General features: G+C 41.8%; 1 protein-coding gene across 1 annotated transcript; it reads right to left on the minus strand.

Moving 5' to 3' along the window:
• Positions 1-1,425: 1,425 nt before the first annotated feature.
• LYPD6 (LY6/PLAUR domain containing 6) lies at positions 1,426-121,016 on the minus strand. The gene is made up of 5 exons (XM_040645098.1): positions 120,898-121,016; positions 27,015-27,203; positions 18,941-19,039; positions 4,602-4,732; positions 1,426-2,708 (listed from the first exon to the last, which is right to left on the minus strand). Exons 2-5 carry the CDS (start codon positions 27,130-27,132, stop codon positions 2,541-2,543), a joined length of 516 nt encoding a protein of 171 aa, XP_040501032.1. The 5' UTR covers positions 27,133-27,203; positions 120,898-121,016; the 3' UTR covers positions 1,426-2,540.
• Positions 121,017-144,179: the final 23,163 nt, after the last annotated feature.

Raw genomic sequence — 144,179 nt, forward strand, 5'->3', positions numbered from 1 at the left:
TTCTTTCAAGAGAATGAAACACCAGCCGTTCTGATAGGCGCACGAGGTGCACGCGGTCACACCTGCGTAGAGTTTGTAGTGATTCCTCCGGGTGGCCGATGAGTTCGCATCACTGTGGACTTGGTCCTTGCACCCCAGACTGGGGGCTTTGGAGTGGTCGCTTTCTCATTAAGAACCAACATTTGAACTTTCTTACTCAGTTTGCATGCAGTACTTGGCAGGTATCGGTGGAGAGTGGTCATGCGCAAAAATGGTACTTGTAGATACGTACAACATCAAATGTCCACTGTCCTGGAGCGTTTACAGCAGTTAGCCTGCCACCTCCGGCAAGAGGAATGAACTGGGAAGCTGTGCCCTCCACCCCTTGAAGAAAAAACACCATCGAGGGGACACGCACAAATGGCATCCTGCAGAGGCTGGACTGGACTAGCTCCATGCGATCGGACGGACAGATTCGCACGGTCAGGTGTGGAAGTTTTCCTAGGAGTGCTAATTCCATCTTCCCTTCCCTCTTCGATCCCACCTCAACCTACAGAACCTCAATTGGGAGGAAAAGGCTTCCTGTTATTGAGCTTCTTAGAGCCTTAGTACCTTCATTTGTAAAGTGAAAATACTAATAATTTTCCCTAGAGGGTGTTTGCAGGTTTTATAAGACTTAACACGTGTATGTGTATATATATATACATATAAAGTGCTTAGCATAGTGCCTGCCACATAAGAGGTGCGTAGTAAATGTCCTATTCTCTCTCCCTCTACTTCCCTCACCCCAATTATAAGCAACGTATTGATAAGCCTACCAAACTCTGATTTAAGGCCATTTGATGCAATTTAGTTTATTTCGTATCAGAGTTACCACTGTCCGTTCATATTTGGTAATCCCTGAGGGGGTCTCATTTAATAAGCCACAGACATTTTCCTGTGCAGGGCAGATGGACCCTGACAACGCTCTCCTCTTTACCAGCAATGGCTCCACCAAATTTCATGCAAATATGCCCCATAACCCTGCAGGAGAATTTATACCAGTGATGGTCCCCACCTGAACACTTCTGGACATCACCACTGAGGAAACCATGAGCAAAAACCTTTGAGGCCAACACATTCCTCTTGCTCAAACATAAGTTAATTTTTTTCAACACTGGTGCAAGTATCATAGATAACTTCGAACAAACATATATTACAAGCTCTACCACTGCTGAAAAATAAGTATTCTAATTTGGTCATTTGGTTCAGAATAAAGAATATTTTACAATATATGTAAGTTTCTAGTTATGCCATACAAAAATAAATATTGTATAAATGATTTACAAGGAAGAAGAACAAGTTGTAACTCAGGCCAAAAATATAGGAAGGATGGCAAAAATTTTACCATCTACTTCAAAAGCAATCACCTAAAAGAAAGAAAAATTCCCACTGGGTCTGCTTACTAGTCTCACCATCACCCAGCTGGCCCACCTACTTCTCCTCCTAGGACATTATGTCTTCTTTCCCTATCAGTCTTGAGATAGTGTGATGCAGAACCTTCTCCCTAAAGTCCCTGGGGATTTGAAAGAGGAAGAACCTGGGAGGGCTCTCTGGCAGTATGAAGTGCAGATGGGAGATCTGGCTAAGCTACTGACAGGGCCCTCAGTGAACTCGGGTCAACCTCCACACATCTCTTTTCTTTCATTCTGAAATCCTCTCTCTGTCTAGTTTAACTATGCCTGAATAGAACCCCAAGTGGAGAAAACCCCATCCTGTGTTGGGACTCGTTGGCTAACCTTTGCCCCAGGTAGAATTCAGGATCTCATGGGGCACAATGAGCTACCAAATCAAGGCCAATCTCACCAATTACACTGAAAGCAACCACAGCTACTTTAAGGATGCTAGCTCTATTAAGTTGGGAAAGATCCTTCTCCAGCTACCCCTCCCCCTATGCCACAAACTTATGATTGTGTTTTATTTCCTGCACAGGGCAGAGGGAACAGTATTCCCACCACTGGGAGAAGAATGTGGGGAAAATTAAATTGGACAACTGCTGACTACTTTTCCAGGGACTCAATCAGAATCTCCAAGGAAATAGTCCATTCATTTCGGAATCAAAGTTTTAAAATTCTAAAGCTATAAATAAATTCATGATTATATTTAAACCAGTGGTCCCTTACCTTTCTCCTGAAGAACACACATCTATGCATATTCATTTAACGTATTGTCTAACATCTCAGAGGGTCCCAGGACCTCCTATGACTCATGCGTGTACTCCAAATTAAGAACCTCAGATCTCAATAAATGCAGAACTATTTCCTGAAGTGAAAAGAAAGGTTTGTGGTATACAACTCAGGGTCTGTTTTGGGGGCAGGCTGGCTATGATGAGGTCTTGGACTTGAAAGGACTACACTGAAGCAATGCTTATTCCTCACGGTAGGTAGAAATGCTTGGCTGTGAAGACATCTGTGAGTGTCATGGTTTCACATGTGTAATTATTGTCAAGCCAACAACTCATGCATGATCATGGACCATGGAGATCCCCAAGGATTGCTACTATACACGGCACCTTGGAGCTGCTATAATGTGAGTCCCAACCACACCCACAAGCAGGACACTATCACTGACATGCAGTGTGGGTGCCCATTTGTCTGATTTATGGGTGACGTTGTGGCAAATGTGGCATCAGTTTCATTTCGGGGGAGTGGCAAGTTACAGATATTTCCTTCGCAACAGGAAGTGCAGACCTGAAAGAAAGGAAGAGAAACAGAAGGCTGATGAGAAGCTGGCAGATCTTGGAAGGAGGCAAGGATTTTTGGAAGGAATGGGCTCCCTCACAGTAAGACTGAAATGACAATTATCTGTTCCACAAAAGAGGTACCGACGCTGCATTTAAGGAAGTGGGATGAAATTTCATCTGGAAGCAATGTGGTCAACGTGAAAACCCCCTGGACTAAGCTTCAAGGAACACGAGTTCTGTTTCTCACATCCCACTGGGTGGTTATTACATGGTTCTACAACCTTCCTAGGTCTCAGCTTTTCCATCTGTGAAATGGGGATTATAATACCCTACCATCTCAAAGAAACTCCTTCTGACTACTCGAAGAAGCCGTTCAGAGGGTAAACTTTCACTTGCCAAATTTCCACCGTGTAAGTGAAGTGGAAACAACCCAACTTAACTATTTACTTTCATTAGAACTGTCTATATAACTACCACCATTCTTGTGGGGGAGTTAAAGTTTGGAGGGTTTTCATTAATGCAGTTACTCCTGCTTTATACTACTCTATTCATGGGCCATAAGAAAGAAATAAACCTGAAGGACCGTTGGCCGAAATTATCTTGGGCCATGGCTACACGGAGTACAGATCACTCGCTTCAGCAGCACCTGGGAGTCCCCTAGAAATGCAGAATCTCAAACCTCACCCCACATTTAGTGATTCGGAGTCTGCATTTTAACAAGATCCCCAACTGATCCGTATACACAGGAATACTCGGAAAACTCTGGTGGTTAATATCCTATTTAGTCATTATCTTGCAAGGACTTGAGGCTGGTCACAGTTGACATGGGCTAGGAAGACATTATAATGTTGAAGAGAGAAACTGAAGGTCAGAAGTGAGCTTGAATTCTGTCAGACAGAATCACCTGCTCTGTGACCCGAGCACATGATGTCACTTCTCTGGTCTTTAACTTTGTCCGTGGTAAAGTGGCCACAACAAAGCCCGAGCGCCAGACTTGCTGGGGGGGCGGGGGGGGGCGGAGTGAGGTAAAATCCTTGAGTTTACCTTTTGTATTTCAATCCGGGATCAAGTTGGCAGATTGTATTTTAAAACTGAGTTCTTAGCTATTTCACGAGTGGCTTGGAAACTGGGTGTCTGCTACCAAACGCTACCACACGCGGCCTGCCAGGGCCCTGAGAGGAGCGCTCGCCTCCGAGCACCAGGACGGCAGCCTGACGGGGGGAGGCGAGCCAACTCCGAGGAAAGGCCAAGGCCTGATACACAAGATTGTACGTGGAGCCGGGTCTGCACAGCCAGCAGGAGAGTCGGGGCGCTCCCCACTCCAACCACAGTCAGGCTGCCTTTCTCTGGTCCTTTCTATTCTCCACCAAGGCTGCGCTTGACGGTCACTGTACACCGAGTGCTTCTGAAGAGGCACCAGATGGGGCTTAAGGGGAGTAAACCCACGAGGAGGTGGTTCTCTGATGGCCTCCTCAAATGGTTCAGGAGCCAAAGGGTGCTTCCCCAAACCAGCACCCCAACAAAGCCAGAGCCTCCCTTCCCGACAGCTCCCAAAGCGAAACTGCAGAAACTGTGGGCCGCCCCCAGCCGGCTGCAGGGCTTTCCCCTGAGGGCGCGGCTGCTCCCCCCTTCCTCTTCCTTCTGCCGGCTTTATAACTTTCTTCGGAGTAAAGAAAGGCCTTACAATAATCGTCAATACCTTCTTGTTCTTGTGTTTACGTAATTTATACTGTTTTCGCTACGCTCTGGTATCAGTCTAGCCTCTTAGAGGACACAGGAAAGGAGAATCTTCTCGGAACGCTATAAAGACAGTCAAAGGCCAGGCTACGTCAGGGAGTGAGAATCTGCGGTGGGGGAGGGCTGACTATGCTGTACCCGTCGCTTGCTCTGTTGCCCAGACCTTGTGGCCTTCATGTTCAGAATCTCTGCAGCCGGTGGACAAGCACTCTTCCAGCGGAACGCAGCGTTTGGTGACAGAGATGCTATTTCCTGTGACTTCCATTGTATGCTGAGTGTAGCAGTATCTGGTCTCTGTCAACAGAGAAAATATGGTTCAATCGAGATGGGAAACGTCAGCCCAACCTGCCTGGAAGGGAAACACCAGGAGCGTCAGCTCTACAAGTCCTGAAGAGATTTAACGGCACACGAGAGGGACTCTGTGTTGAGTTTACGTCCGGTCCCAAAGACGTCCTTGGAGAGATGCACTTCACGACGGGACGAGGAGAGCCTTCTGGAGAATGCCGGTCTCTCTGCCTGTCGTCATCCCCATAAACCAAGATAGAATGGTATCATGCTTTGCCTTTCAAAAAAAATTTGCCACTGTATTGATTTTTATTTTTAGGGGACAAGAGGTTTGGAGGGATGATTAGAATGGGAGAATCAACAATTTTCAGGAAGATAAAGGGGTGAAAAAGTTCAAAGAATACAGGTTAAAAAAAAAGAAGTTAGGCAGGTAACAATGGTCTTCAACGAGTTAAAAGACTACAGCAGAGGCGTGTGTGTGTTTGTGTGTGTGTGTGTGTGTGTGTGTGTGTGTGTGTGTGTGTTGGAAACAGCTATTCCCGTGTAAGGGCTGAACAATTAAAAATAGATTCATTTTATCTTGAGAAAATGACTTTATCCAAAAGAAAGAACTTCTTGGCAATGAGCATAGCTGGATCCCGGAATTTAACCCGACTATGAAGGTGTTGCAAAACTGAGGGGCAGCACTTCTCCCTCGTGTGATTTCTAGGATGGCAGATGCAGACGGACCCTGATGTAAGTTTCTAGATGTCCCTCAAAGTCTTAGGAATCCAAAAACCTAAGATTTCTTCCAAACTACCATGGAGAATTTTTCTACTTCTAATTTTAAGACTAAAGAAAAATGGCTTTGTCAAAGTAACTCTTTAAGCCTCTAGGCAGTGTTCAGCTTTCTAAGCCTGGGATTTAGGAGCATGTTCCTGCTCCCCTTTCAGATTGAAAAAGAAAATGAATAATTCTTAAGAAATGTCACCGAGCTGTTTTTCATCCATATCTTGGACTCAATTTTGCATGCTTTATACATTTTGGATATTTAGTGGCTAATATGGAATTATGACCTTCTATGATATTATTTATTAGGCAATAAAAATTCCCCCCACCAGATTCTGTCACAATTTTGGCAGCTTTTCACCAAAGTACTAAAGTCCAAAGAAGGAAGCTTAAGAATTTTAGGCCCTGAGAATGAGCTAATACAGACCACGTTGACACATCTTGGGAGTCATGAAAATTCAGGGTTTTTAACAGTCTTCCTAAACAGCCCCACCTGACAGGAACCTGAGTGACCTCTGATTGAGTCTTGCCAAGGACAGAGATTTTCCTAATGGTTACACTACTGGGGAGTGTACCTGGGCTGAGTTTGGTCAATGCCCTCCCCTAAAAGCTGTCCCCGCACTGCACCCTGACCAGAATTTTGTCAGTAGGAATCAGGTCAAGGCAGTCCTAGCGATCTCAGGGTCCTGGAGAGCTCTTCAGGAATGGAGGAAGGAAGGCCACCCCATGAGCTCACAGGAAAAGTCAGAAGTTTTGCACCCGGCAATGATTCTCTTAAAGTTCTAACATATTTTAAAATTGGAGTGTTTGCTTTTCTGATGCAGAGGAGGTGGCAAATCTCTGACTTTTTTAAGCCTGTGACAGGTTTTAACAAATGGAGACCCGTAGCCTGAGAGATTTACCCCATTTCCCAAAGATGACTGGTTTCCTTCTTTGGTATCAGACTTGGACATTTATGGTCATGAGAGGTACACCTTTCCCACCCCACCCCACCTTCAGAAGCCGAAGAAAGCAATAAAGACAGGAATGCTCTTATCGCCTTGTCTCCTCTTCTTGCAGACAACCAGGAGGAGCTGCCAGAGCTTTTATTGCTCCAAAGGTGAATCTGAGCAGATAAGATCATACATTTATGGAATAAGTAAACCATTACATGGTTTCAGTTTTGGAAACTGGGTTTGTCCCCCAAGCCTTAAATTCTCTTGTCCTAAGTAAGCCTTGAATAACTATTGGTGAACTTAATATAACTACTTTTTGTTCCAACTTTTGCATCCATAATAAACTCTCTTTTAGTTTATTAATTGGAAATGCATTCCACTGCAGAGATAACAACTAATGAGCTTTTTTTGTTTCAGGGAAAATATGCAAAAGCCTGGTACCTAATAAGCTAATTCTTGCCATCCTAGGGAGAGAAAAATGATCAGTGAAGAGGCTAGATAAAAAACTTTCTTACACTCACCAAATCTAACCCATGAAACAAAGATATTCTGAAAACAGCCCATTACTTCCAGCAGCAGCTACCTTAGATCTGAAGTGTTAATCCATCCACTTCTTATCTTACAAAACCCCTAAGTGAGTTATGAAATGTTAATGTAAAAAGAAGGTTCTACAGTTCAATAAGTTTTGGAAATATTCAAATAAAGTTGAACAGGTTTCTTTAGGACACAACTTAGGAGAGTCTTGAATGTGTATTGTGATCTCCAAGGCGGGCAGGGGGCAAGCAGGCAGCATTTCCCAAGCACAACGAGGTGGACCACATGCGGCTTATCACTGGGCTGTAGAACTGATAAAAAAAGGAGTTTCAGCCACAAAGCATTGCTCTCCATGCATTCTGAATAATCCTTGGGTTAGTAATGAGGTTATATGAGAATCAAGCCCGCTGATAACTTCACACTAAAAGGATTTCAAAGGCTTTTATCTAAAAGATAAAAGATGGATTTGAATTTCTACCAGGTTAGTTTTGCCTCTAAAATCTCATATTCTGCGACTGCATGGTATTCCCAGAGGTGTGTAAGACTCACAGGCATGCAACTGAAAGCAGAACTGGGTATAAGAGAGCTTAATCAACTAGTGGAAAACACAAAATATATAATTTTTCATGAAATACACATACACACACATACACACAGAAATTCCATAACCTAGTTCTGAAATTAAAAAAAAAGGTTCAAAGCTAAAATGTAAATTTCCATTTACCCACCAAGATTCAGTTTCTAATAATGGAAACTGTATTTAAACAAAATATACCTCAAATGATCTGAATTAAAAATGACCAACTCTCTGGTAAAAGGCTTCCTCATCAGTTATTCCCTGTGCGTCCACTAGTTTTGGGTTTTTACAAACATATATAACGATTAAAGTGGTGCTAGAGAACCACTCACCATGTGGAAGAAAATTAGTGGGAGGAATATAGCTTTAATCATAGTATCACAAATTATATTGAAAAAATAAAAGTCTAGAGGCAGCTGCCAGCACACTCCCAGCCTGATTCCTGACTGTGCCCTCAGCCCTTGACATCAGGCTCTACTCCTTCCGGGTCCTCCTCTGCAATGACTGTTCACCTAAGTGTCCACTGGATGCCCTTCTCCCATGTCTGACCCCAAAGGATTTCTTTGCCGCTCCGGGATCTACTATGTATAATGTCTTCTGCGTGATTCCCCTGGGCTTCAGAGTTTTGTCTTCTAGATTTTCTCCTGCATCCCTGGTCTCCTCTCTTCCTACACTTTCCTTAACCTGAATGTTGATATTCTCCCGCGTTCTGTTCTTGAACCTCTTCTCACTCAAGTGACTTCATTCAACCTCTGATGACGTTATCTTCAGTCTGATACTCTCCCAAACTACAGAACCTATCTCCAGCTGTCTCCTGGACACTGTCAGCAGTACCTCACACCTCATGTATCTCAAACAAATCAAACTCCATCCATCTGTTTATCTTCCTGTGTTTCTGTCTTAGGAAGGGACATCCTGAGATGTGGCACCTCCATCCTGGACTAGGAAATTCAGAATCAGCTCCGACTTCTCTTCCCAAGCTGGGTGTCTCCAAGTCCCCTGGAGTGTCTCCATTATCTATCTAATCTTTCTGTGCCATTTTCCATTTTCCCAGTGCAGGACCCCATCACTTCCTGTCTTCTTTGTCTCTAACCTCTCCCCTTTCTAATGCAGGTGCCAGACAACCACCAGATATGTTACTGAAACCAAGGGCCGATCATGCCTCTCACTGTCTATGAGAGTCTGAGTGAACCCTACCTGTTAAGGAGCTCTGGCTACATACTGCTAGGTTTATTTAGCCTACTGAGTGGCCAGCAGGTGGTCCATTGCTTTCTCCCTGCTCCTAAAGCTGTGCGTCAAGAGTGTAAGAGTTACTTTGCTTCCTGCTAAAGGAACCGGTTACATTTATAACTCACATCTTGAAACTCAGCACTTATTATTATTCAATGTTCCCCTTGATCTAGGTCCCAGACTAACTCTTCATTGCTTGCCGGATACCTTAAGACACCACGTTACATCTTTTGACCATTCTTCACAACAAAAAAGTTTCCCCCTATCTTTTGCTCCTGGAAACCTGTTCTTCAAGGTTCAATCTAAATGTGATGAACTCTGTGAAACCTTCCTTGATTTTCTTCCCAACAGGGTTCACAGATCTTCTTAGCTTCCTCATTTGGTATGTCTGGCTTTCCTTCGAAATCAGAGTTTCTCAACATCAGCACAATTGACGTATTTTTATTTGTTTTGTTTTGTTTTGTTTTTTTACTGATTGATTTGTTTTTAAGTTTTTGTTATTTTGAGATAATTGTAGATTCACATGAGTTTGTAAGAAATAATACAGAGGGATCTCATGCACCCTTCACCCACTTTCCCCAAAATTGCAACATGTTGCAAAACTATGGTACGGTAGCACAATCAGGCTATCGACATTGATGCAGTCAAGATACAGAACATTTCTAGCTCCACAAGGATCACTCAAGGCACCTTTTTATTCTCACATCCTCATCCCTTCTTTCCCCACCCCCTCCTTCATCCTTGGCAACTACTAATTTGTGCTCCAGTTCTATAATTGTGTCACTTGAAGGATGTTATATAAATGGACTCATACAGTATGTCAACTTTTGGGATTAGGCATTTTCACTCAGCCTTTTTCACTGGAAAGTTATCCAGATGGTTGTCTAAACAGTTTGCTAGTTTTTAATCCTGCGTAATATTTCATGCTATGGATGTACGAAGGTTGGTTTAACCATTCACCCATTGAAAGGGTATCTAGGATAGGGATATTATTACTAAAGCTGCAATCAACACTTGCATAAAGGCTTTTGTGTGAACATAGGTTTTCATTTCTCTGGGATATGTGCTCAGAAGTGGAGTTATTGGGTTATACTGTAGGTGTCTGTTTAGTTGTTTAAGGAACTGCCATTCTGTTTTCAAGATTACCTGTGCCATTTTATGCTCCCACCAGCAATATATACGTGATCTAGTTTCTCCTAATTCTTCCTGGCATTTGATGGTGTTGCTTTTTTTTTTTTTTTAATTTCAGCCATTCTGATAGATGTGTAGTGATATCTCATGTTTTTAGTTTGTATTTTCCTAATGGCTAATGATGTTGAACATCTGCTTATTTACCATCTACTTATCTTCCTTGGTGAAATATCTATTCATGTTTTTTGTCCTTTTCTTAATTATTTTGTTTTTTACTATTGTGTTTAGAGAATTCTTTCTATATTTTAGATACTAGTCCTTTGTCAGATATTTGATTAGCAAGTATTTTATGTCAGTTTGTTGTTTGTCTTTTTGTCCTCTTTACAGGGTCTGATGTAGAACAAAAGTTTTTAATTTTGATAAGTCCAATTTACCATTTTTTCCTTTTACAGATCATGCTTTTTTATATCAAGTCTAAGAACTCTGCCTATCCCTAGATTTCAAAGATTTTCTCTGGTATTTTTTTCCTAAATGTCATATAGTTTTATATTTGGCATTTAAGTCTATGATTAATTTTGAGGTAACTTTTGTAAAAGGTGTAATACCTAGGTTGAGGTTCATTTTTTGCCCATGGATGTCCAAATGCTCCATCCAGCACATTCGTTGAAAAGGCTCTTTCCTCTAGTGAATCAGATTTTCTATCTTTGTCAAAAATAAGTTGGGCATATTTTTGAGTCTCTTTCTGAGATCTCTATTATGTTCTATTGGTCTATGTTTCTATTCCTCTGACAATACCACTGCCTTTATTACAGATTGATTCCTCCCACTTTATTCTTTTATCAAAATTGTTTCAGCTATTCTAGTTTCTTACCTTTCCATATAAATTGTATAATAATCTTGTCTATAACTACAGTTTGGCTAGAATTTTGATAGGAATTGTGTGAAACCTGCATATAATTCTGGAGAGAACTCACATCTTTACTGTGTTGAGTTTTCAATTCATGAACATGGTAAGTCTCCCTTTACTTAAATTTTCTCTGAATTATTTCATTAGCATTTATGATTTTAGCATACAAGTCTTGTACATGTTTTATTAGATTTACCTTGAAGTATTTAACTTTTTTGAACAATTGTAAATGGTATTATATTTTTAAATTCAATGACCACATGTTAATTGATAGTATATATAATTACAATTGAATTTTGTGTGTTAGTCTTAGTATATTCTGACCTTGCTGAACTTATTAGTTCTAGGAGTTTTTTTTTTTTTTTAAAGGTTTTATTTATTTATTCGACAGAGATAGAGACAGCCAGCGAGAGAGGGAACACAAGCAGGGGGAGTGGGAGAGGAAGAAGCAGGCTCATAGTGGAAGAGCCTGATGTGGGGCTCGATCCCGTAACACCAGGATCACGCCCTGAGCCGAAGGCAGGCGCTTAACTGCTGTGCCACCCAGGCGCCCCTAGTTCTAGGAGTTTTGTGTAGATTTATTGGGATTTCCTACTTAGAAAATTATGACATCTGTGAGATGGAACAGTTTTATTTCTTCCTTTCCATTCTGTATGCCTTTTATTTCCTTTTCTTACTTTATTGCACTGGGTAGAACTTTAGCATGATCTTGGATAAGAATGGCGAAAGTGACATCCTTGCCTGGATCTTGATCTTACCAGGAAAGTATTTTGTCTTTCACTAGTAAGTATAATGTTTGCTACAGTTTTTTAAAAATAGATATTCTTTATCAAGTTGAGGAAGTTTCTCACATGCTGTTTTCTCTGAAAGTTTTTGATCGTGAATGGTGTTGAATTTTGCCAAATGCTTTTTCTGCCTTACTGGATATTAACATGTGATTTTATTATCTTTAGCTTGTTAATACTGTGGATTATACTGATTGGTTTTCAAATATTGAACCAGCCCTGCATCCCTGAAATAAGTCCCACTTGGCCAGGCTTATTTTCAAATATTGCTAAATTCTATTCATTTAACATTATATTAAGGATGTTTGTGACTATATTCATAAGGAATATTAGATTGCAGGGTTTTGTTGGTGTTATTGTTTTTGATACTTAGTCTGGTTTTAGATTCAGGGTAATTATAAATTCTAGATAAATTGCACAACAAAGTACCTTAGATGAGGTAGCTTAAACANCAGGAATTCATTTTTTTCACAATTCTGGAAGCTGAAAGTCCAAGTTCGAGGTATCAGCAGGGTTGATCTTTCAGAGGCCTCTGTCCTTGGCTCACAGATGGGCAACTTCTCCCTGTAACTTTGCATGGTCTTTCCTCTGTATGTGTCTATGTCCTAATCTCCTCTTCATCATTGAACCTGAATTACCACTTTAAGGACCCTATCTTCAAATGCAATCACATTCAGAAGTACTGGGGGTTAGGACTTCACATGTGAATTTGGGGGCGGGGGGAACACATTTGAGCCTATAATAGGATCCTTGGTGGTAGAGATAGGAACCAAAAACAGTCATGTAAGAAGCCTCTGGGCTGTCAAAAATAATCAATTTCTTAATCAGGGTGCTGCTTCCATAATGTGTTCATTTTGTGAAAATTCTCCCTGCTGTTCACTATTCTGTGTATTTTACACCTCAATCCTAAGTTCAGTAAAATGGAAAGTGAAAGAAAAAAGAATCCAAGATAAAAGAAAATAGACTTATGAAAAGAACGAGCTACAAACTGAGTTGCAGATAAGCTCAATTATTTAAAGGGTACCCCAATTAGGAATTATCACATGGTCTCTGGTATCCAAGAATCCGATTAATCTCTTGGCTTTCCTGATCCTATCAATTACTCTCCACAGACCCCTAAAAGACACTCTTTTCTTTTCTTGCCCCAAGTGAAAAATTCAAGGCAGAAATTAAAAATAAGTGAACACTCAACAACTTGATTAAGTCACAACCGTCCTCCTTCACCTTATAGTCGGCGCCTCCTGAAGAAACCGCCAAACAGACACTTTCCTGGTTTTTGTTTTTGTCATGTCTTAAAAAAGAAGAAAACCATCCACCCCTCCCAAGGACAGGCAACATGTTAAGTTGAGGAAACTCTCTTTTAAAGCAAATCACTGAAATTCAGAAAGCTATGCTATTACCAGGCAAAGGCCAAAAAGGTGGTTGGGAAGGTATGTCAAAGTAGTGAGGAGAAACAGGACCTTACCGTGAACAGTAGTTAATATAAAAATAAGAAGACAAAAGCATCAAACAGATGCTTCCTACCTGGGGCAATTATGTTCATAGAAAATACCTGGGCAAAACCACTGTGAATTGGAGTAGGTTAGATGATGTCGGGGTGTCAAAAGAAAACCCATCTTGTTTAGGCTGATAGAACCTGGGTTAAAAATTACTGGAAAGAAGTTCTAATTGAAGAATAAATCTGGGAATTACAATGCCCGCTGAAATGAGCTAGCTTGTACCTTCTTACCAAGAAACAATAAAATTACAATAGCCAGATAAAATTAAAACAACAGAAATCCATGTGGAAGCCCAGAGGAGCTACCGAGGCAGACAGGATTTGAAGAGCCAGAGAGCAGCAAAATGAAGGACACGTTGAGTTGAGCCTGACATTCTACACCTGTTCTCCCCTCAAGGCACTTGCTGACGCCAAAGTTACACACACGGAGGCTGAGACGCCGAGCAGAAAGCCCTGCTACGGGGCAGAGAAGCTGAGCAGAGTCTTGGTCACTCTCAAGGGACTAACCGGGAGACGCAAACAGGAATTCAGAGGCAGTGGGGTAGCCGGGAGAGAAGGGAAATGCAGAGCAGTAAGGCTGGCAGTCTGAGTACAGAATTCTAGGCTGGTGGTTATTTACTTTCAGTGCCTTAAAAATGTCATTCCACTAACTTCTACTTCTGTTGTTTCTGTCAACACTAAGGGTTGGCGAGGTCGTGCAGCACCTGGTAGTCTCAGGCACTGCTGGGGAGAGCATACACGGGTCCGCTTATTCTGGAAAACTGCTAGGTGGTATCCAGTAAGGCCAAAGCTCACATGCCACATGCCCAGCAACCCCCACCCCCCAGGACAGACCTAGCAGAAAGGCATACCTAGTGTACCAAAATGTACAAGAATGCTCACGACACTCAAAACCCGGAGACAATCCAAATGTCCATCAGGAGTGGAATGGGTGACTTTGAGTATATGTACATCTGTGAGAATAACTCTGCGGCTCATGGAAACACGGAAGACTCTCACGTACAAAACGTGGGAAAGGAAGGAATACGTTCTGTGATTCCATTTATATATAGGTCAATGAGAGTAGTCGCAATTGTGTTACCTCTGGGAGAAGGGGTGCAATGACTGGGGGACCCCAGTGGCCTTCTGAACTGTTACTTAACATGGGTGACAGACAGCCTGTTCACTTGGTGACATTTCAATGAGCTCAGCATCTACAATCTAGTCACTTTCTGGCATGGATGTTACACTTTAATTTTAAAATTTTTACTTTAAAAAAAGGAAGACTAAGACTTCCGTTTAGCAATATGACAAGATAGATCACCCAAACACCACTTCATTACATAGATGCCAGGAGTGTCAGATAACATACAGCAACACCGTCTGTAGATATACAAATCAATCTCCTGAATGTAAGGGACATTCTAAGGGCCAATGCCGGGTTCCGAGTTCTCTACCCAGGATGGAGGTGGGGGCTGGGAGATGTTAACAGATAGACTATAAGAAGATGGGAAGCCTGGGGTCTTCATGGGGTTTAGGGCTAGAATAGAGACCCCTATAGAATGGTAGAAACCTTGAAGGTCTATATCCTAACATTGCCTTAAAGAGAACGAAAGAATCCACCGTAGGTAAAGTAAAACAGAAAGGCTGTCTGTCTCAGTCTGGGTTCCATCTGAAAGAAGTCAACAATAAAGACGTCTTTCCTGAAAATTTGTAACCATGGGGCTTGTCTTCAGTTATGCTGGGGACCACAGTCATATTTCCTGCTTATACCAGATAACAGATGTAAAAAGAGTCTCCCAGTGTCACGCCCAGCTTTTTCTTCACTTCCACAGAAAAACTGTGAGCAGCGCAGAAGCTGGCACCTAAAGGATACGTGTCCCTCTATCTGCAGATGTCTCCTGGTCTGATTCTGCATCGGCAGTAATTTCAAGTGAAGATTTTGCCTTAAAGGGAGGCATCTGCACTTCATAATCAAGAAGAAACATAAAAGCCTCGGCTGCTCAGGCATCCTCTGCAGAATGAGCCTTTTCGAAAATTGTAATGTTTTTGACTTGACATTTCATTCCACAGACTCTTAATAAACACTGAGACAGCCCCCCCTCCCCAAGGTTTTTAACCTTGCACACAGGCAAAACCTTTGGATCTGAATGCGTACTATTAACTCTTGTCTTCTTTCACCAGTTCCTTTAACTGGTCCCTCATATAATATGATTTCAAGATCCTTTCTGATTCTAGTTATTGCATAGGAAGTGCTCAGAGACCAAAGACTAAATAGAAGCCAGCCAAGTGAAGCAATGAGGGCCGGCCATGGAGGCTTTTAAATGCTCCCGTATGGTAGCCGGAATCTGTAAGTGCCAGAGGCAATAACAAAGTGACAGAGAAGAAAATACTTACATAACACACATTTCAAAGGAAAGAGCGATAGGGAACCTGCGTTAGCTAGAGGTGGCTGGCCGATGCCACCATTGCCCGACAGAGTGATTGTAGTTAGGACAAGGCTTTCTTGATGCTTATTTTGCCAAATGATGATTCATGACAAGTCTGCTGAATCTGTAAGCAAGCTTACCTCAGCTGCTAAAATACAATAGTCTCAGCATATATCCATTTGAGTTCCGTTTTTAAAAATTCTTGACACTCAGGTGATCCCCTAAGCAGTTCGGAATGTGGGTTTATTCCATAGAGATAAGATTAAATACTTACATGAAATGGGTGGGTTTTTTGGGTTTTTTTTTTTTTTTTTTTTTTTTTGCTTTCAACAAGTTATTTTCACATCACGAGATAATTAAAACCTAGCTAAACATGTTACAAAATAAACAAAAACCCCAGGAATTTCACAGGAAGCCAGGAACTTTTTCCATAGCAGCTACCGAGCCTCCCTTTCTAAGGCTGTTGGTAGTCCTACAGCTGCTGCAAACTAACAATCAACAGAAAAAGTAAATCTAGGCTTAGTCAGTAGTTTTCAGTAGTTAGACACAACTCAGAATTTAATCTAAGAATTATGACAATGTTTTCATCGTGAGAAAAATTTGGAGAAAGCTCAGGGTGAAAGATGGATGGCTCCTGGGAAGTGGGATTGGTCAAGAAGGAAGCTAAGCGTGGCTTCATCTCTTCTCAGGTTACAGCTTTAGTCCCCACTCCTTCCCTGACAGGTTCAAGACCCCACAAAAAATAATCAAGCTCCATTTCTTTGCTCCCACTATTCTCCGACATGAACTAGTTGCTACGCCCAGTTTCGGTCTCTCCCTGTCCAGTGAGCACACCTGGGAATGCAGTGGGGGGACTTCCCAGAAGCCACGCCCTCCTCGACATTCTACTTCCGCTGCTGCCACGGGCTGTTGGCTCCTCCCAGTCCACGATGTGGTCCCTAGCCACCTCAGCCCCCGAAGAGCAATTGTTCCCCCTAAACTCCCACGGCATGGAATGTCATTCTTCATCTGGCACTTATTTTTGACTTTTGATACGTCCAGATCTGATCTCCCCAGCTAACTGGGTGCTCCCTGAAAGAAGAAACCAGATTCCTATCTTTCGCTGCATAATCCCCTGAAAAGCCTGGCATGGTGGTTCTGTGTCATGAACCTCAGGGCATCACTTTCCATTTATCCTTATAAATTTAAGGACAAAAAAGATAAAAGTGGGAGGAAAGAAGGGAAAAAGAGAAATTGTGTGGACACTGTGATTCTTTCAGATATCTGTACTTTGGAAGAACAGATTTCAACCTTTGAAGAAAGCACTAGAAGGGATTGTTCTCCTTTCCTGAGAGGAACTCAAGCAGAATGCTACCGGTCACCTGTTTTTCCTTTGTGACAGGGATATACTTGCCCACCATCAGACCTGGACTGGGCCTCTGTGAAATCTGGCCCAAAGCCTGAGAGCACCGGTTCACAATCCCTCCTTGTCCTCTGCATCCTCTCTGCTACAGAGCAATGCCGAGAAAAGCACCTCCACGTGTCCTCTGCAGTGCATCCGACTCGTGGCAACAGTTTCAAAAGCTCACCTGCCGGCTTTGTCCCTGCTGGAACCATCCCAAAGGTTACTGGCTACACAAGCAAACCATCCTGTTCTTGTCCAGAGTCATTGTTTACAGCGGGTCTCAGATTTTGCTACCTAGTAGAAGGACCCCAGGAGATTTCAGAAATCCTTAGGCTCAGCCATACCCCACACCATTTACATATGAATCCCTGAGAATGGACCCAGGCCTCAGTGTTTTAAAATCTTCCCCGTGATCTCAATGTGCCACCAAGTTTGAGAAGCAGTGGTTAAACTAAGTCCAGTAGCAACCTACCCAAATGTTCATTCTGTAGGGGTAATGTTAGAAAAACACTGGCTTAGTCCAAAATAAACACATGACTGCAGAAGGCACTGTGGACAGGACTTATCTTTGATTACCAGGATGGTGGGATAGCTAGCTTGTGATTAAGCCAATCTTTAGTATCTCCATGTTTTTCTCTTCCCTATGGTCATTTGGGACCCCATTAGCATCTCTACCTAAAAGTAAACAAGAGGAAGTTGGTTGAAAATGACAACTGTACATTTCACTTTCTATTAGTGGGGAGAGAAGCTCTCAGTGATTCTTGCCCCTGACGGTTCGTTAGAATCACCTGTGATATTTAAATCCACCAACCGGGGCAGGGCCCTCATCTCAGAGATGCAGGCTCAAGTCTGTAGTTGCATTTCTTATCACTGGTCTCCAGACCAGCAGCATCTGTATCACCTGGGAATTCCTTAGGAATGCAAATTCTCAGACCCCATCACAGACTTACTGAATCAGGAATGGGGCAAGGGTGGGAGCAGGAATCTATGTTTTAATAAGCCCTCCAGGGAATGCTGATCATGCTAGAGTTTGAGGACCACTGGCCTAGGGAAGACACAGGTTCCAGCAATTTTGAAGAGATGCACAGGTGTTTCTACTGAGTAGCCTAGGTGGAAGTTGATGGGTTAAATAGTATGGGCTTAGGCAGCTGACACCTGTCTCTTAATTTCACTTTCCACCTTCTCCCGATGTCCAGTCTTCCATGGGAGACAGAGTGCCTTTCACTAGGGTAAGTGGGAGAGCTCCTGCATCATGTTAAAAAATAATACATTTGGTGTTGGTGTTTTCAGTCATTTTAACAACTGGATTAAATCATCAGTTAAACCTATCTAACTACTCACTCAAACATTGGTCAATAAAATGCTCTGTCCTTATCATCTCCGCATCAAATGGACTTTCCTCCAAAATTAAAACAGCCAATTAATAGTGACTCCATAGCCAAATATAACCATCTGTTTTATTCAAGAGGATAAAAGAGATGTGAATGTGAATGTGAAGCCTCTACTTCATTTTGAAATGGGCCTCTGGGTCAAAATATCATGCTTCAATTGGACATCCATCTCATCCTTCAAAAAGAACTTAATAGTTTAAAAAGCTCAGGGTGGTTTTTTTTGTGCAATGATGGCATTTGGAATTCTAGCTTTCATACACTCTCAGGATAGAAGCCTCTGGCAAGATATGTAATAAAAGGGATCTTTATATGAACATCAATTCGTCCTTGACATAAAGGAAGTTACTATGCAATGACTAACGCTTCAAAGAGTGGCCAGCAGGCTGGTTGTTCTCTTCTTGTCCTGCGTTTGGCTGGGCCTGGGGGTGGGAAGGGTCACTTACCTCTTTTGGCACTCCAGTGATGCTTCATGAGAAGGGGGCAATTCTATGATGAGTTTATGTCTCTAAAAACCTTTGATGAGAAGTTGGTGACAAAAGATCTACTAATAGTCTAAGACAAGAGAAGTGGTTGAGATTGCAAGCATGCGTCTATCTGTGTGTCAAAGTCAACAAGGCTGTTCACTCCCGGGCAGCTCTGGGCACCCCAATCTGCCTACTGAGAGTTTACCTCGAGGACAGTAGATGTCTGGAGCCCATCGGTTGCACTCATAATTGTCCGCTGCCTTTTCACAGGTGAAACACTTAAATCCACCAGGATACGGTGTGGCTAGAAAAAGGATCAAGAAAAACGATTAATTTTTTTAGACTGAGCACAGAATCCTGAAGTTAGACATTTTCATTTTTTAAAAAGAATCCTCAAAACAGCCTGACAGTTTCTTAAAAAACTAAACATGTAACTATCATGACTCAGCAATTGCACTCTTGGTCGTTTATCTCTGAGAAATGAAAACTAATATTCACACAAAAACCTGTATGCGAATGTTCCCAGCAATTTCAACTGTAATAGCCAAAAACTGGAAACAATTCAGAAGTCCTTCAATGAATGAATGGTTAAACACATCGTGGTACCTCCACATTATGGGATACTAGCAATAAAAGTGAACTATTAATACATTACATTATTACATTAATAATTACTATTAATACATACACCCAACAACTTGGGTGAATTTCCAGGGAACTATTTGAAGTGAAAGAAAAGAATCCCCAAAGGTTATATACTGTATGATTCCATTTATATAACATTTTAAAAATGACAACATTTTAGAAATGGAGGAAAGATTAGTGGTTGCTGGCAGTTAGGGATGGCAGTGGTTGGGGGCAGGGTGAGAGGAGGTGGAGGGGAGGCCAACAGCAGGAATTCTTGTGCTGCTGAAACTGCTGTGTCTTGACTTGGTGGTGGACACACAAACATACCCAGGTGAGAAAACTGTGTAGAACTAAATACACATACATACAAATGAACACAAGAAAGTTGGGGAAGTCTGAATAAGAAGGTGGATTGACTATATCAATGCTAAAAACCTGGTTGTGATACTATTCTATAGTTTTTCAAAATGTTACCATTGGGGGAAAGTGAGTAAAGTGAACACGGGATCTCCCTATGTTACTTCTTATAACTGCTTATAAATGTACAATTATCCCAATAAAAATTTCAATTAGAAATAGGCACTCCAGATTTCCCATGATTTACTCTTATGTTTCAACTTCTACAGACATGTCAATATGTAAACATAAATATTAGGTTGAATCATTAGAAATTGCTTTGCGTCTGACCATTTTTGAACTATTAAAGTAGCAATATCTCTGGTTCAATCTGATATTTTTATCTGGTTGACTTGACATGGTTAAGAATCCCTAGAGATGGACGGGGTGCCTGGTGGCTCAGTCGGTTAAGCATCTGCCTCTGGCTCAGGTCATGATCCCAGGGTTCTGGATCGAGCCCTACCTCGGGCTCCCTGCTCAGTGGGGAGCCTGCTTCTCTCTCTCCCTCTGCCTGCTGCTCCTCCTGCTTGTTCTCTCTCTCTCTCTCTCTCAAATAAATAAAATCTTTTAAAAAAAGAAGAAGAAACCCCAGAGATGGTAAGTATCAGCTAAGAAAAGAGTCTTCTTTACTAAAATCTACACTGTGCAGAGGTGACCCTCCCAAGGGCTGTCCCGGGCCCATATCCAGTGTCCACGGGGCAGCATGCTGAGGACACGGGGTGGATGTGGAGGCCCTGTAGGCCTCTAGCTCAGCTCGAGCCTGACGGATGCGCAATTCCAGGAAGACCTTCCTAGCCCTTCCACTCCCCACCCCGGAACGGCCCCTTCCTACCTTCTGAAGAGACTGTCCTCTAGGTACTTGTATCTTTGCCTTCATTTGTGCTCAGGCAGAGAGGTGTCCGGTGAGAGGCACGCTCTAGACCGTGTCCTGCACCCGCAAGGCCTGGTGGGCATCTAAGGACGAGCCTCCACAAAGAATGTCAGGCTGCCAGGAATGCCCGGAATGCCAGGGTGTCTCTGTCCTTTTCACTGATGTGCTTTGACTTGCTGCTTATCAACTTAGAGTTGTGCCTTTCATAAACAGAACTTTCACATTTTTCTTTTTAATTTGTAAAACTACCTGGCCTCTTTGAAAACTACAGACCCTGAAACACTTCATCTGCAGGAGCCAACCGTTCTCCCTCGCAGAAGGCTGAGCCTGCGCGTCCCACCAGTGGAAATAACCATCTCAGGGCAAATCGCTTTGCCCACATGGAACCAATTAAGTATGTTATCAAAAATAAATGAAGGAGGAGGCAGCAGCTTAAGGCCAAAATTATGGGCCAGCTGTAACTTTGATTTTCACCTTGCGTGGAATAGTTGCCATTCTTGAACTTGCTTGCAACGTGTCCCGGAGCTGACTGACAACGTCCAAGGAACTAACGGGGTCCAAACTCATGAACTGTCTAAAAAAGACAAGTAACCGCACCTTTTTAGAGGCCAACTATGGTCCCTCAAGTAGCTGGTGACTCAAATTCCGAAACCTACTGATCATGATGAGTGCACGGCCTGCCCTAAAACGTGAGGACACAAAGCAGCTTCGACGTAGCCACATTGCCCAATGAGGAAATTTCACTATGCGGAGACACGCTCTCTCCATCATACAGTTACAGCAAAACAGGAGTAAATTGTTTTGTAAGACTACACACAAATAATGTTTATATCTCCACATCTTGCCCTCTAGATAGGTGGGTTACATTTGAATTGAAAGATTCTACTTAGATAAGTACATGCCTGAAGAATTTAAAACAAACAGGTTCTTTTTTTTTTTTAAAGATTTTATTTATTTGAGAGAGAGGGAGAGAGAGAGCACGCACATGAGTGGAGAGAGGGGGAGAGGGAGAAGGAGATGCAGACTCTCCCCTGAGCAGGGAACCTGACATGGGGCTCGATCCCAGGACCCTGAGATCATGACAGTAGGCAGCTAAGTGCTTAACCGACTGAGCCACCCAGGCACCCTGACAAACAGGTTCTTAAATTCTAAAGCCGCTCCATCTTCTTACGGACACTCAAATTAGCTTATTTTGACCAATACTGTTATGAGAAAACCCATACAAAATATTTCAGGAAACTGTCCTATTGGGTACATGAAAAAACCAGTTTCACTATCAATTTAAAAATAGGTAATATATAAGTTGGTTTAAAAGAAGAACTTTAAACCAGCCTGTAAAATTTGAAGAATTATCAAAGTTAGAGTTTGGGGGGAAAAAAGATGTAAATGATTTGTCACAGAAAAGTGTTTCTCAAAAAGTGATCATCATCGTCCCCAAGGTTTACGACGGCAAGCTCGCTGTACCACTTCAGCCGCGCGAGTAATTCACGAGAGCAGACAATTTTATCCGTCTGTCACTACAGCCAGTAAAACTTTTCACTGGAATGTGGGATTAGTTATTCCTGGAAACGTTCCCATCAAAGAGATAAATTAAGAACTCTGAACGAAGATGGATGATCCAGCCACTACAAGAATAAACTTACTGAGAACCTCGAGCTAATAAGTCGTAGTGTTTCCAAATTTGGATTATTTAACAGACTCTTCAAAATGATCTTTTGCAAGACTAGTGACATATTAAATTAAATACTGTTATTTCTTACACAAGGGAGGCCTGGACTCTGAAGTTAACCCAAAGTACATCAAAACTTAAGCAGGAATAGGAGCTCAAACCCTGCAGTAGCAAAATGAAGCTTTTGTTTCAAATCTTTGATCTCTGAACGTGTTTCAGCACGTGTCACTGACAATTAACCAAACGATCTCCTTTTCAGTGAGTTTTACTTTTAAATCTACAACTTCATATCTGTGCGAGTCTCAACCCCAACAGTCTAATATTTGCTGATAGGAACCTGTACTTGCATCTTGGTTGGTAGTACTGACCAGTGAATAATCACGCTCTTGTCAGTGACAGATCTCTTCAAACAGACTGTTTTAAGTGGCTAGTTATAGCACAATACCAAGTAAATGGTTAAATTCTTCCCTCTGGAAATATTTCACCAAAACTAAGGTCTACAGATGAGCAACGGTCTCCAGTCACTTGCTAATTGATACTGCATGTGATAAAGAAGTTCTTTTTTTAAAAGGAAGGAACAAGGTTCCTAAGAGATGTGTTATTTTCTCCTTTGTTACTTCAAAGCATTTCAGGGCAAGGAGAGTTTCAAATCGTTGTGGCCTCAGCTGTGAATGAATCCAATTTGGCTCTTGATCACAGAGGTAATAAGCTTAGTATCCTGTATTTCAGGGCATAAGTCCTTGGTCCCTCAAGAGTAGGTGATTGTAAAGAAAAAAAGAAACGTCCAAGTGCCCAGTTGCTTCCTGTAATATAATCTGTCCATTAGAGTTCCATGGTCGGCCGTGGTTCAACCGACTATGATTCATTCGTAAGGCAATGGAAGAGATTTCATCTTTGTTTCCATCTCTTGGAACTTTTGCCTGGACAAAGGCCTTCAGTTATCAAAACTGTGGTGAGGAGAGAATCCTGTTTTAAAATGCATGCTGCTACGGAATGCATCCAAACTTGTTTTATTCTTGCCAAATTAATTCCCATTGTTTTTGGAAACTGGATGCAAACCTGAAATTTCTAGAAATCTAATAAATTGATCTTCCTTCTGAGTTCATCTAGCAACAACATAATGTCAGTATAACTTGAATACTATGAACATATTTCTGACAGAAATGCATTTTCTGGTACCTTTCTAGATCGTGCCCTTACTCACTAAGACTTACGTAGCGTAGAATTTTGAAGAAACTTCGTTGGCTCGCTATCTGGGTGTAAGCAGGCCCCCTGCAGGGATATAGCTCTTTGTTCCATGTGATTAAGGAAAAACTCAGAATATGCAACCAGAGGAAAACTGGATTTCTCAGGAAAGGTTTCTGTTATAAGCAAAGAAATGGAGGCCAAGAACAGGTTGCAACCACTTAGGGTGTTAAATTCTGCTATCTCGTCTGACGTCTGGAAACCAAATAAGTCACTCCATTTCTCTGAATACTAACTCTTGTTTTGAAGGTTTTATTAGTCTTAGGTATTTTAATCATAGGGTGGGAAGAAATTCATCATTTTTCAAATGAAAAAGAAAAGAAAAGCATACAAATTATAGAAAAGAATGTTATCGAGGACAATGCCTCAAGTTTGAAAGCCATCAAGTTGATTTTTTTCCAAAGGTTAGAAACTTCAAAGATTAGGGAACCAGAGGGTGCCTGGCTGACTCAGCTGGTACAGCCTGCAATTCTTGATCTTGGGGTTTAGAGTTCGAGCCCCACATTGGGTGTAGAGATTACTTAAAAACAAAATCTTTAAAAACAAACAAACAAAAAAATAGAAAAACTAGAGAACCAGAGATTAAAGCAGATTAGTCATGGGATGTTGAACTCTCCCCACCAGGGTTTCAATCTCACCCCACTTATGATCTCTGAGGGCTCTTTGTGGCCCATGGGACATGCGTTTATTTGCCTGGTGTGGGAAATCTTGTGTGTCTCAACATCTCTGCATCATTGATCTCTCCTCGGGTAGGTTCTGAGCGGTATCTAACATTAATGGAATCTGGCTCACTCGCTGACCCCAGGAAAGCTGTTTGTGCCTCCATCCACAAAGTGAGGCGATTATATTAATAATTCAAAATCAAAATAATCCCACTCTTCCCTCATCTATTTTTTATGGTCTATGTTCTACAGAAACCTGCTTATTTGTAGAGAGATCACTCCATCTAAACCTAGTCCAGTGGGGGCTGCTCAGGGCCGAGGAACATGACCTTTCAAAAATCAAAGTGTAAAAACAAGCAGACAAACATCAAAAACTTCTGCAATAGTGCAGAGAACTGTGCAGGAGGAACTGTTGACAGTACCTTCAATCCCGCAAGAATTTCTACTCCCCATGACCAGTCACGGAGACTGAGAGCTCAGCCCAGAGCTGCTGGTGAATCATTAATGTATAATCTAGCCTAGAAATGACATCCTCAAGCTTCTATACCTCAAAATCGTATCAGAAAACCCCATCAATTCTTTCTATGTAGTGAGTTCTTTTTTCTTGAGATTTATTTATTTATTTTAGAGAAAGAGCGAGCCTAAATGGGGGGAGGGGCAGAGGGAGAGACTCTGAAGCAGACTCCACACCGAGGGCAGACCCCTATGTGCGGCTCAGTCTCGTGACCTTGAGATCAAGACCTGAGCCGAAACCAAGAGCTGGCCACTCAACCAACTGAGCCACTCAGGCACCTCGATATGGTGAATTCTTTTTAATCAGGCCATGGCCTTATTTAACTAACACAGGCCACATGAGCAGAACTTTCCTGCCAACTTCTGGAGAGCGAGAGTGATTGCTCCTGTGGTCCGGCAGAGCTCACCCCTCCGAGATCCCACTCTGAATCGGGCCTTTCAGATAGGGGTCCACTCAACCCAGGCACTGACCCACCACAACACTGGCACAGGAGGGGTGTGTGCATTCATTTTATTTTTGTGCACGTCGATCTAATCCCCTGATTTTCCTCCCCACCCTGTGTGTACAATCATAGCCTCAGAGGAGGCCTGTTTTTCAGCCCAGTGACTACTGAGTCTATCACTGAAGCAGACAAAGAATCCCATAGAAAGCAAAGGCTTTAGCCATCACAACTGAGACTGAAATCTAGGTTTTGTTCACCAAGTCTAATAAAAAAGCATGGTTCTTTGGAGAAAAGAACAAAACGCAATCCTAGAGAACACAGCAAGTATCCAAGCACCCGCTTTTCATGATTACTAAAACCAACAGTCCTACAAAAACAAGGAGCCGGATAATCTTTCCACACAATTAACCAGTAGGCACCAGCCTTTACTGGTGAGGGTGTACAACAGCAGGAAGTCTGACGGGACTATCAGCTGCCTGGCGAATGTATATTTGGAGTTAAAAAATCAGAGGGACATATTTTCAGCAACCTCAGTTTACCATCTAAGCCAATTACAACCTCATAAGCAATGAACACCCAATTGCCTATGATGTATGTGCCTAGTGTCTTATGGATAGTATTTCTAGTCCACGGAATAATGCCACAGGGTGTGTATTATGTCACCTGCTCTAGAAATGTAGCACTCAACACTCAACAAGATGCCTCTCACATCCATTGAGCATTTACTCTGGCTCATACACTGCTGGGTGCTCTGCACGTGTTCCTTGATTTAACCTTCACAGAGTTAGGGAATTTATTTCAAACCAGAAGGCGACAAAGCAGCTGAGCTAGCCACTGACCCAAGATCCAAATCCCTGTGCATTCCTTGGAACACCTCTCTCATCTAAACCAGAACACACACACACATTAAGTATTCTAACCATGTGGAACTGAAGGGGCCCAAGAGGCTGCCTCCACTTGGACTCTAAGATCTTCAAAAGCAAGAACTATGTTTTGTTTGCCTTGATACGTCCCATGCCTATCACAACACGTGACACACAGTAGACACGCAAAAAATGTTTGCTGAACGGAACATTGTAAAAGAGTAACGTACCTCAGGGCAAATGCTAGAGGTTAAAATATACCCAACACACCAGCTCTCTCCACCACGGGGGCCATGCAGGAGATGACTCAAACAGAGATAAAAGAGAGAAGATAAATACAGAGACGGAGACCAAAAAAGGAAGTAAAACTGCTGCGTTTCCCAACGTGTGATCCTTAGAACACCACCAGTAACAGAAGCACCTGAAATTCTTGCTAAAAGCAAAAATTCAGGGGTACAGTCCCAGATACGTGCAATCAGACACTCCAGGGAAGGGATCTGGGGACTGACGTTATTATGCACTCCCTAGATGATTCGTACACACAGGAAACCAAAAGGGATAGGGGATAGGAAGTTGTGGGAGGCCAATCACGCTGAAACTGAGACTCTGATGCACAGACAGGAAGACCAGCTATTATCTTGCCTCTAAAGGACTGATCTTTGACGAACACCTCTGTCCTGGGACAAGCCAGTTCACTTTGATACCTGACTGAGAGCTGGCACGAGTTAAAGGGAAGGGTGTTCAGAACCAGAGCAACTGTGCTGGGAACAGAGAAAACAAGCCTTAACGACTGGCCTTGAAATAAAACAAACGCCCTACAAAAAGGTTAGAGTAAAACACACATCTTTGGGAGCACCTGCACCCCCAGTTAAGTCAGCCAAGGTTTCCCCTGCAGAAGGCTGGGGATAGAGGGCTGGCTTGTCCCCTCCGTTTTCCAATTCCCATCTTAGTCAAAGTGACATTTCTGCGGTAAAGAGCACAGAGTCTTACTTGAAGGATGGAGGTAGACAATGTCTTTCACTGTGAAGTCTCGAGACTGAGCAGCTTTCAGACAATCAGCCAGCAGGCTCAGGAGCAGCAGCCAGGCCAGGGCAGGGCCAGGTTCCATGGCAGACCGAGGCGTCACTCATACAGGGGGCCCGGGAGCCAGAACTTGGGACCACGGGAGGGAACTCGCACCTGAAATATGAAGCAAGACTCATCTCAGTGTCCAACTCGAGGAAACCGTGGGAGACTTGGCAGAGCTCCTGTGCTAGGAGAATGGGCTCAGGGCAGACAGGGAGCCAAAGACACAAGGAAGTGGGGAGGCATGGAAAGAAACCTTATAAATGGCCATTTTAGAGCACTTAGAATGTTCCACAATCTATTCTTAACCAGGTCACTAAAGCTCCAGGGGTAGCAGTCCCCTCTCATATCAGCAGAGACGGTATCAAGAGAGATTGGATTTTAATGAAATCCAGGTACTTTTGCCAGGAGGCCAGGGGATGTCTGCCAGAATGCAACAATAAGTAAGTCAGGTACAAAAGTTCAAGAGCATTTCCTTGGTAATGGCGAAGGCCAGGTATGAGAGTGAAGCCTTCCTGGGTTATGGTGCCCAAGAAAACCTATACAGGGTAGGCAGGAAAAAAAGGAAGGAAGGAAGGAAGGAAGGGAGGGAGGGAGGGAGGGAGGGAGGGAGGAATGTAGGTAAATTGGCCTCTCCCAAAACAAAAAGTATCTTTACAGCTCAAAATCTCCTTAACATAACTAACAGTATTGGCGCGTGCTGTTGAAGCCCTTTCCATTGATCAATTAATTCCCCCAACAACCCCATGAGGGAGGCACTACTATCATCCCATTTTGAGTCAGCTGAAGTCCAGCCAATACGGAGGGAGTTGGTTCGAACCAAGACAGTCTGGCCACTGAATCCACACTTGAAATGGGAGGTGTTACTCTGTTCTTCCAAAGACTGATTCAAGGTATATAAACTTAAACAGATCAAATGAGGTGAAAGCATCACTGTAGCACTAAGCAGTCATCATTGTATCCTTCATTCCGGTTCTGTCCTTTTCAATTAAAATCCAGAGCAGCAGAATCTTTTACTAGGGTTGAACTGTCCAGCTTACTAAGAACGTAGATATATAACTTAACTTATACGTGCTATTTGCTTGCCGTCTTATTGCTTGCCTATAGAATCTGCGTCTCATGTTCTGCTCTTTTGCAAATACCATCATTCTGTTGCCACACAAGGGGTCATGTTAGACATGCATTTTAAACAGGCAGAAAAAAACACCAGGTGGACATTTTGTTTACAAATTTTAATACGACTATTCAATGAGATTTTTTTAAAGCATGACAAAATAATCATAATTATTTTGTCAAAATAAATAGATCAAGAGTAAATACATTACAAAACAAAATCAATAGAGAAAATCAATATGGACTAATCAGATATTAATTTTTATAGAAGCAGGATAGAAAGTATAGAAATGAACACAGAAACTAGAACACACTAAGGAGCTCAGAAGTAGACACAACTATTGACACGATATAAGTAATTTTTCAAAATTATAGAACAGGAAAATATTAGCTGAACAGTATTCTGATAACTTAATTAAAAACTGGGAAGATTAACCAAAACCAAACAATGCACAATACACTCGCAGTAACTCCAGATGGATTGATGCGTTCCTCATTTTTTAAAAATAGACAAACTATTAGGAACTAAGAGTGGAACTCTTATCACCCGGTAGCGGCTTGATGATGCCAGCCTTGCCAATTTCATGCTCACTCCCCATCTTCTGTTTACATTTGGTTCCCCGAGTGAATGCACATTCGAGAAGGGAATGAGCTGCTTGTTCCCTTAGTAAGTGTGACTGCCAGGCACTGTGCTAGGCACTTGTTTGAAAGATATGATGAACAAACCAATACTAATGCTATTTTTCGTTTGCCAGGTGACAGAGACAAACATAATCTCATCTTCAATGAATCTAGTGGTGCTTCATTTTACACCCACCCTGGCCAGCTGGGGTTGCAGCTGAGGAAGGAATCTGCCCTGCTTCAGCAGCCCCCGGCTCCCCACAGCCGAGCCCAGGGTGAGAGGGAAGGCCAGGGAAGCTATCTGGTTTTCTTTCGATACAACCTAACATTAAATATCAACTAGCTGCCAACCTAGGTTCTTCGTAATGTGAAACTTGCTGTCAGCACCAGTACTTCCCATGCACCAAACGATGCAAGCAGCACGCTTTTATTAAAGTGTCCCTCGACCACAGTATTCCTTCCCATTACTGACTGAAAGGTCTCCCTCTGCGTGGTACTAGCACTAAGCAGTATGCATTATTTCATGTCATCTGAAATAGAACGTACCCAGCCACGAGCCTTCATTGCACAGCACACGTGTACAACTATGTGTGAGTAATGGACAGAGGTGACGGCTAGACGCCTGGATTCGAAACCTCGCTCCAACACTTTCTTGCTGTGCAAACTTGAGCCAGTTACTTAACCACTCTGTGCCTCAGTTTTCTCATCTGCAAAATGAGGATAATACTACCTACCTCAAAATTTTAGTGAGAATGATGTGAGGTAACAGAGTAAAGCACTAAGAACAGTGTCTGTCACACAGGAAATGGTGTGTAATATTTCCTAACATTTATACTATTATCATTTTGTTCAAAATAGAGTTTTAAAGTCAATGTAGTTTTCTGAGTCAAGACTATGAAGTAAATGTTGTGCTATAAGTGAAAGTAAATATGGTGCCATGAATTTGGGTTCAACACACAGCTCCCCTTCCTTAAATCAGAGAAACAGAACAATTTCTGGAACTACTGGAAATCCACCCATCTCTTCCACCCCAACATCTGCCCCGTGGCTAGCCAGGCAGGGGCAGAGCAGGTGGGAGACGGGACGGGTACCTCCTGCCACCGACATCTTCATACCACAGAGGCTCCTGCAGACCCAGGTGACTTCCTGCCATCCTTCAGCCATGAAGCAAACAGATGGCCAATGCCTGTCTACACTGTCCCCATACTGCGCCTAGGCTACTCTATAAGGCCCGTGTTCCACCTTTACATATCCGCATTAGATTGTTCTTGTGTAGAAATGTCGAGAGAGCACGGGTCACGAGCACACCATCTTATATCCCCTTGAAGGTGCATGTCTCCGAAGACGTGTCCTCACACATGTGTTTAATGTAGAATTTCCAAATTCTTAAAGTAACTGAAACTTTAGGACCCCAATACATTTTACTCATGAAATTGTTCCTTCTTTAGAAAAAAAAAGGAAATACGGACTTTCGAGGCTTATATATGATTAGAAGAAGGACTGAAAGGATACATACCAGAATGGTTTAGGATTTCTGATAATTTTCACGTTCCTCTTTTTGCTTCACTTGCAGGCTCAGAAATGTCTAATCAGCATGTATTACTTCAGTAGAGTGTTTTTGTAAATTCGTAGTATTGTATAACCCATCCCCTAGTCCAGACCATCTCCATCACCCCTGCAGAACTCCTGTATCACTAGCAGCCACTCCCAATCCCTTCTCTTCCTAACCCCACAACCACTGATCTACTTTCTGTCTCTATGGATTTGCCTATTGGGAACATTTTAAGTCAACAGAATCATACACCATACAGCCTCTTGAGTCTGGCTTCTTGCAGCTGGTGTAATGTTTTCAAGGGCCATCCATGCAGTAGCATGAATGGGGACATCATTCCTTTTTGCGGCTGAATAATATTTCATGATATGGATATAACACATGTGTTTATCCATTCGTTGGTTGATGGGCATTTGAGTGGCTTCCACTTTTTGACTACTGGAAATAAAGCTGCTCTAACATTCATGTTCACACTTTTGGGTGAACATATGTCTTCAGTTTTCTTGGGTATATATACCTAAGAGAGGGATTGCTGGGTTTTATGGTAACTCTGGGTTTAACTTTTTGAGGAACTGCCAAAGTTTTCTACAGTGGCTGCACCATTTTACATTCTTATTGGCAAAATACCAGTGTTCCAATTTCTCCACATCCTTACCAATCCTTATGTTCATTAATTTTTTTTTTTATTATAGCCTAGTGAGCGTGAAGTGGTATCTCATTGTGGTTTTGATTTGCATTTCCCAAGTGATATGATGCTGAACGTCTTTTCATGTGCTTACTGGCCATTTGTAGATCTTCTTGGGAGTAATGTCAATTCAAATACTTTGCTCATTTTTAATGGGCTACTGTCTTTTTAATGTTGAGTTATAAGAGTTCTTTCTATATTCTGGACTCTGGACACTTTTCAGAGATACGATTCACAAATATTTTCTCCCTTTCTCTGTGTTAACTTTTCATTTTCTTGATGGTGTCCTTTGACATAAGAGAATTTTAATTTTGATGAGGCCCACACATTGCTTTTTATAAATCTAGATTTTCTTCCCTTACACAAGTCAAGCCCAACATTAGCACTAAGAAAAAAAATCTTCATCCAATGCACTGTAAAAGAACTTGTTTACTTTGTAGTAGCCAGGGCTATGTTTTCCACCTCTCTTTCCCATAAGAAAAACGGAATGGGCAGAACTATTTATTAATATCACCACCAACTGCTTACATCCCTGCAGTAAATCATGAAACACTACTCACTCTATTAGTATATTCTAGGAACTAAAATATGAAAGATGAGTTACATGCATTCACAATTAGTCTAACCATTACTGAAACATGGGCTCGGCTGAGGGGGATGTATTTTTTCTGTACAGATTCTCGGTAGGCAAGGAAGCTTTAATCCCTACGCCTCCCAAATCTGATGCTGGACATGCTCAGGTAATATGAAGGGTCTTTTCTAGGACTTTGACGCTTTTCTCTGGAGTCCATTGTGCCTTTGGACCGTCCTAGACATTTAGAAAAGATGTTGCATTTCCATTTTATGCACTGCTATTTGAATATGCACTGAGGACCCCATCCCTGACTACGGTTCTCTTTATGAAGAAGTACACTCTCATTTTCACAGCTCTGTGACCTTTCATTTGTTATTTATGAGCTTTTGCAAATCTAATACCACTCTGACAGATTTAATTTGTGCTCTAAATTACCTTTGCATGAGTTACTCAACTGCCGGTTTTATTCCAAAGGATTACTTGTTACATTCTGAAACAGAAAAAAAAAATAGTTTGAGATCTATTTGACTTCCTCCACTTGGTAGAAAGTAGAAAAGAGTTGCATTCTGATTTTTTACTCCGTAGTAATACTTAGTATAAAGGAGGATTTCTAACACTGGTCAGGGGGGCAAAGTGATAGACCCATAACCCAGGTCAAGTTTTACAAATCCACACCCCAATTGCTATTTCATATAGCACCCCAATTGCTATTTCATATTTCTTATCCATAAAATAAGATACTCCCAACTCCTTAAACTGGTCACTAAAACAATTAACCACTTCTGGATGCTACATTGACTGAGGAACCAACTACCAAATGACCACACCTCAGTACTAAATCAATATACAAGCAATTGTGAAGTAGAGAAGTAATGCAAATCTAAGCATTTTCTAATGCTATTCATGTTGAAGTCTGAAATGCCTACTATGGGGACAAAATGAAATTCTGAAGCCTGAAAGATCAGGAGAAATCTTGACTTAATTTCAGATATGTGTAATCTAGGCTTGGTGGTGTCTTAATGACTCGAGAAAGTGAATCCAGCTCCCAAAAGTGCAAATTAAAGACAGGTCTTCACAAAACTAAGACTACTTAAATATACCATTCTGACTATAGTAACTTCTCACAATTTGAGAACTGTTTATAGCATGGTGGTGGTTTACAAACATGTCTGCAAATTCGTTGACATGTCTCCATCGAGAGGTAGGGTCTACATCCTCTCCCCAACCTTATTGACCAGCTGACCAGAGTATGGCGGAAATAACACTCTGAGGCTTTTAAAGCTAGGTCATAGAAGGTACTTCAACTTACACCCAGTGTTCTGGAACACTCAGCCACGTAAGCAGTCTGAGTGCTTTGAGTGCCACGATGTGAGGAAGCCCAAGTGCCCACATAGAGCTCCTGAGACTTCATGAAGAGACAGTACTGTCCTGCTAGCCCCCAGCTGCTCCCGCCCCACTGCCTGCTCCCTTCCAGCTCCAGCCACGGTCTGATTAAAACTGCATGGAGACTGCAAGTGAGACCTGCCCAGCCAAGCCCTTCCCACTTCCTGACCCACATAAACAAGGAGAGATAAAAATGATAATAATCACTTTATGCTACTACATTTTGTGGTGACTTGTTATGTAGCAATAGATATCTGGAATATGAGGAACTGGTGCAGGAGAGCTAACTAGGAATTATAATGCTACTCATGAAGATAATCCCGTTTTTCACATTGGTTGCAAGGTACAGAAATCCAAATCAAACAGGCTATAATCAAAATAGGGGTAGGGGGAGAAGGGGAAGAATATTACTGTCTCATCTGCCAGTCCAGCTTGGACATAGCTTGACTTTTAATCCTCTTATCGGAACTTCTAGCCCTCAACTCTACTCTTCTCATTTGCCTTTATTCTCATTCAGGTCTTCCCACACCGTGGCCACCAGCAGCTTCAGAAGCATTACCAGACTGTTTCCCAACTGTTTCAGAAAAAAGAAAAGAAAAAAAAAAAAGGAAAAAAAACAAACTAAAAAAATAAGGGTGACCCATCCTTGAACCACAACTGGCCAGGGGAGTGTGGCATTCCAACAGGCCAGAGCTGGGTCATTAGCAGATCTCTTGGACAAACGCATAGCGTCAACTTCATGTAAATCACATGGTTTGAGAATGGGGGGGTATTGGTTTCCCAAAGGAAAATCTAGGTATTGTCATGTGAAGAAAAAGAACTGAATGCTGGCCCCGCAAAATCACACAGACGCCCCTACAATTAACAATATTAACTTCTAGTAACCTCATTAACCTGAAAGTGCAAAATGAAGGTAATGATGGCTCAAATGAGTATTTCTGCAAATGCCAGAAGGTGGGGAGGTTACCTGTTGGCATGATTTCCTTCTCAAAAAATAGAATGCCATGCCATTACAACTTTACAAACCAAAACATAAGGTACCACCAATAAACATTTTTGCCCAAGTTAGTCTGAGGTGGTTTTGTGCCCCTTGCAACAAAAGCTCTCTGGGTGGCTCAGTTGGTTAAGCATCTGACTCTTGATTTCAGCTTAGGTCTTGATCTCAGGGTCATGAGTTCAAGCCCTGCATTGGGCTCCACGCTGGGTGTGGAGCCTACTTAAAAAAAAAAAAAAAAAGTTTAAAAAAATGTCAGTAATAGAGAACTACTCAGAGATTACATCTTTCAGACTTCATAGACACTGATGTTCCATTTCCATTAGCTACAGGGAGGTATATGATCATAGCCCAATATGAACTGAGGACCTACTTGCATAAAAATCAATGCTTTTTAAAAAACGTTTACTTCTTTTTCTGGAACCCCTTGGCAAGGCTAGAGTTATAGGGAAAATCTGCCTTTGTACCTTTCCCCAATCTCATTTAAAGGTCAATTGCATTAAAAATGCTTCAATTCCTAAAGGATAAATGATGTCTGGCCAAGTATGCCCAACAGTATATTCACATTTCTAAAAGATGTTATATTAACTCTCTTCCCTTTGTTGGCTGTTTGCTTGTTTGCTTCCTCAATCAATTTGAAGTTTCAAGAGAACTGATAAGAAGGCATTTTGAAGTACAAACAGCCACAAGGGGATGGAGTCAAAGAACTCTCCAGACTGGAATGGAACACTGGGTACATTTCAGTTCCAGCCTGCCATTTTTTATTTACCTGAAAGGGAGTGGTGGTTTGGAGAAATTTTTGCTTCTGTGTCTTTTATTAAATGTGTCTATATGATTAAGAATGTCATATTTTATTTTTTCTAGGAATTTTCATCCTAGAAACCTTCCAAAAAATGTGGAAGTTCAAAGTGTTTGTACATATTATTATTAATTCCCATCTTCAATTTATTAACACTCACTTAACCTAATCTTGATTCTCACCCAGGACCGAGAAGAACCAATCCACATGAAGTATTATTTCCTATTTTGCATAGAGTAGGGTTCTGCCCATGGTTCCAAGAATCCTAACCAAGTTTTTTATTTTTTAGTTAACATACAGCATGTAAGACTGATGAATCACAGACCTGTACGCCAACCAAGTTTTTGTCCAAAGGCTTTGAAAGTTGTTTCCAGTTAGCCATTTATAATTCAAGTTCAAGAAAACTGTAGTTGCTAGTTTTAGAGGTGTGGAGAACCCTTTCCAAATTTCTTACAAGGTAGGAGAGCCAGCCTGTACTCTCTCTTTTTGTGGGAAAAATGAAATAAATAAAATCAAATAGCCAACATCAAAACAGTGGCTTAGGTAAAAATTCTATGGCTATCATTTTTCAAATCACTGGGTTCCTTAGTAGCTAAGTACTAAATCTTAATCGATTTTTCTCATTTAATAAAGAATATGTTTCCAAAAGCAAATCTATTCATGCACTCATCCTCCAAATTTCTGATCAACCGATACCTTGAGCTAGGCACAACACGTCTCCTGAGAGTGCAAAGACCATTATGGTTTCATTTTGGTGAAAGGGTATTGGGGTCTGTGAACACTCACAGTCTGACTATTTCCTCCCCCTGGGTGTGAAGGCAGAGCAATGTATCAGATGACCTCCTGACTCAGTATCATTGAGGTGTGAATTCTTCCTTTGTAATGCACCGTCTTCATTTACAAGCCTCCATAAATAATGGTTATTAAAGAAGTCTATTATTGTAGCAAAACAGAATATAATAAGATTTTACATAGTAGCATTCATCCAGGCAGAAAAAGATGTAGAAGTTATTAATAAAAGAAGACTGTCCTTGATAATAGAAACTTTTTTATTTTTGCATCTAAATTAACTCCCTTCTTAGAGAAAAAACACCGAGCAGCTTCTTGGGGATGAGGGAATGTAGGTATCTAAGGAGACGCCACTCCCTGACTGCTGATACTAAAGAGCCGCAGGACATCCTCTATTCCTCTCCCCTGCTCATTCCTGAGTCTTCCTATCTCTGTTCCCCAGTTGTCCTCCTTGTTCTCTATTTTACTAGCTCATTCACTCATTCATCATGCTCTACGGGACAGGTAGAGACAGCGTTATCTGTTATACGCACTGTCATTAAGAGTGCCCTATTACTAAAATCATTGATGTCATTCTTAAAAATCCCCTTAAGGTTGCTAGGTTCATGGGAAGAAACGCTGATTTGCCTTGTATGCAAGGGAGAGATGATACATCGTTGAGTCATTTAGTCAAGAGTGATCACGGGGCGATGTTGACCTCCTGTCCTTACAACTGAGGCCACACGTTAGTGAGACTGCAGGTAGAAGAGCCAGGTAACACAGTGACTGCACCAACCCTATACCGGCCCTCAAGGAGGTCACCAGGTCTTACCAATAAAGCCCAACCTGAGGACCACAGTCCTTGCAACCAACCAGGGCAGCTTATCTGGAAGAGGGGAAAAAGGGAGATGTGAAGACAGGGATGACCCATTACATTTTATAGAGACCCAGTTAAGATCTAGGTTCATATGAATTATCAAATAATTATACTAGTAATAAGACACTGGAAATAAGAGGGATTAGAGGAAACAAAGGATGTTAGAATTCCAAAGTATCATAGACAGAGGTGGACGTACCATGTAGTGAAGGGTGAGCTTCAGGGTCCCTGATTGTAGGGGCCCCTGCCAAGGCCCTGTTCCTCATTTTAGGATGATTAATTCATGAATCTTTTTCCTTAAGGATTCCTTAAGGAGCTTCTCCCTAAAAACCTGGATCAGCCACCCCTGGCCACAGTAATGCAAAAGCAATTTTTTTTATGAGTAACAATACTCTTGCTTTTTCTCTGAAAGGGGTTAGGTTAATAAACAGAAATACATGCTGTTATTACACTCTCGTGGAAAGGAAAAAAAAAAAGTAGATAAGACAGCACACTAACAAAGGCCGGCCTCAAACCTGGGGAAGTGGAATTATAGCTGGAGAAAACAGTCCGCCGACCACACAACTCCATCCCTCTGGGACCCCCTCCGGCACCGCCTGTGAGCAAATCTCCCAGGACACTGAATGCAGAAAGAATGTAAGGCGCCCCCAAGGCAAAGGAGAAATTTAGGCCGAGAGAAAACCCCAAGCTTTAGATAACACATGTTTTGTGAACTATTTCAAGAAGGGCCAAAGAAACCCCTTCATCTTCTCGCTGGACGGGAAAGGAGGCCACCGCAAAGGGAGCAAAAAGATCACACCCAGCAGCCCAGGCCATTGATCAGGTCCCAGGCAATGGAGGTGAAAGGGCATTAAGTAACCAGCTCCAGAGCCAGGCAATCCCAGACCCTTTTACCTACGTCCTGGGATGACTGTGAGAACAAACAGGAACTGCCTGGAAAGACTGGGGAGCACGGGTTCTGGAACCAGCCCAGGCTATAATTCTGACTTGGCCACTAATAGCTGTATAACCTTGGGCCAGTTTCTTAATCCCTGGGCCTCAATTTCTTCATCTGCAAAATAGGGGCATTCATACCGCCTGTGCCACAGGGCCCTTAGGCGGACTAAAGGAGTTAACACACATAAAGCACTTTGAACCATACCTAGCACATGCCTGCTAGCTGAGAGCATTCTCAGAATCAGCCCCCAGGGTCCTAACAAGGCATCGGGTTACTCATTTGGGTCAAGATGCTGGCTCAGAACCCTCTGCTTGCCAGTCCAGAAAGGAGTCCTCTGTGGAATTCTGTATTCTTGTAGGAGAAATCAAAAGTCCAGGTTGCTTGCCAGATTTTTTAGCTGATCCCAACTAAGAGCGGCATCCTCAGGTGAGGATAAAAACACAGGGCAAATGAATTAAGTGAGGCCGACCAGAAAGGCCGAAGACAGGATTTCTCAAAGTGACGAATGCTTTCTCTTTAAAGAGAAAGACGTCTCACAGACAGAATCTCATCTATCCCTACTCTCAACTAATTCATCCTAATTATAATAATTATAATGCTTCTTACTATACGCAGAAAACTAGGACGAAGCTCCTTTGCTTAAAACCCATGCAATAGCTTTAAAGCTAAACAACATTACCAAATATAAATAAAATTGCATTCAAATTAAATATACTAATGAAATAAAGTGGAAAATAACAGTAATGACTAGCACTTACGGAGCACCTACTGTAGGGCTGAACAGTATGAAATCACTACTACTTGAGCATTTTTGACCTACAAAAACGGCAGTCTTGTAAGGCTCAACCCACCATGAGCAAGACACCCTCTACGTGCTTTCTTGAATCCCCACAGCACTGTGAAGTCAGCACTATTATTACCCCATTTTACAGATGAGAAAACTGGGGCTCCAAGAAATGAAAACACATTTCTAAATCTTCTATATAACTACAGGTGGCCAGCAGTGAGCAGAACCCACTTGGGGAAGCCCCGACCTAGGAGGAATACAGCATCTGGGACAGGGTGATGAACGAAGAGCCAGACCCAGAAGAGGTTTGGGGCAGCTAGCGAGCACAAGAAGGACACCAAGATGGGGACGCTGGGGCGCAGGTGCCACCCCCAGAAGACCATCCTGACTGCGTGCCCTTTGGTGTGTGTTCTGGATGGAGCACAAAGAGGGCTTTGCTGGGCGGGACTCCGAGGAAGAGAGGCACTGGCCCTCCTCGGGGAGCAAGAGTCAAGGTGCAAACCTGGAGAGAGGAGGTGCAGGGAAAGATAAGAGGAGAGAGCATAAGGAAGAGAGAATGGGGTTGTCAAAGAAGGGCCAAGATTTCCAAATTTGCTGCATGTTGGTGTCAGCTGGGATTGTACCATATGGCTGACGATGGCTCTCCCGCATTACAGTTTCCCTGTGGGGTGTGACCTCAGTAGGGAGGCCCAACACCTCTCTCCGGGTGATGCTCATTGCAGCAATGCTTGGGAAGCTTTATCCTACTTCTGCAAGTGTTGGTGGAAGGAAACAGCTCTGAGGTGCATTCCATCCATCCATCCAAGGCAGCGGCAACCAGGCTCAAAGTTCCCCAGAGCACTCAGTTAAGGAACTAGTAAGTAGTCCGAAATAGTCAGTGCTATGTATTCCGCTAGGTCTCCTCTCTCTATCCTTCCTGGTCTCCTCAGAGGACCCAGAAACGGAAATGAGCAGGCCATGACCTATAGAAGGACCACAGCTTCCAACCTGGTTTCTCCGATGCTCTGGCCCCAAACCTGACAGGCTTTTCCTGGCCATGTTGGTAACGACTTCCCCAAAGTGGTTTGCATCCTCTTGATGTGGTGATTGTCCCATGTTGCCCTTGAAAGTCTCAAGGGTAAAGTGCACTCTACCTTTCCGACCCAGCACACTTAATTTTACAACAAAAGAGAAAATGTTTTGAGGCCTCTCCTGGGACAAATATATGCCTACAACCATTACTCTTCAGGTAGTAAGAGAGAAGGAAGCATTTTTGAGAAAGGAAACAAATAGGCCAACATTTTCAGAGGCAGCATGGAGTGTTGGAGGAGAATGGCTCTTGCAAACTGCAGACTTGAGTTGAACTCTTGCTCTGCTACAAAGAGCCATGTGAACTCAAGCACTAAACTCCCCGTGGCTCAGTCTCCTTGTCTGCCCTGAGACACAGGGATGCTTTCAACTCATTGGGACCCCCACACTGCCATTTCCACTGTGAGTGACTACGATTGTGAAGCTAAGCCCTGATCAGGAAGGGACCCCTCTCCATCCCTTTAGAGGTGGCAAATTTTCCATCTTTACTGACTTTCCAGGCATTCATTCTGATGTTATTCATAGAAGGAAAGCTGGGCTGATAAAGCAAAAAGAAAAGAATCGTCGTTAGGAATAAACAGGAAAGGTAGTAATACATTCATCCTGATTTCACTCTGTTAAGTTAGAATAACATAGGTCCAATACCAAAACCATATAATTTATGCCATTGCATTGGATCCTGCCAGGTCATTTTCATAGAGGTTACAAGACGAAAACATGAATCTACCATAGAAAATAATCCTACCAGAGACAAAGGAACTGAATCAAAGATCTTAAAAGGATTGGGATTTGATACAGGATGACTAGTTGCTCCAATTCCTGTTTTCATGCTTACAAGGATCTGAAGTCTCTGGCTAGCCTATTTATTTATTTGACGGAGAGAGGGGGCATAAGCAGGGGGAGTGGCAGGCAGAGGGAGAGGGAGAAGCAGACTCCCCACTGAGCAGGGAGCCTGACGTGGGGCTCGATCCCAGGACCCTGGGATCATGATCCAAGCTGAAGGCAGATACTTAACTGACTCAGCCACCCAGGTGCCCCAAGAACTGTTTCTATTATAGGTTAAGAGTCCCTAACTCAGTTTGCTTGAACTATAAAATCTTAACCTTGCAGATCAAAATGTAGGTAATTGTAAGGGGCTGTCCCCCACTTTCAATCCTCCATTATTACTCAGTCCAGAAGGTTCCAAATTTCTGTATTCTAAATAATGCTATGAGTAGCATCCTTGCTACTGTAGCACATGGCCTGTTCCCCATTATTTTCTTAGAATAAACTCAGACATGGGGAAAACTAAAGTGAAAAGACCCTGTCTTCCACTGGGTAGACCAGGAAGAATGTTGGGGGTCTCCCTTCCCTGGAATTGTGTCATAAAGCTATGATGTAAGTATTTCCCTGGATCCCTTGTTTTCCTCTGCTTGTAATCAAGAAGGAAAGAGAAGAATTTCTCTTGGTCCTTCCCTCCTGCAGGATTGATTAAGCCAAAAATATCAAGTCTAGGTAAAATGTGGAAATATTCGAGTTTCCCATGACAATACAATCCAACTTTTTACCATGAGACTTGGGAACAAGATATCTTTTCTAATCTTAATTGACACTGCAAGTTCAACATGTCCCACTAATAATGCATGCCCTAAGTATGGCCCAAAAAAGCATCATAAACTCCAAATTAACTACTGGTTTATTTGGGAGAATTCATTCATTTAATAAACACTTACTGTGTCTAATATTTATTGGGTATTCTACATTCTGGGGTTATAGAGTAGACAATACAGATGAAAACCATATTTGAAGTTCTGGCTCAATATATTTCTGGTTTATTCCAGCTCAGTATCTTTGGAAGAAGAAATTGATTCAAGAAAAATTAATACTGAGATACAGTTCAAGATCCAGCTGATTAAATATAGCTCATTTACATTGTTGACTCAGAACAGTTCAAGTTTCTTTTAGTGGTATAGTGCTTGGGGACTCTCTACTCCAAAATGAAACAACAAAAATGTAACACATGAAATTTTTTTTGTTACTCACCAGATCCCAAAACCCCAGAATAGTTCTGGACATTCTTCTCTTCCTGATAATGTAATATCTTCCCAGGCTTTTTGATCCTACTTTCTAAATACCTTTCAAATCAGTCCCATCTTCTTCATCATGCCTAGGGCCAGAACTTCAGTTCAGGTCCTTAATTTTTGGTTGGATCATTGCCATAGCTTCTAAACTGGTCTGCCTGTCTCCAGTCTCTTTTCATTCCAATATTTCTAACAGTTTTCAAAAAGGATTCTGCATTAAGTCCATGCCATCTGCAGCAGAGAAGCACATCCCTTTTGAAAAAGAGCTCCTGGCATATTGCTGAGTCTGCTAAAGACAGAATGCTTGAGTCTGTGCTAACAAGCAATCGTGCATTCAGAACTGCCCGTTAGAAGCTGGGTTCTATTAGACCTAATCGTTCATAAAGGCACCTGCCAGAACCTCGCCAGCATCATTGCCTGGGGGCTTACGAAATGCCTGACGCACAGGCATGGAATCCTGCACAGCACAGCATCTCACCGGGACCCACTCCTCAGAAAGGGGGTGCGCATGGAGCCCAAGACCATGTAGCTGGCCTCACCAAATGCTGGAACGGCCTTCAGAAGGTATAGATGAAGCACCAGCACAGAGGCAATACTTTGAATGGAAGGGGTGCCAGCCTCAGGAGGCAACATACACATCAGGTCAGGGTCCTCCATATGATGCTGTGTCCCAACCAGGAAGAACAAATGAGTCCAAAAACAAAGGGATAGAAGCATGACTGGCCCCTCTTAGCATCACCCCCAGGGATCCATGCAACTCTGAGCTCCGTGATATGGGAGGTCCTCATTTACAAAGGGGCACAATCTTACCAAAGGACAGGGCAAGGTCCCACCAAACTACAAGTTTCAGCTCCCACCAGGACACCTGGGACTATCTGTGTCCAATGGCCAACAGAATGCCATACTGGCAGGCATAAATGGTCCTACATAGCAGGAAGAGGCAAGGCTACTTTTACACAACGAAGGCAGGGAGGAATCCATATGAAAGCTAGGGGATTCTCAGAGATGCTTCCTGATACCCCCTTACCCCAGTGTGGCTGTGAAAACACACCTGCAGCAGTCCCAGTCAGAAAAGGGGATGATGACCAAGGTTCCCGACCTCCAGGAATGAAGATTTGGGTCACACTCTTAGGTAAACCACCAAGACCTACCAAGGTGATAATCAAGGACGTGAGAAATTTAGAATGGATATTGTAGGAGGGAGAGGAGGAGTAGCCGTTGCAGCCCCCAAATTAACTGCAGCAAGGATGGGATATAATTTGTCCAACCAAACCTTCGTCTTCTGAGGTCCCCCTCAGGAAGAGCAGCCCACAGGAACCACAGGGGTGCTCCTCCTTGAATTTGCATAGAGAGGAAGGTCTGTGGGACACAAAGGGCAGACTGTAGCAGCCATGAGAACAAGCGTCATGATCTCTGACCATAGGGAGCACAAATGACCTTCAGCCCTAGCTGCGCTCCAAAATCCATCACCACGTTCATACTGAGGCCGCACTTCCAAAAGGCTGCTCCTAGCCAATGGGGATGGCAGGGATACTGAAGCTGGCTCATTTTCTGAGAATATGGGAGACTCCTCTGATAGGTGACTGGCTCGAGGGTACCAAGGGCACTTGGTAAACTTTCTGGGAATTGCACTCTAGGCTAAGATCCCTTCCTCCTTTCCTCCCTCCCTCTCTCCCATGCTCCCTCCCTCTCAAGGAGTGGGCCTGTACCGCTTCTGACAACTCTCCCAGCCTCCCCCAGCCCATCCCCATTTCTCTCATAGGTGTATAATAAACCTCTTACACATCTAATCCCATCTCAGCATCTGCTTCACTGTCTTCAACACTCCACAGACACCGCTAATGAGCCTGCAACTTTCTGCATCCAAGCCTAGGAAAATCTACCCTACTTCCTCTGTCTAGAATGCCTCTTCCCCTTTGCTTTCCGTCTGGGGACTGAGGTTTGGCAGCCAGGATAAGCAGCACACTTTGGCCTGGCCCTGTTTTCACGATTTCTGTTTTTGCATGACCAGTTCAAGGGGATCTGCCTGACTACAGAGCGTAGCTTCACCCTATCCTATACCAAGTTGTAGGGCTCCACACATTGATCCTGTATGGTACACATCCCACACAGTGTCTCCCCCTAGATGGTGACAGAGTCTAGAGTGTGTCCATCTGTGACAAGCAGCCACTACTCGGCTCCAGCTGAATGCTGCCATGAGGCCTCTCTTGAGTTTTCCAAAACCCTTAGAAATTTCAAGAAACACCTCAAACTATAACCTGGCTATTTGAAAGATTTTAATGGATGAGAAATCTTTTCATTATAAAATTACAGAAACTAAATGAGGATTTAGAAAATATAGTGAGCATTTTTTTAAATATTAATAAATATTTGGTAGTAAATGCTTTAGTAAAATCACTTTGAAACTGTTTCTCATTCTTACACTCTGAAACTTATTTTTCTGAATAGTGGCATAAAATATAAATTAATTTGGGGGAAGAAGACAAAAAGTGTAATACAATTTTCTTAAAGGAATATCTACCCTATCAAGTTTCCATTGCTTCTTAAGTCCTATTTCTAATGATGTAAATTTGTAAAGAAACATGAATACAACAGCCAGTTCTAGGGAGACTTGGCCATAGATTTTGGGGTTGCTAGAGACCCATCTATACATTGTAAAGATACAACTAGCTACCCTTGGCCTGTCCCTAACTTAGGCACACCTGCACTCAGCTAGTCTGAAGCGTGTTCTCATTGTGCGGTAAGGTGCGGTGTGTGGATGGAGCCCCAAATTAGAGTGAACCTGGCGATTGTTCCAAATACTTCTTTCCATCTTCCCCTCAAGTCCCCAGTCACATTGCAAATCAATTGCCTGGTACCGTTCCAGTTCCACAAAGCAGATATGTGAAGCTGACTTTCCTAATAACCCTGGGCAGCACTTTGAAACACACAAATTGAAGCTGCTGTGTGTCTGTGAGTATTGGGAGAATTTTAACAACTGGACTAAAAGGCCAATCAAATGGTAAACTCCCAGGGGAAACGCTCATGCCAGAGAATAGATTAACTGTTAGCTGATTTCAAGAACAAATGGAAAGTGCAAACTCAGAGAAATGAGTGGGAAAGGAGAATAAAATAAGTGGGATATGAACAGCTGAAAGGATTTGGGCCACAGAAACCGTGGTTTGGTAAGCCTGTAACACAGCAGAAAGATGAAATCCTTTTTTCTTCCTAATTCCTTCTTTTTTAAAAATCAAGTTTCATTTTTCTTTATACATGATAAAATTTGGGCAGGTTTGTTCTCTTCATCTGTTTTCCTGTATATTGTGATAAATGAGGGGGTAGGAAATGTATCCAGTAACTTACAAACTTGACCTCCTCTTTCCCCTGCCCCAGGCCCACCTGAGCAAGGAAAGGCTGCAGGCAAGGATGTTGGGTTCAGGACTACTGGGCACCGGGGGATATCTGGAGGGCCTTCGGGACAGTCTCCTAAATATTCTCAATTTGCCTTATGTGAGGAGAAAGCCAACTGTTGGATGGTGCTTAACGATAAAGCCAGAGAGAAAGAACAATGCCAGCCACAGGAGAGGTCGTCCGAGATGAGTGTGACATTGTCAAAGACAACAGAAATGCACGAGAAATTAAGAATACCAGAAACCTAGCAAAATATTGTCACTATGCTTGGTCTTAAAATTCAGTTCTGGGCTTCCTGGCTCAAACAACAGTATGGGGAGCATGAGTTCATGATTATGAAAGAAGCAAACATCACTGGCATGTAATTCATGAACAGAAATTCTCCTGGAAGTATTTATTATCTACCTTCCATTTTCATTTCCACCATATGAGACTGGAGCCTAATACGAAATGAATTTCTATATACAATTTTTTAGATTAAAAAATGGAAAACGTTGACAACGTTTTGGCTCCCAATTACCACAGTGCCCACAATGCAATCTTGAATATTTATTCCCTGTTAAGTGGATAAAAAGAACAGAGACACTGCTGGTTTAAGAGATCTCTCCTGGACACTGTACTGTGTTTACAATGTTCACAGACCACAGTCCCGATGTGACTGATCACCAACATGATCTGTAAAGTAGACTATTACAGAAACAGACTCAGAAAGTCTAAGGTAGACTCCGAAAATCTGTATTAGAACTACAACCAACAACAAGCACAACTTCTGTGATGACTTAAAGATTTCCAGGTGTAGAAACTTTAGGGTTAGATCAAGAAAAACATGGATAAACATCATCCCTAAACAGCAGTTCCCCAAAAATGAAATAAAAATTGACTAATAAAGGGGGGTAAACAGAAGGGGGAATGAACCACAAGAGACTATGGACTCTGGGAAAAAAACTGAGGGCTTCGGGGTGGGGGGGAGGGGATGGGATAGACTGGTGATGGGTAGTAAGGAGGGCACGTATTGCATGGTGCACTGGGTGTTATACGCAACTAATGAATCATGGAACTTTACATCAAAAACTAGGGATGTACTGTATGGTGACTAACATAATATAATAAAAAAATATTATTAAAAATTGACTAATAAATCTTTTCAAAATGTTTAACCTTGTCAGTCTTACAGTGAATCAAAACAATGATTCAAAACAATATAATTCGTTCACCTATAAAATTGGCAAAAATACTTTCATTTGATAATACCCGATGTTAATGAGTGTGTGGGAAAAGGACAATCTCATTTGAGAAGGAAATTAGTTTCTCCTTTTTGGAAGGTAATTAAAAAGTATCTATCAATTTTTTAATGTGTGTATTCTTTAATCCAAAAATTCCATTTCCAACAATTTACCCAGCAGATACATTTCAAAAGTGTGCCAAGATAATATAGGGGAGAATGTTCTGATAATCTAAATATGTAATAATAATGGGGAGGTTTATAAGTTAAAGTAATACCATATGAAGGAATATTGTGTAACTTTTAAAAAAGGAAGATCTACATGATATATTATGAAGAAAAAAAATAGACAATGCACATGAGAATGTACACCATGGTCCTTTTTGTGTTTTCAAAAAAGGAAATGCACAAATACACACACACACACACACACACACACACACACACGGCCTCTACACATAACCTTTATTTTCAAAAAGATACCTAAAAAATTGTTAATAATTATCTTTGGGGAGAGGGCCTCCATCGGAGGAGTGAGGGAAGTTTTTACTTTCATTTTGTTTCTATACTGTTTGCATTTTCTCACCACGGACAAATATTCAAGGGCATGCATGGTGTTTTCTGCAAGATCTGTTTAATTCCATGCTAGTTTCCCTCACTCTCTAGTACATTTCTTAGTCAAATACTTCTGTCAATCACTATGTGAGTGAGTCAATTTATTTCAGATTATATCCCACCCACGCGGCCAACCCACTTACTAGAAAAATGGATTTGAGAAGGCCTATAATAAAAGACTCATAGTAAGGCTATTAAATAAAAGCAGCAAATAAAATTCATGGGAAGGAGAGGAAATAAAAAGCCCAGGCAAATGTATTGACTATGATTGAGCAGTCAGCATGGCTCCAAATTTCCTAAGGAAAAGGCCAAAGTAGAAACATGATGGTTGATGTCATTCTTATTGCCTGGAAAAAGATTTCATGCCTGTTTGTCAAAGATTTTTTTTTACTTAGTGCTGAATTCTAAGAGCCCTGATCCAAGGCACTTTGAAAACATCTTGATTTTATGGACTTAGGCTCTCAAATCTGACCCTGCATCAGAATCACCCAGGGGACTTGTGAAAACACAGATTTCTGGGTTTTATTCCCAGGGTTTCTGATTGAGTAGGTGTGGGGTGGGGCCTGGGATGCGTTTTCACTTCTAACAGGTTTCTAGGTGAGACTGGTGCTGCTAGTCAGGAACCACACTTTGGGGCACAGGGCTCTTTGACCAACACTTCGTTCATTAGCCCTTAAGGGTTAATGACTTCATCAGTAGTTCTGCCGAGGCTCTGGGGGGTGCTCTTCACATAAGCGGTCCAGTGAACGACTGAAATGTAATCCAGTTTCTTATGATCTAGTCAGAAAACAAAGATGGAACCTGAGACAGCCACAGACATAAATGTATTGCACACGCCTTAGCCCTTCTAAATACAGATTCATTCCACATCACCTGCCCCTGATAGGGCTTAGACAGGAACTGATACTGCAAATCCATGAGTGGCATTAGCAATAGCCTCATTTTACCCACACAGGAGACTGGTCTCCTGCCAACATCCAAAATATATTATCATTCAATTCCAAAATCAAGAATCAATGACCTTTAGACAATCTGCACTTTTTTTTTTCCTATTGACATGGGGAATAGAGGATTAACTGTACCAGGAATTAACATAGGACCTTTCTCCTGGAGAGGTAAGAGTTCAAAACACTTTTCAGATAAACAACCTCATTTGTCTTCCAATATCCTGGGGGGGGGGGGGTCCCTGCACCTTCATTATAGCACTGGAATTCGAAGTCTGAGGCCACTGTCTAATCCCTACTTGGTTCATGGTTCTTAAAACACTTGGTGTCATAGGAAATAACTGGTGCGTTTAACAGCTGCACTCAGATCAAGATCACACACTCAAATCAAGATCACACACACACACACACACACACATTTACATGTACACTGACACCAACAACCAATATAATTTACAAGATTAAAAGCATCTAAAAATATATCCAAAATATATACATTGTACCTCAAAACAGGGAAAATTTTTAAAAAGTATTTTTAAAAAACTAAAAGTGCTCTGAGATACCTCAATTTCAGTAAGCTTACCTTGTTTTCAATAGTTCAGGTGCTTTAAATAAGCACCTACTGTGTGCCAAGTACTGTTTCAGGAACTGGGATTAAAAGTTGGACACAAACCCTACTCTGACAGTACTTACAAGATCTGTCATAAAACAGATCATTCCAGATAATAGGGATAGGGTGGGTGTAATATTAGCTATAGGTGAATAGTGCTCAGAGAAGGGTAATTTGACCCCTCCTGGGGGCCCCAGGGGGCTTCCTGGGGGAGAAGACACAGACGGAGGCCTGACAGGTGAGCAGGCGACAGCTGGAATGAAGACAGAGGGGTATGGCGACGAAGGACCCAGGGCTAGGCTGAAGGTTACATACCCAAAATCCAATCACTCCTTCTTTGTTACAAACAGAAATTCAATTTTGTTCAGGGTGGCATCCAGCCTGACTGGAAATACACTTCCCAGAATTTCCTATAGCCCTGGTGATCACGTGACACAGTCTGGGCTAATGAGATGCAAATGACAGCCACCGTGGGTCTTCAAGGAAAGCTGGTAGCTCCCCTGTGGCTTTTGCTTTTCCTTCCTTGCCCTTCACCCTTCTCGCTGCCCGCAATGTAGATGAGAAGCCCAGAGGTGTGAGTGTCGTTTGGGGGAGTATGAGGAGTAGAAAGATGGAACAAAGCTGGTCTCTCAGAGCTCTCCCATCTGCCCTGGGCTGCCAGCTTCCAGTCTTCTTAGTAATGAGAAAAGGCGGTGCCTGGTAGGTACAGCCCCTGGAGTGGGGAGGCACCCGGATGGATGCGAACAGAAACCCGTTTTATATACGTAGGCAAGACTCTTTATGCGCTACAATTTATCTGTTTGCAAATCAAATCTTAGAGCAAATGCTAACATCCAAAAGCAACCTTCCTGAATCCTTCACTTTTATCAAAACATGAAATTAAGGATGTCCTAGCACTTTAAAAAAAATCCTGCTATAATTAAGCAGCAAACACTATTAACAATTGTGTTAGCAGAAAGTTTAAATACGGTATTTAATCAAGAGCTAATAAAACAAGATTGCAATGGCCAGTAACATTTGCAGTTCCTACTGAAAAGAAAAAAAATCACATGATGACATAATCCCAGGGCTTAAATAAAATTTATTTAGACAAGATTTTTTCCTCTCATCCTCCAGAAAATAAACTATGAACTTTCTCTCCCTCTCTCCCCTTCCTCCCTCCCTCTCTCTCTCTCTCTCTCTCTCTCTCACACACACACACACACACACACCCTGCCTTTTGTTGTTTTCTTACACATAATCACACAACCAGTAGTCGCAGGCACAGACCTTGCTTTCCTCTTACTACAGAAACAGCAGCTGAGAACTGTCATCAGCAGAAAACCATGCAACGGTTTTAAAGGCTGTTTCTTTGTTCCCCGGGGAGAAATGTGAAGAGCCAGAGCCAGGTAGCCCCCTTGAGGGGGGAGTAAGCCGCAAGAAGTGTTTCACTGCCCACCCCTGCACACTCTGTGTTCCCTCAGCTCTAAGAGCATCACGGGGTTGTCCTGGGACTTCCCTACCAGCACCACCAGCCCTTCTTCAGCCCAAGAGGCCAGGGAAGGGATGGCCTGAAGGCCTGGGGGGTGGATGCTCCCGACCTGGCCTTTGCCCTAAGGAGCTGTTCCCCATAGACAAACACACTGGCTTCTCTACTTGGGCCATAAGGGGTTTACCTGCATCAGTGATTCTGAGTGGGGGCAGTAAAATTTAACTTGAAAACAAAAAACTGCTCCAACAAAGCTCTGCCAATGTGGCGTTTTTCTTTACCAGGACGTACAAATACAGCAACAACAAAAGCCAAAACAGCATAATGTTCCCAACCACACTTTATTGGGAAGATGGGTCCTTTTATGATGAAGAAGTTCATTCTGCCCGTTTGGGGAAGTGTCAGACTGTCTGCTCAGTCTCTTAATATCCTCCTAATGATTTCTGACCTTTTATTTATATATTTTGCTCAGTATTTAAAATGTTTTTTCCACTTGATCTTCCAGACCAGTTAATCCCAACAGTCCCTGTATTCTTGACTTTTTGGGGGATATAGATCCCTTCATCAGTCTAGTGAAATCCAATGGACCCTTTCCCAAAGCAGTATTTTTATTTTTTTTTAATTAATAAATTTATTTATTTATTTGAGGGAGAGAGAGAGAGAGCGCGAGCACGCACGCGCACATGCTCAAGCAGGGGGCGGGGAGAAGGAAGAAGCAGACCCCCAGCTGAACAGGGATCCCAATGCCCCAATGCGGGGCTCCATCGCAGGACCCTGGGATCATGACCTGAGCCGAAGACAGATGCTTCACTGAGAGAGCCAGCCAGGCGCCCCTCAAAGCAGTATTTTTAAATGCATAAAGTGAAATACATAGGATTACAAAGCAAACCAATTATATTTAAATATCAATATAAAAATATTAAAATACACGAACTTGCAATATAGCAATATGTATGCTTTTTTATTATGACATTAACTATCAAGCTCTAGTGGTGATGCTAATAATGGTCATAATTTCAAGCAGTGATGAGCATAAGTGATGTTGTAAGATGTCGGCAACAACTTCCATGTTATCTGAAAATAGTTTACATTGGTACTGATGACAAAGTCCCAGGCACCACTAACCCTCTTGTGGTTTCATTAGAAGATAATAAAAATAAAGACGCATTTTTCCTTCCAAATTAAATGCTATATTCTCCTATAATTTGGAAACAGAACATTTCCAGCCTACCCTAACACCACTACCTGTTTTGTTTACAGCCCACTCCACCCCACACCCAACTGCATGACTACAGCCACACCTGATGTGTCAAAGTGATGGGGGCTAAATATCAAGGAAAAGGAAGTCATCTTCTCACCCTGGGCCTCCAGCCATCCCAGTGCCCCCCTCTCCAGAGGCAATCGCTGCTAAGGATTCCTTGATATCTACAAAATGTTTCACTTACAAAGCATTTTGTTTGAATTCTAGATAACTTTATTTTGCAATGGGATTACTTCATATCGTTTTTTTGTTTGTTTTTTATCATCTTTCTCCTCCACCCTTCTATTTGACCAACAATACTTAACTTCTGCTTATAATTCCTTGGTGTCTGGGTCTTTGTATCTTGATTTCCATGGTTTACTCATTGCTTTATTCACCCTCAAAGTGCAGGTCAAGCTATAGGACACTTTGAACAGCTACAACTTCTAAGCCTGAGGCCTGTCCAGCGGGCCGACACCCCGTCCGTCCTCTGTTGAGGTCCCCAGAAGAAGCTCCCAGCACACTCCTCCCCCAGTTTCCCAGGTAGCAGGATGGTGTTCTAAAGAGAAGAAAGCAGCCTCTCTCTAAAAGCCCACTGGTAGCACTTCCAGGAGAGCCACGAGACAAAATAACACCCCCCCACACACACAGACAGACACGCAGCCACCTTCTGTCATCCCCATCCTATCGTAAAATAGAGGACAAGTCTTCCAAAACAGGGAACTGAGAACCTCATAATAAAAGGGCAGATCTCCCCCCAAGAAAAGGCAGTTGGCATATCATAGTCATACAAATCACAAGAACATGCAGAGAAAAAGGAGCAGATGGAGAAAAGGCAAGCACTGAAGAAATCACAGAGGAAAATGCCCCTACCTTGCAAAAAGACTACAGTTGGCAAGTTGAAAGAGCTTGTCCAGCCCCAGGTTAAGGATGATTACAAAAGACACATTTCAATGCAAACCCTGGTACTCGCTAGAATAAAGAAAATCTACGGTTTTTATGTGTTTCTCTCATAATCACTCATCTTACTATATTCCCTCTTTAATTCTAGTTAGTGTTTCTAAATAGAGCCTCCTGGGTTTTCTAAAAATAATCATCAGCTCAAAGAGGAACTTTTATTTTTCCTTTTTAATATTTCCTCCTGTCATTTCTTATCTCATATTTTCTAAAACCTCCAAAAGTCTGTTAAAAAGTGGCAATAGCTGTCTTATTTCTGATCTTCATGAAAAATATTGGAAGCTTCTAGACAAAAATAACAAGTTACGTATAAAGGAAAGAGAATTAGATTAACATCAGACTTCATCTGCACGCTACTGAGAGGAAAGAATCGCATTTCCTAAATTCTGTGCTCATCTGAGATATCTTTTACCTCCCACAGTTACAGGAAATATTGAAGTTAATTTAATAACCACAACAATAGTACCATTGAGTTAATATTCATATAGCACTTATCCAGTGCGGGTTCCATTCTACACATTTCACTTACTGCGATAGTTTGTCTACAAGGTGGCTCCCATTAATTCCTTCCCTTTCTCTCCATTCATGCCGGTTCAGGATGGGGTCTAGTCTCCCACCTCATAGACGCTGGGAGAGGTGTCACTGTACCAGCTGTAAACCGAGACATTATGAAGACTGGCATTTCTCTGCCTCCTGGAGTTCCCATGGAGGAAAGCCAGGCTTCTCTGATGAAGGGAGAGGTTGTATGAGAAAAACAGGCATGTGAGTGAAAACAGTCATGTTGGACATCAAGCCTAGCTTAACCTTCAGACCATTCCAGCCCCTGCTGCTATTTGATTATGACCACGTGAGAGCCCCCAAACAAGAATGGCTCAGCCAAGCCCAACCTACAGAACCACGAGAGATAATAATATGTTGTTGAGGCACCTGGGTGGCTCAGTCGGTGAAGCATCCACCTTCTGCTCAGGTCATGATCCTGGGGTCCTGGGATTGAGTCCCATATGGGGCTCTCTGCTCAGAGGGGAGTCGGCTTCTCCCTCCGCCCCTGCCCCAACTTGTGCTCTCTCTTTCTCTCACTCTCTCTCTCGAATAAATAAAATCTTTAAAAAACAAGAACTTGTTGTTTGTACTGCTGTTTTGGGATAGTTCATAATATAGCAAATGACCAGAACACTGACACTAACACGTTTAATTTTACAATATTCCTACCGGGTAGCTGTTATTGGCACTGCCATTTTACAGGTAAGGAGACAAGGGCCCAGGTAAGTTAAACTTTCCAAGGCTTACATAGCTAGAAAGAAAATTCTTGGAGAATTGCAACGATTCAAAAATAAATAAACCCCATGCTTCATATGTAAAAAATATGGGGACGGACTCTAATGCAACAAAAATGCATCAGAGCAGAGACCTCAAGAGAGAGGAAAAGGGAAAGGAGAAAGAATACTGATGAGAAGTATATCTTGCAAATATATCGTGAAATCTAAGATACTATGGATACCAGAACTGAAAGCATGTTCACTAGATGTGAAAGACACTGCAATAACAGGCAGACTGCAGGAGTAACAGTCATAGTCAAGAAGGAAAGGAAATACAGGAGTTGGGAAGAAGCCAGGCTAGAGGCAGGAAAAAGAAAAAGAAGCAGGGCCGCCTGGGTGGCTCAGTCTGTTAAGCATCTGTCTCTTGATTTCGGTTCAGGTCATGATCTCGGGGTTGTGAGACTGAGCAAGCCCCGAATCAAGCTCATGCTGGGTATGGAGCCTGCTTAATATTCTCTCTCTCCCTCTTCTTTTGCCCCTCCCTGTCTCTCTCCCTCTCCAAAAAAAAAAAAAAAAGAAGAAGAAGAAGAAGAAGGAAAGAAAAAAAAGAAGCAAATGCATTCAGAAGTTCTTGGTATGAATTTTTGCAAGGTATAAATCAACAAAACTGATTCACGTAGAAAACTGAATAGACCAATTATCGTAGGAGAGATTGGGAAAGTGGTTAAACTCCTACCATTAAGAAAGAGAGCAGAAACAGATGATTTAACAGTGAGTTCCAGATAACTTACGAAGAATAAAAATGTTATTTAAATTATTCAAGACTATAGAAACCTAGAAAAGCCCCTAAATCCATTTTATAAAACTGGTTTAGCCTTTAAACCAAAATTGATAAAAGCAGTACAATACAAGAAAACCACAGAGCAATCCCACTTATAAATATTTGCTTATTTGTTATCCCACTTACAAAAATTCTAAGTAAAATATTAGCAAGCACATCCCAAAGTAGATGAAAGGAATACTGCCAGTGATTAAGCATGGCTTCCACCAGCAAATCCATCCACATCATTCATGATAGCAACAAACGCATGGAGAAAAAATGGTTGGTTACATCAATAGGTTCTAAAAAAACAGGTGGTAAAATTCAATAGCCATTTTTAATAAAACTCTGAGTACAATATAAATAGAAAGAAACCTCTTGAATATGAAAATATCTATTTATCGAAAATCAACTGCAAACATGATTCAAAACAAAGCCAGGAATAAGATGGGATACTGCTATTTTCATTATACTTCAGCAGTGCACTGAGGAGAAGAAAATAGTTTATATAAATGGAGTAAATGGGGAGATAAAATTTCCCTTTTTTTGCCAATGATACGTTTATATACCCAGAAATTCCAACTCTGGTTCAAAAATGAAAACTACTAGAATCAATGAAGGAGATTGATCAGGTGGCTAGAAGTTTAGAGCTTTTCTCCATATTTGCAATGAAACTATAATAGCATTATAATAACACCCAAAAGGCAAAGAAAGATTAGAGATATGTATATAAATTCAAAATTCATACATCCATTTAATGCAATGTCAATTAGAGTCCCAAATTTTTAAAGTGGATATAATATCTGTTTAGCCAAGATTAAATGTCCAAAAATTGGTAAGAAATTTTTGAGAAAGAATAATGAGGGAAACGCCATACCAGACTTAAATCCACTAAAGTCAAAACACAGCATGGAGGGGCGCCTGGGTGGCACAGCGGTTAAGCGTCTGCCTTCAGCTCAGGGCGTGATCCCGGCGTTGCGGGATCGAGCCCCACGTCAGGCTCCTCCATTGTGAGCCTGCTTCTTCCTCTCCCACTCCCCCTGCTTGTGTTCCCTCTCTCGCTGGCTGTCTTTATCTCTGTCAAATAAATAAATAAAATCTTTAAAAAAAAAAAAAAAACACAGCATGGAGGGGAGCCTGGGTGGCTTAATCGGTTAAGCAGCTGCCTTCCACTCAGGTCATGATGTCAGGGCCCTGGGATCCAGCCCCGCATCAGGCTCCCTGCTGAGCAGGGAGTCTGCTTCTCCCTCTGCCCCTCCCCCCTCCTGCTCTCACTCTCCAGTAAATAAAATCTAAAAAACAAACAACAACGACAACAACAAACCATGGCATGGGAATGAATAACAGAACAGACTGGAGAGCCCAGAAATGAATCCCAGCATCATTTCTGGAGTAAGCCCCCCACCCTTGATCATTGGCAATATTCATAGAATAGAAGCTTCTATTTGGCAAAGTGAGTATTGTGATCCATTGTGGAGAGAACATGTCATTGACAAATAAATGGCACATGCACAGCAGGATATCATGCAAACAAAAAATAAGAATTAGGTGGAGCTCCTACCCCCATCTTATTATGAAGTCACTAAAGAGAATGAGTGAGCTATATGCCATCCCAACAGTGGAAGTCCATCAGGTACTGCTCATTTAGAGAAGGACGATTCAAAGTACGTTACAGCAACCCTTCTGTGGAATGTCTTGTCCACTATTTAGAGCTGGGATAATGTGGATCCGATCACATGACTAACACTGCTTTGGAGGATGCCTCTGTACAAAACAAGACATAAATACATATATTTGTAAACGTCTCTATAGCACATGGAGAGAAATGTGGAGATATAGAGATGCATAAACTAGGGAGTTTGACACGGTTGACAGCAGAGCGGGGGAGTTGTGGATGTGAAGGGGGGGCAGAAGCAAACTACAATTTTTAAAAGGTATCCACAATAAATGCAGAATATTTAAAAGGATCTAACTTATGCAGAATTATTTGCACACATGCACATACACACACCAGTATGCTTGTATAGAGGAAGAGACACAGAGAGAGAGAGAGAGAGAGATGAAAGGATGGGCACCCAAATGTTACTGGCGCTTATCACAAAGGCATGAATTTCAGGTAATTTTTGCTTTATATTTTAATATATTTGCTTTATATATAATCAGGAAAAAATAAGTATCATTATAAAAAAAGATTCAAATTGTGAAATACAAATTTATGATATAATTCGTTTTAAAACATTTTAAATGGATGTCAAGTCGGAGGGTCTTCATATTTTTGTGTGTAAAGTTTAAATAAGGTGGAGAATGAAAGCCCATAGCAAATGCCTGACACACAGAATATAATCGCTACTATCATTATTTCTGGAAGTTTAGAGGTCACCTGTTGACAACGCTTTCTAGTTGTAGCAAAAGTATAACTCAAGTGAAGGGAAGCTCATAGAATCACTAAGGGCTCTAAAAATCACCTTCATACTGTGGGAAAAGAATATCGGCTGATTTCCTGAATACAACTGCGCAGCGAGAGGGGGTGACATCATTGTGAATTAAGAGCTGAAGCAAAAACATTTGCTTCTGACTTTCCAAACAGGTCTTAAGTACCCTTGTCATCCTGAGAGAAACATGACAGTGTAAGCTGATGATGGCACTTTTTATTCTAGACTGTGGAGCCATCTGATTTGTAAGCAGGCTTTGTATAATACCTCCCTACCTCCATCATCAGGTCTGAAGGAGCCTTTCCAGGCTCCTTCGGCACCTTGGCATTCAAAGCTCACCACAAAGGAAAGCAAATCACCCGGTTAGTGCCCTATCTTCAGCAGTCAGTGCTTCGAACCCCCTGGAGCTAATAGATGGTAATAGATTCCAGGAGAACTTAGAAATCCCTGAAGTTAAAATACTTTTTAAAATGTATCCAGTCTTTCTAGCTGGGGAAAACTAATCTCTTCTCTCACGGTACAGTGCAACCCCGATCCCTTAATCTGGCTCAGATCTGCACATAATACCCTCTGATGTTTAAGTAATGCTGTGTCCAAAAAGACAGCTCCCTGCCGCACCCCTGGGCCTGCAGCCTGCCAGCTGCCCACACAAGGCAAAAGGGACCACACTTGGCCCTAACCCCTCCCCGGTGAGGCTTCCCTGCCCGCCCTCCCGCCTCTGTGCCGGCTAACTCAGGGAGCCTTAATGCTTGATAAACTGGTTACACAGTACCATCTAAAATCCTGAGAAAAGCAAGTGTGAGGCTTTTTGAAAATCTATGCTTCTCTAGTGTCGAGGAGAAAATAATACTATCTTCACACAGTGAAGAGCTTTGAATTCATCCACTCACCATAGTCATTTATGACCAGATCAACTCCCGCGCCTTGCTGCTGAAAATGCTAGAAACACAAGAATGGGTTTTAAATGGAAACTCTTCAAGCTAAATCAGAGCTCAAAATACTTCGGATGGCATCCATTTAAGGGTAAAACTGAAAAGCTATAGATGCATAAATGTACTCAGAGCTCTGATTATAATTACCATGAAAAAGGGCTTTATAGTCATCACTGAATCATCCTAACTTCAGAAGGAAGAAAACTTACACAAAGCTCCACCTGATTGAGGCAGGTACAGTGAAAGAACACAAGACCCTACACCTTTCATCACGCCCTGGGGCCAATGTGCAAGGATTATATTTTCTAGTGGGGTCCTACATAGAGTAATAGTCTTTCATTGACAGAGAACCTCCCTGGGGGACAGATTTGGATCTAAAGGATTTCAAAAGAATAGATATAAGACTTTTGTATAGCTGGAAGGGAGGGAGGAAAGGAAAGGAAAGGAAAGGAAAGGAAAGGAAGGAAGGAAGGAAGGAAGGAAGGAAGGAAGGAAGAAAGAAAGAAAGAAAGAAAGAAAGAAAGAAAGAGCCCTACCACCTCTGTATAGCGGCATCCTGCTTCTACAAATGGGAATAACGCTCACGGCTATGCAATCACAGCTTCCCTTTTCCTCAGGGGGACTGATAATCACTGCGTGAGTTTCCAAGATGTTGAAGAAAGGCTGAAGTATGCTGAGCACTCAGAAATTCTACCTTCCCCCTACTTCAGTCCAAATGACCCTTGAGAAATGGTCTTCCACAACCACACTGACGGTGCCTTTTATGTCCACATTACACACGCACACACTGCGCCCTGACTTTGAGAAATACATTTCTGTCAGCTAAGCCACCCAGGCTGTGGTGTTTTGTGAGGGCAGCCCGACCCGACAAGATACGCTCCTCCCGCGGCCTCCCTCTGCTCAGTTACTTGACTACAGTCGGTCAAACTGCTGACTAACTCCAGTTGTTGTCCTGCTAAATGTACGTTCCTTGTTCTCTACTTCCCCACAAACAAGTTAGGGTATTTATAACCACAGTTCCTTCTGTTTGACATACCTTCTCTTCTTTCAGAAAGCTTTCTACCAGCAAACCTCCCCCTGAAAAGTGGTAGTGACACAGGCAGAGAAGACAGGGTCACGTCAGGCTCCTCACACACTAGGAGTGGCCTCTGAGAACCACTGCTATGAAGCAGGGATCAGAAACCTGCTCTTACAAGGATCAGTCAAATCCACGTACCTGGAAAGTACTTTCTAGGTTGTGAGGGACAATATAAATAGATAAAACATACAATGCTGTCTTGGCTCCTCTGGTGGAATCTGACTTCAATGCAAAAAGCCAGTAACAGCTCCAGTAACAAATTTAATTTTTTAAAGCCCCATACAAACAAACAAAGATCCATAATTGTCTATGCCGTCCCCTAAATTAAGTTACTTCAGGACAAGAACTTTTCTTCATTATCGGGGGAAAAAATGGTTTGAAACAAGAGAAAGCTCAGAGACAGTGGCTATACCAGACACTACTTCAGTGACACTGAACAAGAGGTTCCCCCACTGAACCGTGGGGTCCTCGGGGACAAGCGTCAAGTTTTACCCATCTTTAAAACTCCAGAGTCCATTCCATTGCCTAGCACATAGCAAGAAAGAATCAATCGATCAATCAGTCATTCAATGAACCGATGTGGGGCACATTCAAGAGAACGCTCCCCAGGGTTTGCTCCTGCTGACAGCAGGGTACTAGTGATCACTCCAGGGCCCTTCCTCGTCAGTACATAGTAGCAGAGCATCATGAAAAGCTTTGGCTTTGAAATCAGATTCTCCTGCACGAGGACACTAATTCTGCCACTCACCTTGGGCAAGGGTCTCAATTCTTTCATTTGTAAAATGGGAATACTGATGCTTATCGTACAGGCTTGTTGTGAATGGTAGAGAAAATACACCTAAGGCAGTTAGAGCACTGTCTGATATGGGGTAGGTGCTCAGCAAATAGGGGCAGTTATCACTGATGAGTATCTCCAGACAGGAGTCTGTGTATGAACAAAATCACACTCTACATCCTGTCACCCCCTCATCATCGATAAACTACTCTATCAATACTTCTATTCAGCTGCTGCCCACTGACTTAAGGGATTGTAATACTTTCTTGCTGGATATCAATAACCCATCGTATTTAGAAGACAGAATTGGCTTTCATAAGACTTCAGATCCTGAGATTTTAAAGCGTAAACTAGGACATGTACCCTGATGTCCTGGGTCAAGCAGTAGGGATAGGACCTGCCTGGCTGAGGGGGCAGACTCCGCTGCAACAATTCCAAGTAGCCACATCCCCCAAGATTCTCTAGAAACTCAAAAAAGTAGGCTGTCTCTGACTAGGTAGTCTAGCCAAGCAAGGTCAGAACGAGCCAACATGAAAACCTGCAACAAAATGGAGCCGTGAGAAGTGCTAGATGAGTAGAAGACAGGAAGAGAGGACAAGCGAGGCACCCCCAATTATCCTACAGCAGTGAGACACAGACAGCGCAGAGCTTCACAGCTACAACGTGGGTGCGGGTCTCTCCTGAGGGACAAGCTTGTATTCTTCCCCTTTCCAAGGAATTGGACAAGACATTATTCAAAGTAGAGATGAAGGTGCTGAGCGGAAGAGATCAGAAAGGTAAACAGTGGGGCTACAAGGGTGCAGATTTTCAAAATTGGCCATAGCTTCTTTCAGATCTCCAGTATAGAGCATTTTAAAAATTATACCAGGTCCAAAATATGAGTATACTACCTGGATAAAATACCTCCTGACAAGGAATTCAAAGCAAAATAATCATAATCAATTGCATTTAATTAAAAAGCAGGATATAATGCTTTCAGAGTGTTCACGTATATATTATTCTATTTGGGAAAAAGCTAGCAGGTTCAATACAAAACGGTCAAGTGCCCGGGATAGGCAGGGGGTCCATTAGCTTGATCCCAAAAAGGCACGCCACTACGCTAGCCTAGAAAATGTACCCTCCCAGTACTGGAGGGCACCCTGCTCTGCAGTCTCCAAGAGAGGGCTTCTGGCTCCTGTCCTGAGGACAGAGGCAATCAGGAACAGGAGGGACTCACTGGAAACATGAAGCTGGTCTACCTCCACTCAAGGCTGTCTCAGGGAAAGATCAACTTTGCATTGAACAAAAGACTTTATAGACCAAAAATAAAGACACCAAACTGAAACCCCATTGCAGTGACAGGTCAAAACCCTTAATCCTGGTGACCTTCACTGCTATTCAAATGCAACCATTGTGATGAAAATGTGCCTGGATTCAGTTTGTAAGCCAAGAAGCAGACAAGCACAGATGTTCCCTCAGGCCATTCATTAATGCATGGGGCCATTTTGGCTTCTCTGTTTCTAATTTTCATATTTCTTTAATTTGGTTCTCATCCTCCAAATGTTTGACTCAGCCTTTCTCTCTGAAGCCAGTTCCATGCGTAGCTGTGATTATAACATTCCTGTGTCCTAAAATTTTAACTTCTTCAGGTATCTTGATTTCAGTAAACCTGGGAAAACATTAGCAAATCAATGCAAAGAGACAGGGGTACCCGCCAGTCCCCCATCCTGTATAACTGGCTCTGTCTCTCTCAGGCATACACGGGACAGTGTTTCTGCCATGAAAGAGCTTCTTAGGAAAAGGCTAGGGAGATTGTTATCAGAATGGAAATTACAAAAAGTGATCGATCAAATGTCACAAAGCAACTACAATTTCATAAGTCTTTAAAAGCTAAGGCTTTGGGTATTTTTTTTAACCCCTCAGCCACTCTCCCTTCCCCCTAAAATCGTGGCATAATTGACCTGTAAGTCCTATGCTGTAACTTGATCTGACAATATCCACTGTAAAGCTTAACGAAGTGTGTAGTACAGTACTAACCCATTCTGTTGAGCAAGGAATTTTCTGGAACTTTCCCAGTCCTTCCAGGGGAGAAGAATGATAATGTGACTAGCATCTGGAAGGGTTAGATCACCAGGTTGTTGAGAATTTTTAATCTTTCTTTTAATGTAAGTCATAGTACCATTAACTTGAATATTCTGAAAACAGAGTAGAGCCGCTCATTAAATAACAACACAGACAAGGAGAAAAAGTATTTGACTTCAGTAAAGCTAAGACTATGTGAACAACAGATTTCAAATGTAGTCAATCATCTTATAGAAAGAAACCCAAGCGTTCAGGCAAGAATTACAGGACTCTCCGTCCGTATGCCCTCCCATCACACCCCTGACTCCTCCACCTCCCCACCTTCTAACCCCTGCTGTTGAGTTGTGAAAATTCCATGGGCATTACCCAATTCCCAGATATGTTCTCCCGACACATCATCTGCTTGAGGACTTCATCCATCGTGTGTGGCTTTCCTGAATCCAGGAAGATGGAGCCCGGGACTTCTCAACCTTGTCCTCTTAACTAACCCAACTGCAGAGCAAGCAAATGCCTGCGCAAGGGGGGTGGAGATCCAGCACAAAGTAGAAAGTCTAAATTTCCTTGATACCTCATGTTTCATTTTTTTTAAGTGTCAATTACATTTAACATATTCATCTGTTTTCCTACCAAGCCAGTGTGTTGTCTGAATTTAATGTGAAACGAAAGCTGCAGGAAGCTGCACCAGGTTAATCCTATTTGTGTGTTTGGCACACTGTGTCAATTTACATGCCCTCTATTTCCAAAGTTCACTCAAACTTTTAATCCCCTTTGTCTTTGTATAGCAGCTTAAAAGAGGGGGGGGAGGTGAGAGAAAAGTAGTTTGACATACTTAATTATTTAAATAAAATTGAAGTCATTGTTTAGAAGCATCTAGAAGAAAGAGTATTTCAGTTTTATTCGTTTCCCTGTTTTCTCTTTCATACTTCCTCTATATTCTAGTGGAATGCAGTAGGTAGAATTTTTGCTACTTTCCTACTGCCTTTTTTCGTTTTTTCTGTAGCTAACAGATTCCTCTGCCAAATGGGAAGCCCATTCTTAGTTTAGGGAATTACAGGTTAATTCCTCCAATGCCTGGCATCTGACCCAGACCTAGATGGAATACACAGGAGCTACAAAGATTAGTTTAGGAATGGGCATGTGGTCAACCAAGCCAGAGAACTCCCCAGTGCTTTTGCTCAGAGTTCTTTCCCCTATATTGCTAATACATGTGTATATATAAAATATCTGAATAAATTAGTGTCCATCTTTGTTAACCTGTGAAGAAGGCTCCTAAGAATCAAGCCAATTTGTACAAAGGAGGTGTTCAAAGAGAATCAAGAGGAGAAATGACACAGAGGCTTGTGGAGAGAAAGGCACAGAGAGACAGTGCACCACTTTAACCCCTGGATTTCACCGTACCTGAAGTCAGAACTCCCCTCAGACCTCTCACTTATAAAAGAAGGGGGGGAAATCCTCTTTGGGCATAAGGTAGTTTAAGTTAGGTTCGGTCATTTATAACTTAACACTTTCCAAAATGAAAATCTGGACATGTGATTTTACTCCACATCCTTCAACACTCCCTATCAAATACTCAGAAGGAATCCAAACCCTCCAGTGTAGCGTCCAGGCCATCTGCCATCTAGATCTCACCTTCCACGGGTCAAGGGTAACTGAAGGATGAACCTTGGTCTTCTTGTACACTTCATTCAGAGATGACTAGGAAGACACTTCAAAGATGCTTGAAAAAGGATGTCTCCCCATTTTCTCAATTTACTTCATCATTTGTACTTACAGCTCCCTCTACGTTCTCTAGTCTACCTTCCACCACCTGACTGGTTTCCCCTGCTGGGAATGTCTCATCTCATTATTTGCCTAGTGAACGTTTATCCTTGTATCTCAGCGCAAGCAGGTTCCCACATGAGAACTCTCCTCCACTCGTTCCCCACTGAGTTGCCCACCTCCTCCTGGTCTCCTGAGGACCGCCCTCGGAGATGCAGTGCTGGGGCCGCTGTCCGCACACCTGCCCCCGCTCCCAGTCAGGAGCTCCTCCAGCCTGCAACCTGTCCTGTCTTTCTCTGCATCACCAGCATCTAACACAGCACCTCCCAGGTAGTAAATCTGAAGTGAATGTTTATTAAAGAACTGAAAGAATGAATTAGTGAAATTAATTTACACTAGTCGAGCTATTTGAATAAAGGGCAAGGTGAGAAAGGAACGGAACTGGATACCAGCTGGCTTCCTTCCATCTGCAACCCAACGAAGAACCTGTATTACTCAAAATGATTTGGCCAAAGAGAGAAACATAAAGAGGACTAAATTCACAGAAGTATTAAAATATTTTCTTCCCTCTGCTACTATCCACACTTAATCCAAATATTGGTCCCTGATTCTATTCCTTCGAAGAAACATTTTGTTTAGGTGTTCCTATGGGAACTGAAAGTTAATGCACAAATACAGAATCCCTGCTCGACATCACTAATCATCAGGGAAATGCAAATCCAACCACAGTGAGATATCACCTCACACCTGTCAGAATGGCTAAAGTCAGAAACAAGTGCTGGTGAGGATGTGCGGAAAAAGGAACCCTCGTGCACTGTTGATGGGAATGCCAACTGGTGCAGCCTCTGTGGAAAACAGTATGAAGGTGCCTCAAAATACGAAAACTAGAGTTACAATGTGATCCAGTAATTCTACTACGGGGTATTTACCCAAAGGATCCAAAAACATTAATTCAAAGGGACACAGGCACCCCTGTGTTTATTGCAGCATTATTTACACTAGCCAAACTATGGAAGCAGCCCCAGTGTCCATCCATAAATGAATGGATGAAGAAGAAGTGATACATATACAATGTAATATTATTCAGCCACAAAAAGGACTGAAATCTTGCTATTAGCAACAACATGGATGGAGCTAAGGAGTATAATGCTAAGTGAAATAAGCCAGATAGAGAAAGACAAATACCATATGATTTCATTCATAAGTGGAAGTTAAGAAACAAAGCAAATGAGCAAAGGCAAAAAAAGAAAAAAGAGAGACAAACCAAGAAATAGACTCTTAACAATAGAGAACAAATTGATGGTTCCCAGAGGGCGATGGGTGGGGGGATGGGTGAGATAGGTGAAGGGGATTAAGAGGACACTCGTCGTCATGAGCACTGAGTAATGTACAGAACAGCTGAGTCACTATATTGAGAACTAATACAACACTGTATGTTAACTAACTGAAACTAAAATTTTAAAACTTAATTTAAAAGAAGATGTGGCGTGTATATACAATGGAATATTACAAAAGACAAAAAAGAATGAAATCTTGCCACTTGTGACAACATGGATAGAGCTAGGAGTATAATGCTATGTGAAATAAGTCAGAGAAAGGCCAATACCATATGATTTTTCTCATATGTGGAATTCAAAAAATAAAACAAATGAACAAAGAAAAAAAAAGATCAACCAAAAAACAGACTATTAATTACAGAGCACAAACGGATGGTTCCCAGAGGGGAGGTGAGTGGGGGGATGGGAGAAATAGGTGATGCGGATTAAGAGTATACTTGTCGTGATGAGCAAACTGAGTAATGTATAGAATTGTTGAATTACTACATTGTACGCTTGAAAGTAATATAATATTGTATGTTAACTGTACTGAAATTAAAAAGATTTTTCAAATACAGAATCTCTAAAGAAGTAGTTGGATTTCTGGAAGAGTACCTCAATGTTGCTAAAGGGACAGTGTCACTGTCATGCTGGGTGTACTGAGATTTTTTCCACTTGGTCTCATCAGTCACCACTGCAGTCCCAGTCTTCCAGGACACACAGGTCCTGAAGCAGGAAAAGCCTTGATTTTGTGCATTACATGCAAAGGTGATTAGAAGAGACTAAGTCTTGAGAAAACACATCTTCCCACATTCCCCATGCACTTCATTGCTCATACTCGACAGCTAGCCACAGTGCAGCAGGACTGCATGCAGCCATCCAGAAAGGGGCGTTAGTATTGGTCCCCCAGAACCCCCCATTCACGGCTGACTACAGTGCACCCTACGTCCATTTTCTGCCTTTTGAGTAATTCCATTGGGCTTCAGCTGTGGTCTAAAATGTCTATTTTCTGAGTAGCTGCTCTCCGCTAAATGAGAAGGCTGAGTTCTGTGCTATCTGCCTCCTTGTTTGCTACAAGCAAGCCCACAGTTTGCACCTGCGGAAAGCAGGTATTCGGGTCCAACTCTGAGTCTAATAATAAAGTACTCCTTTCCACCCTTGCTGCTAAAGGCCATATACTGCAAGAGACAGGAGTTTCTAGCAGCTGAAGAAAAGAGGATGACATCAGCGAGAAGCAGAGAATCAGGCCCTTCTGTGTCAATAAGCATTATTAAAATTTAAAGCACATGGTAGATGAGAAATCTGAAAATTATCTTACGAAGAGAGGGCAATTCTAGGCGGCTGCAGTGGAAACAAAAATACTCCAAATCTAAGTGCAATAGGAAGCAAAACCTATCATCCTGCCATTACTGTTCTGAAGGCTCTCCTTTCCTTATAATTATAACTAAATTCACGTTAGTCTTCATTCTTCAAGAAGGGGTAAGTTTGCCCACACGCTATTATTTTTTTTTTTTTTTTTTACGGAAGATTCAAAAGGTTAAAATACATGGATTAGGTTTTAAGGACATTTTCATTTTGGAAAACACAGGCAATTATAATGGTTAATTACAGGTTTGGGGAGAAATTCTTGATCCTTTGCCAAAATGGATGCATTCAGCTGTACCTGGGGAACAGTGACTTGGGGAGTAGTGATGTTCTAGACCCAAGTGCTGCCTTAATTGTCCAACTCGTGGAAAGGGAGCCCAACCCCACCCCGCTCTCCAAAGCAGGTTGTGCTGTGCTCCCTCTCCCTCTCCCCTGCCTCCTCCGCACATATAAGGACAAATGTGTCCTTGTTTTTGTAATGCCAGAGAAAAGTCCACCCTTTTCTCTCCCCCTTTCCCATAGCTATTCTGGAAAGAGCACAAACAAATAAGCTTTGATTTCTCTGTTTGATTATCAGGGAAAAGGAAAAATTTCAATTTCTGTACAGAGCCAGTCTAATTGCTTTCACTGAATTCACTGGGCACTTCAGTCTAAGAAAATAAATCTCCTCAATTGCCTGGCTGAGAAGACCAGTTAAGTCCCCGAATTGTTAACAAGAAGGTCACCAAGGTAGCCCCATGCAGACATGACTGATATTAGGACTCTGTTGCTAGTCATCCGAATTGCCAATTTCTTCTGCACACCAGGGCTTATCTCTGACGAGTACCGTTAAACTCAGATAAATCCAGTATGTCCTTGCTGGGTTTGTCCTCCTGGGGGCTTAGTGAAAGAAATGTGCCTTTCACATGCCTTTGCTCTGAATGTTGCATGCAGAGAGGGCCAGGGAGATCAGTCAGTTGAGTTTATGCAGAGGGAATAAAATGAGGCACTATTCACACTCTGCCACCTAAAATGCCACGAGCTCTCCTTTGGGGAGCAGAGGAATCAAAAGAAAAGCAAAGGGGAGAGAAAATGAAAGGATGGATCCCAGGAAGCCACATGAAGGTAGAAGGTCGCTGTGCTTGCGCCTGGACAGAGCTACATAAGAGTGAGGGAAGGCCCTTAGTCTCCTCACAGAAATCCTCAGTGTCACCTGGACAGAGGCTGTTTTCTTTGTGCTCTTTCTTCTGTGGTGCCAGCTGCAATGCCAACCCCAGCACCCAACTGTGGCAAGTGCCACATCAAGTGGACTGTTTCTCTGACCAACGCCCATGACTGGGACCAGTGCTGGGCCTTTAGCCACGACAAAGCAGATGATGGAGATTTCACACTCTGGCACAAAGGACTTGAAGGAGACATGTTCCTGAGTGCCTTCTCAATTCCCATGACAAACGAACACAGTCATCCAGCAATTTCTATAGGGAATGCCATCTTGAGTTGTCTACAGCCGTGGGCAAATGTCCAAGAGTTTGTGATCAAAACACTTTGTCTTCAGTTTATTTCACAAATGGAAAAGTCAGCTACCTCAACACATCAAATTGGACACTATGTATATTTTGCTGATTTCTTTAGTAAATAAAATGTGAGTATCTTATAATTGAGGCGCTGTCAAAAAATGAAAATTCTAGTATGGATGCTAAGATTGATTTGTTCCTACATTTAGTCAGTTAACAAATATTTAACAGGTTTCCACTGTATGCTAGGAACTGCAGTGGGAATACAAGCAGGAATAAGACCCAGCCCCTATCCCCAAGAAGCTTATGGGACAGAGGAGAGGAGAATTTAATGTCATGTTTGCTACAATATGGATTTTTTTTTTTTTGGCAGAGTATCATTGGACCATAAAGGAAGATTCAATGACTGTCTATGGGAGCTGGGAAGTCTTCGCAAAAGAAATGGCATTTAATTTAAATCCTTAAAGATGAACACATGTTTTACAGGTGGAGAAAGAAGTGCCAGGTCATAGTAAACACAACATCAGCAGGGAAACTCAGTTGTGTTATTTACTGGTATATATCATCAGGTCCCAGGAAATCATCACCACTGTTACCTAGAAGCAAATGCATCAAGGCTTTACATTGAAAAGTTCTAAATTTGCTCAAAGTATACTCAGTTCATTGTAACTTGCCAAACTGATTCCTTTCTATGGCATTTATACAGTTCATGGAAGGCTCTGACTCACAATGACTTAGTAAGTTTAGTTCTCTTGCATTCTAGTTTCCATGTACGGCTTCCTTTAGTCCTCTGTTATTTGGGGTCTCTTTAAACCGAACTGACTTTAATCGTTGGACTGTACATGGGGCAATACACATGATCGTCAAGTCTCTTTGATGTGAAACTAACAGATGTCGAGTTTAATTTTGTGGTACTTTGATAAAAGGATTAAGGGAAGGCTCGTGAAAGCAATCACCTTACTTGAAAAACTGAATTTTAACAATCATCAATGAGGCCAAAGATGTGGTTAAGCTCAGCCTAGTAAGAAATGAACATATTACAAAATGAACACTCATACTGGATAGTTTCTGACCCAAAACTCACTTACTGACCTATTAAAACTTGAGGCAATACTCAAGGTGAGTCAGCTGGTACAGAAAACTTTTAGTACTTTCACATAATGTTAAAAGCACTACCTGGGCCTGGGATAATAAAAAAGTTTGGAAATCTAATAGTAGCGATGGTTGCACAACATTGTGGATGCAATTAAATGGTTAGAGTGGTCAGTTTTATGTTACGTATGTTCTACCACAATAAAAAGTATCCCCAAAGCACTCACTGGAATATTTTCTTTATAAACCAGATATTAACATTCAAACATTTTTATTCTTACCATTTTCCTTGGAGAATATTCTAAAAGATCATCATGGACTCTCTAGTTAAAGCCCATTGCCTTATAGCCAGACAAAACCGTACGTAAAATATTAGCAGTCTAAGAAAACATAGTCTATCTTAAAGAATTCTAGAGGAGGTCAGTCCACAATATTTTCATAACTTTCTCTTAAATTAATGAAGTAGCAGCATTACACCAGGCTATCGATTTGAGTACCCACTACTCTTCTATAGACATTCTGAAATGATTCCAGTTCCTACGGTTTTTATGTGTCACCAAAATTTGTGCATAGTTCAGTTGTTCTGACACTAACTAAATTTTATACAAGATTTGAATCAAGCTGTTGAAAGATTTAGAAACTCTGGTGATTTACGGTATAGTCAGTAACACCAAACCGAGATGCTGACTGCTGTCGGTATCAGTTTCACAAACATGATTTAGGGCCACAGAACTGGGTCTCAAGGAAGGTGAAAAGCAGTGAGTAAAATTCAGAAGGTAGGGTATGGGGAAGAGTTCCTTGTAAGAGTCAGCATTTTAAGGAGTAGATATAGCAATTGTAAATGATTACGCCTTTTCTAATACAGTAGGAAAATAATCGATTCAACCTTAGAAATTCTATTCATACCTAAGGGAAAATGAGAGATATTTGACCCTAATATTACAATGCATATGGCACAGTTAGGATCACAGGAGATGTGACTACAGAGTAAGAAGAATAATTTCATACCTAATTCCTATTTATAATAATACTTTGCACTTAAGGAAATTATAACTTCCCATGTTAAAAAAAAAGTATTTCTAAAAATGTATTTATGATCTGGAAAGCAACCAGAATTGCCATTAACAAGGCCATGTTTTTCCTATTAAGTTAAGTAGATTTCATTTTTAAGCTCTGCAAGGATTTTCTCACCATTCAACTGCTTTTCCCTGGACTGCGACCCGAAATGACAGAACTGAACACTTGATAGACAAAGAGCACGGGGTCTGATCTCTCTGCGGGACTATTCAGAGCAGTAAAACACGGGAGGATAAAGAGAGACTCTGTGAAGTACATTTGTACCTGGAAATCATTACTAATTAACACTCGTTAAAAAAGAGAAGCCTGACAGAGAAAAAGAATTCTAGATTGCAGCCCAGAGGACCTGGACTTGAGCCCCATGCTTTGACTTCAAGCCATGGGATTTTGGAACCCCCACTGTCTCCACCACCTCCCAGGGTTGCTGGGACCATCAGCTTATGAGAAAGCACTTGGTAAATGGACTAGCACTGATGAGGGGACATTACTTCTGATAGTAAAGACCAACAGCAGCTTTAGACATTGGTCCATAGCATTAGACATTAGGTCATCCATGTTCCTGTTCTCCGGATAACAACGTTGTACCTTCCTTCTCTTTTCTCCTCAAACTTCTACCGTTCTCTACCCTAGCGCCGCTCTCTGTTGGTGATCTGTGTTCTCACTTCACTGAGAAATCTGAAGAAATCAGAAAAGAGCATCCACACACTCTCCCTGCCACCTCTACCCACCTCCCAGAATCCATGCCGCCTTGACCCCTCTCTTGGTCTCACACTTACACCTTATCATCTGCAAATCTTCAAAATACATCCAGATTCTGACCTCTTCTCATGACTCCAATGCCCCCTCACCTCTACTAATATTGCAATAACATCCCACGATTCTCCCTGCTTTCTCCCTGGCCCCGCTAGTTTCTTCTCAGCACAGCAGGCCGTGATTCTTGTAAAAGATACATTGGTTAAAGTCCTTCCCTCTGCTTAGAACCTTCTGTGGCTTTCTTTCTCACTCCAAGTAAAATCCAGAGGTATTACAAAGGCCTCCAAAGCACTGTATAGTATAACTCCCATTACTTTTCTGATCTCATCTCCTACCACGCTCCCCTGATCACTCCACCGCTTGCTGTCTCTCCAAGTTGCCAACAACTCCTGTCTCAGAACATTTGCACTTTCCCCTTCCTCTGTGAGGAGTGCTCTTTCCCCAGAGAGCCATGCAGTTTGCCTCATTCCCTCTACCAAGTTTTTGTGCAGTCACCTTTCCAGTGATGTCTTCTCTGACCTTATTTAAAACCGCACATCTCTCCCCACCCCCTGCTCTGCTTTATTTCTAGGTAGATCTCAAATTACTTACTTTTCACCTTTTTTTTTGTTTTTTTTTTGTTTTTTTTAATGATTTTTTATTATATTATGTTAGTCACCATACAGTACATCCCCGGTTTCCGATGTAAGGCTCGATGATTCATTAGTTGTGTATAACACCCAGTGCACCATGCAATACGTGCCCTCCTTACTACCCATCACCGGTCTATCCCATTCCCCCACCCCCCTCCCCTCTGAAGTCCTCAGTTTGTTTCTCATAGTCCATAGTCTCTCATGTTTCATTCCCCCTTCTGATTACCCCCCCACCTTTATCCCTTTCCTCCCCTACCGATCATCCTAGTTCTTATGTTCCATAGATGAGAGAAATCATATGATAGTTGTCTTTCTCTGCTTGACTTATTTCACTTAGCATTATCTCCTCCAGTGCTGTCCATGTTGTAGCAAATGTTGAGAACTCGTTCTTTCTGATAGCTGAGTAATATTCCATTGTATATATGGACCACAACTTCTTAATCCAGTCATCTGTTGAAGGGCATCTCGGCTCCTTCCACGATTTAGCTATTGTGGACATTGCTGCTATGAACATTGGGGTGCATATGGCCCTTCTCTTCACTACGTCTGTATCTTTGGGGTAAATACCCAGTAGTGCAATGGCTGGATCATAGGGTAGCTCAATTTTTAACTTTTTAAGGGACCTCCACACTGTTTTCCAGAGTGGCTGTACCAACTTGCATTCCCACCAACAATGTAGGAGGGATCCCCTTTCTCCACATCCTCTCCAACAATTGTTGTTTCTTGCCTTGTCTATTTTTGCCATTCTAACTGGCGTAAGGTGGTATCTCAGTGTGGTTTTGATTTGAATTTCCTTGATGGCTAATGATTTTGAACATTTTTTCATGTGTCTGTTAGCCATTTGTATGTCTTCATTGGAAAAGTGTCTGTTCATATCTTCTGCCCATTTTTTGATTTGTTTATTTGTTTCTCGTGTATTGAGTTTGAGAAGTTCTTTGTAGATCTTGGATACCAGTCCTTTATCTGTAGTGTCATTTGCAAATATATTCTCCCATTCCGTGGGCTGCCTCTTAGTTTTTCTGACTGTTTCCTTGGCTGTGCAGAAACTTTTAATCTTGATGAAGTCCCATAAATTCATTTTATCTTTTGTTTCTCTTGCCTTTGGGGATGTATCATGAAAAAGTTTGCTTTGGCCGATGTCGTAGAGGTTGCTGCCTATGTTCTCCTCTAGAATTTTGATGGATTCCTGTCTCACATCGAGGTCTTTCATCCATTTGGAGTTTATTTTTGTGTATGGTGTGAGATAGTGGTCAAGTTTCATTCTTTTGCATGTAGCTGTCCAATTTTCCCAGCACCATTTATTGAAGAGACTGTCTTTTTCCCACCGGATGTTTTTTCCTGCTTTATCAAATATTAGTTGCCCAAAGAGCCGAGGGTCCATTTCTGGGCTCAAGCCACTCCCAAATTATTAGAAGTTATAGAGCAATTCAGTAACGTGGCGGGATACAAAATAAATGCTCAGAAATCAGTTGCATTTCTATACACGAATAACGAGACCGAAGAAAGAGAAATTAGGGAATCCATCCCATTTACAATAGCACCAAAAACCATACGTTACCTTGGAATTAACTTAACCAGAGACGTAAAGGACCTATATTCTAGAAACTATAAATCACTCTTGAAAGACATTGAGGAAGACATAAAAAGATGGAAAGATATTCCATGCTCATGGATCGGAAGAATTAACATAGTTAAAATGTCCATGCTACCCAGAGCAATCTACACTTTCAATGCCATCCCGGTCAAAATACCAAGGACATTTTTCAAAGAACTGGAACAAACAGTCCTTAAATTTGTATGGAAACAGAAAAGGCCCCGAATCGCCAAGGAACTGTTGAAAAGGAAATACTTTTCACCTTTTAATATACAATATCATTTACGGATTTATTTTGCTTATTGTCGGTCTCCCCTCATTCTGCAGATAATGTAAGCTTCTCGAGGGTAGGGATTCTGTCTGTTCCCTGCTATACATACCTGGCACTTAGAACAGTACCTGGCACTTTGTAGTCTCTGCCTGAGAAATATTTATTGAATTAATGAATTATTGAATCACAGATATTAGCCATAAATTTCAGGTATCTAGTCAATTCTGTTACTCTGAGGTAGGTAAGAAGACAGAACTCCTGTACTCTAAAAGACATAACTGACCCCAAGAAGACCATGGCACTCCTATGCCTAAAGGAACAGCTGACGTGGGACAGAGCAGAGCTCAGGGCCAGGCTCCTCCTCAAACCAAGGAGACTCAGACCTGCAGCACAGGGAAGCTTAGTCACCCACGTGAGCATGACCTCCCCTGCTGCTGACTGGGGTTAAGCCTGATACGAGGTTGATCCAGAATTTTTTCAAATAGCAGTTTTTATTTTTAAAATTTTTAAAAAGATTTTATTTATTTATTTGAAAGAGAGCAAGCAAGAGAGCACAAGCAGGGGGAGGGGCAGAGGGAGAGGGAGGAACAGAGTCCCCGCTGAGCAGGGAGCCAATCCCAGGACCCTGAGATCATGACCTCAGCCAAAGGCAGATGCTCAACTGACTGAGCCACCCAGGCACCCCCAAATATCAATTTTCAAATGAAGGTCTATTCTACCCCACCAGGCACTGGGCAGCGTTTGGTAAGATATTTTTTTATTCCCATACTGTTACCACTAAACGTTTATGGTGATCAGTTTGTAAAGACGAGGCTTCCGATGGTTTATCAGTTTTCTCGCAGGTCCCAGGGCTCTCTGATGGTCTCTGCTTCACTCAAGCTGGAGGCCTCCAGTTCCCACCCACTCCCAATTTCTGGCTGCTTTTCTGATACCAAACCAGCTGCAGCCTGAATGTGTTCTCTGATGACACCCCCTCTGCCCTTGAGTTGAGGGAGCCCCTATCCCACACATGCACGTCCTCCGGCCTGCACGACCCAGCACAACCCTGCTTCACACCGTGCCCACGGGTTCCCGAGAGGGGAGGTTTCAGTCAATTCCGTGATCAAATTTCTTCCGCAAATAGCCCAAGACGATCAGAAAAACTGTTTGCTAATACTCAGTATCCTTGAATAGAATCACTCTCTTACAAAAATCAGCTCATCACGCAATCGGTAGATTTTGTGTATCTGTAGTCTCTGCAAGACACTGCTAAATACCGTGGAGAAAACAAAGTGTAGGCACGAGATTCTTAGATGAGGCAGTAGGTCGTACATACACTGCAAGACAGACCAACAATGCAGAGGTGGGGAGAGCGAGCCTGAGGGAGGGAGGTGGCTGCATCCCTCCCTGCGGGGCTAGTCTGGGCTAGTCACACAAGGTCTCGTGTGGCAACTGCAGGGCGAGCTGCGGAGCTATGGAACCGGAAAGGGTCGCCAGCTTATTAAATTAAATTGCTGAGTACAAGACTTACTTCCCTTCTACCTGCTGCAAAAAGACCTGTGCAAAGCAAAATAAGCACTCATCAGTAACAGGATCCACATTGTATCTTACAGATAATAGGCATTCAAAAAATATTTGTTAAGAGGTTAGTGACTACTAGAATAAGTGAAAAGAATGAAGCTCAGTAGACCGCTTAAAACAAGAGAACTGAAGCGAAGAGACAGGACAAGTACTATTATTAAAAGTTTGATCACAGACGCTCCCTTGGTTCTGCCTATGAATTAGATACGGCTCAGAGAGTCATTCCCAAGGAAGGTAAAACTGAGGCATCACCAGCTTCAGAAGGTGCCTGGAAAATGTAGACAGGAGCCGTGTGCCACTGGATCCCAGGGTCCTGCCCGGGGCCTGGCGCCTGGGAGACTTAGTGCATGTGTGAGGAATGGAGGTCGAGGCCAAGGGAGGCTCTGGGGCGGGAATAACGCAAAGCCAGCGAACAAAGATGAGGGTGTGAAGACTGGAAGCACAAGAGGGGCCCTAGCAGACTTCCGTTCCTTTGCTTTTCTACACTCACACTCTTACTTGGCCCACGAGAGAGCCACCCTGCCTTCAAGGTCAGAGCCTTCAAGAGACAGCCGGAGAGCCGTGCTCTCGTCTAAATCCTGCAGCGCTCCTCAGAGGCTGACAGAGCAGCTACCGTGCACAGTGGCCACCGCAGCCCAGGACTTGGTTAGCACCGGCGGCTTCTCAAGTCATCTAGCAAAGCGGCCAGATTCCTGCACCGCCTCCGTGCACCAGAACTCAGCGCCAGACCCAAGAGCCCCCATGTTTCCGCACATTTCCCAAAAAAGGAAAAAAGCGAGAAACAGCGAGTCATCTATCTTGACACAGAAAAATCACCTGCCTAATTCGAAGCAGAATAGACTCTTCATCTTTCTTGTAGACCAAGTCCTAAACCAGGGGCCACCATTTCTCTTAGCAGCGGTGGTCTAAAACCTGGTTAAAATAGTGGAATCCTCCAGTCAATGGCTCAGATATGCGTAACCATGCACAGGGGAGGTCTGATGTAATGCCCCTCCTGGCACCAGGGCGACAAGGAAGATGGAAGGTATGGTGTTTGGGGACTGCACGCTGGACAGTTTGTATAAAACCAAGACAGAGGAATGCACAAGCTTTGGACTGTTCTATATTTAAGTAAATGAATTTACTCAGTACTGTACCTTTCAAACAGGGATATTCAATATTAGGAACAGTAGCACTGGTTACACAGAGGCTCTACTGTGACCACTAAGGATTTCCGATCTCAGTTCTGCTCCTATGAGCTGTGTGAACTGGATTAAGTTGCTCGCTGCCAACGAGATACTGCATTTATATAAAGCCCGTGGGACAGTAGGCTGGACACGGTGAGCTCGGTCATGTATTATTGTTAGACCCTTTACACATGTATGGCATCTGGGAATAATATATTTTTACATTGCACTTAAATAATACAATTAGCTGCATTTACTTCTTCTGTAACGACATTGCCCACGAGTTACGATTAGTAGCCTTTTACAGATGGGCGTGCAGGTTCCAAGGCCCCAAACCTTTGTCCTCTCACCATTCCTGTAATGGTTTTCCTGGATTAGAAGGGCCCCACTTACTAAAGAGAAGGTCAGAGGCAGTGGAGAAAAAAGTGTTGGGGTCTGTGTGGGGCTAGTGAGGGCCCACTACCTCTACTTATTTTGCTAGTATTCACATGAAAGGCGGGGCATACAACTGCATTGCATAATGCGAGTCAATAGCCAGAAAGCTCTGCAGGATGGTGAGGTTGGGGAGAGCTGTTTCTTCTGTACGGGTTTCACATTGCAAATCCACAGTCTGTCTGTAGGGCTGTTTTCCCAAGGCCTCCAAAACATACCCAGGGCAAACCACACACCCGGGCAGACAGGGCTCAACCTCAGTTTCTGTTGTTTCAGCCCGGCGGTGATTTCCATGCCAGCATGCAGCCCTTTCGTGTTTTTGCAGCTCTGTCCAGGGTCACATTTGTTTAGGTGTGTTCAATATCTCCAGCTCAGCTGCCTCCTCTCAGGCTAAAATAACACGTGGCTTATGTACTAAGGAAATGCTGCAGCTGTAATTTTGCAGGGATAGCGTTTTTGGAACTAGACACCTAATTCCATATGATTTGCATATTTATGACATTGTTCTCATTAGTAATATCTGATATAATGCTCTTGGATCTCAGGGCGCAGGCTTCCCATCAGCCCGGCCACATCCACTTGTCAGGGTCCCCCTCCCACAGTCAAAGCCAACTTGGCAGTACTAGGAACAGTAATAATAACGGCAGCAATAATAGTAACAAAATGGTCCCTTCAGGGCACTTGGGAGGAAATTTCAGTGTGTTGGCCTCTGTTAGAACCATGAGCCTACAAGAGAGCATGCTGGAAGAGGCAAGGAAACAAAAGAACATGAAAGAGCAAAGAGGGGAACTCCACCTTCCTGATCCTGTTTAGAAAAGACACATTGTACTTCTCATTTGAGATTGTTGGGACTCTCGGGTCAAAGAACACATATGGATTTTCTGGCTTGATGTTCATCATGCCAAGACGGAGAGCAGGACCCCATTTTCAGCAGGTGACCAAAACCCAGGAAGCCTCACTCTCATCATCGACTAACCCTCAGAGGTAAAGTAACCTCTCACTCAAGTTTCTCCCCACTCACAGCCACATCTACCTCCAACAGCTCCACGACTCAGCCTCACAAGTTCCAGAAAAATTTAGTTTGATATGACCTCTATATAAAAAATACACAAAAATACACATGCTAAATACACGGGCACTTATGTACAAGGTTCTTTCACACTGACGAAAAATTCTCAAGAAATCAAGGCAGGTGCCATTTTGGCCACCTCCAAAATAAATCCACAACTACCTCCATCTAAAGAAAAAAAGAAAGATGTGCAAAGGCCCTGTGATCCTAATCTAAAGTAAACCCTAAAGTAAGTGTGGGAAACAGCTCTTCCGGCTGTGAACACTCCCCCAAGTCTCTCTAGACCTTTGAAGACTCCAGTTTACCTGGACCAAGCTGAACATCCAACCTTCCCTGAGACTTTGGCATAGTGCCAGAAATAAAGAAGCTCTTCACTATTTCCTCTCCTTGGTCATCCCAGCACATGCTAAAGAGAAAAAACCCAAATGTATATACAATATTTTTTAAACATGACTATGTCATGAAATCAAATTTGATCCTAAAATACTAACCACCTATCATAAAGCCTCGCATGTGCCGCCTTTCCATGAAGCAGGATGTTAACCGTCTTCCCCTTGACACTACTGTCTAAAGAACCTCACTATAGATCTGACCTTGCAATTCTCAGCAGAATCTCCTAAGTGGAATAAGAAATTTAATACAGATCATTTCTCTTAAGAGCCCGAGACTCAGAAAGTGAGCAAGAGAAAGGAGATTGTCAGGGATGGATTTTCCATTCAATGTAATATTATTCAACATTTACCATCCCTTGGGCATCCGCTGCTTGCCGGGCTCTAGGTAGGACTCACACGGTGCCTTCATTCCCAGGACAGTGGAGCACTCAGGATCCGCGGGTCCCCACTACTCCAGCATATAAAAGTCACACTTCCACTGTGTACCTCCAATATTGTTGACCAGAACAACATGATGCATCCTAATCACAAAACGCTTCTTACACTAAAGACCTGAGCATAATTTTGAGACTTTTTTCCTTTCCCCCTACCTTTTTTCCAACCTATGTATTTACGTCAACAAAAAAACCCATTATATTTGATTTCTGGAAGAATGTGACATGAGCACTGCCTCCCCTCGTTTCTTTCCATTATTGGGATTCCTGTAATAGGTTTAAGAAAAGCTGCTGGTCTTTTAGCCTAGAGGGATACTTAACCTCAATATCGGCGAGAGAAATTCTAAATTTCCCAAGAAAGTTCACTCAATACTTTGCCCTTTAAAGCAACATGAATCAAGTATCATGCAGTTCATTTCTGCGTGGGGGCAGGAATGGACTGTGAAAATGATCTCCTTAAAAATCCTACAGAGTAAATATATGGACTTGAAAATAATTTCCCACAGCATTTTCTAAATTCAATTTCTTTGACGAGGACAATGAAGAAACTGGAACCCCAATTAATGCCTTTTACACTCTGCTGTAGAATTAAACGTCAATTTACATGTTGTTACACAATTAAAAGTTACATAAAGGACTGATGTTTGGAATATATAGGTAAAGCAATAAATACCCTGCAGGAAAAAAGAAATCTGTTTTTGCCTCACCCTGGTGTGGTGTCTACCACCACACCTCCACGTAAACCATTCTGGCCAAGGTAGCCAATGGCCTCCAAGGTACTAATCCATCCGAGGAGTTCAGCTGTCAACTTACTTGACTTTCTGCAACACTCACCATAGTTGAGCACTCCGCTTCTAGAAGCACTCTTCCCTTGGACACGGTGGCATCGCAGTCTCCTTGCTGTCCTTCTACCTCTCTTGCACTCCTTTGTAGCCTCCTGTTCCGACTGCTGCCTGCCTGACGGCGAAATGTGGCAACTCCCTAGGGCAGTCTTGGAATCTCTTGTCTTCCAACTCTATGCTTTCGCCCAAAGTGACCTCATGCAGTCCCACTGCTTTAAATACCACACCAGCAACTCCCAAATTTATAACTTCAGCCCAGACCTATTTTCTGACTCCAGACTCATTAATTTAATTACCCACTGTCATCACCAAGGCTGGCTTACAGGCATCTGAAACTTACCTTGTCTCCAGCTGGCTTCTTGATCTCCAGGCAATGGCCCCTCCATCCACACGACTGGACTCTGGGGAATCATCCTCAACACCCCTTCCCCTATAGCCCACCCATCCCTCCATCTTCTCTCCGCAAGGGCCCACTGTCTCTCCCTGGACCTCTGATTCAGCCTCCCGAGCCCTTGTCATTGCCTCACTCCTGTCCCTGTCCATCCTTTCTCCAGCAACCACCAGAGAGACTCTTCAAACCACAAATCTGATCATGTGACTCCCTATTTGGTCTTAAAACTCTCCAAAGGTTTACACTGAGGCTTTATAACAAAGTCTATGATCTTGGGAAAAGATGGTATAAACTAGATGAGAATTTTTTTCTTTTTCACTGATGTAGAGCTCTGTGAATGTTGACATATGTGTGCCCCTGTGTAACTCCCACCCTGAACGAGCTATCAGACATTTCCAGCACTCCAGGAAATTCCTGCCTCTGCTCTGTCCCCACCCTCTCCTGAGGTAACCACTCTTCTGGCCTTTATTACAGTGAATGAGTTTTGTCTGTTCTTGAACATCATATAAATTGGCTTATAGAAATGAATACCTTTTTAACTAAACCAAACTCTTCAAATGCTCCTGCAAATTAATAATTAAACCAGCTTTAAGACACTAACATCCTGGAGTCACCTGAAATCAGGTGTTCAGCTCTAGAATCTCAACTCCCCCAAAAGAGTTTGTTAATTAACAAGTGAGAATAAAATCCCCACAACATGCCAGATTAAGTTGTTCCCATGAATTGTCCCTAAGTATTTAAGATGACCCAGGACTACTACTTCTACTCATGGGCTTTGAGCCAATGTGGAGAACTAATCTGCCAGGCAAATTCAAAGAAAGTACTCTTTTGATTCAGACAAAGACTTCAAGGTGACAAAAATGTGACAGCATGAGCAAAGTATATAGTTACTGTCTTAATAGAGGAATGAGACTTTATGAGGGTTAAGATCTTACCAGGAGAGTTGTGTTGCAAGTATTAGGAATTAATGATGGGCTGTGGGGGGCCAGCTTAAAGCTGGATAAAGCCTCACCTGTACCCATTCACCATTATAACCTCACCCTGGAGGAAGGCCATCGAGTCTCTATTTTCAAAGTACAGTCCCTGATTTTGTCCCTCTGTCCAGAATAAGGGCCAATTCCAATAAAGAACCCAAGGAAGCCCAGCCCCTGATATACATCAGACATTCCTGAGAGCTTATTCTGCTACCTGAAATCCAGACAGATATCTCCCCAGATATCTCCCCAGGGTTTGGAATTTCTGAAGCCTGTGTTGGGGGGGGGGAGTATGTGGCAGGTGGACAGAAGCAGAAGCTCAGGGACTTGTTTTTTTGCTCCCCTGATGGTCCACTACCCCCTCCCTAACATCAACAAAAGAAATCCTAAACCTAAAATTAGAATCAACTGGGAGATTTTACCAAAGCCTAGAAGAATTCACAAAACGGGTCTTGCCAAGCATCCCTGTTCCTAGAGAGTCTTGCTCTCTGCAGCCTTTGGCAACACAATTAGACATCTGCTAAGTGTACCAGCTGGTGACATTTGCCAACACTGGCTGGCCAAGTGGCAGGCATGGGTTTTGATGGTATGATTCCTGTCACATGCAAGGCACTTAAAAAATGTCAGTTGACTGTTACCATGAAGGAATTCCTACAAACTATAGTTTGCTTCCTAAACATAAAAGAGAAAAAGAATTGCCCACTCTTCAGCTGAAGTATTGGGAGGGTGGAGGGAGGTAGAGGATAAGGAAACAATTTGGGAACATCACCATCAGCCCCTTCTCTTTTTGATGACCAGAAGACTTCCCAGAGGATGAAAAATATATTGCTTTAAAATATGTAATGCCATATAACATAAGCCTACTTTCTCTTCCTTTATCTGCCTAAATTTTTCTTGACCCCTATGCTGGTAAATGTCATCTAGCCTGGTTGAAAATGGATGGAAAAAGCCCCCAGATCCTTTGGTAAATAAAGCGATGACTGGGAGGGGGAGTCCCAGGCAGAGCAGACATCCTCAGCTATGTTCTTTCGCAGTGACTGTTGTGGAACTTGGGAGCAAGGCCACCTAAGACAGGATCCCAACCCTGAACTGTCCTCACACAACCAAAAATCAGCCCAGTGAGGAGGACGACCATGGTGTGGAGATAGGAGAAATACACGCTTTAAGTTTTTTAACTTATACGGTTGCAATAGGCCCTTGACTCGTAGTTTCATTCGTTGACTCACATTTTTATGTTTGCTCCTCACAGGATGTTTCTCGGTTTACAAAAGAATGTAGAAGCATTTGCACTGGACAGGGACCCTGGACCCACCTGGAGACAACTATAAGGAGCCCCAGTCCTGGCTGCAGCTCCCTGCGTCAGTCCCCTGGTGTATGGAATACAAAAATTTCTGTTAGGAAAGACATTCAATATATCTAAGGCATGAGAGAAGAACCTATTTTGTAGAGGGTGAATTATTCCTGGTACGAGGACCTGGACTTAATTTCTTAGCAGCTCATCCTCTTCCCCCCACCATCCAAATTATCTACACTGTACCCCTCTTTCTCTCCTACTTTGGCGAGACTATGGCCTCCTCCCTGTCTGGGTCCAATGCTCCATCTGCTTCCACTTCCTCAAGAACCTCAACCCTCTTTCAGCTGTATCTTCTCAACCCCAATTTGATGGTTGTTTCCTCTTCTTCCAGGGATAAGTATATTTATTCCTTCCCCATCTAAATAAAAACCAACCAACCAACAGAAGATTCCCCCTTATTTTTACAAATTTAGCTTCTCAATGTCACCAAGTCACTGTCCTCACTCTTCCTCAGTTCCACCTCTTTACTCTATCAATGGCATCAAACACCATGGACCATCACTATTTCTTGGAGCACTCTCCTTGTGTGGCCCTCCTGCCCCCAGCCCTCTTCTATTGTCCTCCTGTCTTTGGGGCACTTGACAATGCATACCATTCCTCCCACACCCCCATTTCTCTAGAGGCTGGTCCCAGCAGGAGTGGGCCTTTGTTAGCCAATGTTTGTACTCTATTGCATCATGGGTACCTTCCCCAGAGAGAAAGAGAAACTAGGTTAACTCTCCCACGAAACTGGCACTGGGCTGAGGAGCAGTCAATCGAATTGGTGATCTCCTCCCTAGGGGAGGTTTAATAACCTTGGGAGCTATGCGTTTCTCAAGTGCACAGAAGAGCAGAGGAAGATGGTGTTTAGAGAGAAAAAAGAAACAGCCTTGCTGAGATATCAGAAACCAAGAGTGACAGAGCCCTGCTGGGCTCCAAGCAACTTTGCGGTCCCTACTTCCACATCCCTGAGTGCCTCCGATAACTCATTAAGCCTTCTAACAAATTCTAAAAATATATTTTTTCTTGCTTGAGCTAGGTGGTGCTGGTTTCTGTGGCCAGCAACCTCAAGAACTTCCATTACCCCACAACTTCCTGACCCTCCTCTCTTACAGTTTCCCCCTCCCCCAATGGCGGGTGTCAATGGATCCCACACTTAGCTCTCTTCTGCGTCTGTATACTCCCTCCTGGTGATCTCCTCCACACACTCAGCTCGGACTGACGCCTCTGAGCAGGTAACTCTAAAATCTGTCACCCAGCTAGACCTCTTTTCTGAGTTCCTAACCTATATACCCTGGAACACTGCTCCTCTCGGGGGCAGGAATGTCCCATAGGCCCCTTACAATGAATAATTACAAAACTGAGCTCAAACCTATTGCTTTTCTCGATTTTTCTAGACAGATGAATCACCTCCACCATCCGCCCAGTCACCTAAGTCAGCAAGGGGAGGCAAGCTTCACTTCTCCCTCTGCTTTACCCTCTACAATTGATTCAGTCCCTGTGTCTTAATAATTCCACACCCCTAGTATTTCTCCAATATATCCTCTCCCTCCATTCTGACTTCACTGTATTTTAGATTCCCATCACTTCATTCTATTTGGACTTCTTGTCTCCTAATATCCCTTTTATACTCCACTGGCTGGATTATGCCCTGATTCCCTCAAGTAAAGTCCAAACTCCTTGAACCAACCTCTGAGAACCCTGATGATGATTTGACTCCTGTCTACCTTGTCAGCCACATCTTTTATCACTTTCCAGTGGGCCCCTAAACTCCATCTACACTGAAAAACTTGCAGTTTCCTAATGTCCCAAACTTCCCCCAAACACTGAGACTTCACACCCAACGCCCCCTGCAAAGCCTGTCCACATTTCTTCAAAGCCTAACAACTAATTCAGTTCAGCACCACCTCTTCCAGGAAGCCTTCCTTGAGTGTTGCTTAATATACACCCATCTGCACCGTGGGATTAGGTTTACAGCCTCTGTGCTCTCACAGTCCCTTCCGCATGACTTTTCCATAGGTCTTTGATGCCATTTGGTAATTGTCCACCTCTATCTGTGACTTGTCCACAACACGTAAGTTCCTTAAGGGAAGAGACAATGCCTTTCTTGTATTTGTATTCAGGGTGCCTGCCATTCAAGACACGCTTTCTGGATATCGTGTTCTAGAGCACCCAGCAGGAATTAATGAAAGACAAAAACTGAGAATCTTCAGAACCAGAATACATTGTCTTCTTTCTGTTACAGCTTTGAAATGAGGACGGAAAAGATGAGGGTGTGTTTCCTGCCATTGTTTTTGATAGAGCTATGAGGATTTTTCTTTCTCATGCTTGAGCTATCTCAAGGGGGTGGACCTCTATATACATTTGTTTAAAGAGTGGTCTTGTCACACATGCACAGTGCTGGCCCAGGGCTGCAAAACCTGGTTCAGCAGAAAAGGCTGACTACCACATAGTTAAGATCTCTGTAAGTATTTTAACTCAGAAAGGACAAAGTCCCTTCCCTCAAGAAAGGGAACCCAAGATCTTAAAGGCTTATTAGAATGGAGCCATATATCTCTTTGTCAGAGTATCCTAAGGTGGCCCCATCTGTTATTAATGCCCCGTGTAATCTATTTCCCCTTAGTGTAGGCAGGCTTAGTGAGGTGTTTCCAACCAACCAAATATGACAAAGGTGCTGGGATGTCTTTTTAGTAGAATGTATCTCTTGCTGGCTTTGATGAAACAAGTTGAAAAGTTGGGGGGCCCATGTCATAAGGAACTGAAGGTGACCTCCAAAGCAGGTAGGAATTGAGGCTCTCAGTCCAAAAGTTCTCAAAAAACTGAATTATGTGAACTTAGAAGTGGATCTCTCCCCAGCTGAGCCTTCTGATAAGATTCCAGCCCTCGTGAACAACTGATTGCAGCCTTGTAAGAGACCCTGAAACCCATCCAAGCAGTACCCCACAGAAAGCATTTGAAGCTACCCACTTGTGGCAGGTGGTTATGCAATGAAGGATAACTAATACAATTTTATCCCTATTGAAGTATAGCTACCTGGAAAAAAAATTCCATTTCTCAGCAGGTTGAATAGAAAGCCGTCATCAAAGAAATGTTTAACTAAAATTGAAAAACCTTCTAAAAACAAGCTTTAGCATTCTAAAAGATGAGGCTAAAAGAATCCACAGAAAACATGATGTAAAATGAAGGGGGGAAAAGAGAACAAGGTTAAAACTTGTAAAGGGGCTCTGGAGAAAACTGCAGCCTCCATTGGTTTATTTAACTTTTAAATCTTATTAAATTTGCTAGATGCATGTTAGCATTCATGGTTCATTTACTTTTATTCTGACTTCTATAAATAGGTTCTCTATGAGCCCTGATAAATGACTTAAAATCTTGTTTGACTTCAATAAAGAAATTAGCATGTTGATCTTAAAAATTCTGCCCATGGAAATGAATGAAAGCCTCCTTGTCTGCTGTCCTCTACTCCCTGTATGTACATGCCCCCCCACCCCGCCCCCAATTCCTGGGCCCCTTCCTGCCATCCTTATTCTTTTCTTTGGCTCCATATCCATAAAATTTGGCATCCTCTCAAATCACTTAGATCTGGCTCTCTTGCAAAAACAAACAGAAGCTACCTGGGGCCCCTGATTCCTGCTCATTTACATTCTTTCTGTGCCAAGGGTCAGAGGATGTCAGAGATGGTGGCAGCCAGTCAAGCCCAGCATGGGACAGCCCTTATCTACCAATGCAGTGTTTTTCTATCTCTCAACATGCCAGTATTTATTGTTCTAAAATTATAAATGGAAACGTGTAACTGTCACAAATCTGATACTAGTAAATCTAAAAGTTCAGGCCAGAGTTGTGACAACAAGTAGACAAGAGCCCATACAAAGCTCATTTAAAAAAGAAAAGAAAAGAAAAGAAAAAGCAGTCAGTAGGTGGAAAGGATGGAAGGGAAAGACGTAATCTATATGACCTATACAGTATAAGGACAACAAAAGCAAGTTGGAAATTCCCAGTGGTTCGATCATGAGGATTGTAATTCACATTAAAGCACTGATTCCTTGTAAGTAGCTTTGGTTTATGGCTTTCTAAATAGCCTTTGGCTAAAGAATAATGTCAGTTTCATATGTGTACCACTAGCTACACATATATGCCAGTTCCATCTGTAAGTTCTACAACCTTACTCTCTGCCCTGATAGTCAGCAGTAAGGTCATCTCCACTGGTTTGCCCATTAACAGTATTTTTGAGTCCCAAGATGAAAATCGCTTGTTAGGACACACAAAAAATCTTGTACATAGCACTAATTTGTGACTCTCCAAAGCTCATCCTACTTGACAAGATCTTATTCCTCAGTATTTAATTTCTCTTATTAGAAAGAATTTAAATTAAATTATTTTTTTTTCCCTTGGGGAGGAAGAGATAATGAAAAAAGAAGTTCAGAAACACTACTCTAGGTGCTTAGAATTCTAGATGAGCATATAGGGAAGAAAATGAACATAAGAAAGGCATAGTAAAACCTTAGACACTAAATGAAATAGCCCTAATAACAATCTAAGAACTGGATGCATTTGTGCATTGTAATGGGAGCAGAACTAGAAAAATCCCAAAGGCAGGTTATAGCACAGAATGAGAAACTTTGACCTTGAAGTCAGAAGAGTAGATCTGAGTCAGCTCCTAACACATGATTACCAGCTGTGTGACCTTAGAGAAAAGTCATTTATTTTTCCTTTTCTAAAAAGAATACAAATGTCAGATTCTCAAGGTTATTGCCATAGTTAGATGATATAATATTAGTGAAGAATTTTGCAAACAAGAACACACCGTTCAGTTAAAAGGTAACTCGGTGAGCAGAATTACTTGGAACCTTGGAAAACACTGCATGGTCAGGCTTACATTAATAAGCCTATGGTTGACACTACTGTGAATTGCTGCCTCAAGACGACGGTAGACTCTGTATGAAGGGACTGCTCGTTAGGAATAACACATCCTATGTAAAACAACAACAACAACAACACAACCAACAAGGAGTGATCCAATGTGACTGATCTATTCTATTTTAAGGGGATGGTAAGAGATACTCAGACCACAGAGAAGTGGTATGAGGGAAAACCTCCTTTCTTATTTTTCTCCCATTAACGAAACCAGCGATTCTCAGCCGGCCACACTTCAAATCACCCAGGGTGCTTTTAGAAACTTCTGAAAAATGTCTGAACCTGGAAGATTGGGAGAATTCCATAAATATTTATTGAATAAATGAGCACAGACAAGGTTGCAGTGAGGTAAGCATTCTCATAGATGACTGTGGGAGTGGAAATTAGTATAGTCTTTAAAGAAAGCAGTCTGTTAATATGTATCAACATTTTTTGTGTGGTTTGGTTTTTAACTTTGTTTTTGTTCTAAGTTCATACCTTTGGTCAGGTAATTCTATGTCTAAGAACCCATCCCAAGGAAATAATCAAAAAGAGAAACAATAATGTATCCATAAGGGTTCCTATCACAGGATCATTTGATGTTTGGAGGCTATGTCATTCGGGACAGCTTGACTTGCGCAGAACATGCATAAAACACTTACGCTCCATAGACTCTATGTTATGGGTGGGGATATCTGACATAAACAAAAGAACAATAAATCAAAATAAGGTAGTACAAAAAATCTTAACCAAAGCCAGCCACCGTTTAGCTTATTAATATTTCAAAAAGTTGAGAACCTGCCAATCATTTCAGGTCTGGTCATGTCAGATCTCAGCCTCCCATCATCCTAGTGATCTCAACTAATCTCAAAATCAAAACGGCAGACAATTACCAATTAAAGCATCTTAAAGGGAGAAGTAATGTTGCAGGCTAAGGCAGGGCAGGGAGAAAGAGAATAAAATTCACCTTAGTGGCTTTGTTTTCAGACTCCCTATCTTCCTGAGTCAGGACTCCCCAGGATTTGCAACTCATCACCAACCTAAGAGTTCCCCACCACAAGCAACGAGCATTCTCATGGGACTAATTGTTCCCTTATCCCAAAACACCCTACTGAGAACGTGCTGAAATCATTGCAAGTCTACTACAAGTCCTACCTCTTGAGAGCTACAAGATACAAATATTGTCTCGAGAGGGCATTGGAAAGGATTCATTTAAAAGGGGGAGAACATTAAATTCTATGCAGAAGACTAAACTGTAGCTTTGATTTATAGCATCAGTGATCCAAAATATAAGAATGATAACCAAGACAGCAAAAGAGCATCTTTATCAAATGCATTTATCAAGTATTATTAAGCACCTACTTACCAAATGAGTCAGACATCATAGCTAATCAGCCAGGTAACCCTGGTACAAGGAATCTGTGGATGATACGCAAGCAACAGAATAGATACTGATAAGTAGCATGTGTGTCATGTCTGATACTTCCCAGAGCACTTTCACATGTGATTTATCATTTGATCCTTGCATTAACTTGGGAGGTAAGCAGAAAAGGAAAGATTTGTAGGAGACAGGCACACAGATCTAGGTCAGCTGACTTGCACACATTCACAGAGCCAACTGATTACTGAAGGCACCGATACTCGTATCTAGCTCTTCCAGTTTTCTTCACACCACATCACACTGGGAAAGCACACACAAATGCTATATATGTGATTTAAGTATGTGACCAGACAAGATAGAGAGGTGTAACCAAGACCCAGGAGCCAGGCTGCTCACCTCGAGTCCCAATGCATCATCTGTGGGAGTAGGATTTGGGGCAAATTATTAAAAACACTCTGTGCACCAGTTTCCTTACCTGCCAGAGAGTGATAATTCCGCACTCGGCCCTGGGGTGAGCATGGAGTCATGTATGAAGTGCTAGCACAGTGACCAGCACATAGCAAAAGGTCAACAAATGTTAGCTGCCATAATAATGAAGGGCACTGACTGAGGATCAGGAAAAATCCTCTGCTTCATCAAGATAAGACGCAAACGTACTGAGTCCTTCCTCGGGTCAGGAGCGCGTTAGGTGCTATATTAGTTTCCTATTGCTGTTGTACAAATCATAAATTCAGTAGTTTCAAATGGCATGACTTTATTATCTCACAGTTCTGCAGGTCAGAAGTCTGACATGGGTCTTCCTGGCCTAAAAGCAAGTGTCAGCAGAGCTGTGAGCCTTCTGGATGCTCTGAGGGAAAATCCATTTCCTTCCCTTTTCTAATGTCTAGTGGCCCCCTGCATTGGCCTTGGCTGATGACCCCTTTCTCCCTCTTCAAGCACATCATTCCAATCTCCGCTTCCATGGATTATCTCTTCTCGCACGCTGCCTCCCTCCCCACATCACGTTCTCTGCCCCTGACCCTTCTGTCTCCCGCTTAAAGGACACTGGTGATCGCACTGGGCCCACCCGGATAATCAGAATATTCACCATCTCAGGATCTCTAACTTAATCGCACCTACAAAATCCCTCTTGCCATTTAAGGTAATATTTGCAGGTTCCAGGGATTAGGACATGGACATCCTTGGGGGGGGGGGTGTCCTCGTTATTCGGTCTACCACAGGCGCCAAGGATACAGGAATGAATTTGATAAAACCGCCGAGCTCAAGAAGTTCACAGGCTAGTAAATAAACTAGACATATTTTCTTTTTCAAAAAGAGAACTAACTGTAGTGCACATCAGACTACACCACTCAGGACTATTAGAGAAGTATCGAAAACGTACTCTGGGGTAACAGAGGAAGGATCCATTAACTCAGCCGAGGAAGGAAGAGAAGCCTCATGAAGAACATGGTGTGATGAGCAGAGAACCGGTCGTTGGTGTGTGCTTAAACTGGTGGTAACGAAGGGTGTCCCAGGAAAGCATGTGGAAAGGTCAGGAGTCCTGAATGGGTGGCTGTGACTACAAGCAGGGAGACGAAGGGAGGAGTCAGTGACAGAAGAGAATGTTCAAGAGGAAGGTTAAGGCCAGATCTCAACAAGGGAGAGGGACTTCACAGAACAGAACGAAAAGCCATTGAAGGCTGTTGAACCCGTCATTCAGATTTATACTTTACAAAGAAAACTCCAGAGGCAGTGAGGAGAGTGAATGGCAGAAGGCAGAACCCAATTTAAGCACTACTTCAATAGTGCAAGGAAGAAAGGAAGAAAGACTAAATTAAGAAAGAAATGCAGGAAAAGAAAGCAAAGATGGATTTGAGACACATTTCCAAAGTGAAATCAATGGGACCAAGTGACTGAAGACAAGAGGGAGACAAAAGTGCTGAGATGCCTAGCTTGGGTGACTGGTGTTTGCTGATGCCACTAAGTAATGCAGAGAACAGAGAAAGAGGAGGCGATTTAGGGAGGGGTGCACTGGGTAGGCTGATTAGAACCCTGTACGTGTACAGTATGTGTACGAACTCTGTTTAGCAAATAGGAAAAGCATGCAAATATGACATCTGTGTGTCTGAGAATCTAAATAGAACTAATATTCGGAGACAGAGGACCCAGGCTCTGGTCCTTTTCTTACATTTATTAGCTTTGTGACTGTTGGACAAGTTGCTCACCCCTCGGGCCTTGGTTTCCCCATCTGTGAAGCGAGAAGGTGAAGGTATATTGAATTCCTTTCCCATTCTAACATCACATGGTTCTAATATCAGAGTTATTATTTCCTTCTCAGAGGTTTCAATCATTTCATCCAGCCACTAACAGAAAATCTGATGGGTCCTGATTTTTCAGACAGAAGGGCTAGAGCTAGACAGAGAAGGACAAGGGCATTAACAAGCAACGCCAGCCTACTATGCGCCAGGAACCATGCCCGCCATACTCTCCACCAGTTGCATCTCCCACTTGGCCTGGACACCCCCATGGGGTCTTAGAAATGACAGTTTTGTTTCTTTATTTTCAATAATTAAAGAACATAACAAAAGAATATCAGAGCTGTTTTTAAAATATACAAACCAAGGGGGCAGAGGATGAACCATACACATAACGTGTTTGGCAAAAATTATTTGGTTAATTTTGTTTAAATTCGGTTTATTCTGCCATCACGTCCAAAAAAACCACAATAGAAATTGAACTATCACCACCTTAAACTTCACGCTGCAGTGGGATTATCATTTGTAATGCTAAAGCAGCGGGACCTTGATTTTTGTGCCATCTGTGCTGAAGCAGCTAGAGTTTTCCCCTTCAGGGATGTATTTATGGCCATATCAGTCAATAAGCCCAGAGAAACAGCTCTCGGGGAATATAATCACCCCCAAGGGCAGAAATAAAATAAGCATGTTAACATGAGCCAGGTGAGATTCTTATAAATGTGCGCACCTATGCAGTCACCCAGAAGGACACTAAATTGAACCCTAAAAAAGAAGGTCCGGTAACTGTCCAATCCTCCCTTAATCCTAGGAGACAAGGCCTTTTCCAGGAAAAAGTGCTTCTTCAGTGTCAGTTATAATGCAAACATCAGACTGTGATACAGGCACTTGAAGTTAAAGCTCATAAAGCCCTCCCTAGCAGGAGAAAAATCTAATTCAATGGTCAAATGCCAATCAGGGTGGGATAACGAGGCAGCAGCTGAAAATACAAGATTTCAAAAATCAACCGCAACTCCTTTGGGAACGCGTTACTACTGAATGGCTGTCAGAGCAGAACGTAAGTGAGTTAGCACCATTAACTTGGGGAGAAAAAGAATGACTCCTATTTCAGTGAACACAGATAGAATCCCGGTAAATTTTTACTTATGTTTTTTCTGAACAATAATCGACACACAATATCGTGTTAGTTTCATGTGTACAACATAGTGACTTGCCATTTGTATGTATTGCAAACTGATCACCACAATGTCTAACTGCCTACTGTCACCATAAAGGTAATGCGACGCTACTGGCTGTATTCCCCAGGCTGTCCTTTATATCCCAATGACTTACTTATTTTATAACTTAAAGTATGTAACTCTTAATCCCCTTCAGCCATTTTGCCCTCCAGCTTCCACCCCCTCCAGCAACCAATACTCTGTTCTCTGTATCTATGAGCCTGGGTTTTGTTTTCTTTTTTTGCTTTTGTTTTTTAGATTTCACATAGAAGTGAAATCATGTAGTATTTATGTTACTTTTACTTAGTTCATTTAGCATAATACTCTCAAGATGCATCCATGTTGTCAGAAATGGTAAGATTTCATTCTTTTTATGACTAAGTAGTGCAGTGTGTGTGTGTGTGTGTGTGTGTGTGTACACATCACATCTTTATTCATTTGTCGATCAGTGCACACTGAAGTTGTTTCCTTATCTTGGCTATTGTAAATAATGCTACAGTGAATATAGGGGATGCATGTATCTTTTCAAGTTAGTATTTTCATTTTCTTCAGATAGATACCCAGAAGTAGAATTGCTGCCTGGTATGTTAGTTCTATTTTTAATTTTTTGAGGATCCTCCACACTGTTTTCCACAGTGGTTGCACCAATGTGCATTCCCACCAGCAGTGTGCAAGGGTTCCCTTTCGTCCACATCCTTGACAACACTTGCTCTTTCTTGTCTCTCTGATAATAGTCACTCTGACAGGAGTCATATCTCATTGTGGTTTTGATTTGCATTTCCCTGATGATGAGTGACGGCAGGCATCTTTTCATGTGCTTTTTGGTCATCTGTATGTTTTCTTTGGAAAAATATCTATTCAGATCTGCTCATGTGTTAGATTGTTATTGAATTGCATGAATTCTTCATATATTTTGAATATTAACTCCTTATTGGATGTATGATCTGCAAAACCTTCCCCATTCAGTAGGTTGCCATTTCATTTCGTTGATGGTTTCCTTCACTATACACAAGCTTTTTTAGTTTAATATAGCCACATTTGTTTATTTTTGCTTTTATTGCCCTTGCCTTTGGAATCAGATAAAAAAAAATCACTAAAACCAACATCAACAAGCTTACTACCTGTTTTCTTCTAGTTTTACGGTTTCAGGTCTTACATTCAGGTCTTTAATCCTATTTAATTTTTGTTTATGGCATAAGACCCTGGTCCAGTTTCTTTTGCACATAGCTGTCCAGTTTTCCAAACACCATCTATTGAAGACATTGTCCTTTCCCCATTGTATATTTTTGTCTTCTTTGCAATTAATTGACCATACATGTGTGGGTTTATTACTGGACTCTCTTCTGTTCCATTGATGTTTGTGTCTGTTTTATGTTAAAACCATACTATTTTGAATACAATAGCTTTGTAGTATAGCTTGAAATCAGGGAGCATGATGCCCCCAGCTTTGTTCTTCTTTCTTAAGATTGCTTTTCTAGTCAGGATTTCTGTGGTTACATATAAATTTTAGGATTGGTTGTTCTGGTTCTGTTAAAAGTGCCATTGGAATTTTGATAGGGATTGCACTGAATCTCTAGATAGCTTTGGGCAGTATAGACATTTTAACTATATTAATTCTTCCAATGTAGGAGCATGAAATATCTTTCCATTTATTGGTGTCTTATTCAATTTCTTTCATTAATATCTTATAGTTTCCTGTTTTTCAGTTTCACCTCCTTGGTTAAATTTATTCCTAGTTTTAATGCAAGTGTAAGTGGGATTGTTTTCTTAATTTCTCTTTCTGGTAGTTCATTATTAGCATATAGAAACACAACAAATTTTTGTGTATTGATTTTGTATCCTGCAATTCTACTGTATTCTTTAATTAGTTCTAAAAGTTTGTTGCTGTTTTTTTTATGGAGTCTTTAAGGTTTTCTATGTACAATATCATGTCATCTACATAGAGTGTCAGTTTTACTTCTTTTCCAATTTGGATGCTTTTTATCCCTTTCTTTTCTTTTTTTTTTCCTTAATTGCTGTGGCTAGGACTTCCAGTACTATGTTGAATAAAAGTGAGGAGAGTACACATCCTTGTTTTGTTCCTGATCTTAGAGGAAAGCATTTAGCTTTTCACCACTGAGTATGATGTTAGCTATAGGCTTGCCATTTATGGCCTTTATTATGTCAAAGTACATTCCCTCTCTACACACTTACTAGGGTTTTTATCAAAATGGACATTGAATTTTGATAAAAGCTTTTCCTGCATCTGTTGAATGATTGTATGCTTTTCACTGCTTATTTTGTTAACGATGTATATCACATCGATTTGTGGATTTCAAGCCATCCTTGCGTATCTAGAATAAATCTCATTTGATTAGGGTGTGTGATCTTTCTAATGTATTGTTGAATTCAGTTTGTTAATATTTTGTTGAGGATTTTTCTATGTTCATCAGAGGAATTGGTCTTTGTGTGTGTGTGTGTGTGTGTGTGTGTGTGTGTGTGTGTGTGTGGTGTTCTTGTCTGGTTTTGGTTTCAGAGTAATGCTGGCCTCATAAAACAAATTTGAAAGCATTAGCTCATATTCTATGTTTTGGAAGAGTTTGAAAAAGATTGGTAACAATTCTTCTTTGAATGTTTGGTAGAACTCATCAGTGAAACCACCTGGTCCTGGACTTTTTTTTTATTGGTCAGTTTTTGATTACTAATTCAATCTCCTTACTAGTGATGGGTCTGTTCAGATTTTTTTTTCTTCCTTCATGATTCGGTCTTGGTAGGTTGTACATTTCTAGTAAGTTGTCCATTTCTTCTAGGTTGTCAAATTTGTTGGCATATAATTGTTCGTTGTAGTCTCTTGTGATCCTTTGTATTTCTGTGATATCAGTTGCAACTTCTCTTCATTTCTGATTTTATTTAGTTGAGTCTTCATTTTTTCTTTTGAGTTTAGCTAAAGTTTTTTCAATTTTGTTTATCTTTTCAAAGAACCAGCTCTTCGGTTTCACTGATCTTTTCTATTGTCTTTTTAGTCTGTATTTCTTTCCACTCTGATCTTTGTTATTTTCTCCCTTTTACTAACTTTGGGCTTTTTTATTCTTTTTCTAGTTCCCTGAGGTGTAGATTTATGTTCTTTGAGTTTTTCTTGTTTCTTGATGTAGGCTTTTATTTCCATGAACTTCCTTCTCAGAACTTTCTGCTGCATCCCATAAATTTTGGTATGTCGTATTTCCATTTTTATTTGTCTCAAGGTATTTTTTAAATTTCTCCTTTGATGATCTACATTGACTCACTGGTTGTTAAGGAGTATGCTGTTTAATCTCCACATTTTTGTGGTTTTTCCAGTTTTCTTCTTGTAATTGAGTTCTAGTTTCATACCATTGTGGTTAGAAAAGATGCTTGATATAATTTCAATCTTCTTGAAACTTGTTTTGTTGCCCAACATGTGATCTATCATGAAGAATGTTCCATGTGCACTTGAGAAGAGCATGCATTTTGGATGGAATGTTTTATATATATCAAGTCCATCTGGACTAATGTGTCATTTAGGCTGAGGTTTCCTTATTAATTTTCTGTCTGCATGATCTATCCATTGATACAAGCAGGAAGTTAAAGTCCCCTACTATTTTTGCACTGCTGCCAATTTATCCCTTTAGGTCTGTTAATAGTTGCTTGATTCATTTTGGTGCTTGTATGGTAGGTGTGTAGATATTTATAAATGTCATATATTGCTGAATTAAGCTTTTTCATTTCATTTCATTAGGCAATGCCTTTCTTTGTTCTTTATTATAGTCTTTGTTTTAAAGTCTATTTTGCCTCATATGAGTACGTATATACCAGCTTTCTTTTTGTTTCAATTTGAATGCAATAACTTTCTCTATCCCTTCATTTTCACTCTGTATGTGTCCTTCTGAAATTAGTTTCTTTTAGGCAACATATCCATGACCCTTGTGTTTTTAATCCAAAAGACAGCCACTCTGTCTTTTGGCTGGAGAATTTAATTCATTTACCTTTAAAGTAATGCTGATAGGTATTTTCTTTTGCCATTTTATTGTTTTCTGGTTGTTTTTATAGTTCCTCTCTGCTCCTTTCTCCTCTTTCTCTCTTCCCTCATGGTTTGATAATTTTCTTTAGTGTTATGTTTTCATTTCTTTATCATTCTCTTTTGTGTATTTATTATAAGTTTTTGCTTTGTGGTTACCATGGAGATAATATATATATCACATATAATAACCTTTGTATATAGCAGTCTATTTTAAGTTGATAGCAACTTCAATTTAAATACATTACAAAACTACATTTTTAATCACCCACCCCATGTTTTGTTTTTGATGTCATATTTTACATCTTTTTATTTTATGGATCCCTTAACTAATTATTGAAGTTTTTGTTTATTTTAGTACATTTTTTTGACCTTCATACTAGATTTATAAGTGATTAGTCCACTACCACTATTAAATATTTACCTTTTCCAATGAAATTTTTATTTTCATATGTTTCCTTGTCTTTAATTAGTGCCATTTATTTTCAGCTTAAAGAAGTTCCTTTAACATTTCTTGTACGGCTGGTTTAGTGGTGATTAACTCCTTTAGCTTTTGCTCATCTGGTAACTTTTATCTCTCCTATTCTGAATGATAATATTGCTGGGTAGAGCAGTCTTGGTTGGAAGTTTTTACCTTTCAGCATTTTAAATATGACATGCCACCTGCTTCAGACCTTCAAGGTTTCTGCTGAAAAATCTGATAGCCTTACGGGAATTTTTCTCTGGTAAGTAACTTTGGTTTCCTCTTGCTGCTTTTAAGATTCTAAGATTTTATTATTTATTTATTTATTTATTTATTTATTCATTCATTCATTCATTTAAAGAATGCAAGGATGAGGGGAGGGGCAGAGGGAGAGGGAGAGAGAGAATCTCAAGCAGACTCCCCCACTGAGCACAGAGCCTGATGCAGGACTCAATCTCATGACCTTGAGATCATGACCTGAGCCAAAATCAAGAGTCAGATGCTTAACCAATTGCGCCAGCCAGATGTCCCTAAGATTCTCTTTATCTTGAACATTTTAATTATAATGTGTCTTGGTATGGATCTCTATGGGTTTATCTTACTTAAACTCTCTAGGATTCCTGGACCTGAATGTCTGTTTCCTTCCCTAGACTAGAAAAATTTTCAGTCATTATTTCTTCAAATCAGTTTTCTGCCACTTCTACTCTCCCTTCTCCTTTATGACCCATATAATGCAAATATTATTCCATTTGATGTTTTCCCATAGGTCCCTTAAGGTATCTTCATTTTTTAAAATTCCTTCTTCTTTTTGCTGCTCTGCTTGGGTGAGTTCTATTGCTCTGCCTTCCAGCTCACTGTTCTGTTTTTCTGCTTTAGCCCATCTACTGGTGCACCCCTCTAGTGTATTCTTCACTTCAGTTATTGTTTTTTTCAGTTCTCTTTGTTGAAGTTCTTACCATGTTCATCCACTCTTCTTCCTAGTCTGGTCAGCATCTTTACGACTATTACTTCGAACTCAGGTAGATTACTTATTTTTGTTTCAGATAGGTCTTTCTCTGAAGTTTTATCTTATTCTTTTGTTTGAAACATATTCTCTGACTCTTCATTTTGCCTGATTCTTTGTGTTCATTTCTATGTATTACATGAAACACCTGCCTCTCCCAGACTTGAAGGAGTGTTCTTGCATGGGAGATAAACTGTGGATCCCAGAAAGCAACACCCTGGTCACCAGTGCCAGGGGTCCCCTGTGTGGGCTGTGGAGGCCCAACAGCTGCGGCAGGGATGAGAATGCAGCACAGGGGAGATCATACACTTGCCCAAATGGCTATGGCACAGGTGCCACGTGGGAACAAAGCGGGCGGTATGTTCACCTGGCTCATTGTGGCACAGCTGCAGTGAAGAGGATAAGGATTGTACACCTGTACTAGAAAGTTAGCAGGAGACTGAAAATGGCACCCACCAGTGTCAGCATTAGCAAAGTAAAGTAAGATCACAAAAAGGGCACCTGCCAGCACTTCCATCCTTGGAAAGAGTCTCAACAGTTTCCTGCCCTCTGGCAGTTACTTTAAGATTAGTAATGAGCTTCCTTCACAAATAGTCTAGGTACTTTTCAAACTTCTGCTTTTGTGCTGGGTCCCAGCATGAGTGAGTCTGTGTATCATTCCTTTAAGGGTGGGTTCTCCATTCCCCACAGTTCTATAGTTCTCCTGGACACAATCCCTATTGGTTTTATGTTTTGGGGGCTGGTCTCTCCAGTGCAGGATCCAAGAGTTGGGGCTCCTGATATAGGGCACAAATCACTCACTCCTCAGGAAAAGTTTCCTATCGTTAAGATCCCTCCTGGTTATGTGCTGCTGTGCCTGGGAACGGGTTTTTGGCAAGAGCACATTTCTGCCTCTTCTAGCATCTTGATATGGCCCTTTTATCCTCTGTTGTGGAGGACCTCTTCATCTAGTCTTTAGGACTCTTTCAGGGGAAATTATTCCTATATGTAGCTGTAGATTTGTTGTGTCCACGAGGGGAGGGGAGTTTAGGATCTTCCTGCACTGCCATCTTGAACCAGCTACAGAATCCCAGTAAAGTTTTGGAGAGTTACATGTTAAATGAGTTTGGAAAACTTTCTTAGCATAAAAAGTAAATGCAAATGAATTTGGATAGTGAAAACAAATTAGGAAATAAGAAAAATAAAAAGTGCATTTTCTCCAACTATTATACCTGTTATACATACATAAAGAATCAAATATCTCCTAAGGCAGTCATGAAATTTTGGACTTATGACTAATTCATTCATCCCAAGAAAACATTTAGCCTTTAGAAAAGGGCATTATCTCCCGGGCCTAAAGAAGACTGCGAGCTTCATCATTTGACCTTTTCATTTGCCTTCTCTTGAGCTGCCACTTCTCCCTAAATTATAAAAAGAAATATGAGCATCACTGGGACTCAAGGGAAAAGACCAGAAGAGACCTGCTCTACATCACTGACCCAGGAACTTGGGGCAAGATATAGGGTCTTGCCCCAAGTTATTTACCAAACCATCAAAAGCAATAGCATGCAAAGTAGAAATGAGGGAGGAAAAGAAGGTATCTGGCAGAGGCAAGGTAATCATGGTTGCGGAGAGAGACACGATGTGTCCATGTATGAGGAAGGAAAATATTTTGCCTGTACCAAGCTTCTCTAGCCCACATTGATTCTCCTTTTGCTGATACACAAGAAAGGGCCACCAATGACAAGGACATGTTGTTCTACCCTTGACACAGCTGACTGGTCCAAGTTGATATCTGTCCCAGCCTGAGTCAATCAGCTCTCTTCCCCAGGACTGTTGGTCTGGGACCAGAGAGCATGAGTAAGTCCTATACAGTGGCATAAACTCTAAGGTGTATACATCTCAGGAGGATTTGAAGTGATCTTTCCCATTTTATCTGCACCTGGTCTGCAGTAAGAAAAAAATGAAACCGACAAGCTGAGAGAAACCAAGAGAGAGGGAGACAGTATCAGATGCATTCAAGTCCTTGCTAGTGAGGCCCAGCTATGGCCCTGGGCTTCTGGCAATTTCAGTGACTCTTCCTTCAGTTATTCTACACATAATCATGTAAGAGAGGGGTGGTGCAGTCCGGCACCATAAGAATTTACTTTAGTTAAGTACACAGACCCAGAGTGCAAAGGCCAATCCTTACAGAATACAAAAAGTATAAATTAGGGGCAAGAAAATGATCAATTTTGCTCCACACATGAGATAATCCTTTAAAAATAAATTTCCCTAAGTTAATTTGAGTTGGATTTTGTTGCTTATAGACAAGAAAATCTAAATACTTGATTTAAAAAAAAAAAAGACACTATGCCTAAGTCCCTGTGAATATAATAGGGGACCTAGCAGATGATTTGTTTGAGAAGCAAAGACCTCCATGATATTTGGCCATCTGAGCGTGCACAAGTCCTTTACCTTATTGATACTGGAGTTCTCTGGAAACTGATTCCTCATATACATGGATATATGTACATACATGTATACATAAGTTTATGACTATCAAGCCTTTTCTTAGCACCATAAGTTAATATCAATACGTCCTCTCCCTGATTCAGTGCAGTCTCAAGATAACGTGAGATTATTGTGGGTGAGTGATAAAGACAATTTTGCAGCCCTCAGAGAAGTTTTGACGGTTTACAATTTTCTTAAACGATATGCAAGACTTTGAGAAAGCATATAAAATGTCATTGTGACAAGCATTATATGTGAAAGCATATAGAAGAAGGTCTATGTGATAAGACTGATTAGAAGACCAGGTCTCATGTAAGCAATTACAACTGACACCGGAAGGCAGATCCAATTTCCATCACGTCAACATAAACAACACACCTGAGCAAGCGGTGATGCCCCCAAACCGTATGACAGTACTAACAGGTTTTGATATTTAGTTATCGAACACTGAGATTCACGCTAGTTTTCTTGGCCATATCTAGGCAGACTGAAATATTAAAAACATCTGAATTAACATTCAATATAACTTTGTAAAGATTAAGCCATTTACCGGGAACAAGTTTTGTTCCACAGGGAAAAATATATTATTAATTTTACATAAAAGATTTTAGTATAAATTTTAAGATAAATTATATAACTTTATATAATATTTTAGAATAAAATATTAACGAATGTAGGTACCTTTTATTTAAAGAAATTCTAATTCTCTTCATATCCACATCTCAAAGGCCACTTCATAAACACCACAAGTAGATGCCGACAAGTCCACGTTTCCTCCCAAACGTTTCCTCAAACCTCCCAGATGCCTAATTCTGAGGGCTCCAGAGCTCCCAAGGCACACAGATCTGCACACTGGGAGCAAGCAAGTGCGAGAGGCACGGTTTTCAGCCGGCCCTGCCATTACAGAAGCCAATCCTGTCGAGGTTAGCTTCTTCCCCAGATTTTGCAGATCATTAATATTCCTGAACTTCTGTTCAAACTTGAAGCAGATTGGCTTCTTCATATGGGAAAAAGTCCATTTCTCTCCCAGCCTCCTTAAACACCACGAAAGGAAGAGAAAAGGTGAGCACAAGCGGTTGACAGCATCACTTCGTGGTTTCCCAGCAACATAGATGCATTTCTTATTACAAGTTGGGCAAGGGCCAGAGACAGCCAGCTGCAGCCCCGTCCAGTCTCTCGTTCCTCCGGGTGCTGATGTTCTGTGCCTCCAGTTTAAAGGGCCTTGTCTTTCTCTTAAAATGCTCTAGGGAAGAAGTCAGCTAAGTTACCTGCGCTACCGGGAGCAGCCGCCACAGCCGCCACCGTCACCGCTCCCGCCTCTGATCTACCTGACGCACCCGTGCACCTGTCCAGAGAACTGCTGCACGAAGCGTGCGTGTCGGCACGTGTGTGTGCACGGAGGGGTCTGGGGAGCGGGGAGACAGGAAGGAAAGAAGCACAGGATCTTCCATTTGCATCTTTCCGACACCAGTCCCTGTCCCTAGTTATAATTTTTCATGGCAGACTACAGGGTAGAGCTCCTTTGGAAAACAGCAAAATACACCGCTAAGATCACCTTCAGTTTTCCGGGCAGGGCTTCGGCCCCCTGCCCTGAGGGCGGAACCACCGTGCCTGGCTCCTCATTAAGCAGCGATCTTTATCACAGCCCCATGCTTTCACCACCATCTGACGGGTGCCAGAAAGTTTTGATTCATAAGCTGGAGAGTGAGAGCAAAGAGCCTTAAAACGGTTTCAGGGTGGAGATGTCTTTTCTTTTTTAATGAGCATATTTAGCTTGTTATGAGTCAAGTTCAAAATTCGAGTCACATCTTAACAATTTTTATAGGAGGAGGAGTAACCTGATGTTCAAATGCATTTGCCTTCCATTTTGAAGTAATTCATCTTTAAAATTTCTGTGAAAATTCTACAGACTTGCCCAGAAAACGGCACCAACCATCTGTAAGTAAAAACAAAAGCTCTCTATAGTATATATCACAGGTTCAAAGCACTTTGGCACCGGCAGATTGAACACGTTATTAAAAGAATTTAACTGCAAGAAGAGCTACCATAATTACACAGCAGCTGGTCTAATGTTGACAAAACAACTTTTAAGGGTTTTCAGAAGCCTTAAAGGCTAATCAATTAAAAAGGCATGAATAGTAATGTGCCTCCTATCCTTACACTGCGAGCAGCATCGCCCGCAAATACAGGGAGGTTTTCATTTTGGAACCATCATTTCTTATGTCCTACCATTAAGCCGAACACGTGAATAAATTCTAAGTTGTGTCTAGGTGAGACCATTATCCTTAAAATAAAATAACTCCATAAAACTCAATTATACACATTGAACTTAATGAGCATTTCCACACTAGCAAAGTTATTATCAAAATGCCAACAGCTCGTGCCAGAATCTGTGCTTACTTTACCAAGAACAGGCAGAGCAGTGTTTTAGAGCGCTGTCTACATTGGCCAACGATACGCTGGAGGCGTAAAGAGTAAATGAATGGACGGATGAATGTCGGAATGAGTCTGTACTCGGCATCCAAGGAACGCTGACTCAATCCCTGTGAGATCGGCCCGGGGTCATGCTGGACGGCCTCCTCTGCCAGGACCCGCCAGTTTCCTTCAAGGTCCAACTGAAGTCCACCTCCCGCGGGCGCTCTTCCCACTTCCCACAAGACTTGATTCTGTTCCAAATCCCTTACAGGCAGAGAATTAGAAAGGATTTTATATGTCACTGGATCCAATCCTTTCTAGGGCCCTGCTAACTTTTTCTATCAAGGCCCAGACGGTAAATAATTCGGGCTTTTTGGGGCACAGGATGTCATGGCAACCACTCACCTCCACCACTATGGCGTGAAAGCAGCCTGCGTGAGATTTAAGCATATGGGCATGGCTGGGTTCTGCTAAAAATATTTACAAAGGGAAGCAGGAAGCTAGGTCTGACCCACGGTCAGTAATTCTCTGACCCCTGCTCTGCCAGCGTGAATCTCCTCGTTCCCACTCAGCGTCCAGGGAGCCTCTTTGGGGACACCTCCCGTGAGGAAGGCCGATCCCCTCATAGCGTCCTCTTCTATTTTGTGAAGCATCCCTTCTACTGCCTGCAAGGAATCCGTCCGTAAGCGGCAGGCACGGTCACCTCTTCATCTTCTGTGCGCCCTGCCCTCTCCTAAACCATTCTCCCATCCCAGTGCACTCTGCAGAGAGACAGGCCTTCAACACCCTTTTCTTTAAAGACAAAACCACCAGTGTTGCCTTCTGGAGCCCCAGAGAGGAAGCCTGATGCCTCTCCCACCGACGGCCCTTTCTGTATTTGAAGACAACTGCGGGACAGGGCATTTACGGTCCGCCCCACTCATGCAGGCTCCATCTCACGGCGGATTTTATTGTTAGTTTTCTTCTTCCATATACACATTTTTTTCCTCCCCATTTAGACGGCAAGTGAAGCATAGTCCTGGCACATAAGCTCCATTTAGTTTTATGAGTGAGAGTGGCAGAATGACCACAGAAATATCAATCAACAAATCTTTTTAAACACCTTTCTCCGCAAATTCAGTGGGGACTGCTCCCCATACAGGAGGCGGCCGGCTCACCACAGCCGCAGTAAGACTGCTAGTGTGTCAAACTGGCTCAGACGTAAAGACTGACCTTTGAAAAGGCAAAAGGCCTCCTTTCTCTATCTTCTACCACCCACCAGGATTCTGGAGTGAACTTTTAATGTGGCACCCTGTGTGACACCAACATCCCAGCTGAGAACTGCGAGGCTGGGCCCACTGTCTGTCCTCGCCCCCCCACCTTACAGCAGCCGTATCTTAGTCACGTTCATATCCTGTGCTGTTTATCCCTCTCCTTAATAATCGCTACCCCAGAGCAATACATACACTGTCGGTATTTATGCGAAAGCACACAGTAGGCCTTCAATAATCCACTCGCAAACTCAAGAAATGAATAAGAATCTCAAGAGTGCCCTTATAAACAAGCAATCCTTGGGTCTTTCACAGAATTCTTCACGGCGAGTAAAACGAGTTTCTCACAATGTTACCTCTAAACTCTACTCCCCAGGATCATTCTGTCTCACAATCAGTAGTAAAATATTCAAATAGACTATTTTTTAAATATCTTAGTGAGAAAAGAGTCTTTAAGACCATAACAAATACCTCATCTCATTGATGTCACTTTACCTTTTTATGCTCCTCCTCCCCAGCCCTGTGAAGAACAGGAAGGAGATATTTCAAAGTCCTGCACCACGTGCACTCTTTAGCAGTAACCCTAGGTGCGGAGTCCCTACACGGAAGACCTGCTTGTGGACACTCCTTGAGGGGCAGAGACACCACAGCAAGGGGACGCTGGGCTCCTACCCATTCCACGCTCCAGAAAGCCCAAGACAAACCGGTGAATCTACAGTACTGGACAGTGGACACTAGCCACTTGTGGTCACTTAAGTCTGAGTTAATTAAAAATAAATACAATTTAAAATCTAGTTCCTCAATTGCACTAGCCACCTTTCAAGTACTCAGAAGCCACATGTTGGCCAGTGACCATATAGAGGATGTCTGTCACCACAAAAGGGACTAGAAAGTTCTACCAGACAGCGCTAATGGGCCCAGTGTGCTTCTCAGTGATTGCTGCTCTCCAGCCAACACCTATGAGGCTTGACTGATAAACTGTCAAGGCCTCCTGGAGTTGTACTCTGTACCTCCTTGAAACTCAAAGGAAAAAATGGGGTACGGAAATATCACACCCAGTTGTGCCAAACAATTAACACCACATTGTTTTAAAGGCATTCTTTAAGTAAAATGAAAAAAAAAATACATAATTCTTCTTATCTCAAGGAGTTCTGCCAATGGTCCTCAGCCTTCGCAACTCCATGAGAAAGTTTTATGCAGAACAGAAACGGAAACTTGATTCTCATCTGGATTCTAGTAAAAAGTAGGGGGACATGGAAACAAGAGGCAAAATTTCTCTATTTGTTCTGAACTCAGCATCCTTTGTATTATTTTATGAAGTTCATTTTTGCTTTAATTTTCATTTTGCATGGAAAAAGAATGGGACTTTTTTCCTTTATAAAGTGGGACTCCAAAGTTCCTGAGAAAGCATGAAAATCCTCATGTGCCTTAGATTTACCCAGGCAAGTAATGCTGGTCAATAATCTGCCTCTACACAGCACAGCATTTGATTTTTTTTCAGGTTTATTGAAATTGCCATGTCTTTAAAATCTAAGAACAAGAGAAAGTTGCTAATAAATTTTAAATTTCCCACATAGTTACTTTGGAGAATGTAAAACTATGAGAGTAACTAAATTCAAATTCCAGGCTGCTTTCTGAAAGATGAGATGACCTCCTGATAGTCGATAAAGTCTGTGGAACATCTGTTTTGATAACATATGTACTTAAAATTCCCCACATGTCAGTTTCAAGTTACTACAAAATATAAGGCAGCACCAGCTGCAAGGATGAGGAGGAAAAGCTGTTAGCAAAGTGCCATGAGATGTTCAAGATTTTAATGAGACCAAGCCTCTTTACCATTTGCATATCATGATCCTAGGAAACAGACCAGAGACGAGAAATCCTACCGCTTTCACTTGAGAGAAAATTCTACTGTGATCTTGGTATATTTTCCCTTATTACCTTCGTATTAAGGAACTGTGGTATGTTTAATTCTGGTACGTTTTTTTTAATTGAAGTATAATTGACACACAATGTTACAGTAGTCTCAGGTGTACAACATAAGGATTTGACAAGTTTATATGTTCTGCTAGCTACCATCTGTCACCATACAATGCTGTTACAATATCGTTAGACTACATTTCCTGTGCTGTACTTTTCATCCCTGTGACTTATTCATTTCATAACCTGAAGCCTATACCCTCCATTCCCTTTCACCCATTGTGCTCATCCCTCCGACCCCATTCCCCTTTGGCAACCACCAATTTGTTCTCTGTATTTATGGCTCTGTTTCTGCTTTGTTTGTCTTTGTTTTTTACATTCCACATGTAAGTGAAATCATGGTATCTGAAAGACATGGTATTTGTCTTTCTCTGTCTGACTTATTTTACTTAACATAATACTCTCTAGGTCCATCCATGTCCTTGCAAATGGAAAGATTTCATTCTCTAAGGCTGAGTAATATTCCATTATATAGATATACTACGTATCATATAGATAGATACATAGGTACATAGACACATGTATACATAGACATAGATATATTTGTATCTATCTATCTATCTATCTATCTATCTATCGCAATTTCTTCTTTATCCATTCATCTATTGATGGACATGGGCTGCTTCCATATCTTGGCTATTATAAATAATGCTACAATAAACAGAGGGGTACACATATCTTTTCAAATTACTGTTTTCATTTTCTTTAGGTAAATACCCAGTTGTGGAATTACTGGATCACACGGTATTTCTATTTTGTATTTTGGGAGGAACCTCCACACTGTTCCTCATGGTGGTTGTACAAATTTACATTCCCACCAACAGTGCAAGAGGGTTCCCTTTTCTCCATATCCTTGTCAACACTTGTTGTCTTTTTGATACAAGCCATGGTGACTGGTGTGAGGTGATATCTTATTGTGGTTTCGATTTGCTAATTCTGGCACCTCTTAACCAAAATGCCTTCCCCTCATTCTTTCTATCCATCCAAATATTACCCATCTGCACAGATCAGTTCAATTCTCACACTTTCCATGAAAGTGGCCTCATCGCTTCTAACCCACAAATTCCTACTTCTCTCTGTACCTATAGCAAATAATAAAGGATCATACGTCTGCAACGTAATTGTCCTCCTCCTGCTCTGACACCCTCATCTAGTCTTCTCATACTTGTGGATCTGCTCCCATTTCATGGCTTTTACAGAGAGAGCGAAGCTCCCAAAGTTACCTCTCCCCAGAACTCGTCCATATTCCCAACACTTATTCCATATCTCCACTTGGAAGCCTAACAGGTATCTCAAATGTAAGATGTCCAAAGTTGATCTGATCCTTTTCCGAATCTGCTCCTCCTCAAGCTTCCTATCTCAGTAAATGACCCCACCCTTCCAGGCAACAGCCATCTGATTCTCTCACACTCATACCCTGCATCATGCCCTCAGTAAATGCTACCTCCTGCAATCTTTCCAAATAGACAAAGAATGCCCTTTCGCCACCTCCACTGCCACCACGTGGGTCTAAGTCAACATCATCTGGATTGCAACAGCCTCCTTCCAGCCTTCCCTCCCTTCATTTATTCCAACAGGAGCCAGTGATTTTTAAAATCATACAATGAATCAGGTCATTCCTTGATGCAAATCCTTCCAATGGCTCAACTGACTCAGCCCCTGAAGAAAGAGAGAAAGAGAGAAAGAGAGAAAGAGAGAAAGAGAGAAAGAAAGAGGAAGGAAGGAAGAAAGAAAGGAAGGAAGGGAGTAAAGGAAGGAAGGAGGGAACATCTTTCAGTAACCTCTAAGGCCCTGCCTTATGGATGACCCACCGCCTTATGCTTTTGACCTTTTACTACTCTTCCTCTGGCTTACTTCACTCCTGACACTGGTCTTCTTGCTGTTTTGAGGGTGAGGCATGATGCTACCACAGCACCTTTGCATTTCTGCCTGGAAGGTTCTTCCTGCAGAGGTCCCCAAGGCTCTCTCCCTTCCCTGGTCCAGGTGCTCATGTGAAACTTTCACCACGGGATCTCCTATGACTACCATATTTAAAGTTACCAACTGCCTCCTGTCCACCTCAGACATTCCCTCTTCTCCACTTTAGTTTCTCCATAGCATTTATAACCATCTAACATACTGCATATTTTCTTATTTATTTCCTTATTTTCTGCCTCCACCCTTGTAGAATGTGAGCTCTAAGGGGACAGGGATTATGGGAGCCTTATTCACCGCTTTCTCCTCAGAGACTTTTGCTTGTTTCATTGGCCATTGTGTTTCCACCTTGAACTGTGACTGACACAAGTTGATCCTCAAACAAAGAGAAAGAGAGAAGCCAATTACAAGTCCCACAAGGACAGTTGCCACGTCTTACCATTCCTTTTTATATCCCTGAATAGGGCCCAGAGAAAAGTACTTGTTGCCTGATTACTGCTATGTTTACATTGGCAAATGTAACATATTAGGTCATTCAAATTGTTGGACATGTTAAATGTAGACAGTGGTGATTCAATATTAAAAAATGTAACCATTTTTAAAAGATTTCAAAGCTATTTAAACTTAAGCTCATAATCTCTATTCAAGTATGAACAATTCTCAAAATAACCAATAAGAGACAGTTTCTTAAGTGCTGCCAAAAAACAGATACAACTACTTGCCCAAAAAAGATGGGAAGAGGAAATCTCCATGCTGTCATTTATGGGGTAAATTACAGCAAATAAAATTTCAATGCCAAGCCCCAAATACAAGTCATTTGGGTTTGGGTTTTGATTTTTTTTGGTTTTTGTTTTGTTTTATTTTTTTGCCCTCAGGTTGGTTATTAAAATGTATAAGTGCTTTTAATAAATCAACAACACTTTGCCAAGCAATGAGAAGGGTGATGACCAAGTCGAACGGTCAGGGGATTACGAAACTGGGGCAGTGCAACAGAGACAGGAAGAGCCTTTCCCCTGCCCTGTGTGCACCCTGTCATTCTCCCAAACAACCAGTCTTTAACAAGGGTGACTTACTAGTCAATAAGTCTCAGAAATGGTTCAATCTTTCTACACGTCCAGAGTGTTGCCTGTAACACGTCAACAATCAGCTACAGACCAACTACACACAAGATTCTTTTTCACATAAGATAATTTGAAGATTATGCACAAAGCTGTATGGAAATCCTTCATCCATAAATGATTGCGTGTCCCAAAAGGGGAACGCCATAACATGCCAAAACAAACCCTACCTAGTGTTTTTACGGCTCTTAGGTTCGGGCCCATAGAGAGCATCTCATCCCTACGTGAAAGGACCCGCATCTCTTCCAACGTTCACGGAGCTCCTGCAGCACAGAGCCAACTGCTCGGATCTACCTCTTCTGCTTTGTACAAAAACTTTTAAGTAGAATTCTTTTATCTATTTTTTAAAAAACAGAAAATAAACATTAGACACTAATTAGCATCCTATTTGCAGGCTATAAAAATGTACTTTGAATTGTTAGGAAACATAGTGTTTTATGTCAGGTAATGATTACATGACTGGCAGGACAGTGGTGACAATTATAGGGAGCACTGTGCATGAGCTGATCTGTTCATTTACCCGGCAAACACTGATTGAGTAGGGAGAGTCTCTGCTCGTCAAGTATCTAGTGAGTATCCATCTACTTTGGGTTGTTTTTTTTTTAAAAGATTTTATTTATTTATTCGACAGAGATAGAGACAGCCAGCGAGAGAGGGAACACAAGCAGGGGTAGTGGGAGAGGGAGAAGCAGGCTCCCAGCAGAGGAGCCTGATGTGGGGCTTGATCCCAGAACGCCGGGATCACGCCCTGAGCCGAAGGCAGATGCCTAACCACTGTGCCACCCAGGCGCCCCTACTTTGGGTTTTTTTGTTTGTTTGTTTGTTTTATTTTATTTTTTTAATAATTTTTATTTTGTTATATTAGACACCATACAGTACATCCCCAGTTTTTGATGCAATGTTCCATGATTCATTATTTGCGTATCCATCTACTTTGTGCCAGGGCTTGCGATGAGCAATGAACTAAGCGTCGTGCATATGTTTAAGGGAACATGAAAGGTGGCCTCTAAAAAATGAGAGTTGAATTCAAAAACCAGAGCACAGCATTGTTTGGAATCCTTGTCAAGCCATTCAAGGTGAGGAATTATGAGCCCTCCAAATTAAGCCAATATTATAATATGCCTTTTAGCATTTGAGAAAAGAAATACTTATCAATTGTCCACCAAATTTCGAAATTCAATTTAGAGTTTAAAAATATAATTAAATGGATACGGCTAATCCCAACTTTTTTAACAAGACAAGAATAACTAAATGGGAATATTGATGATTCATCGGAGATAAACTCGAGTTCAAACAACAGAACATTTGACAAAGATTCTTAAAAATTTAGAATGGTGGAGGACAGATAACTAAACTTATAAATAGCAGAACATGTAAATTTAACTGTAAAGTGAAACTGGTATCAGATTTTGGCTTTTATATACTAACACTGCCTAATAAATTATTTTTTAAAAAAAACATGAAGAAAACCAAACTCACAGGCCACTATAAGTCATCTCCTGTAAATTACCTGGAGGCTACCCTACAGAGATTCAGATTTGCCTAAGGTTAGAGAATTCACAAAGTGCAATGATTACAATATGAAAAACAGCCAGTGTGAATCCTTACTCTTCCTTTGAACCCAAGAGATTACAGATGGCCACCCTGTACTCCCCCACCCCCACCACCTCTGCAGATGGAGCTATTTCAGCGGGAAAAGGCGAAATCCAGACCTAGCCAAGCTGTCCCCTGGACATCTATAAGGGCCTCCAGTCCCTCCTCCAAACACTGCAGCTTCTTTACCAGGTCCTCATCAAGCAAAGGGTGAATCTGGTAGGAGCCAAATAAAAAAATCTGAGATCAGTATTGGTGGGGCAAGGTGAGAGAAACATCTTGTGTTTTCCTGAAGCTGAAGGGAAGAGCAGTGCCCATTTTGCATACATTGAGTATTTGCCTTTTCATCTTGCTGTTACAGCTCTGTGATTAATTGCACTGCTTCGCTCAGAAATGCCTCTGTCAGAATAAAATCGGGGTCTTTTGCAAGTTGTTCTTTTCTGAAATATTATCCTATTAGCATAAATGTTTCAATATTTTTGTTAAGGGTGTGTGGGTGTGGGTATGGGTGTGTTTGGGAAAGTCATTATTTGTGTTTTGACTGCCTGTGACTTTATGTAGTCTAAAATATAAAACTAAAGAGGAAAATGCACACCTCGCAGGTTTGCACTATCTCAACGTGCTCCTCTCTTAAAGTAGATGCAGGGATTTTCTAACAGAGTACATTTTTATCAAAAGGTTTATACACAACACACAAACTCTTCTAGATAAGAGGCAAGGAGCTAGCTAGAAAAGAAACAGAAGAGAGACAAACTATCTAACTGTAGATTCACAGAATTGAAAACCCAGAAGAAACTCAGACACCAGCTAACCCAGTATTTCATGTGGTACCAACACTGACCCTCAAGATGTGCCTTCAAAAGGGGTGCGACTGTCCAACAGGTTTTGGGTTCACCGAGTAGTACATCTCCTTTCAGACATTTAGGATGATAGTCAGTTACCAAAGGTTCTGAAGTCTTGCAACTTAAAAAAAAATACATTATTATTCAACCCATTGTTTCCCAAACATATTGGACCATCACACACTTTTTTCTGCCTTCAACATTCCACAGAACTGGTGTCTCTTCTTGCTGAACCTGTTCTAGAAGTGCTGACCTCGTACAATCATTTCACAGGTGAGGAAACTGACGGTGAAAGTTAACTTGTTTGGCCAAGATCCGGTAATTAACTAGTGGTTGATAAGTCAGAATAGCATGACTGGAGTTTAGATAAAAGTGGGAAATAAGCAGAGCACATCTATCCTCCCACTCATGTTACTCAAAATGGTTGCCTCTCCTGAGTCTCTGTCTCATTCCCCTCAGACTCTTACATTCCCTCAACTTCTGCTTGTCTACTTGACCAATGCGTGCAGCTGTTAACAGGCTCAAATTCATTCATTAGTGAGGGCGTCCTTCCCACCCCCACCCCCACCCCAAGCCTTCTAACAACGACTTACCAGGGAGTGGCTTTCATGGAGGCCGTGGCAGGGACATGGCAGGTAATTAAGGCAGATAGAGTTTTGTGTTTCTCCTCAAATTTATTGACATTTATTGTAGGGATTTCCCAGATAAGACTGGAATCAGACAGGATAGGGAATGTTTTCCCAAACGGATCATAAAGTAGGTGATCCTTTCCTTATTGTTCAGCCCTTCAGCTCCTTCTCTTCTTCACTCTTTTCCTTTCCATCTCCCATGGTCAACCTTACTCAGTACAATGCCTCTCCCGGAGAGGTCAGAAACCCTCCTGCAGTGTCAGAGCGACCCAGAAGCTACAGGAGACAAGTTTACCCTCCCGCCTGCAGTGTCCTCTAGGTGCCATGGAGCACTCTGCAGTTCCTGAATTTGCTCAGCCTAGCTGGAAATCACCCTTCTGGCAAGGACCTTTCCCAGATAGTTCCCAAGTGGAGAAGAAAGTACCATTACAAAATGTATCTTTTTTTTTTTAATGCTAGTCCCTTATACGCTATGTACTGTCCCTCATTTAGAAAGCTGAGCCTCTCAATAGCTTTGGTGGGAAAATGTCTTTTGCATCCTGTTGATCATCGCTTGCCTGGCTTGGCAACACCAAAAAACCACACTGGCAACAATGGAAGATGAACCCAGAGTGGTTTCTCAGAACTGGGTGGAGGAGATGTTGATCCTGCCACATATCACCTGGTGCTCCTTAAAACAACATTTTTTTTTAAAGATTTTATTTATTTATTTGACAGAGATAGACAGCCAGCGAGAGAGGGAACACAAGCAGGGGAGTGGGGGAGGAAGAAGCAGGCTCCCAGCGGAGGAGCCTGATGTGGGGCTCGATCCCAGAACGCCAGGATCACGCCCTGAGCCGAAGGCAGAGGCTTAACGACTCCGCCACTCAGGTGCCCCTTGAAACAACATTTTAAATCAGATGGCTGTGATTCCGATCTAGGACAGTGGAGCCGGAAAAAGAACATTGGCTATTAGAGATGAAATCTTGCCTTGTCTAGGTCTCCGTTTTAAACGTGCCAGCCCTAACGATGCATGTGACTCTGTTCTATGAGAAGGGGGCCGTATGGGAGATGGTTCGTAGAAGAGCTTTTCAATAGCATGGAAAGATTTTGTCTATCTTTACCTACACATAGCACATTTGATATCGTTTATTCTACTAGAATAAGGAGCAAACACACTGACCATATGCAATGTACATAGCTAGGCAGCCACCATGTAACCTAGAGACAAAAAATGCTACTGACGTAGTAAGGAATTACATATGAATAATAAATCTGGGTGATAGGAAGGAAAATGATTATTTTCTTCCTTCAATATTTCTGTTGTTTTTCTTGAACTGAAATGACCTATGTACTTTAAAAAGCACGTTGTAGTATGAAAGTGAGTTTATTTCCACCTATGAAGATGGCATACGTATCTTTCCCAAGTCCTTGTTCACCACGATTAGCGGCTTAGAGTCTGTTCCATATAGTCCTCAATACCTAGAAGGTAATTCTAGGAAACAAAAGTGGGGAAGTGTCTCTGAGGAGAACAGTCACAGCTTGTGGTATTTGCTCTTCATGGGCACCCGGAGACTAAATATTCCATTGGCAGAGAAGCGGAGCTGAGTAAAGGTTAGCAAACCAATCCATCCCTCCCATCTACACCAATTTTTTGTGATGCTCCCATCCCGATCTGTGCAGCTTTTTCTCTAGGAAAGTGCTAATTCTATTCCACATGTTTATTGAGGGATTACTCTGTGTAAGACAATATGCTTATGCTGGCATTCAAGAGAAATAAGACATTATGAAAATAATGAGCTAAATGTAAGAAACATGGTATGAAATATAAGCATAAGTGAAAGAGTAAATTTTTTTTATTCTGTTATGTTAGTCACCATACAGTACATCTTCAGTTTTTGATGTAGTGTTCCATGATGCCTTGTTTGAGAAAAGGCTTCTGTGAGAAGGATGCACTTGAATGAGGTCTTGAAGGATGAAAAGGACTGTCAATTGGGAAATGATGAATGTAAGGACATTCCTGACCCAGGATATGTCTGACCAGGAGTCAGAACTGCTGCAAAAGTTTCTGGGAATTCACTCGGTTGGGTGATTGGGAATATGAATTAAATGAATTTCATAAAAGAAAATTCTTCTATAAAGTTATACATAAAAGAAAAACCATGTACTTCTAACACCAGTCCTTTGATCGTATATGGAAAGATACTATGTAAGTGCAGAATATTACTTCTATCAAAGTCAGTATTTTTAAGTGGTAATATTTTTAGAACACTTGAAAGTGGGCTTTTTTCCTCTTCCAGATAGAAAAATTCTAAGAAATTAAATGTATTCCGCATGAAGAATCAAGTCAAAGAATAGTGGAGATCTACAGAGCCACAAAAGAACAAATTTCAGGGAGTTGTGCTAGATCTTTTAAATTATTTATTATAGAGCTCATGCTCTTTAGAAGCCAAGAACTCTGTTTAACTTAGTTTGGTCTAAATACCAACATTATGCCACACTTTCAGTTGCTCAAAACTATTTTATTAGATCACCATTAATGGTTAGTTTTAAATGGCAAAAAAAATGTACATTGGTTCCTACACACCTGGGAATCTAACTGGTGCAGCCCCTTGATTTTATAGCTGAAGCAAATGAAGTCCAGACAGTGGGTGACTAACGTGCTAAAGGTCACCCAGCTAGTTAATGGCAACCAGTTAAACTGAAGGAAACTAAATAACTTGCTCAAGGTCACATTGGCAACCAGTGGGGCAGGATGACAACCCAGGAGAGCCTGGGCCTCTAACCTCTACTGGGCTCTGCTTCTCTGCCAATGGAAAATTAATATAATCCCGCACGAGTATGCAGAATGCTGTATATGAAAAGCCATACAAACAAAAAGTAGAGGGTAATAAATGCTATTATTATAAGTGCAAGTAAGTGTATACATTATCTAAGTTGCTTTAATGGCATAAAGGAACTAGTATTTATAGATGTCTTGATGGAGACTTAAATAATGTGTACATTTGCTAACTTATTATACAATTCAGTGCTGAAAAGGAAAAAGTGAGATGAGAATAATGCAATCTTTACTTCTCCTGCTTTTTGTGCATAAAAACATTGAGAAATCTATTTTTGAAAATGGTCACTCAAAATCCTGCCACTCAAACACAATAACTATATTGTTAATTATTTAGACTGCTTAAACATACTTGTTTTGATAATTCAGGTAACAATCTTGATTTTCTTTTTCATGGCAGAGACTGTAGGACAATCCTGGGTTTAAGAACTCTTACATCTATGGCTTCTGAAAGGTCAATCAAAAGATGATTCTGTGCCCAGTACTTCTGTCTCCCCTAACAACCTATTATGTGGTAATCGCTCACCCATATACCTACAGTTTCTTGAACCTATATTTAATTTTAGTCTGCATGGTAAGAGAGAAAGTGGGGCTGAGCAGGTGGGAGGGCAGGGTGGCGATGGGGATATTACACAGTCTGTAGGCTTACTACTTTCTGTCCAAAGTCCCTTGCTTTCAAATGTCAATGGCTGTTTTCTGGTTCTAGTTTTCCACTTTCATGAAAAATAATCCAAGCTCACTCTATGTGCAAATTTATGCAGGAGAATTTGACTTCCAGTATCTGTCTAGCTCTTCTTTTTTAGCAACCTGATAAGGGTAAAACGTTCAACGAAGTTACTAGTTACAGTAACTCTGACCCCTAATTGGTAGACTGAGCAAAATCACCTGATGGGGATATCAAACTTGGGGTATCTCTGGCTGCCATGATTCTGGAAACTGGGCACATCCCTTATGGAATCCTGGAAGCTTTGTCTAGGCAGTTGTTATAAGAAGATACCAGCTCCCGGGAGCATGAGGCCTCTAGGCCAAGATGGCTCCCACACCTGTCCAATGTGAGTCTCATCTCCTCACGCCTGAGCTGTGCTCCATGAACTGCTACAGGGACTCCCACAAAGGAATGCCTGATGGCAAGCTGTGGTTCCCATCCTTTGGTCTTCTGTTTACACTGGTGCCATGGGTGACCAGCAGTAATTCTACAGTCAGATTAGTTGAATCTAAGGAGAGCTTCTAGTAGGCATCACAGGAACCTTCATTATATATAGACAAGGGTCCTATCTCTTCCTTGAGCCTTTATCTTTCCTGGCAGTGTTCTTTGCTTTATATTCTGTCATCAGATACTAGCCGCACTTCCCCAAGGGCCCATTCACAATTCTGGCCACTAACTTGATCATTTGAGTGCTCTTATCTGATTCCTTCATGTGTCTCTTTCTTGAAGAATGACAGTAAGAGTTGCATGCAGTGGGGCGCCTGGGTGGTTCAGTCGGTTGAGTGTCCAACTCTTGGTTTCAGCTCAGATTATGATCTCATGTCCATGAGATGGAGACCGTGTTGGGCTCTGTGCTCAGCATGGATTCTGCTTGAGTTTCTCTCTCCCTCTCCCTCTGCTCCTCCCCCCACACACTTTCTTTCTCTAAATAAATAAATATTTCAAAATCTTAAAAACAGAAAAGAGTTGCATGGAGTAACATATATATCAGATTTTATATGATAACAAGATAAACTCATCCATTCTTCCACTAAGAGTCTGACAAACCAGGTATATTATTATTTTGACCATAGCAACTTTTTGCTCTGAAGGATGGTGGTGAAGAATATACACGGACTCCCAGGTTTCTTCCAGGAATCTGGTGCTGTATCCAATTATGAATACTTAATAGTTCATGGCGTTTCTCTCTTGCAAAGATTCTAGCTTACCAGGAAGGGGAAGAGCTCACAGGGATCATACACATAGGGGGTCCAAATCAAGGAAGGAAGGTGGTGATCCCAAGGCCAGGCGGGAGAGAATGGTACATCTAGATCCAGTAAAAGAAACAAAACCCCAAAAACACAGGGAACTAAATGAAATAAGAGATGGAATCCAGTGATAGGATCTGGATCAAGAGTCAAGAATAAGCCAGAGGATCCGATAACCAACTCAGACCATTTTTGTGGCCCAGTGGTTGTATAGTACAAGGAATGTCAGGATAACTTACAGATCACGATTAAATTAAGTTTTGAATGAGTCATATGGCCTCAAAGGATAAAATGGGGCTTAGTATCTCCTTTTATTTAAAATTTCTGGGAGTCTATTGGAGCTTTCATCCATTTCATTCAATTCGAGACATTTGTCAGTATTTACTGGGAGACTGCCATGTACCAGGCATCAAGGCAAGTGTTGTGAAGTCCAAAGGGAAAGAAACAGACTTGGTCCCTGCCCTCATGAGGCTTATAGTCCACAAAAGGAGTCAGCAATGCTTCCAATCACTTGGTTCTGCATATCCTGATAATTATGGTAAAAATGGAATGAATCTCCTTCAAGTTCCCAGTTTTCACTAACTGGAGCAGACCACAGGTGTTCATCTTCAGCTACACTTTTTCCTAATAGCAAATACAAGGGAAGTATTTACACAAGCGGCCTTTTCTATACAGGGAGTTCAGGGCAAAATTTGCAACTACAGATTTCCAGAAGACCTAGATAGGATAACCAAAGAAGCCTTTCTTATAGTAAAACAGTGTGAAATCTGAGGTTATAACACTACATCCTATTCTCATAACACTCTTTTTTATCAGAGCAATACATGTTCATTGTAGAAAATTTAGAAAACACTGAAATAAAAAAAGACAATAAGAACATTTGCAGTCTCATACTACCTAGAGATAGTCACTGTTAATATGGTGATGCACTGCTTTCTATCTAGAGCGATGAACAGATAAGTAGGGAGGATTTACATAAACTTAACACACATTTTCAAAAAATGGTATCACAGTAACACAGTTTTATATCCTACGCTTCTCTTAATATTGACTTTAACTTGGTGGACGCACTTTTTTTTAGAGGGCTAAGAGAATATTATCCAGCTCTGTTGACTGTTGATGGGAATAGAATTTAAAACCATCTCCTCTAAATGTGCTTGGGATTGCTTTTCCTGAGTACAGTTATCTTCAATCTTCCATTTTTCCTTTAATCTTCTATTATTTTTCTTCCAATTTAGGTTGTCTTTTAAGTTATTCCTATGGTTCAACTTTATCAGCTTGATTTTTACTTACTCATTAGAACTGCATGCCATCTGTGAACATTTATAAAAGTTTAAATAAAATCATCCCCAAACTACTTACTGGAAGAGCCTATTTGTCCACTCAGAAGAGTGTCTATTTATCTTCACTCCTTGTTTCTTGATTCTTGGCCAAACAAAAAGGTCATGAATAGGGAGAAATCTGGCTAGGCTTTTTGAAAGTTTAAAAATATCACATTTTCTGCAACACTGTAGCCACAAAGGTATTTCCTCCTTTAACTTGCATCATTCTTCCCACTTTCTACAAACTATGTTGCATTTGCAGTCATCCTGTTGGCTTTGAATACCCACTCTCAGTTGTCCATGGAGGCACGGATCTGGTTTGATGGCTCCAGGGTCTCCCTGAAACCCTTCTGCTGACAGGAACCCTAAGGATACCAGCCAATGCCCCAGAGAGCTGTCACTTACACACTAAATTTCATCAACACACTAAGGTAATGGCCCCCTGGTCTTAGTGATTTCTCTGTATCTAGTCTGTGGATTAGGTCTGCAATATCCTGAGCACTTATCATTTGCTCTATTTCCTCCAAGGTGATTATTGCTTGAGAAAGCCTGGGTGTAAGAATATTACTCAGCAAAAGGTGAAGCAAAGAATTCACTTACAGTGTATTCTTTTTTTATATCTGAGTATATGGTTGGTACAATGTAAGCCAAGTGCTTCTACAAGTCTCATCTCACAGTATTAAGAGTCTTTTGCTATTGTTTTAGGAATCCACTGCAAGGATTTTTTTCAAATTCATTTTTGGCTATCTCATTTTTGTGTTCCTGGAATCTGTCACCCTTTCCAAGCTTGATTCAGTAACCTGACCCTTCAAAAATTTATTTTTCATTACATGTATCTAAGTAAGAATTCTTTTTATTTTTTCCTATGTAATCAGTGTTTCAAGTAGCTTGAATACTAGACGTTTATTATTTTTTTTATCATAAGTTCCCATAAGGAAATTCACATACTCCCCACTTTCCTATGGGTAATTAAATTTTTTAAGTATTTATTTCCATTTTTTCCTCTTACGTGACTGCATTGAATTATCTTTCAGAGAACTGATTATGTACTTGATGTCTTTCTTTAGAGTCCTCTCTCTCATTATAATATCAAATTGAATTGAATCTAATTTAAATATATATATTCCTTATTATGTGCTCCCGTCCACACTGCATCTGCAAGGCACTCAGTGAACATCTCCAGAATGAAGATATGATACCAACAGCTAACAATCATGGGACATTTACTGGGTGTCATGTTCCCCGCTAAGCATTTGACACACATCATGTCATTAATTCTCAGGCACTACTAGACTGTAAACATCATTGGCGAGGAGTTTGTCCATGTGTCCCTAGTACCTACAGCAGTGCTGGCACTTAGTAGATGCTCCCTGAGTATTCCCATGTGGATAAACTGAGAAACTGCATGGGGTAGGTGTCATTACTATTCATGCTTTACATATAAGAAAACTTACATATTTTCTTATGTGCCTCTCTGAAGCACAGAGAGGTTCAATCACTTTCTGAGGTCCCACAGTTAGTATGTGAAGCCAAGACTTGCTTCCAAAGCCCGCATACTTAACTAGGACATATTACTAGTAAACTCAATACCTGCCTACATTAAGGCAAACAAAATTAATTATATTTATCTTAATAAGTACTATGCAATGTCACATAAATATTGTGAGCAATAATTTCCCAAGAAAAGATTTGCAAATGATGGGTTTTTAATAAATAATCAGATAAGCAGATAGATATCTGTATGCCCTTTATTGCTAACTATGCAAGTAAAAACAGGATTTCTCTCTAATCAATATCTTCTGTTGCATTTGTTCACTAGTTAATGAGGATTTGGGGACTTTTTGATAAATGGGTGTTTGGTTTTTTTCCTGAGTGGTCCTGGGTTTATGTAAGTAATCTGTTTTGTCAATTCTTTTTAACATAAGAATGGCACTAATGGAAATAATCATTTATTAGGGCTTCCTTGTAATTGTCTATAGAGTTTATGAGGAGCTTCTGCTTATAAAGTGGGAGACTTACATATTTCTGTCACTGTTTCATACATCTCTGTCACTATCGGTCCCTTGATTTTCTGGAAACACTACCATTAGGACACCATTCCTTAGGGTTTTGTTTACTTGTATATTTAACAATTCATTAACAAAAATAATACACCACTTTGAAAAGGATAATTCCTTAAAAACATTATAAGCTTTTTCCTTAAATCCTTATCAGCCTACATCTTAGTGGGAGTTATATGATATTTAGCAGAGGGCAAAGCTTTTTGGGAATGGTACATAGTGGTCTTGAAGCCACGGATTGAATAGTAAAAAGGGGTGCAGAAATTAGAAGTAGGAAAACGCTGAAGAGGTGGCCTACATGAAGGAAGGGAGAGAGGGAAGAAGGGAGGGAGGGAGGGAGCAATGGAAGTAAGAAAATAGAAAAAAAAACTTGAACCCCACTATTCACCTTGGAAAAATCATAATCTCCAAAAGCCTCAGCTACCCTACCTGTAAAATGGGGGTGACAAAAATATGACTTCCTCACAGACACTTTATAAGCAGATTTCAATGTGCCATGTAAACTGTAGAGCATGATACAACATATGGTATGGTTTTTTACTTGACATTATTTGCCTGTAATCAGGCCCATTTATGCATTCTGTAATATAAACATTCATCTTAAAAAGACTGTCAACAGCTTCAAAGATATAGACCCATGAATCCTATCTACCATTTTTTGGTCTGGAAGCATTTCTGATATTTTTAAACCAAAGAACCAATTCACAATTTTTAACAGCCTTTGTGTACCTACAAGCTCAGAAAGCTTACTGTGTGCTCTGAGGACTAGAGTTCTGCAAAACCTCTGCTTAGACAAGGAAGCCTCTTTTAAGTCCTGTTTCAGTCTGGTGCCTTTGGTCAAGGTGGAAACTAATATTGAAAACAGATAGATGTTTTACATTTAAATGGGTTTAACATAAATGTGCATTAAGCCATTTCATGGACGATTGCACAAATACCTTTTGCAAACTTGGTACACGTGAGCACATATACAGTAACCATTAATGTCTTCCAGAGAAATAAGGTGCAGATCCAAAATTTTAAGCAGCTATCCTGAGTCCTCTCACTCGAAAGAAAATGTAATGGCTTTAAGGGAATTGCTCTAATAATATCATGGCATCTGCAATGGCTGGCCAGAGCAGAGCAGAACAGAGTGTATGTCACCATAGTTCAATTTAACAAGAAATAAGCTTCTCCCTGGAGAATCTAAACTCCCTAGTCTCCCACAAAGAAAATTGAATTTTGGAGGTCACACTGTGGGTAGGTTACCAGAGGGAGAAGCTTAACATTCTTTTTGTCATATGTTCTGGGAGGTCAATGCTATTCTACCAACAAATCGCTACCAAAGATCTGCTGCCCCCTCAACCCCCCCTCCCAAAATTATAGGAGCCCTCGTAGTCCCCTAGGAAATGGCAAATGATTGTGACACTTAAGACACCTGAGACCACGCCAGATGCCATCATGTAGAAACACCAAGTTTTGTACCGAAGTGACGAGAGGGGTAGATGCCGGGGGCGGGGAGTGGGGAGGGGAGGAGAGCTAATGAGACTGTGCTGGGGGTCAGAACAAGTCAGACCCACAGGTAGAGAGAGCTTTAGGCCAAAATTGACTGTTTAGCCAAATGTAAATCAAATGAACTGCTGTTACCAGAGAGAAAAACACATCGCCAAGTCAAGCCCAGGCGAAGCCCTGGCTCGGTGGGTGGACAGCTCTTCTCCGAGTCCGTCTGGGTGGGTGGTCGGAGGGCCTGGAGAATTCCCGCAACGGCTGGAGGCGCCCCAGCTTACCGCATCTTGGGCAGTGGCCCCCGGCGGGCGGGCGCAGCCAGGCCATCGACACCCCCCACCCCCCTGCAGCAACATGTGGGGCGCTGCCACTCCGCCACCTAGGAACTCCCGCCGGCTGGAGTTCCTAGTGGACGTACACTTGGCCCTGAGAAGGTGCTGAATTACTCTTGGGAAAGATTCCTCCAGCGTTGAACTTGGCAGCTCCTGACATTTCCATCCCACCCGCTGTGCTCCAGCACTACACACACGCACGCACACCCACACCCCTCTAGACCTGCCCAGGTTGCGCTCAGTGCTGGCTGCCCACTCGGGGGCAGAACACCGAAGCAGGGTGCAGAAGCGAGGATCCCAGCTCTGCTGGCCCCGAGAATAGGTGGGGGGTGGGTGTCTTAGCACTGGGTAGTTCCGAGGACTAAGCCCACTGCCTGGATGGCCCAGAAACCGCATTAGTTAGGGCCGCTGGCACCAACCCAGTCTCCTTTTGTGCTCTCCCGGGAAGCCCGCCTCTACTCACCCGGGCTGCTCGCGGATTCCGGCAGCCAGCGGCAGCCCGCTGCCCCATCCCACGAACACTGCGGCGCCCCCAGAGTGTGCAATGCGGAGCCCAGCCAGCGCGCGGCCGGAACCAGGGAGTGCGGGGAGGGAGGGGGGGAGGGAGGGAGGAGGAAGGAGAGAGAGAACGCGGCGGGGAGGGGCGGGGGTCGGCGGGGGGCGCGCGCCACTCCCACTGGCGCCGGGCACTCGCCTTAGCCTGCAGCCCCGGCCGGCCAGCCCTGCCTCGCGGGCCGCGGGACCAATCAGCGCGCGCGGGGGGAGCCGAGCCCTCCGCGGGGCGCGCTCATTGGCCGGGCGCGCTCGACCCAACTCCGGGAGAGTCGGCCTGAGCTCCAAGTCTGCAAACTCCGGCCGGCAGGAGCTGACTGCCCCGCGCAGGTGGGGCGCCCCGCTCCGCGCTCTGGCGGGCAGAACAGGGAGGATTTGAGACCTGCCTTTGAAGCCCGTTCCCAGTGAGCGTTCCAAACCAGCAGTGTTTGCTCAGGTTGCACCGATTCCTTCCTGTGAGCAACCCCCCTACATGGCTCGCCTCACCCTGGCTAGCAGCTGAGTGATGGAAAGCCTGGCGATGTGAAATGGCCCTCGCCAAATCTTACTCCTGGCCACCCGTAAGGCCGCGCGAAAGCCACAGCACCTAAGAGCTGAAAATCAACTCGCGCTCTGACCTAGACCTAGACCGCTTGACGTTTGCAATAGAAGACAAGACTGCGGGGTGGACGATGGAGTGGTGGGAGAAAGCCTGGGAGGCAGGTCTTCCTGAGAAAGTGGGAATCTAATTGTGGTTTTGGTAGGCATAATTCTCCCACCCTCTGCCAAACCCTTCTCCCAGGTAAAGCCGCCCCCACCCCCACCCCCGCCCCTGCCAGTCTCTCAGGAGGTATTGATTTCCTTTCCTTGTTGTAAATCAGGTTTCCCTCTCCTGGACTTTTCAATCTAAAGCCTCAAAATGGAAAGGGAGCACGGCTTTACCCTCCTCCCCTCAGCACTACTGGAGCTGGCGGGGCGGGGGGGAGCAGGGGGTTGACCAGAGACGATCCCCCCCACCCGACGGTCCCCCACCAGCCGCCCCACCTCTGCCTGCAGGACTACCTTCGCACTACCTGGCGTGCAGGACTACCTTGCCCATCTATGAGGCTTCTCTCTCTCCTTGGACTTTCTGTTTTTCAAGCTTCTTTTCAGGTAGGCCTGCTCTGAATCCTCCTGCTTCTGCTCTTCCCCTTAATCTACTCCCTCTCAGCATAAAAATGTCTTTTTAAAAATTTTTATTTAAATTCAATTTAATTAACATATAGTGTATTATTAGTTTCAGAGGTAGAATTTAGTGATTCATCAGTTTCATATAACACCCAGTACTCCTTCCATCAAGTGTCCTCCTTAATGCCCATCACCCAGTTACCCCATACCCCCAACTCCCCCCTTCAGCAACCCTCAGTTTGTTCCCTATAGTTCAGAGTCTCTTATGGTTTGTCTCCCTCTCTGTTTTCGTCTTATTTGATTTTTCCTTCCCTTCCCCTATGTTCATCTGTTTTGTTTCTAAAATATATTTTTTTCTTTTTAACTTCCCTCCCACTCCCTCTGTTTGGAAGAGACTTGAATAAGACATTTTTGATGAACAGCTCCTGGCCTCAGAAAATTTTTCTCTTACTTAGTTTATGCACCCAGGGTTACACTAAGCTCAGGGTTCAGATGGGCAAAAATAATTAGCACTCCTTTAGAAGCTTTGCACATAGGAGGTGATCACTGCTGTGCTGTCTTCCTGCAGGGCTGAGCACGTTGAATGAGCTGAACATGAATTAATCAAACTGAAACTGGTAATGTCCCTCAGCAACTAGGCAGATTACCTCCGCAAGTTAGAATCTGATACTTATAAGGGCATGTCCTGGGTGTCATTGCTGTCACTTAGTTTCCAGGAAAGAAATTCCTTCTTGTAGAGTTCCTGTCCATGTACCCAGTTCACTTGATTTTTTACAAAACTGGCTCAGCTCATAGTTCAGTCAAAACTTAATACTTGCATTCAAAATGAAGTTCAGTATATTCACACAGTTCATGAGACTCTGGGTTCCTGATGGAGATAGAATCCTTAGGATCTCTTTTTAAAAGTGTGTTTTAAAAGACTGAGAGATATAACCTGGAAATATCAGCAGTGGTTATCTCTGTGCGCTAGGATAATAGATTCTTCTTCCTCATACTTTACTATATTTTCTAAAAACAGGTAATACTAATCAGAGAAAATTTAAATATGTTAACTCCAAACACACAAAACTCTTCAGGCATTGTAAGACCTAAAATATGAAATCCTCCTTCTACTTTACCATTCACATCTTATCAATCCTAAGTCCCGTAAATTCTGCCTCCTACAATAGTTTTCAGAACTGTCCTCCTCCACCTCTCGACTGCCACCACAGCACCCCTGTCATCTCTTACCAGGTTCAGCAACAGCCTTAACTCCTCTACTACCCAGTCAGCCCCCACACTGCCTTCTCTCCTTAAGGTGATCTTGCCACTGAAAAGTTTTAAATCTGGGGCACCTGGGTGGCTCGGTTCGTTGAGCATTGGACTCTTGGTTTCAGCTCAGGTCATGATCTTGGGGGTTATGGGGTCAAGCCCCGCTTCCAGCTCCACGTTCAGCATGGAGTCTCCTTGGGATTCTCTGCCTCTCCCTCATCCTCTGCCCCTCCCCCTTCCTCTGCTCCTCCCCCCTCTAAAATAAATAAATATATAAAATCATTTTTTAAAAATGCTTAAAATCCATCAGTCCCCCAACTCCATCGTTATGAAGTTCAAACCTAGCCTGGTTGGCAAGGCCCTTCCTTCCCACCCTGACCCCAGCCTTCCATGTTGGCCTCATATCCTGCCCGCTGCCCTTCTCCACACAGGATGATCCGACCCCTGCAATTTTCCGTCCTTCCTGCATGTGTCACGTGACTTCACATGTCCTTGGCTAAGACTGTACAGTGCGGAAACGCTGCTCTTCTCTTCTTCCCTTCCCCCCTCTCAGCCCCCAAGCAGTTCCCCTATCTCTGCTCAGGGCTTATTTCAAAAATCACCTTTTTTATGAAGTCTTGGAAACTGACAGGGCAGAGTTAGCAGCTCCTCCTCTTTGTGCTTCAATAACAAGTTCTTTATTCATCCAGCAGCTGTTCATGCAGCTCGTATTATGTGCCAACCCCATGAAGCAAACATACGTCGTATTTGTACTCCTGGAACACACCATGAGAGAAACAAACACCAAATCAAGTCACACAGATAAACGATTGCAAACTGAGATAAGTGTGATGAAACCACTTCACGTGCCAAAAAAAAAAAAAATGGTTTACTTTGAACATAAGCCAACCATAATTCTTACCACATTGTGTTATAAGCTGTTGATTTGTTTGTCCGAAGTTCTATCTGCCATCATATTCACTTGTGTAAACCCAGCTAGAACACAGTGCCTGGCTCATAGTATATGCTTAGTAAAATTTTTTACATAAATAGATGAATAAGTAAGTGCATCTTTAAATCCCCATGAAGCATCTTATTTCATGTATTTACATGCTACTACTATATAAAATCTAAAAGACTTCATTTCTGAGTTTTCAAAATTCATATCATTAGGTCCTTGTCTGATCTTTCTAATTTGGTTCTCCCAACATAAATTATCTAATTTCTGCTGATTTGATGTCACATTAGAAGATACAGCTAATGTACTATTTGTAGATAATCTATTGTTGCCGGAAGAAGTTTATTTTTTTGTTTTTTATTAATTTGGCTTTTAACATATAAAAATCCAATGTTGCAATACAAAGCTAAAAGACACAAAGCACAATCCATAAAAGAATAAATAAATTGGACTATCAAAATTCAAAATGTTTGCTCTGCAAACAACATTATTGAGGGAATGAAAAGAAAGACTGGGAGAAAATATTCGCAAATCATACATCTGACACAGGACTTGTAGGCAATGTATATAAAGAATTCTCAAAACTCAACAACAACAAAAGCAACCAACCAAATTTTTTAAATGCCTAAAGGATGTAAACAGACATTTTACCAAAGAAGATATACAGATGACAAGTAGCAACCAAAAAAATGCTCGTATCCCGAGTCATCAGCAAAATGCTAATTAAAACCTCAATGAGGTACTACTATACGCATAATAGAATGGCTTAACACACACACACACACACACACACACACACACACACCCCTGATAATACCAAATGCTGATGAGGGTGCAGAGCAACTAGAAATTCTCGTACTTTCTGGTGCAAATGCAAAATGGTACTGCCACTCTAAAACCAGTTTCACAGCTTTTATAAAGTTCACCGTATGCTTAGCCATATGACCCAATATTCCCACTCCTAGGTATTCACCCAAGTGAAATGAAAGACCTATGTTCATACAAAAACCTGCTAACAAATATTTATAGCAATTTTATTATTAAAATCTTAAACCAACCCCACAGTCCAACTGGGGACTAAATAAAACTGTAGGACATCCCGCAAATAGATTACTACTCAGTAATAAAAGGTACAGACTATTGGTACAAACACTGTCTATCTCAACACATCACGCTAAGTGAGAGAAAACAGACTCACAAAGCTAAGTGCACACACTGGTTGGGAATGGCAGAGCCGTGAGATAAAAGCACTACGGGTTTTTCATGATGACAGAGCCACAGTTTGAGGTCTGGATGATCTGCTTTTATATGAGGCAGTTGTTTAAATCATTGTTATTTCACATTTCTTGTCACACAGAGCTAAGCCTCATTTTCCCTAGTATAACGAGTGCAGGAATTAATCAATTAATGAAGATTTCACTAAATGTGGTCTTTGTACAAGAAGAAACTGTTACTTTCTTATTCACTGAAATATCACCAACGCCTCACACAATGCCAGTACACAGAGTGGGTACTCGATAAATAGAAGTTAAATAAATAAACAGATAAGAATAAAGATAAAGTTGCAATTTATAAGAATGTAACAAAATTTTCCATTCAGATGAGTGTTTTCCCCACTCCAAGTAGCTACTTTGGTGCATTGCATTTTTCATTCCAGTGACACTGCTCCTATTTCAAAATATATTCCTTTTCCCCTTTCTGCTTATTAAAATATTGCCCTTTAAGTAAAATTGTTTTCCTTAAATAAATTATTCACTCTCTTTCTTTCTCTCAATGAGCAAACAATAAATTTAACATGTTTTAACATTTTACTCATTTTTCAATATCCCAGTGTCTAATTTATCTTCTTTTCCTCTATCACAAATACCAGAAATTTATATAACAGGCACACAGTAAAAATAAAAACCCAGATTTTATGCAAAGCTTGAGAGATTTTGGCTCAAAAAACCATCATATTTCCAGATGTATCACTAAAAGTAATTTTCATTTATTGGACACTGATGGTTGACATTAAGCTCTTGAAATATCATTAAAATATTTCTGCTCTAACCAGTTTGCACAGTCAAGTGACTTTTAAAAAATCATTTACAGCTAAGCTGCTGTTATGGAATTTATTAGAAGAACTCAATTTTCTCTACCAGTTTTTCTACTAGGAAACAGTAATCCTGGCTGCCAGCAGAGACCCCTCGGTTACTTTAAGACATCAATCAGTTTTATACCTTGTTTCTATCAGGGAGCACTTTTTGAAAAACACGGAAAGACCTACAAGGAATTGATGCCGTAATTCTTCACATAAGGTTGTCTCCTAATGACCATCTGACAATGAAAATACTAGAGGCTAAGGAGAGGAAGTTGAGGGAGATGGACAGATATATATAAACTAAATAAGATATTGTAAAAAATGAATCCAGAAAGGTCTAAAACTTTCATTACCTTCTTTCTCCCCTGTTTCTATCACCATACCTGAGAAAGTCAACTACTGGTTAAATTTTTATCTCTGATCTTAATTCTGTATTCAGGACCAAGAAAAAATAAGATCGGTAAAATTGCAAGAGGTTGGGTTTCCATCATGTCATTAACTTCTCTCATCCCCATTGCTGATGCCTATAATTCCACAATCAGAGCAAATTTCCTTAGCCAGATGGCAAAGAGGGTTTATCCTGAATTGAGTGCTAATCTGAACTACGGTAATGGCTGCAGGAAACACTCTTGACAAGGATCGTGAGGGCACTCTGATGGCTCCATTAGCAGACCTATGGTGGAGGAGAGCAACTACAATTTCAATTTCAGCCATGTGCAATTTGAGGTGGTTGCAAACATCCAGATAAGGTTACCCAGTAGCTAGGTGGATATGCAGCTCCAAAACTCAATGGAGATATACATTTTTGAGAGTTGTGTATAAAGTTTAAACTCTCACTTCTGTCCATTTGTGTCCATGGCAGACATCGTGAACCAGTCATGTGCCCACATGTGGCTTCGGCACTCTTCTAAGTTCACTACTCCTCACAGCTACCATCAACAGATAGCTGTTGGAACAAGATAGGAAAAACAATTTCATCACAAAGTATAGGATTAATCCAGGCTTAGCACTGAGTGGGCTAATACAACAGGATAAGAGCTCAGGAAGTTGTTTATGCTAACAAGGGCATTATTCAAGTGTCTTGCCATGTTGTCGAGGTTGGATAAAGAAAGAAAAATCAAGGATGGACTTAAAAATGATTTCTTTTTTCCCCTTGTCCATCCCAAGAAGTGAAGCCAACACAAGGTCTTTCTGTTAGCCAATTCTTGGACCGGGCATACTTTTCTCCCCCTATGTTGAACATTACTGAGACCAAACAAAAATAGCCTAACTTTTTGCTCCAGGGAATAACTGCTTCTGGAAAATAAGACGGTGCTTATTAACTGCTCTCATTTCAAGGCTAACTTCTCATCAAGTGAGTACTTCAAGACTCTCCACCTCACTGTGCCTTCCAAAAGTATTATGTCATAAACTCTGCCCATTCTAACCAGTCCCTGCTTCTCAAGACTTGCCTTGAAATCCCAGCCAAGACTCTAAAAACTTCATAAATACCTGTGGAAATAACTGAAGGGAACCCAGACGAGAACAGTGGCTGTTTATTCAGAGCTTGCTATCCAAGAGTCAGCCACCATTGCTTGCATTGAAAGAGACTAAGCCCTGACAGAGGAGTAGTAAAGCTTTATGGTTAAAAAAAAAAAAAAATGGTGTGTGTGGGGTAGAGGGAAGGCTTTGGGAATGCTCTGATTGGAAGCTGTTGTCGTGGAGAAGCTGGAGGTGGGCCAAGAAGAAGCAGGGCATCCTATGCAACTGGTTTGAAGAGCATATGTGGCTTTCCCTGGTTGCTCCTGAGTTGGGGAAGCAGGGGCAAAATTAGGGGAGCTGTCAGTCATTGACCACTCCTGATCATTTTGTGCCAATTGCCGCAGAGGTTATGGTTTGGCTTCCTGGGCAAGTTGCTGCAGTAGTTGTAGGTCAGAGTTCTATTGTTACATATGGTCTGGCTGTTGCACGTTTGTATGTTCAGTCTCTCATCCCATTCCCCAATATTCCAATTCTGAGTCTCTATTAAGACTGTCCTGCAAATGTTCAGTCTCTCATCCCATTCCCTAATAATCCAATTCTGAGTCTCTATTAAGACTGCAGTAGAGCCTATAAAATTAGCTTGGCTTGATCTACACGTTTTCCTGATAGTCTTTTGAAGAGTCAACAGTGCACAGTTCACATACCTAGTACTACGTGTTGAATGTTGTTGTAACTATCTATCTCCTGCTTTTGCCCAATGAGACATGACTTCCAACAAGGAAACAGGATTTTCCAATAAGATCGTGGAGTTCTCTCGCAACACACCTATGTCCAGTGGCTGCTCTGCAGGATCTGGCCGTCCCACCTTGGAAGACCCTTGAATATCATAGGCTCCTAAGGCCTAACTTCCAGGATCCCAGCAGTCAGTCCTTCTTTTTTTTGATAGAAAGGCATAAGGCACAGTCTTTCAAGTCTAACACAATAGTGCTCCTTTGCTAACATTCTCCATGACAGGTAGATTGGGCAAATGGAGAGGTGTCCTAGGAGTGACACTGTGAAAGTACATAGAATAATCAAACCTGCAAATGTTAAAATTCTCTGGAATTTCTGTGTGAAAAGAATAGCAGTGGGGTTTTCTGACAGAGCAAATTCATTCATTTACTAAATATTGAACAAAAGGTATATTCTAGAAGCTGGAAAGACAGTGATGAGCAAAACAAAACATAGTTGATGCCATGTTTCATTGAGCTTTCAGTCTAGTGAGGGACAAAGTCTTGATCAAATAATCTAGCACATAAATATGAAATAGGAGCACGTAAACGGGAGAATTTGGGAGGCTCAGGAATCTCAAGGGATTAAACACCAAATTTACTTTATCATATAATGTGCTTGAGCAGAAGGTATTCATAAGTAGACATTTAAAAACTCATTAAAAAAAAAAAAAGAAAAGCCTCGTGGATCTCTGCTTCCAGCTAAGATGGAACTACGGGGATTGAATTTACCCTCCCACTGGAGACAACCTACAAATTGACAGTATCCGTATGAAACAGTGACTTGCAGGATACTGAACACCAGACCACGAAGGATAGCAACCCCTGAGGGACAGGAAACATTAACCACAGCATATTTACTTATTTGCCAGATTTCTCTCTATTGGGGATGGGAGTTACAAATATGCAAAGAGGGAAGAACAGAATGGACTCCGAGGTAGCTGATTAGAATTTGAGGTGTTGATATAAACTCATTTTAAAATTCAGATAAAGATATATATATATATATATATATGGTTGTATGTTTCTTTTTATACACAGACATAGACACAGATGCACATAAACCCAGATAGAGACCTTGCCCCCTAGTTCTATGTGGGAGGGCCTAGAAGCAATCCCTTAGGGATCACAAGCAGCACACGTGTAGGGTGAGCACACTTGGCATCAGACGTTGATTTCTGAATTCCATCCTGCACCAGAGCACCCGGGGCTCTTTAGTCAAATGGCTGATTCCGGGGCTCAGGCATGGAAAGTACATGATGAACCTGGAACATCCTGCCGTGACAAAAAGTACAAAAAGGCTCAAGGAATAAGGGGGACCGTGTCAAAAGGACACAGGAGCCGGCTTAAAGGGGCCACCACTGGCCTAATCGGGGACAATTTGAACCTTAAAATAAATAATAACAGTAAACCATGATAACTATAATATCAGAAGTAATAATAATTTATATAATTATATATAAATAATAAAATGATAAATAAAAACAAGAAACTCTTAGTTCAAGCCCCCAACTCTCCCACCTTGAACTTGGGCAAGTACTTTATCTTCTGTGAGTTTTAATTCCTTCCTTTATAAAATGGGGCTAAGAGCAATGCCCGCAGTGTAAGATCGTTGTAAGGGTTAAATGAGATAAGAGACGTGAGAAGTGCTTTCGAAGCAAAGCACCGAAGCAGGTGTTTATAGGTTATTCCCAGGACTTGTGTACAAGAAGAGTTTGCCCTAGCGTACTAGGAACACGCAGCTGAGAGTGCATTGCTGCTAGGGCACCTCACCAGAGCCACAGTGTGTGAGTGCGTGCGTGTGTGCGTGCGTACGTGCGTGTGTGCATACGTGCGTGCGTGTGTGCATGGTGGTGGGGTTGGAATTGCCGTGCTCCAAAAGCAACAATCATAATGAAGAGCCCTAGAGTGAAGGTGGCGGCTCCGAAAGCTAAGAGTTAGGAGTCGATTAAGAACTTGCTCAGTCATTAACATGCAAGCGTTGTTAAGTGTGGCTAATTCTACAAACCGCATTTCTGACCTGTCTAACGGTACTGCAGGAGAGCGGGCTAAGTCATCCTCAAGAGAGGGCAGCTTAGACCCTTTCCCTGCAAAGGCCAAACAAGGTAAATAGATGTGAAGTGTGTTCTCTTCAAACTAACAACTTCTGTCACCTTCCTCTCTGTCCAATCAATTTAGAAGGATGACTTCTGTCCTGCAGTGAATATCATTTTCTTTTGCTATAAGAAACATGAAGAAAATGTACAAGCAAGATCCTATGTACTTATTTACTACTTACTCTATACTAACACTTATTTTAAAATTTAAAAAAGCAGAAAATAGGAGAAGCTACATAAATTCTTCACGTAGATTTCCCAATGGAAAATACTATACATGCGTCTGTTCCCTGGAAGAGATACTAAGAGCCCCGAGCACCGTGTGGGGAGGGCTGGGACACTCCACAGGCAGGGCTGTGCCCTGCAGGGAGGGGTGCACAGGGGGGCGCAGAGACTGGGAAATGGTCATCACATGCCCAGCACTCGGATGTGGCAGACCGGGTGCCTTCTCCCTACCGGGTCCTCTGATTCTTCTCTGAACAATCTCTTTGCTGTCTCACTGGCCAAGTTCGCTTCTATCTCCCCTTGCTTCTTGCCCTTCCATCTCAAATGCGCGGTTCTGTTTTTGCAGTAAACCTTCTACCTCAATTTCACGGAGCTTCATAAGGTTTGATACAATGAAGAAAAAGTTATTTGCCAGATTTTTAGTGGGACCTGCCAAGAGTTATTGCTATTCTGTGGAAGAGTCTACAGAAGTGAAGGACTAGACCCCATTTTCCAGAAAGTAGGCACCAGGGAGGGTGACGTGTGGGGCTTTTGCAAGTGGGAGAGAGTGAAGAGCAGGGCCTATGAGACCATCAAAGACTGGACTGTGTATCACGTCATCTCTTCTTGTGCCTTCCCAATCTCCAAGAATCCCAAGTGTGACAGGTCACCTGGTCCTTGCTAACTTGGATGACAACGAGGGCACTTAGTATAAAGGTCTTGGGCACTTGGGGTGGGGTGGATCTTCTCTGCTATTGCAAGTTCATGGGCTTCTACACTGCTTAATGATAGCCAGACATGTCTCCAGCAACAAACAGGGGGTGAGTGTGGGGCTGTCCCTCTGGCCTTGTCTCATCTAGAGCCCGCCCCAATGTGTGCATGGAGAGGGGAGAAGAGAATGAATAGGGCCGCCACATAATTAGTAACTCCCAGAAAAAAATCATAGGGCTTCAATGGTTGTATAAAAAAAATCCCTCTTAAAGGATCAGGTAGCTCTCAGGTAAGTTGGGAAAATAGGAAGTTGAAAATGTCGCTGAATGAATTCCTGGTGCTACGTACATAAGCGCTTTAAGACTTGGCCTTGCAAGTAACAGTGACCTCTGTGAAGTTCTCCTTTATCTCTCTCTTTAACCCCACCCTTTCCCTGAAACCCTTGAAGAGAAGGAGGTTCGGTCCACAACATCTTGTTGCACCCGGCAAAGTTGAGGGCCTTGGCCTTCTGACAGCAGTATCCTGAAGCTCTTTGGTTCAGTCACTGCAGGCTCTGCTACAGAATAACTCTCAAACGGTTAAAACAAAACTAAACAAAACAAAACAAAACAAAAAACATGACTTTGATGCAAACAAAATGAGTACGTGTCAAAGGCCTTCTTCAACTCATTAGTGAACGAGGAAGAGATATGAAGTTGAAAGTAACCAAAAGAGCATTTGAGAAGTGGAAATGTGTGAGTGTGTGTGTCCATGTACAATTTAAACATAGAAATATTAGGATAAGATTGCTGGGCACAAAACTGGTTCATAAACCACCAACGTTAGGGTTATCTTTTCCACGGGACAGAAATTATTCATATTTCTACCAGACAAAAATCTGCAAGGTAACAAGAGACCTTGATCAATACTAAATACGGAGTGTAACTAAGTACATTTCCCAAGACAATCTTTGGGTGGCTTTGAATCCCTGTGCGGCATTGAAAAGATGTGCTCGTCACACTTTCCCCTTATTTCTAAGTTTTAGATAATTTTTGCACTATTTCTTAGGGGAAGGAGGTGTGCAGCAGTCCTGTGAGTCGTGGGAAATGGGTGTTTTCATGCATTCTGGTCTTTCTACCAGAGAGAGTTACAGCTGGCTTCCTCAGCCTTCCTCCCTAGAAGTCAGTACAACTCACTGTGGTAAGGCTACCCTTTCTCAGAAATAGCGCATTTTAGAATTAGGGTTACACCCCATTTTGCATAAATCAGGGGAGGTAGGAGTCAAGAAACTCATGGTTGAACATGTTTTAAAAATTAGAATTTGGGAGGAATAGAGGGGAGAACTGTGCTTACTTCATCAATTTGCCCAGGTCATCCAAAGGTTTAAACAAATAAGCAAAGGGTTATTTTTATAGACCCAAATGAAAACCCTAATGACCTTAAAATGAAGCAACTTAAAGGAGAAAAAGAAAACAATTCACATTCTAAGGAGATACCAAAAAATATTAAAGAAGCAGATGGATGAAAAAAACATAACGAGGCCTAGATAAATCCAGAAATTAAAACATCAATTCCTGGAAAATGGCAAGTTGACTAAGCTATCTTAAAAACTCTTTATATAGGTCATTGTACAGAGACACAAGACTAGTTCAGATGCCAGTGGAGTCAAGTAGCAGATATTCCAGGTCCTTCTATGAGATCATTCATTCTATTTTTCTGAACAGATGAAAACCCTTTCCACAGTGCCTCCTATTCCCCTCACTTTTTTTTTTCTTGCAAAGTATGCAAAAATAAATTGAAAATAGAGCAGGGCAAAGCAGTGACAGCTTGTCTCTGGTCCTCTTGGCATTCAGCAGGGGCAGCTGGAAGGAGGGCTGGCAGCTGGGAACATCTGCTCGCTCACACGTCCCTTCGGTGGCTGCTGGCTTCCTCACAGCATGGTGGCTGGCTACCAAGGGTGGCCATCCCAAGCCAGACAGAGCCAGATGGAAACCCTTTGTGACATACTGCCTTTTGTCCTTAGCTTCAGGAGTCAGGCAACATCCACTTTTGCCAAAACCATCCAGCATGATGCGGATCACCAGATTCCACTGTTGGACGGGAAAAGTGTCAGGGAATTTGAGAATATGTTTAGAAACCACCACAGCAATGGTGCCTTGTTATAAATCTTTCTTCCTTTATTATACTATGCTTTGTAGCCGTGCTGGGAGCAGTAAGAGCTCAGTCTGGGAACTCATCTTTTCCAGTTGGGGGAAATTGTATTGATTTGAAATGTTCCTATCCTCTACTTTGTATGTTATTTCTTTCCAGTATGCCTATTAGATTTTGGACCTCCTAAATCTATCCCCTGATTTTCATATCTCTTCTCTCTGATTTTCCACCTTCTATGTCTCTCTTTGTTTCAGTTTCGGGATAATTCCTTCAACATTATCTTCCAATCCTTTTAGCATATTTTAAAACTTCTACTAACCTACTTTTCATTTCTAAGAGTTCTTTTTAGTCCTCTGTTTTGATTTTATGGTTGCCTGTTTTTGTTACACAGATACAAGATTTCTCATGTCTCTAAGGATATTTATTAATTTAGTTTTTGATTATAAAAAAATTCATATATATATATATATATATACACACGAACTTAGAATAATACAGTGAACAGCCCTCCCCCCATGTACCGCTCATCACCTCACGTCTCTGAAGAGCTAAAAGGGAAGCGAAAGCAAAGGCTGTCATGCTGAAAACAAGGGGTTAAATGAATATCCTGACGTTGGATCTCAGCTCTTCTTCCTGCTCAGTTATCAGAAGCCTAGGAGACAGGCTAACCCCATATTGGCTTCCTAGGGCTTTGAGAGCAAAATACCACAAACTGGGTGGCTTAAGATAACAGAAACATGTACTCTCACAGTGTTGGAGGGTAGAAGTCCAAAGTCAAGGTGACCTTCTGGAGGGCTCTGAAGGTGAGTCTACTCTGTGCCTCTCTCCTGGCTTCTGGTGGCCACCCACAAGGTTTGCCACCTCTTGTCTTGTGTCACTCTCATCTCCGCCTCCAGCATCACATGGCAACCTCCCTGTGTGTTTTCCGTCTTCTCTGCTTTTTGTAGAAGGACCGGACACCAGTCATTGGAAAGGCCCACCTAATCCAGTATGACCTCGTTGTAACTAATTACAAAAACCCTATTTCCAAATAAGGTCACTTTCTGGGGTTCTGGGGGTCAGGATTTCAACATATCTTTTTTTTTTTTTTTTTTTCCAGGCAAAATTCAACCCAGAACACTCCCCGTTGTAGGAGATCCGTAACGGGCTTCGCTGAACTCTTCCAAACCCCATGTTTTGCCCAAGTCAAGCAGCACTGGCCCCCTGCCTTTCAGGCCTTCCCCTCTTAAAATCTAAATCTTCTGGCAAACATGATCAACAGTAGACTACGCATACATATGTCAATATATTTCATCTATGAGTACTCGCTTAAAAACAACCCCAAAAACTTTAAAGCATTTCCCAGTGTTCCAACCTTAATGCACACACATCTTTAAAATCTGCCAATCAGTTTTAAGTCCATTTTACAGCGATTTAGGAATGTAGTAACCTTCTACTTTGTCTTCATAAGCCGAAGCTGAAACTTGAAAGAAAATCTAGAGTATGAAATAACCTTACAATTACTTAGCAAATTAGGTTTTTGTTAAGTATTCCCCATTTTCTCACATAGGCACATGGACATACATGTCTTATTGTGGATATCTTCAATTACGGCCTTTGTGCTCCCAGCCAGGAATTGCCCACGTGTGCCTGAGTGTGTGGTGGCCTCACACAGATTTCACATCCTTTTTCCCGTTTTATAATGAAAATGCAGATACCATTGGGTGGGCCGAATCCTGAGTAAATAACCTTTTGAACGTGAGCCAAAGTCGCACGATTAGCTCTATTATGTTGTGAGCAGCCCGTGTCTCCTGGTAAGTACTGAGAGGCTAAACTGCTTGACTGTATTTCTTCTGCAGATGTCACACCTTGTCACCGGCCACCCCCACCTCAGTAGGAACACCGTGCAGGCATTTGCTCCCTTTGAGTAAATGCCACTCTCCACAGAGCCCTTCTACAGGATAAAACATGCTTCACACGAAGCCCATTCCTGACTCAATGAGGAGGGCACGAAAAGCATTCTTCTCAGAGGTAAATAGGTGACCTAAAGTTCAGAGGCTACAAAGGTTTGCATTTTTTTTCCCACTGGCTGCACCTTATCAAAGTGAAGATTCTTGTTGCCAAATCATTAGCAACTGAGGGTGTGTATTAGTTAATTTACGGGAGTGAAAAGAAAAAAAAAAGGAAGAACTAGTAAGTGTTTTGGTCGCCAGACATAGGAGTCTTTCCATGCAATGAATGTAGTAAAAAAAAAAAAAAAAAAAAAAAAAGCCTAGAAAGAGGTCTACTTTCCTGTATTTCTTCACCCTTTGCCTGGGGCAACGCAGCCCCTGTCTTTGAACAAGGTCAGGTGCATTGTGCCTGCCTAGGGTTTGAAGAGCATTGAAAGATTCCTGGAGGGGGTGTATCCCCAGTAACAAATGGTTCTGTGAGGGAGGAAAAGGGACCCCACACAGGCTGCCTCTTTATTCCCCCAAAGGAAGAGGCCTTGCAGGCTCTTAACTAGCTGGGGTGGGTTAACACCTGCTCTGAGAAAGAATGTACTCTCTCTGGTCACAGGTAGCTGACTTCCTGATGGGCAGGGCTGGAGGCCCTCGTCATGGGGAGTTCTTCTCTTTACATGTCACTGGAAAATGGATAGAACACTGTACGATGTTTTCCAAGTTGAAAGGTCAGTAGGCACTAACTCTCAAGGCAGGTAGCAAAAAAAAAGAAAAAAAAACTAAAAATGTCAAATATGTACATATTTGTATCTGGAATACAGCTATTCATTTTTGTATTTCAACATTACATTTGAAAATATAAATATTTCTATTAAGCATTATAGTGTACTTGAAGAAGTAATTAAGGCAATTTGAGATGGGTGGAGTAAATCACTCTGATAGTCGAGGCTCTCTGTGTGTGGCTCCCAGAGAATGTGTCATTTGGGGGATACTTTAATGGTAAGTCATTAAAGTTATGTAAGTACCGACTTAGATAACATACCGCAAGCATTAATAGAAGACCCAACTGCTTAAGCTCTGTCAAGTGGAGGAATAAAGAAGAGTCAATCATGGTAGAGGATGTAGATCTTACTCCAAAGACTTGGGGTTGAAAGAAATGTCATTTATTTGCCATTTTGAAACGAATTAATTCAGGCTTTTATAATGGTCAAAAGGCAGGGAGTTCACCTTTCTGCTCTGAACACATATCAGTGACAAATGAAATATTTAAAAGACAGGAAGAGAGACCGAGACAGACAAAGAGAAAGGAGGGAATGAAACCAGGAAGACCCAATCAAGCTTTGGTACAAGATAGAATCTCCATGGACCAGACATAAAAGGAAAATATAAATTGTGTGTTATCTGGGCTCTGGAAGTAGGCACTGGTGACTGGGAGCTTGGTTCCTGTGGGATAAGGAGCTCTAAATGTGAATGAGATTTGGAGCAGAGCCAGGCTTCCTGTTTGATGCCAGAGCCAGACAGGGCTTCTTCTCTACTGGGACTATGGCTTCAGATGAAGCTGTGAGCAGAGGGGAGACAAAGTGTCACTGCCAGGAACTGAGCCAACTGCCTGCACTCTGCAAATGGATCCGCCATATCCCTCAATGGCCCCTAGGGGCAGTACATCCCAAGCTCAACGTAAAAGCTCCTTCCAGCCTAGGAATAGGAGGGCAGAATTAGGTAGAAATAACCACCAAACTGTCAAGGAGGGAAAAGTTTGGAAGGGGATACTTGAAATAAGCTTGCAAACCAAAATTCCAAAACACAGGAAGAAGGACTAATTTCTCAAAGGGCAGCCAATAAACAAAAGACTTGAAAAGAATAATTCACTCCAACTGAAATCCATTTTAGAGAATTGTCTGAAAAGATGTCAACATAAATTTGTTGAGGTGATTCAAAGAGATACACAGATACATAAAGGCATTTATGATCAAAGAACTACATTATGGAACAGAAATAGGCAGAAATAAAATGAAAATGAACCAAATTAAGTCACATCCTGAGTTCCTACATTGCTAGAAGGGCTGAAGTCCAGCCTCGATCATAATTAGACGTCATCACCAACCCATGCAGTAGTGATACATCGCTGAGGCTTCTGTAACGTTATGAGACAAATGGAAGATGGCCATTATTAGTCATTGTGGTCGTTGCCAATATCCTCATTGTCCAGGCCCCGAGAGTCCCCCACGATGACTCAGCTACTTAAGCATGAGGGAAAAGAGACTGCACTGAAGCGGAGAGCCTTCCGTCTAGGGCGAGCCTTCTTAGCTTGCACGCCCTCAGAAGTCACGTCCCTGACTTGATTTGAACGCCGCCAAGGATGAGGATGTGGGCCCTACCGCTCTAGAACACTGCTACCGCGTCAGTGTTTAAAATGCATAGGTTCTCCCAGGCTCTACCCAGAAATTTTAATTCCCTGGATTGGCTCAGGGCTTAGAAATCAGTGTTTCTAACAAGCTCCCTTGTGATTCAAATGCTGTCGGCCCAGAACTTGGTAAAGCCTGATATTGGTTACGACCCTCATTTTCTCAAGCGATGAAACGAGGCCGGACCAGGGGAAACAAGGCTTGCCCTGGTCACACAGCTAACCGTAAACAGAATAAAACCCAGCTCTGTCTTCTGCTTCGCTTGGGTTTGACTCCCTCCTCCTTTTCTAGTTTCTTAGTTAGAAGATCAACGTCGTTGATTTGAGGCCTTTCCTCCTTTCTACGGTAGGGGTTTACTGCTATAAATTTCTTCTCAAGTCCCGCTTTGGTGTACTCTCACAAATTCTAATATGCTGTGTTTCCATTTTCATTCAGGACAAAATATTTTCTAATTTCCCTTCGGAATTCTTCTTGGACCTACGGGTAATGTAGAAGCATGTTATTTATTTTCCAAATATTTGGAGATTGTCCAGATATCATCCTGTTATTGATTTCTATTTTAATTCCTTTGTGGTTAGAGAACACACCATATATGACTTGAATCCTTTTTAATTTATCGAGACTTGTTTTATAGCCCAGAATATAGTCTCTCTTGGCAAACGTTCTCTGTGCCCTTGAGAAGACTGTGTATTCTGCTGTAAATGAATGGAATGTTCTAATAAATGTCAGTCAAATCAAGTGGGTTGGGAGTGGTATTCAAGTACTCTTGCTGATTTTCTACGCACTTGATCTATCGATTATTGAGAGAAGGGTAGTGAAATCTGCAACCATAATTGTGGGTTTGTCTACTTCTTCTTGTAGTTCTATCAGTTTTGGCTTCCTATATGTTGAAGCTCTATTATTAGATGTATACAGGTTTAGGATTGATATATTCTCTTTTTGAATTGACCTTTTTATCATTTTGAAAGGACCTTTTTTAAGTCTTTGGTAATATTCTTTATTGTGATATCTACTTTGTCTAATATTAATACAGCCAGTCCAGCTTTCTTTTACTTCATATTAACATGCCACACCTTTTCACCCTTCTACCTTTAACCTATTTGTGTCTTTATATTTAAAGTTGTTTTCTTACAAATAGCATATAGTTGGGCCTTGCTTGTTTTATCCAATCTGATCATTGCTACATTTTAATCGAAATGCTTAGCTTATTTTTATTTAAGGTGATGACTGATAATGCTCAGGTTTAAAATCTACTATCTTACTATTTGTTTTCTATTTTCCCCTTTTCCTCTTTTTCTGCCTTCTTCTAGATTACTTTTTATGATACTACTTTATCTCCCCTGTTCATTTATTTAGATATATGTTTCATTCTTCGAGAAGTTTCTTTAGGGTTTACAGTATACGTCTCTAATTTGTCAAAGTCCACCTTGAATTGCTGGAATACCATTTCACCTATGAGAACCTTAAAAACAGCTTGGTTTCAAATCTTCCCCTTCCAGGCTTTGCGCTATTGCAGTCATACACTGTGCTTCTATATGCATGTAAAACCCCACATTACATTATTCCTACTCTGTTTAAATAACCATTATTTATTAAAAATAATAGAAAAATGTTATATTCTTACCCATGTAGGACTCATTTCTAGTGCTCATCATTCCTTTGTGGACATACATATTTCTGCCCATCATTTTCCTTCTATCGAAAAGACTTCCTTCAGTATTTTTGTAGTGTGCAACTACTGGTGGTCTACCACGGAATTCTCTATACCTGTCTATATCTGCCTTTATTTTTGGAAGATGTTTTTGTTGTGTATAGAATTCTAAGTGGACAATGTTTTCCGTTAGTACTTTATTTCTCCACTGTCTCCTCACTTGCATTGTTTCCTATGAGAAATCTGTTGTCACCCTTATCCTTGTTCCTCTGTGCGTAATGTGTCTTTATTCCCTGGCTCTTTCTAATATTTTTATTACTGGTTTTAAGCATCTTGACTATTCTATGCCCTAGTTCTATTTCTTTTTCTTGTGCTTTTGATTCTTTGAGCTCCTGCATCTGTGGCTTTATAGTTTTCATGAAATTTGTAAAATTTTCAGCCATTATCCCTCCAAATATTTTTTCTGTCTCTTCCTCTGTCCCTTTGGAGGCTACAATTCCACACATATTAGATTGCTTAAAGTTTTCCCATAACCCTCTGTTCATTAATTACTGAAGCTGTGTGTTTATTCCTTTAGTTCTTTTTTTTCCCCACCCTCTATGTTTCATTTAGGATTGATTCTACTTCTGTCTTCAGGTTTGTTTGTCTTTCTTTTCTGTAATGTCCAATCTGCCATTAATCCTACACCATGTATTTTTTACCTTGAACATTATAGTTTTCATTTCTAGGAGTTCAAATTACATCTTTTTCCTATCTTTCACTTCTCCACCAACAATCTTTAGTCTTTTCTCTGGCACTTGGAACATATGGAATATAGTAATAATAACTGGTTCAATGTCCTTGTCTGCAAATTCTATAATGTGTCACTTCTGGACCGGTTTTAATTGTTTTTTTTTCCTCCTCATTATACTTCTTTGCATGCCTGGTAATTTTTGACCAGGTACCAGAAATTAGAATTTTACTTTGGTGATATATATATATATATATTTTTTTTTTCCCTTGAATTTTGTTCTGGGATGCAGTTATTTGGAAATAACTGATCCTATTAGGTATTGCTTTTAAGCTTTGTTAGGGGAGACCAGAGAAGTTAGTCTTACTAATCTAGGGCTAACTTTTCTCACTATTGAAACAATACCCAACTGACTACCTGATGCTCAGTGAATCATGAGGTCCAAGTGGTGAGAAGAGGCACTATTCCCTGCCCTTCATGTTTCCTCTAACACTTTCAGATGGCTTTTTCCCCAGTCTCACATGCATGCACTGATTAGTACTCAGTTGAATATTGGAAGTAAATCTTCAGATCTCTAGAATTTTCTCTCTGTAGCTATTTCCTGACCTCCCTGACTCCTAGCTCTATTTTCTCAGCTTAAGGAGATTTCCAGGCTCTATTGGGGTTCACCCTCACTGCACCACATCTGAAAACAAACAAATCAAACCCTATGATTTCCCCCAACTTATTGCTTAGAAAGATCTGGAAACTCTTTCTAGGCAATAAGCTGGTCAACTGTAGGATTTTCTTCATTTTTTCCCTCTCTCTCAGGTATCACTGGTCTTTGTTGCCTAATGTCCAGCGTCCTGAAAATGCTTGCTTCATATATTTTGTTGTATATTTAGTCATTTCAGGTGGGAGGTAAACCTGCGCCCTCTTATTCCATTTTGACCAGAAGCAGAAGTCTCCTCAAATACATTTTGAGTAAAAAGGATGGAATTTATGCAGTGCCTGGGTGGCTTAGTCAGCTAAGCGTCTGACTCTTGGTTTTGGCTCAGGTCATGATCTCAGGGTTGTGAGATGGATCCCTGCATCAGGCTCCGCGCTGAGCATGGAGTCTGCTTGTCCCTCTCCTCTGCTCCTCCCCATGCTCTCTCTCTCTCTCTCTCTCATGATTTTTTTAAAAATCTTTTTAAAAAATCAAAAAAAAATGGAATTTATATAAACAAAAGTATTACAAAATTATTGGCCTGATGTCACATGAATATGACAAAAACCATTAAAGTGCTTTGTAAAAACTGAAGTTTACCAAATACCTGTGTATGCCAAATCATTTACTACACAAGGGAAGTAACCGAGGCAAAGATGAAGTTCATATACCTCCTGAGTGAGAGAAGGAAAACCAAATTCACCTTTCCTCAAATATGTGCAGCATTCTTGCCAATATTTTGCCATTTTTTTTTTAAGATTTTATTTATTTGAGAGAGAGAAGGAGAGAGAGCATGAACAGCAGGAGGGGCAGAGGGACAAACAGACTCCCTGCTGAGCATGGAGCCAGACATGGGACTTGGTCCCCGGACCCAGAGGTCATGACCTGAGCTGAAGTCAGATGCTAAACTGACTGAGCCACCCAGATGCCTCTATATTTTGCTGTTTCAAACTGCCCCAAACCTGCCTTTTATAAAGGAGAAATATCATATTCTCATAAAATATTCCTGATCAAATCATAATGCGGGGGTGCCTGGGTGGCTCAGTTGGTTAAGCATCTGCTTTTGGCTTAGGTCATGATCCCAGGGTCCTGGGATCAAGCCCCACATTGGGTTCCCTGCTCAGCAGGGAGTCTGCTTCTCCCTCTCCCTCTGCCCACTGCTCCCCTTGCTTGTGCGTGCTATCTCTCTTTCTCTCTCTCTCTGTCTGTCAAATAAATTTTAAAAAGAAATCTTAAAAAAAAAACATCATAATGCCTTTGCATTCAGAAGCCATAAAAAACAACCACTGGTACAATTTATTTGTACCATTATAAAAACTTTTTTTAATCTTATAGACACTTCAGGGACAAAATCGGTCACATGCTTTCCACTGAAATAAAATACTTTTGCAGTTCATCTGGAAAGTCAAAGGATTGTATCATGTTAAGTGATAGAATCTGACACAGCCTAAGTTATCTCCCCTTGTAAACTGTTTTCATGAGAAGCAGGAGGACAAGTCAGTTGCCACAGAACACATACACCTGACCACTAGCTCGCCATCTGGGCAGGTCCTTTAATCCATTAGGCACCATAGGTACAACCTCTTGAAACGTTCAAGATTTCCAAGGGCCTATGGAAATATTTGAGATGTGGAAAAAGAAATTGATTGCTTCCAAACATAAAAAAGAAAATCACAAAATTAAAACTAATGCTTTTATTTCTAAAAATGTAGCATTGGAACTGTAACTACAACTCAACTCTATATTTCTGTCTACATTTAATTAAATGTGGGTTGTCGGTTCATTTTAATATGCTTGATATGATGTGAGTAGGAAGTGCACAAGAGTGCTTACAGCCAAAAGCGCTAAAAGTCTTTAAAACGTCCCAAATTCAGTTACTGAAATTCCAGAGAAGTATTCAGTGTTGCTAGTTAGCTTTGCTTAGACATAGTGATAAATCCCACTAAATACAAGTTTAGTTAGGGGTTTTTGTTTTTCATTTTCCCAAATGCAAGTGCAGCTTAGGTAATTCCTAACTGGTTTACATTTCTGTTAAGTTTGTCTGTGAAGCCAGTTCTCAAACAGGATCAGAGAAATCCACATCCCACCAGAAGTTGGTCTTTCTTAACGCTCTTCTGTTGAAGACTTGTAACAGATCTAAACTGTCCCCGTGGCTTCTGAAATGCAATAGCATTTATATTTCTTAATTTTTCTAAATAAAATTTAATCTCTTCCCAACACTGCTTCACTACGGTTAATGAGAAGTTTGCTTATCAAGGCTTCATTGCCACTTTTAGAGCTTAGAAGTATCCCAGGCTTAGGTTGTCCAGAAATATGGAGGACAACCCAGTTGGGATGGAGGCTTTCCCTTACTTCACAGGCCTTTAAGGATATACAAACAACCACCCACTAATACTGCTTACAGTCTCGCAAATAATCCTTCACACCCTCACCAAGCTCAGCTAAGGGAACCTTTGTGGGGCCCCCATCAATGCTGCTTGGCTCCTAGTTCTACAGGTAGGGAGTCATTCCCCTCTGAGGTTCTGCCATTTCCAGAACATTGCATTGCAGCCGCCTCATTCGTTTGCCCAATTTCAGGGAACCAACTGCACCCCAGGATCAGACTTCTTTCTTCTTCCACCCACAGAGCACCAAGTCCCCAGCTTGTTCTCTTTCACACAATGCCGCCCAGTCTATCAAGGGACGCAGAGCAGTGTTTCTTGTAATGGGACCCAAAGAACACTGGTGGTGCCAGGTAGCCCATCCAATAATCTGCATGTGCTTTAACAGTTTCAGGTGACAAAAGTCTCGCAACAACTCTGTTCCCGTCCAGTTCACTAATTGGAAATGTAAGATCAATTATGACTTTTACAGAAATCCCATGATAATAAACCCAAGAAATCCTTTATAATAAACCCAAGTCTATACCAGGAAGCTCCTGATGGGACTTGTGCCAAAGGGAATGCAAAGAGGCATAAACTAAGAAATGACTAGTATGAGAGAAAAGTCCTTGGTGGTCTGGTCGGTAACAT

The sequence above is a fragment of the Ursus maritimus genome, unplaced genomic scaffold (assembly GCF_017311325.1).
Source record: "Ursus maritimus isolate PB19 unplaced genomic scaffold, ASM1731132v1 scaffold_1, whole genome shotgun sequence".
Taxonomy (NCBI): Eukaryota; Metazoa; Chordata; class Mammalia; order Carnivora; family Ursidae; genus Ursus; species Ursus maritimus.

Excerpts from the sequence above, each read along its gene's own strand:
- LYPD6 (XM_040645098.1), bottom strand. The coding sequence starts at position 27,132 with ATGGAACCTGGCCCTGCCCTGGCCTGGCTGCTGCTCCTGAGCCTGCTG. Across the intron at positions 19,040-27,014 it reads TGTCTACCTCCATCCTTCAA|CCACACCGTATCCTGGTGGA; the intron begins GTAAGACTCTGT and ends TCCTTTTTCTAG. Across the intron at positions 4,733-18,940 it reads AGACATCTACTGTCCTCGAG|AGACCAGATACTGCTACACT; the intron begins GTAAACTCTCAG and ends CTCTGTTGACAG.